The 102028-nt window shown below is 42.0% G+C and overlaps 2 protein-coding genes and 2 long non-coding RNA genes across 6 annotated transcripts; 2 read left to right on the top strand and 2 right to left on the bottom strand.

Moving 5' to 3' along the window:
- The first annotated feature begins 231 nt into the window (after window positions 1-231).
- On the top strand, window positions 232-7355 carry C1QL3 (complement C1q like 3). The gene is made up of 2 exons (XM_067562293.1): window positions 232-1211; window positions 7176-7355. The coding sequence occupies exons 1-2, from the start codon at window positions 624-626 to the stop codon at window positions 7353-7355; spliced, it is 768 nt and encodes a 255-aa protein (XP_067418394.1). The 5' UTR covers window positions 232-623.
- Window positions 7356-7834: 479 nt separating this feature from the next.
- Window positions 7835-37452, bottom strand: PTER (phosphotriesterase related). Of its 3 annotated transcripts, none has more exons than XM_067562290.1 (5): window positions 37386-37452; window positions 21730-22210; window positions 18829-19094; window positions 15227-15367; window positions 7835-10980 (listed from the first exon to the last, which is right to left on the bottom strand). In XM_067562290.1, exons 2-5 carry the CDS (start codon window positions 22159-22161, stop codon window positions 10770-10772), a joined length of 1050 nt encoding a protein of 349 aa, XP_067418391.1. In that variant the 5' UTR covers window positions 22162-22210; window positions 37386-37452; the 3' UTR covers window positions 7835-10769. The 3 variants fall into 3 exon arrangements, with proteins under 3 accessions (XP_067418391.1, XP_067418392.1, XP_067418393.1); XM_067562291.1 differs by having other exon boundaries at window positions 37348-37451; XM_067562292.1 differs by lacking the exon at window positions 37386-37452 and adding an exon at window positions 25841-25937.
- A 123-nt stretch (window positions 37453-37575) lies between these two features.
- Window positions 37576-54121, top strand: LOC137162155 (uncharacterized). The gene is made up of 3 exons (XR_010922310.1): window positions 37576-37701; window positions 43991-44058; window positions 54059-54121. It is a non-coding gene; the product is annotated as an uncharacterized lncRNA (long non-coding RNA).
- On the bottom strand, window positions 43773-69826 carry LOC137162154 (uncharacterized). Its single transcript, XR_010922309.1, has 3 exons — window positions 69642-69826; window positions 63352-63562; window positions 43773-44149 (listed from the first exon to the last, which is right to left on the bottom strand). It is a non-coding gene; the product is annotated as an uncharacterized lncRNA (long non-coding RNA).
- Window positions 69827-102028: the final 32202 nt, after the last annotated feature.

Genomic DNA, 102028 nt, shown 5'->3' with positions numbered 1-102028 from the left:
GAGCAAGGTTACTGGCTGCTCGGGCGGCTCCGTCTCCAGCCCGCAGAACACTCGCGCGTGTGTGTTTACACGAAGGAAGCAGGAATCGGCGAGGGGGGATTTTTCGTGCGCGCTGCAAGTTTCGCCAGTGAGCTCTGCCTTGGGAGAGTTGTTGTCGCTGCAAAAAAAAAAAAAGGGGGGGGGGGGAGGAAAGCGGGGTGATCGAGAGGGGAGAGAAGAGGCCAGCGAAAGGGAAAGTTGATTCGAAGTGGCACCGTATGCAAAAAAAAAAAAGTCGATCGCCAGCAGGAGCATAAAAGTGTGAGAGGCTTCGGCGCCGGGCGGCAGCTCTCCGCGCTCTAGAGCAGCGGCTGCGGCAGCCACAGGTGCCCGGAGCTCAGACTTTGCCTTTCGGATCAGCCGAGGGCACCTTCCTCGCTCCCCGCCGACTGAGCGGCGCCCGGAGGGGGGGCGCGGCGGGGGGCTCGGGCTCGCCGGGGGCTTGCGGGTGTTTTCGGCTCTGAGGAGGTCCCCGCTCAACCAGCAAGATTTTGTCCAAAAGCAGGCAGGAGGATCGCCCTGCGCTGAGCCGGCTGGTGGGCAGCAGGCGGCGGCTGATCGCGGCCGGCGCCCTGGGGGTGGTCATGGTGCTGCTGCTGGTCATCCTCATCCCGGTGCTGGTGAGCTCGGCCGGCACCTCGGCCCACTACGAGATGCTGGGCACCTGCCGCATGGTCTGCGACCCCTACGGCGGCACCAAGGCGCCCAGCACGGCGGCCACGCCCGACCGCGGCCTCATGCAGTCCCTGCCCACCTTCATCCAGGGGCCCAAGGGCGAGGCCGGCCGGCCGGGCAAGGCGGGGCCCCGCGGGCCGCCCGGGGAACCGGGGCCGCCCGGACCGGTGGGGCCGCCGGGGGATAAGGGGGAGCCCGGGCGCCAGGGCCTGCCGGGTCCCCCCGGGGCGCCTGGGCTGAACGCGGCCGGGGCCATCAGCGCCGCCACCTACAGCACCGTGCCCAAGATCGCCTTCTACGCCGGCCTCAAGCGGCAGCACGAGGGCTACGAGGTGCTCAAGTTCGACGACGTGGTCACCAACCTGGGCAACCACTACGACCCCACCACGGGCAAGTTCACCTGCTCCATCCCCGGCATCTACTTCTTCACCTACCACGTGCTCATGCGGGGCGGCGACGGCACCAGCATGTGGGCCGATCTCTGCAAGAACAACCAGGTGAGGGGCGCTGGGGGGCCCTGAGGGGGGGCTGGGGACCTGCGATGGGGCATAGAGAGGGGGGCTGGGGAGCCATAGACCCAGGCAGGGGCATGGAGGGGGGCTGGGGACCCCGGGCTGAGGCACGGAGCGGGGGGCACGGAGGAAGGGGAGTCAGATGTGGGGGATCACGGAGCGGGGAAGCCCCTGCGGGACAGGAGAGCAGGGAGCGGCAGCCCGGGGAGGAGCTGGGGGCCCGGCGGTGGAGGGGGCGCTGGAGAGAGGCGCACCGGGGGCACGCAAGGGGCGGTCCCAGGGCAGTGGTGGTGCAGCGGTGAGGGGTGTAGGGCAGCCAGGGGGAGGTAGGGGGAGAGCCGGGGCAGCCGGGAAAGGCTAGCAGGGCCACGGGGAGAGCTCTGAGAGGAGGCCGGGGGGAAGGGAGGCGATGGACGGCTGAGGAGGGGCGTTAGGAGCCCGGCGGCCCAGAACTGGACCCAGGGCTAAGGAGCAGCCGGACCCGCCCCTTTACCGCGCTGGGGAAACTCCCCAACCCTTGGCTCGGCTCGCGGGGCCCAGGCAGCAGCGGAGGTGACTCCGCGCCCTCTGGTGACCTTGGCTGCGCGGGGTAACGGGGGATTAAATCCCTTCCGGTCTCTTCTCTCCCACCCGGCCAGCCCAGGGGCGCAGAGCCGGGTCCCGCAGCAGGAGCAGGGCGGTGCCAAACCTCCCTGGCCTGGCCCGGCCCATCGGTCCTGGCCGCCTGGCGGATGCCCAGAGGGGCACGTGGGCGGGTGGGTGGCTGGGGCCAATCCTGCGGCCAGGATCTGACCCGGGAGGCCCCGGCACTCAGCCAGAGCCTCCGGAGGCGAGGCTGTCTGGCTACTTTAGCCCTCGTGTTACCCGCCCAGGCCGCCGCTGGGCACAGCTGAAGGAAGGGAGGCAGATTCCTGAACTTGTTCCTAGCAATGAGCAGTAACGCAGCCCGTAGGTTTCTGGAGTGACAACACTTGCAGGCGTGTGTGAGCCGGGAAGCCGCATCGCCCAGGAGTCACCGTCGGCTAAGCGACTTTGACAAGCAAGTGGGTGGACGCAATTCTCCGCTCCGCTCCGCTCCGCTCGCCCCGCGGTGGGTGTGGCCGGGAAATGCTCCGCTCTGAGCAGCCGAGCTCGGAGCGCGTCCCCGAAATGGGGGGTCGACACGTGGAAGTGGATCTAAGCTGGGGCCTGTAGTCAAGCCCCGTTGCCCACACTTCTTTTACACGAGAGGCTCCTTTTTCAGAAGGCCAGCCCAGGAAGACACAGAAAAACTGGGCACTGTGGGGTGGGCCTGGAAGCCAGCCGTCCTAGAGTCTAGTTTCTCTTCCTTTCTCGAAGAAAACAGGGCTAGGGATTGAGGGAGACGCGAAATATACCGGACTCCCACGCGCAATAAGAGGCTAATCGGGATATGGCCACTTACTCACTGTAATGAAAGATAAGTAACAGCGAGGCAATCCGAATCTCCCGTGTGAACTCCGCTAATGGAGAACAGAACGCCGCTGGACAGAATATCTGGGTGCGAGGCAGGCAGCTAGGAGGTTTTAAGCGTGTAGACGTGACAGCAGGTAATTTCGTCTGGCATAATTTTCCTGTTAAGGCACTTTTACAAGGCCAGTAATAGCACTATCTACAGCCCTTCCTTATTAGCAGGCTCCTTTCTTCTAGACAGAGGTAGGTTGTGCATTTCTTCCCACATGTAAAACAGATTAAACCAAATATTAAAGAGCCCTGAACGCACAGAGGCTGAGCTTCGCCACGTTTCCCCCAGGAACACTGGCCTATTGGAGCCCTTGAGCTGCTACGCCGTGAAAGACAGAGGCATCATGCGTTTTAATTAGGCTAAATGCGGCTACCGCGCCTGCTGAGTTAGTGGAAATGGTCCCTGTAACATATCGCTTTAATAAACACTTAGCACACGTGCCCTGATCAGCACAGCATCTACCCGGGCTGGTTAGTGGCCAGTGGCTGGCCAAATCTTGGCATGCTTTCCGAACCCATCACAGAAACGTGGCCAGAGTTACTGGTGGCGACAGCAGCTTCACATTGGTCAGAAATGAAGCCAGACTAGTTTCGAAATACCATTTATACGAACTAAGGCGCACGGAAACTTACACGCATTACTACTGGGCTCCGGGTCATTCGCTAGCCCTATAAAGTGTTTTCTTCCACGGGGCTGTTCTGGGACTAGCAATCAAAGCGACACAGAAAGTGCACAATTCTCTAGCACCATGTACAGCCCCAGCACGGGCCATGCGAAATGTTGCGGGTGCTCACACTGCAGCTTTGCTGGGCTCGCTGCAGTTAGCTCCCACTCCAACGCACGAGCTGGGCAGGTGCTTCTCTTGGTGTGACAGGGATTGGGCTCGTAAAACTGAATTTGGGCTCCCATGTCACTAGTCCATGCTCATTATTCTGCGTCGCTTTCCGGATTAAAGCCCCTCCCCCACCGCCAGAGGCGCACACACACACACACACACACAAATGAAGCTAAAAATGCTTAACACTCCGGTTCCGAGGAATGCCAGTCTACCGTAACCCGCGGAAAGCCATTTCACTTAGGCACTGTGCTGCATGCAGGATCACAGATGGGAGCAGCAAAGGCCAGGCAATTAATCTGATATGCCACTTAACCGTTTGTTTATGGTTGCTCAGAAGTACTGGGAAATGGAGTTATGAGGCCGTCAGTTGCAATTAATTAAATTAGCAAATGTCCACCATAAATACTGCGTCTGCAGATGAGCCCGCACTATTAAAACACTGTGAAATGTAGTACAACAGCTTTGACTTCGTCATCTAAAAGCAATGCTGTATATGCATATATATACACATAGATATAGGGTATAGATATAGGGAGACTACCTTATTTGTGATTAAAACATGAACCTACATTTGGGTAGTAAAACGTATTAAGCATGTTTCCTACTACATGCTAGAAGTAAAATAAAAAGCCCTTAAAAAGTAAGGCATGCACTTAAAAAACTCCTAATTATAAATATTAAATTGAGCCTGAAGACTAACCGCAAAGATTCCAACTGCAACTATTAATAAACTGCTTCAACTCCTTAGAATGACTAGACATGCCCAGCTCCCGCTGAATGAAAGAAGGGTCTTGTTTGTGCATAAGGGATGTTAATTTTTTCTTATATTTATGTATGATAAGAAGTCGTGGTTAAGCTTAAATAACAGCATTCAATTTATTCGAAATTAATTAGTAGTTTTAATGCACTGGTGCCTTTTTATTTGTTGATGATTTGTTCTTGAAACAATGGTGCGTGATGCAATGTGATAGTTAACTTTCTATGGCATTTGTGAAAAAGCCTGGAAATTATACAATGAAATAGTTAAAAGGGGGGTCCGATGGTGTTATACAATCAGTAATATTTCGGGGGAGGGGGGAGGAATTACTCATGTTGGAGAGTGCATGATTTATAGGAAGATATCATCCCAAAGCAATGTATATTAAGAAGCTCACGGTCTCCCGTGTAACACATTGCCTTCCTTAATAGTTATAGAGCTTAAACATAGAAGTGCTGAGATCACATTGCTTAGCTGGTATGTGTTTGCAATTTCAGTGTCCCCATGTACCCTTATAAAATGATGAGGTGGGCAGTCATGACACTTATAAAATGGATACTACATTAATGGTTTAATTTTGAAATACATTTGCACTCTTAGGGCAGTACATTTAGAAGTCTTCTGAGACTATTTTCATAGGCTTTAAAAAGAAATTACATTGGCTTTCCCAAACAAAGGAGGCAAAAACCTTAAGGGTAACACACTGGACTGTGGGTCCAAATTAATACATTGTGCTTTGTGGCTACACACAACTGAATACAATCTGCGTAATTTTTTTTAAGGTTTTCAATGTCTAAATCATTCTTTCAGTACAGCCAATAAATACTACCTAGAGTTTTAGCACGCTATGAAATGTCCATTGCTGTAGCATATGTTCATCACCCATACAGTCCTCATAATGAACACATTTAATGGTAAAGCCAGTAGCACAACTAGTTTGTTACTTTACAGCAGATATATTTATCCATAAGAACACAAGCATGAAATATGAGATACATCCAATGAGTAGCATTTAATTGTGGCATGAATGGAATTTGTGAGTGTGTGTGTGGGGGGGGGGAAGCGGGGGAGATGAGATGGTAATTTAAACAATTCAATTTGCCAGTGTGCAGGGCATTCTCTAGAAAATTCTCTAGAAAAATCATTTTGTGTCACCTATTTAAAAAAACCAACCATGGCCACATATATTTTTCCCTCCTCCCCATTTATAATAGCAATAATGACCTCAGTGGAGGTTATTTTCTATGGAGGAGTATTTCTGGAGTTAATGGCCCAAAGTCATCAATTCCGCCCTGATAGTCTTTAATCCCTAGGAAATGCCCTGTGTCTTGATAGTTATTGCTGAACTAATGATCATAACAGATCGTTTGAATAAACAACTATTATAGGAGTCATTGGTTTGCCGTGTATATTAATGTATTCATTTAAATTTGCAGATTGTTAAGCAATTACAAATCTTGTAAGCTGGTCTCACCTCTGTTATGTGATGCACAGAGAACTTTTCCCCACCCTGATCCTTAAGCTTCATAATGAAATACCTGGAGATCTAGCGTGCTAAAGAGCCTTCTTTTTTAACATTTCAGTATTAATGTGGGATCATGCCACATGAAAATTTAATTTGAAACCCTATCAGTTAAACTTTGAAAGGAATGCATGGAAATTCTTGATTTATAGCTCATTTTTTTCAATTCTGAAGATAAAAATCCCACATATTGTAAGCCAAGTCATGCATTATTACTTAGTTCAGGTTTGCAAAAACCACTAAATCACTTACAGCTCTATTTAACTATACTAGAATAGGGCCAAGAAACAAAGATGATGTGTTATACAGTACTAAAATAAATCACATACACATAAGTTTAAATATTTTACAAAGCAGAACTAAATTATATTTAAATGATTTGGAGGATTACCTTTACTTGAGGATGTGACAGAATATGAATTGCTTAGAACTGACATACAATTTCAGATTGATTATCAATTCCTTTCAGTTTGCTAATAAATTCCTTTCCATGTGCTAATAATGTCAAACTCAATTAGTAAGAAAAAGAAAAAGGAAAAAAAAAGGTTGCATTAAAGTAGTATATTCATTTTTAAAAAAATCAAATATCTGAAACCTCCATAATTCATCTTAAATAAATGATGTAATTTTAAAATGTAAATCTTTTAGACTGTGCACAAGGTAAATGATTAAGTGAAATATGTGGCAATAACAGTATTTCCCACTTGGGACTGGATTGTTTACCACTAGAATTTTTTTGTTCTTCAGCATTTCGTTTAGATTTTAAATACTTATTCAGAGAGAAATCAGCTACAAGGGTCTAAAGTTCATTGGCAGCAAGAGATTACTTTATTTCTGTGTTTTTGCAACATGATCTTTTAAGTATTATGATCAGAACATTTCTGAAAAACTCCACTGTACTATCTGGGGCTGATTGTGATCTCATGCTTGTGTAAATTGGGAGTAGTTCCACTGGAGTTAGAGTTACAAGAATATAAAACTGGAGTGAGCTCATAATCAGGTCCCTGGCTATTGTTTGTAAAAAAAAATTTTTTTCCAAAAGCTGGAGATGTGAGAGTGAGCAGTTTTGTATTACTCAGGAGGCAAACAAGCCATGTGATAATGGTCTGAGTTAAAATATTTAGCCTATTTATGGGAGAACTTGCTGCTACAGTATAAACCATTTCTAGTCATGGCAGAAATACTGATGATATTGATAGGGGAAAACTACAGCTGAGAGGTGTTAGGCATATTTAAAGTGGCAGTGAATGTGTGCTACTCCTTCTTTAGCTATGTTTTAATTCCACCAACCAGGAAGAATGTCCAACTTTCTTAACCAAACGCTTTTTGTTTGTTTGTGTTTTACGTAGGTTCGTGCTAGTGCAATTGCTCAGGATGCTGATCAGAACTACGATTATGCTAGTAACAGTGTGGTTCTTCATTTGGAACCGGGAGATGAAGTTTACATAAAATTAGATGGAGGAAAAGCACATGGAGGAAACAACAACAAATACAGCACATTTTCTGGATTTATTATTTACGCTGACTGATTATGAATCAAAAACTAAGCTTGTTCTTCTAAGGATGGATTCATGTGGCAAAAGTCAATGAATCAAGAATCCAGCGGATACTGACCGTGGGACACCTCAGTAGTGGGGAAAAATCAAATGCTACCTGACACATCTGTATGACACAGAGAAACCTTATATATAGATATATATATATAAAGCAAGTTAAACAGATGTGTGATCCACTACCGCCAAAGCAAATATTCCTTATTGTTAGTGTCAGTGTGAATGAAGTCCTATATAGATCACAACTTTTTATAGGAAAATCTAAAGACACTGAATTATTTCTTCAGTATATATGATACTTTGATGTATTACGATCTTGCTGCTTTATCCATACGTCAGCTTTGGTTCTTGTGACTTACCTGCTAACTTTGATGCTTGAAGTTCACTCATAGTGAGAAATGAGTTTACAATAAAAGGAAGAGGTAATTGAAATGCTTCTTCTCTCCCAAGGAATCGTTTGCCTTGTACTTTTGTTATCCTAGCTAGAACTAGAAACTAGTCAGTTTCAAGCCTTAACTCTAAATTTCCCTGCTTTGTGAATGTAGGTCAGGTCTTTTAGACGATTCAACCCATTTGTTTAGTTTAAATTTCCTCTCCCTCCTCTTAATTGTATTCTAAGACAGGAAGCCAGAAGAAAGAGTTCAATGAAAAGATAAGAGATGACATAATAAACAGCCTATATTTGCACCAAATCCTGGGTCCATTGAAGCTAATGGCAAAACTCCCATTCATTTCAGTGGGAACAGATTTGGCTCTTAATATATAAACACGTGTAAATACATGTATTTAGACAATTTAACAAACCAGTTCTTGACGGTTTGTTGTGTAAATACTGTTTTAGCATATCCAACATCCAGACTGCCAGGCCAGGACAGAATGATTTCTTTGCTGCGATTAGTTTTCAGTCTAAGTCTGTAGTTACTACTTTTGTTTAACAAAAGATTATGACTTGACATACTACAAAGAGTCAATTGGAGCCATTACATAGAACATTGTGAGAAAACCACTGGCCAAAATCCTGCTCAGCTTATTTATGTAACCAGTCTTGCTGAAGTTAGTGTGCATGAGAGTGGGATTTGCACCCCCCTTCCCACCCATGCCATCACACAGTACCTGTTACAAGGAATTGCATCAGTTTGTAGTATGGCGTGACTGAACTTAATAGATAAGCATAATACCAAATATGAAAACCAGTTATGCAAAGAGAGAAACAGATTTTCAAATGCAAAAAACTGTGTATTAAAACCTATTTTTCTTATGTATATCTATATATATATATCTCAAAAAAGGCTTACTCCGTATGATAAACTAATAGCCTGGAGAATTACATTGTAAAAACATGCTTTTAAGTTATAGTTCTACAATAATCCTCTACAATCAGTAATAGCAGCAATATCAGTTATACCTCTATAAAGAGGATGTTTGTTTAGAAAATATGTTTTTGGTTTTAATTGCTCCCCTGATGATACTTGCAAGTTTAACTCTAAAGCAAAATTATAACAAGGATACGTCACAGAATCTTTACAATAGGGTCAAAATAATTATGTAACATCCTGCTGTAATGCTGATGCAGTATAGATCTTAGCTTACATTCATGGCAGAATAAAAATACTATTTGTGTAAATTTCTATGGAGTAGTGGGAGGCCAGACCTAGCTTTTCTGTTTTACTTAATCTGCCACAAGCAACCTTCTTTAATCTACCAAAGGAAGGAGATAAACTGTGATCTGTCATACACTAAAGTGTCAAATGTCTGCCCTAATTAAGAAAAAAATATCTTTACCTTTAATTTTTTTTATAAAAGTTAAGATTTTAAGATTAGAACCTCACCTCCTCCCCCGAAAGCATTTATTTACATGATTATGGCATTTCTCACACAGACTATATTCTTCTTTTTGTCTGTTTTTCTTTTGGACAGCTGTTCAATTCAAAAGACATAATATGCCACCAGTTAGTTTATGCTCAATAAGAGAATCTCTTATGTAGCATATCTTGGTTCTCAAGAGAGAGAGTTGTGCTTCATAACTGTCTTTTTTTTCTGTTCCATCATTACATCACATCAGTTTGGTTAAACATTACTACTCTCCTTGTTACAAAGACACCAACCCATATTCATAAGGTGAACTGATTATATGTAACATATTTTATAATGGACATATAGTTGACTTCACATCTACTCATATCACAATTGCTTTTATTGCAGAGGACCACCACTACAGAGTGGGTGGCAGCAAAGCTTTGGAGATTTCTTATCAAACAATGTTTCAAGCAAAAAATTGTTTGTAACTAGCAATGCACATTCACCCAGGAGTGAACAGGAATACTTCATTATCACAGGACATAAAAAACTGGACACATGCAAAAGAATAAACTGTTGAAATGAGATTGCCATTGCTAACACACAATATTTTCTTTGGATAAATAAGTATTTAACCCTGTTTTGGACTAGAGGAAAAAACAAAAATGTAAATGAAAAACATATATAAGGCAAACATTTCTTTTTTACATCATATCTTGACAAACTGATTTGTAAACTGATTAAATCATGGCCTTTGTTATAACTGTAACAACTCATTAAATTGTATTATGTAATATATTTTGATTTGTGGATTTTCATCTTTTCAATATCAAGCTGATTTGCATGACGTTTCACATATTGATATGCAAGTTTCCAAAAGTTCAACTCAAAATTTAACCTAATTTAAAAAAAGACTTCTAAAACAAAGAGCAGTGATTGTTAGTGGTCTGCAAATTGCTTTATTAAAAAAAAAAAAATCTTTCCCATGTATTCTTTTACATGTTCACTTAAAAATAATCTCTTTTGAGTTGTTAATCCTGAAAGATACAGTACCTTTTTGAAATCATGTTGTCTTCTTTCTGTTATCCTGTTTTCTGCAGAAGCTACTTAAAAGTGCCATATTCTTTATCAAGCATTAATTAAAGAACAGCAGGATAATTAACAGGATCATCAATATTACAAAGAACATCAAATCGCTCCAGAGGGAGGTAATTTAACTGGAAACATTTTAAATTTCCTCAAGTAGTTTAGCTGAGGCATCTTTAAAAAAAAATCCTGAATAATAAGTAACTATAGTATTAAATTTGCTCTGTGGAAACAGTTATTTCAATATTTACTTGGAAAGATTCTGTAGTTGTGCTCAAAACAAATAACTCATTCAGGATCAGATTAGTAGAGGTAGTCAGATGCACAGATAATATACAACTTTTTTTGTTCTAATTTAAAAAGGAAGTGATTATTAGCTCTTGGGGAGTCTTATTCACATCGCACAAGTTTTCCTCACAAGAACGTAGCTTTTAAATGATCATTATATTGAAACAAATCTGACTTTTCTCAGCAAGCTTCACGTACAAGATGTGATAATCATTAGCCCTATTTAAAAGTCAGCCACTGTTTTGGGTTCTCCATCAATATCTTATTAATTATATTTTGGGGTATACCTCTTATTAGCATTTTAGGAACGATGTTTTTGAGGACATGTGAATATCCATGACCTCCATATTTCATCAGTCGATTCTTAGTGTGCACATCATGAGCAATTACAATTCTGTCTTCATAGCCTTCCTTAATCAACATCCGAATTCTGCAAAAAAGTGAATACAAAGTAGATCTGTCAGTTAAGAGTTCATACAATTCTGGAAGTAATACAGAAATAATTCATATTTAAACATTTTATAGGGACATACCTCTAGGCTATATGATAAATGAAATGAAAAGACCTATTTCAGGGTCTTTAAAAAAAACAAACAGGCATGTTTCTTAAATACATACAAAATATTAAAATATCCTAAGCCATTTTTGAGAGAAGAAACCCCTCTGGAAACAAGACAATGTCACACATCCAGAGTGATGGGTGAGTGAAATCCATGTTGCCAGGATTTGTTACACTGTTTTTCAGTCCTGCTCCATCGGTGTCAATGGCAAAATTCACGAATTTCAATTTGAGCAGGCTTGGCCCAGAAGACTAAACAATCGCTTCCTACATACACTGTTCTTCAAAATGATCGTTTAACAGGGTTAATTCTTGCCTTTAACCCAATACAAACCGTTTCCACACCTATACTGCTAAGTAGAGTTCAGTTGCACTTGCACACTAGCTTTTTTATTTTTGAGGGATTTCCACAAACAAAGGATATGGTAATACACACAGATTAGTAACTTCCAACCCTGGCTCTTTCAGCTGAAGAAGCAAATTTCTTGGAGGATCTTTGTTCACTCTGAACAGCCTTTCTTAACAATACTGGTTTATTAGTTGGCAGTCACACAGGGAAAAGCAAAACCTCTTTGGCTCTGTAGGCTAGATCCAGCTGGTGTAAATGGTTGTACCTCCACTGAAGTCAATCAGACTGGTCCCATTTAAACCAGATGAGGATCTGACCCAGATTGTTGAAGTTTATTCACAGAATAAAGTATGGGTGGATTATGCACATATTAATACTTCTTTAGTGAATTTCCATCTGGAATAACTGGGCTATAGAAACTTCAAGTCTTCTCAGAGTCACCAATTTCCACAAAGACAAAAACCACACAGGTAATATCCCGCCCTTAGAGGCTTATCTACGGAGAAGGTCAATTAAATGGCTAATATAGTGGCTGCTGTCTTTGCTAGTGCTGTACAAATAAAAGGTAAAGTCAGCAAATACGTAATAGGAGTTACAGGCTAATTCCACAGTCCCTGTTGTAAACAGATTTTACACAAGCAGAGAAAGGGTCAAGTTGGGAGACATGATAAGCCTTGTGGCTAGTGTCTTTCCCCCGAGGGTGAAGTTTGGCTGGTGATCTGCAAAGATCACCTCCTCTATGGCCGTGCAGAAGCAGCACCATGAACCTTCCTGCATCCTGCCCCCCTTTTTCCAGTCAGCAGAAATATGTTGGTTCCACTTCCTTCCATGCTTGCAAAATTTGGAGAAGGGAGAGGCATGGTTTGCCCCCTAACAGAACAAAGGTAAAATTCTGCTGGCCCATATACCCTCTCGATAAGAGCCCACTATATCTGAAGGTGATTCAACATGCTTCTCTGACAGCATCTACAGGCACAGAAGTCATTGCCAATGTGTTTTGGCTGGGTATGGGACTTGCTGCAGATGCTCTGCATTAATGAGAGGTGACAATGTTACTAGCAATGTCCTAGTAGCTTGTAACGTTAAAGTGGAAGAGATGAATATTAGCAAAACTGGTGTTTGTTTATTGCTTATCAGTCATGTAAACCTTTCAATGCCACCATTTTTACTAGCACTTTGCAATTTTGATTTTTCATCATTTGAGTGTGCTTTGATCCAGGACAAACGAATTATTAGTCGGGTAAGTAACACGGTACTCTTTTGTCATCAGCAATATGAAAATTCCTACTGTCAGCCTGGGGTGGAGGAGGACAGGATTTACAAAGAATATTGGTTAGGTACTTGCATGAGCTGGGCAAAAATCATACAGTCAGCCTGAATCTGGTAAATAAGTTACGTTTTGGGACATAGTGCCAAACTGGCAGTTTTCCATAAAATACACATGCCAACATTGTAAATACTGCCATAGTGCAAGTATATCCTCCATCTCAAAACTACATGCCAGTGCCAGACTGTGTTCTTGGTAGGTGATAAGATCAGGGACAATGGCCGGGACTGTAAATCAAAAATTAGTACTAACCAAACCACCAGATCTGAGCAAGGAAACTCAGATAAAAAAAAAAGTAGGTAAAATGTGTATTAAAAAACCGCCCAATGAATAAACAAAAATCTGGATGGAGATTATGTCAGCAATGATGACTGGTCAGCCTAAGATCCAGGAAGTCCCAGAAATACAACTTCCCCCACCCTAACTTTCCTAAAAATTTACCACAACAAACCTATACATCTGCTCATTAAAAAAAATAATTTGCAACATATGACATGCACACCTCTGCATATACCTATATTATATGTATATACAAATACATATTTATAGCTGCATTTGTGTGAATAGACATGCATGCTTATGTCCGTTTATTTATTGGATCTGAACATGAATATGCCTGAAAATGTTCTGCTCTTTGAATACTTGTACAAACAAATGTAAGGGTCAATTTGATTCGTATTACTCTGTGTTGAACACAAATCAAATGTCAGCTTATTATGAATCTGTAGAAAAACAGGAGACTGCCATTGTCATGGTGTTTCCAACATGAACACACTGAGAGTACAAGAAACAATTTAATGGCATTTCAAACCCAAATATACACACAAACACACACACACAATATACCAGAACAAAAGACAATCTTGTCATATTTCTTTTTTTCTTTTTTTCTTGTATAAAAAGCCTGCTGCCACTCTCATTCAATGCCAGGGAGGCTAAGTAGGAACAGCTGTGGCTGGGAGGGAGGGGGGAATATTATGGATGAGACAAAAAAATATTACCATGATTAAGGAGACACACATTACCACAGACCCACTAGCACAATCCTTTTGCATACATAGCTCCCAGTGTTTTCAATAAGAGTTCTATATGCAAAACAACTGCAGCACTGGGTGAACGTTTTGCAAACCTGTCTTAGAAAGGCCAGGTGTGAAAAACTGTTGATACAACCGAATGGGATTTGAGAAAGTGAATGCAAGATTGAAAAGCTATATAAAGAGAGAGAAGATTTCCTGTTGTGAAAAACCAGAGATCTTTCAGGCACAGAATCAGAATCAGACAAATACTTGGCAGACAAGTGTAGTAGTGCCCCTAAGACCTCCTTAAAGAGATAATAGTCTGAACCCAGAGAAGAGAGATTGTGCAGCCAACATAACAGCGAAGACGCAGGCAGAAAAGTAATGTTCACGATAGGTGTGAAAGCTAGGAAGATATTTCCTATATTTCCTTAAATTATCAGGAATTGTAAAAGCCTTCTCATCAAAACGTGAGGAGAAAAAAGTGCTTCTGTCCCTGGGAGAAAGAAAGGATGGCATCATGCTATGTAGCAATCTGCCACTCGATTAGGAATGACACTGCTGACAAGTAGACAGGGGATCCCACTCCAAACACAGCAGGAAGCCCCATCTTGGGCAGATCATATCCACTTCTGACACATAGCATAGGGGTATGTCTCTTTTGTAGCCTTTGGCAACACTCGTACAGGGTGCAATGCTAATAAAATCTCGTTGAACTGAACTGGTATTGGAGACGCTGATTAGAAGCAGGTAAGAGGACAAGAAGAAGTGAACATGAAGTTCATTAGAGAGTTTTAAAGAGAAAAGAATTGTATCCCTTCGATAGGGGGAGAAGTGATAGAGTGCCTAGCAGACCAACAGATCATGCTGCACAGTGCAAGCAAAGGGGCAAATGAATCTTTTGCGTAAGCAGCTGCAGCTCCATTAAGGCCAGTGATGAATTTGGGCCAGTCTTTCGCCCATTTATCAGACATTACAATTGGACTGGACAATGGAGAATAACAACACTTAATCCAGAGACTGTAAACAAAGGTTTGAAACAGAGGCCAAACATTTAATTCCTCATTTTAGAGATCAGGCTGTTAAAGAAAAGAGAAACCTGTGTATGTAGTGATATTCAACTAAGTGAACAAATAATTATAAACAAACATCTTTAAACTATTCTATTAGCTTAGGTTTTCACAGTTGCGTTTTTCTGTAGGAAGAAATGTTTGCATTATACATACCTAGCCAGGTAAGAGACAGAGTTATATTTATTGCACTAGATAGAAGTACTAGCAACAGTAAACTAACATCATTTAGCATATTAGTCTGAGCAGCAAGCAGGACCATTCTGTAATGCACTTAAAACCTGCATACCAATAATCTTCATGTTCAGTAGCTAGCAGCGTTATTATTTATACTTCATTGCATTGCACTAGGTACCTTGAAATTCTTTCATTGTCACTTGGCATATCAAGATCGGGATGGAAGTGGTAATGAAGCAATTCTGTACCAAAAAGGTCATATTCTAAGTAGCATCCAAGTTTAGCAAACTCCAGCAGTTTCTTCTCATCAAATATAGTCCTGCAGAAAATACAAAACACAGTGTAAACATGCATAATCAAGTCATCATGATAACACATCTTGGAAATGTTCCAGGTCATATGGACTACAGCATTTAAATATATCATTTGGGGAAATCCTACTTTCAAGGAACTAAAAATATTTGATCAGGTTTACTGAGATTTTGAGCTAACATTCAAGAAATTCAAGTTAATAAATAATAATAAACCAACACAGTATTCAATCTTTTCCCACATCAACTGGAGATTCCATGCATTTTAAAATATGTTAACATATAGCATAACAAGTGCAATTATAATGAACTTCAATGGAAGAAAGAACCAAGACTCAGATGCTTGATATCAGAAAATGTCCTATTACATTCATGAGGAAGAAAGGTTTTGTTGTTTGTTTGTTTTTAAATTCACAGGGACATTTATTTAAATCCAACAAACTATTTATGTGAGTAAGGATTACTTGCCCCAAAAAGGGGTATCAGATCAGGCACAACATATAGGGCTCATTTCATCCATCACGGAAAGGCAGACACACTTTGGAGTAAAACACAGCAAATGTTTAAAGCACAACACTACTTACTAATTTAGGACTGAAAACCCCAGCCATTAGAAACTAAAGATAGAGATGCTTTTAGGTACACAGAGTATAACTGCCCATACTGGATTTTCGCCAGTATTCCCTAAGTTAATGTCCCTATTCTTGCAAAACAATGTAATGGCATCTTGAAGTAGTCAAGATCTCAACTAAAACATGGCACATCACTGCAGCACCAGTTCAGGACGAAGGGTGAAAATTGGTGAGCTAACAATTTCCGGCAGCATGTAGGTGCTCCGTGGAAATGTCCTCTCTGAACACCTCAGAATAGGTTCATCTATCTGAGATAAATTCCTCTGAATGGTGCATTAGAAATCTACTGATACAGCCGTAACATTTTGGGGGGATAGAAGGGGAAGAGAAAACATTTAACAAAAAGCAAAACAAAAAGTAAAACAACAATTTATTTTGCAAATAATGTGCTCTACTCCCTTATTATAAGTACAGATATTTGTATTTAAACAAGAATGTTCAACCACAGCTTCTCCTTCTTTTTGATGCCATAAAGTCATTTTGCTCTGTTTAATTACATCATAGTCTGTTGCTATGGAAATGACTGATGTCACAAATTCAATATTATGACTTAGCAGGATTAAGTAGGAGGAACAGATGGGCTGAGAGAGAGAAAACCCTTGTTCAGACAAGCCTGTCGCCAGCAGGAATCTCAGCATTGTCAACTGTAATTAATAAAAACAAATGATTTTTAAATACATTTCACAGTTTACACAAGATAAGAGCTTGTGACCAAATGGGCTTTCAAAGTGTAGTGCAGAAGAGGGAGTGGCTTTCAGTTCCAGCCCTGCATAGTTCAAGGGGCTGCAATAACCAAGAGAAGTTCCAGTGTACATGGCAATATTGTTATTTTTAAATGCCAGATTTCATAGAAGTCATGTCACAGACATGCAAAATTATTTTAAAACAATTGTTAGTTGAGGGCTCGCATGGACTATATATGTTAAGATTATTAACATATATAGCATTATCCATTACATACCTTCATAACATATGCCATGGATACTGTAACAGGAGCCATGGGTATCACTGAATGCTCACCCTGGTCATATAACAGGGTACCTTGGTAACATTAATCCCTGAGAAGTGACTGGGGCCAGGAAATAAAAAGTTGTCTCTTCCCAGCCCTTCTGCTTGTTACACTTTTATTACAGATCCTTAACACAGAATGTAATAAAAAGCTGCACTGGAAAACATACGATGTAGCTAGCAGGATAGCATTATCCATTATAGTCTTTTCCTGTCATCTAAATAGCACTGTTATGTGTTGAATGAAGTTCAAATCTACATGCAAAGTGCTAAATTCAGAGGATCTGGATACTCCAGTTAGAGATGGGCCTAAGATGCTAAATTCATTTCTAGATGCTGAGCTGTACTTCGAAGTTCGAGGACATTCAGATCCTGCATTCCAGTGAGGGCCCATCTCCAAGTGTGAAATGTAATGATATAATAATATCAGAAAATGTCATGAGTTGTATCAGTGGCTGTTCAGCTGATCCTACACTTAGAACTTTGTGGCCCTAACTCTCCTCTTATTTACACTGTTGCTTTTTTATACCAGGGTAACTCTGTTCAGTTCAATGGAATCGCTTCTAATTCACACCAGTATAAGCGAAAGGAGAAGCAAGCATTATGTTCAAAAACAATTCATTTTACTATGCTCTATCAAAGCGGTTACAAAAGTCCCTGGCACTGACCATGCAAGATATTGAGCACTCTTGTATCCACAGATTAGGGTTTTGTTTTATTTTATTTTATTTTATTTTAGAAAGTCAGAGAAATAAATCTACAAAAGATTAAGTACGTATTACTATACACGAAGAGAGATTATGTGATGTATATAATTGATTTTTTAATTATTTTAATTTTTTTTTTTTTTAGCATTGAAGCATTATTTTAAAAATGAATCAAGTGCACTCAAAATGTACCCATCTCATTTGGGGCTCTGATATGCGTGCAAACAATCTGTGCTTGAATTGCAATCTTGTGGAACATTAAATCAACAGGAATCTTCAATAAACATAACAGAGATGGGTATAATTTATATGTCTATATTACACCCCTGATGGGGACAAACAATTGAATTGCTGAGAGTCAGATGACCACAAATACTTTCCATTATTCAGCAGCTAGCCACATTAATCAATACTTAGACATTTGCCAAATGGTCCTCAGCTACACAAGATCACATAAACCTGTTGTGGCCAAATGGACTGTGTTTCTCAATTCAAGGGGCAGGATACTCTCTCTTTCCCCTCTATACCTGTGTTGTGCTCCTGCTTTTGTTTTAAAGGGGGCCAACATCTTGCTTTCTGTAATAAGACAGGACCTATCTAAAATCTAACTGGGATTTTTTAAGATGCATTGCTTTAAATTAGTTGCAGAGGAAGAACCTAGTTTGGGGTCTGATCCAAAGACCAGTGGACTCAATGGAAGTCTTTCAACTGGCATCAATAAGCTTTGGATCAGGTCCTTGGAGAGCAAGCTGATTTTTAAAAGGGATGAACACCCAGCAGCTCCCACTGAAATCAGTGGAACCTACTGAGTGTCCAGCACTTTTGAAAACCAGGTCACTTATTTAGGTGTCTATGTATGAGCTTAGGATCTGACTTTTTAAAATCTTGGCCAAGATTGCTTGTAGACTAGCAGCCTGACTCAGACCCTCACTGCCTTAGTAATCATAAGCATTATTGTAATCTTGAAATCACTAAACACAAAGCAGTGCTTCTTGTAGTGGTATCAGATCACTGGATAAACCCAACTCTCCGAGGCTGCTATTCCCAAAAATTCCACTATTTACAGACAGCACGTCCAGGCAAACCATAGACATGTGATGCCCTGCTAGTCTATTAGGTTACCTGTCGAGGTGAGACATGACAGTTTTTGAGATATCAGCCCCAGCTTCCTGCAGAATGCGAATAATCTGGAAAGGTGCATCACTGTTCCTACCAGGATGAATTATAATGGGGCAGCCCAGCTGTGACTGAGCATGTGCTGTTGCCTGCAGTACTTTTTTTTCACTCTCCATCAGAGGCCACGAGCAGCCAATTTCTCCTACCACACCACACTTGATGTCAGTTCCATCAGCTCCATTGAGTATCTCATTGACGATAACGTCTGTAAGCTAACAAAAATAAAAAGGAGATCCTTTAATTAATGATACTCTTTGTGTTGCAAATTATCAGCTCTGGTCTACACATGAAGTCGCACAGAATCTAACTAATGATGTGATTGTAAATGCATGTAGTCAAATAGATCCAGTTTTGTGTATACACACTCTTATACTGATTTTAATTTGGATTATATGAGTGTACTTGTGCCAAGTGCAAACTAGACCAATAGAAGCCAGGTGTAAATCAATACCAGAGCATCTGCACACAAGATTGCACTGGCTTAACTAAGGGCTGGTCTATTTGTAATGATTTAACTATATCTAACCAAGAAGCTAATACTGCTACACTGATAAAGTTAAATAAGTACAACTATGTAGAAAACCCCTAAATTGGGTTTTACACCTATTTAAGTTAAACCTATGCAACTTCTGTGTTTAGACAAGGCCTCAAGGTGAAAGTGAATAAATATCATATTGAGAGAGAAGGGACAAAACTGTAGATTTTTTAAAGTTTGGTGAAGATTCTAGTTGTCAAGATCTGAAGAGGAGCCACTGGGCCAAATCCTGCTCTCAGATATGCCAGAGTAAATCTGAAGTAACTCCACTGACTTCTGAATCGTAACCGAGAACAAAATTTGGCCCACAGTCTTTCATAGTGAATTTTCTTAAAGCAGCCTGTGATTCTGCAGGCACAGATGATGGCATGTAGACACCTGCAAGTATGATCATGTCGCTAAACTTCTTAATGCCATTATTTGCTACTACAAAAAACGGCACAAGTTTGGGTGTGCAAAACCAAAGGTGAGGACCTTTTAAATATCTGACCCTGAATGTTTAATATGGAATCATGATTTCAGGGCACAGTAAAATAAAGGAAAAATGGAGACAGAAAGGTTTGGCAAGGTTAAATTTACTGTATTAATTTAGAAGCTAGTAACTTAAAACTAGAACACCAGCAAACAAACAAACTCCATGTCAAATTAATCTGTCATTCATTCTTACTCATTCCGTCTCCCGGATATAGACACACAACACAATGGGGTAGATCCTCAGCTGGTGTAAACTGAAGTTAATGGAGTTATGACAACTGAGACTAGCTGAGGATCTGCCCCCAATACTGTTGCCCTGTAATTGTAAACTTTCCAATTCATTCATACAACTGAGCTGTTAACAAGAATGGATAACGTGCAACAGAAACAGAATACAGCTCTTAGAATTCCTTGTGACTATCTGAAGAACACCATCCGGATTGCAATGTTACCAAATAGGGTTTACCTAAATCTTGGCCAGGCTTAAGTAATCATGGCATGGATTGCTGGAGACACTAAATCCCACCCTGGTTTAACTAATGCTAGTGTCAAAACTTACTATTTATTTAGCCGTGTCCTAATGAAAAAATAGACCACAATGTTCCTAGCAATGTTTCCATGGAATCCTTGATCATTTTTCATGGTCAATCAGTGCAGACATTCAGCCAGGTACCTATCAACATACTGGACTGGATTAAGCAATTATTGAGTGGACTGCGGACTACACTGCACTCTGAAGAACAGCTTGAAAGCTTGTCACTCTCACCAAAAGAAGTTGGTCCAATAAATGTTATTATCTCACCCACCTTGTCTCTCTATTATAATGGGATCAACAGAGCTCCAACAACACTGCATACACTGTGCTCTGTAAGTCACTAGTGGTCCATGGACCACAATTAGGGAACTTTTACCGTACGGATCCATTCAAATTGGCACACACATTTTGGATGGTTTAACTCTAAGAAAATCAAGCATAGTTTTGAGAAACAGCAATTTGGGCCAGCTCCTCAGCTGACATAAGGTCACTATGGTCAGTGATGCTGACCTCAATGGAACTATGCAAATTAACAGAGACTGAGAATCAGTCTCTGTGGTTTTAAGATTAATTTGACTCCTTTGTAAATATAGCAGATGTTTTTACTTTCGGCTCAGCTCACTACATTCACACTCTTCGGGCTGTTCAGTTTGTCATCTGCCTTGGAGAATTCCCCTCTTCCTTCCTCATATCATTTTAAAACCAGAGGAGTGGATATGTATTATGGTAATGTGTAGGGATCCCAGCCATGATCAGGACCCCATTGTCCTAGGCATGTACAAACACAAAGGTGGTCCCTGCTCCAAAGACCTTATAAGACAAGGATAAGGGAAAAGCATATAACACACAGGCACAGTGAACAGAGTGATGGTTTGCAAGTAGCTTGTTAGTGTTGCAATTATTTATTTACTTCCTTTTTAAAAAAAGTTTGGGGTGGTTTTGTTGGGATGGATTAGCTGAAAACAGGGACAAAGGAAACAGAGGACACATTAGAGGGAGAATATCTGCATCCCAGTATTTTGAAAAAGAAAGAATTTTCACAGCTGTGCCAGGATGCTGTACACATGTAGTCATTTTTTACGGCTAGATTACAATAAACCCCTGAAAGAAAATGGCAATGTTGACAGATTGTAGTGGCAAAGCTGGGTGCAGATACAATTCGCACAAACACAATTATAATTGTTTTCACAGATTTTCAAGAAGAATATACTTAGATTTTTGTTAAGTCGTGCTTGACCTGTCATTCATGCCATTTGTAGATGACTGCAGGGCAGTATCTTACTAAATACTTGCAAGTACTTACCTGCTCCACTGACATAGCTTGTGTCTCAGAAGAATGAGTGGCATGCACATAAAACCCAGCCCCGGCAATAATATGGACCCCGGTTTCCTCAGCAAGCTTCTTTAAAGTCTTCACATCTCGGCTGATGCCCGTGGTTGTGTTTTCCACTATCGTCCCACCACCTGCTGCCTTATAATGTAACAGCTCTTCCTTTACTGCATCTGTTTCCTGATACAGAAGAAGGTTCTCTTTATGGCTGTAGGGATTCTGCTTAATCCAAAATAAGTTCTTCATCTCAATGGACCCATCAGACAAAGCTTCTTGGCCTGAAGAAGGCGGGACATAACAGCAGCTGTAGTTCATTGTCAAGTGTTCATGGGTCATGGTGCAGCCAAGCTGACTTGGCTCCACAAGGCCCAATACGGTCTGCACTTTCCCACTCAGTGAAGGCATTTTCTTCTTATTTTAAAAGGCAAGAATCCGGACTGTAAACAAGCACTTGCTAGAAAAGAAGAAGGGAAATAAAAGGTGAAAAAAGTTGCATAAAAAGTAACAAAGTGACTATACAACATAGGAATTTCACTCCCAATGGCAGTGTAGATTGTTCCTTACAATACATTTTCAAATGCTTTGTCCAGTCTCGTTTTAAGATGGAGTTTTCTTTACTTCCTTGTGGGAAACTGTCCCACAGTTTAGCAGACTTCACTAGCAGGACATTTTCCCTGATATTCAGCCTGTGTTTTCTTTTTGAATTGTTCCTCCCAGTTATCTTCCTCTGAACCAACCTTATTGCTAATATTTAGGACAGCTGTTTGGAAAGTGGAAAAAAATCACAAACATGCTTTGTTTGCTCGTAATGGATAAAGAAAGATTAATAAATGTCTCTGCACACTAATATCCTACAGGAATATTGATAGATAGAACTTGTAGGGTGGGATTCAAACAAGGACAAGTTAGCAGACTTGCCAAGTAGCTCAGAAAGGGGGTGGCTCTCATAAGAGCAAAGAGAAAGGCAGAAAAATGGAGCATGGCTGCTGGCATTGTTGTGCTGGCTCAGGCTATGTCTACACTACAAGCTAGGGGTGAGATTCCCTGCTTGCGCAGACATACTTGAGCTAGCTCTCATCTGAGCTGGCATGCGAAAAATAGTAGCCACGGTAGCACAGGCAGCAGCAGCACATGCTAGCAGCCACGAGTACAAATAGGGTGACCAGACGTCCCAATTTTATAGGGACAGTCCCGATATTCGGGGCTTTTTCTTATCTATGTGCCTATTACCCGCTATCCTACGTCCCGATTTTTCACACTTGCTATCTGGTCACCCTATGTACAAACACACCTGAACCCCTTGGGTATGTACTCTGGACTTCTAGTACATGTCACTACTGTCCATGCTACCACCATACTACTATCTTTAGTGTGGTAGCTCAATGACAGATAACATGAGTATGTCCATGCGATCTGGGAATCACACCCCAGCTCACAGTGCGGATGCAGTCTAAATGAAGGGAGATAGTTGTGATGGTGTGGAGAACCAATACGAAACAAGATCAGATAAGTAGGGAGGGACACAGATATGTAGGGACCTGACGGCAAGGAAAATAAGTTTAAACTTTATGGAGCTGTAAAGGGGAACCCTAAACAATTCCTCTTTGGCATTTACATCCCTCAGCAGTTATGATAGCTCCATTTGGCCCCATACACATATTTAGTTCTTTCACTGTTTCTTCATTAGTCGATCCCCTCCAGACCTTTAATTTTTTTGTGGCTGTGAATTTCACCCAATATTTGTCAATGCCTTTTTTGGCTCGGAATATTCCGAGCCACTTTAGGCAAGGGTCCGTGTTATTAGCAGAAAGCTGGACCGGAATTCTGCAGGAAGGCTCCCTAGATTCTACAGCAGGCTGGAAATTCAATGGCAGATCCAAGTACATTCAAGAATGGAAATTTTAACCAGATTATGCAGGGAAATGCATAATACAATCAGCACAACTCTGTTTATTTTCTAATTAAAGTCAATTTTTTAAACTGTTCACACATTTTGTTTTCAATGTGGTGCAGATTTTTGCATTGACAATAAGCAGAAGCATTACAGAAGTTGTCAGGGAAAAAGCTGGAGGTTCTGTCAATTAGGCAGGAGGCAGTTGGAGCTTTTGGCACCCAAGGTGTGGAAGGAGGTTTGGAATTGTGATGGAGTCCACTAGTTGCGCTAGAGGAGAGAGGTGACATTTCCATCACTCATCTCCTGAGCCATTTAGTACCCAGCAGCATTGTATTTAGCTGCTGCATTTAGCACCCTGTCATGTCATTGTCTGACACCATTTATGAGTTCCCACCCTTGTGTCCTAGTCCCCCTGCTCTTTGATTGTCATTTCTAGTACGGTGGTTGGCATTAGAAATAAAGCTAAATTTAAATTTACATCAAGATATTTACAATGCAAAAATATCACAGTCCAAGTAAAAGAATATATCACAATTTATTGTGGTATCGCAATAGCCCATTAAGACAAACGTTTCCTTTTTAATAGCAACCACTGTATGTTCATTTAGGATTTTCTGCTCCCCAGCAGCTGTCACATTTTGTCAGTTTGAGCCATCAGCTGAACATATTTGGCATCGAGGCTAAATATTACTTGCCTGATACTTTCCATTTTAAAAATATTAATATTCTCCAAGATTGAATATACCCTTCTAATGCCCAGGAATCTGCCTGTGATTGGACACCTTGTTTGCCCTACTGCGTGCAGATTCTGGGGGGACAATCTCCACCTATTTTAATAACCTGAAGACAAATTCTGATCTCAGTTACCCTGGTATAAATGTGAAATAACTCCATTGCAGTTCCTCTGGATTTACGTTAGTGTGAGTGAGAGTGGAATTTGGTCCTTGAACTGCAGGAATTCCCACAGCAGAAATTCAGATCCAGTTCAATTTCTCCCAAGCCTCATGTCACTGTGAAAATATTTTTATCTGACATGATTAGACAAGCATTTCTTTAATATGGCTGAATCTACAATATTGTTTTCTTTCAACTAATTTGGATTAAACCAGGTTATGTTATTTCTCTAGACATTAAATGGGCAGTGAGTGACTATGATATTTTTAAGGTTGCCACCTACAATTGCACCATGTCAAAGGTTTCTAGTGTGTAAAAATTTAGCTGGAATCTCTGCAGGTTAGAATTAGTAGCACTCTCTCTCTCTTAAATTTGTTTCCCATATTAACACTAAACAAGGCTGACTACCCAGTTCAAGTTAGATCTGCCTGATGCTAGCTTGAAAGGCTTGAGGATATGCAGTTATAATTCCTAGTCAACCAAAATCATGAGTTATGAAACAAAATACATGTTTAATGATGTCCAGAGGATAGGACTAACTGGAGCATACACTGTTGATTAAAGAGAGAGTTATTTCCCTTTCTGTCTCCCTTTTAATGAATAATATCACAAACATGGGTCTGTAACTGGTAAAGCCCTAAGAGCAGATTTTCTATGTTTAACTTTCTATTAATGCGACAGAAGAACTAAGTCAAAAGGGCATTAAGCCTTAGATATCAAAGGAGTTAATAATGTCTAGATCTCTGATCTTTAGAGCTAAACAAAGTACCACAGTATAATGAGTAACACCATTTTATAGTGACAAAGAGCTATCCAAAGTATTCCAATGTAAGCATAAAGAACCAGCTACAGATTAGAGACTGGCATTGCATAGTATACAGTTTTCAGTGATTGTGGTTAATCTAGTTATGAAACTTGGCCATCCTTAAGAGACAAATATGGTTGATTTATTGTATTTGTGCGTCCTGTGTATAAGCAGACACTGTATGAAAATCTCAGTTAGAAAAGACTATTCTGCTATGGATTTAAAAGGTAAATGCCAGCAGAAATGGTTGTGATATATATGTAGATTTAATATAAAATATTATTGGGGGCATTTCCATAACATGGGATTACAATAATAGTGCTCCTGGCGGCTCATTGTATTGACTTGTTTGCGACGGTACAGGAAGAGTCGCTTTGCTAAAACAGACCCCTCGTTTACTAGTATACTGACTTGGTATTTGTCAAACAAAGTCACGAAGTGTAAGATTTCGAAGGGGATTGCACTTGTGTGAATCATTAAAAGCAAAATACCTTTCTCTTTCAATAACTGTGGTTGGCTGTGATTAAAATCAAATTGTCTGACATCATCATTAACTGAATGTTCTTGATTAGAGTTGGTGTTCTGTAGACCAGCCCACTATTTTGGAAAAGATTCAAAGATCTGAGTCATTCTTGTCACTCCTATAGTCCAGGCAAAGAGAGTAAGATGAGTGTCTTAAATACTTAGTTCTTTTCTTGCTGTTTTTTTCTTCCCACTAAAAAACTATACTCTCGCATTCAACCAAAATCTGGCAGCATAACCAGTGACATTTACATTCCATATTAAACCACACTTTCAAATGATTTTCCTTCTGCACGCCCCCTTTTCAAAATGCACCTTTTAGCCTTATGAAACTATCTAAATATGTTTGAACAAGTAATTATAATGTAATATAATGGCCATAGGGAAAATGGCACCTTGGGCAAACTTGTATTTTGGTGCCCCAGCCTCTGCTGCATCCCCCAAACCATCCCTTCTGGCCCCCGCTGCCTCCCTGGGCTCTCCCCATCGCACCTAGCCTCTGCTGCCTCTCCATCCATCCCCCCTGGCCCTTGCTGCCTCCCCACTCATCCCCCTGGTCCCCACTGTCCCCCTCCTCCATTGCCTTGAGCTCCCTACCATGGCCTCACATCCCAGGACTGCCCTGCTGCTTGCCTCTTGACCACAGCACCCCCCTGACCACGGCACCATGGGCGGTCACCCATGTTGCCCACCTGTAAGGCCGGTCCTGAATATAATGGAAATAAAAGCTCTTATGGTAAAACTAGATACAGCTAATTAACAATTAGAGTCTGGTATTTTCCTCTTATTTTCTACATTTTTCTATTTTATTTTTACTCATGTTATAAAGCAGGGGTGGCCAAACTGTGGCTCGTGAGCTGCATGCAGTTCTTTTACAGTTAAAGTGCAGCTCGCAGAGACTCCTATGCACCCCCATTCTCCGCCTACCAGACTGGGATGGGCAGCTCGGAGCTTCTGCCCTGTGGCTGGGTGGTGGGGCTAGAGGATTCTGCCCAGTGGGTAATGGAGTCGGGGGGGAGGGGGGGGTGAGTAAGTTTGGCCACCCCCTTATAATGCATTACTCAACAAAGTCATTCTCACTGGATCAGGTTTTCTGCTTGCTTTCAGACAGCTATTTTGATATGTATGTTGATTTTCAAGATGAATTTGCTGCTAATTCCTTTCTGGCACAGATACATTAGATTAATCTCAACTAATCTGGCCTGACCTCTGCAAAGGCCCTTGTTTGTATGTGTCATCCACTTATAGCCTGTGGGAGCTGTCTGCTGATTTCTGTCAGACAAAACCTAGAATTATCTGCTCCAATGCTCGATTCTTCTTGGAGCAGGGATTAATCTGCTGACTTTTAAGATTCTGTATTACTGCATACATACAAACCTAAAAGAAATACATCTACACACTTCCATGGCATCTTTTGTCTGAGGCTCTATAATCACTCTACAAATTCGTGAAGTATTCACAGTTTAAGTGACTTGATCAAGATCATACAGTGGGCTTTCTTCCTGCAAGTTATAAGTAACTCTCATTGACTTCAGTTAATTGCTAGCTAAAGTAGTTTAAGCTCAATTAAGAATTGTGGAAAATATCATTAACAATTTAATATTCTGATTGGGATGAAGTCTTAATCACTGTTCTGTCACCTTCTGTGTTGACTTTCACAAATAGCATAATTCTAGCATGATATAATGATATACTTGCCTTGATAACACGTGATGGTACTATAGCTAATTCATATAAACCTACAAACAGCAATTAAGAGCACAGTTCAGCAAAGAGCACGTGCTTAGCTTTAAAACTGTGAGTAGTCCCAATGAAGTCAATGGCAGCCCTCACAGACTTTAAATTAACCTTGTGCCTATGTGCTTTGCTGAATGGGGGCTTAATTACCTACAGTCCATGTCTTATATACTGCCATTTCATTTCTGTGAAAACATGTTTCTTCTCTTAGGTAAGACAATGAGGTTTATATGTACATGGTCATGCCTAGTCTGAACATCAGTAAACGGTATTAATGAATGCAATTACAATCAGTACTTTTCTAGGACTCTCTGCAAAGACATAACTTTGTTTCCTAGTTTGACCAGACTTTCCAACTAATAGTAAGGGCCTTTTTCTGTAGCCTGACTCTTCATGAGTAGCACTTCCTCCTTTGACTTCAATGGGTCTAATCCCATGAGTAAGTACTATTCAATGAGAATAGAGGATGAAGAATCTGACCCAAATGTTGGCCAATGCTCAGGAGTTACTAAGAAATTTATATGTATATAATCTTCCTAGCCTTAAATGAGTCATTTTAGTTACATAATATTACAATGTAAGCTATACACACACACACACACACGTACACACAAAAAATATTGTAAAGAATGGAATTGGGTGAGAGAAACAGAAAAATGCTGTTGAATATTCAAGGGACTGCAGCTATTGACTTTTCAAGTTCTGACAGATATTCTAGATTTTTTGGCATGTTCGAAACCAGAATGGAAGCAACTGTGAAAGGAAGCGTCTCTATCTTTTGAGGACTCAATTCTAGGGCTGGTTGGAACATTTTCAGAAAAATATACTTTCATCGAAGTTTTCATCAGGGGAGACAATGCCATTCCCTCACACTCTGTAACCTCAGCGTTAGAGCACCAGCCTGGGAGGTGGGAGACCCAAGCTCAAGTCCCTGCTCTGCCTGATTCAAAGTGAGCTGGGATGAAAAACTCTACTCTGACTTAAGCAGAAGAGGGACTTGCACTTGGATCTTCCACATCCCAGGCCAATGCCCTGACCACCTGGCCCACATCTCCTCCTCCTTCCTGAATGGAAAAGCTCAGGTTTTGGCCTGAAAATGGACATTTCAGTACAAATGTTTTTGCAAAAACATTCAAAAAGTGTTAATTTTGTTCTAATGAGGAATGAAAACAAATTTTGAAACCTTGAAAGTTGTCACGAAATAGAATTGTTATCCTTTGGTCAGCTTTACTCAATTCATTGTGCGTTTTCCTGACCTAGATAAGACTAGAGGGCACATTCTGAGCTCCCTTCCCACTACAATGGATGGAGTCCTCATAGACAAACAGACACTTTCATTCCCTGAGCCCTAATATTGAAGAGGATTTGGGGAAGGAACTAGATAGATCTAAAAATTCAAAGATCTGCCAACTATGTCTTTGAGGCTGCACTAACTGTTACGCAATAACTTAAATGCTGATTTGAAGTCTGGGGTAAAGGATTCCTTCCCCATTCCAGCTTCCATGGATCTGCTGAGTCGAGAGCCAGAAACAGCATTTGTGCCTAAATGTAGAGGATACTAAATTCCTGAAGGAAAACTACTGCCTAATATTCTAATCACTATCACTAATTAGAAAGAAAAGTAAATCACTAAAACAAGTGGTGTTAAATAGAATGAAAGAGAATAATTTAAAAACCAATTTTGCAGGACGGTGCTAGGTGCTGTATAAACACAGAAATGATGGTCTCTGAAAATTAAATGAGCGTATACACATTTTGATAGAGCAACTATTATTTCTCTACATAAGGTACAACTAAGGATGCAGTTTTTCATTAAGGCCTTGGAATGGCTACCTAGACTTTATTACAGTAACTCCAGGTGAACCTTTACAACAATCGACTGTACGGTGCACAAAATATCATCCTCATGTTTAGTCTACTACTAACCACTAGTGCAGTTATTATTGTCCCTAGAAGTATGACAGAGAGCTATGGGACCCACTGGTAGGATTTGGCCCTTTCTTGTTTTCTCATTTGGAACTTGCACTTCTGTCATTGTGTCGTTATAATGGCATTGTAATGAGAAGTCTCCTTAGGGTTGAATTGGTTGTTTCCTGTAGCAATCTCACATTGCTACAACATAATAATCGCGTAAACATAGTCTCCACATGCTTGCAATTGTTTTGATTTAGTAAGCACATTTTAATGGTATTATCACAATCTCTTTAGACTTGCACAGAAATCATTTTATTGTTATTACATTACAATGAGAGATTATAACAACACGAAATCCAGATTGCTGTGATAGAAAATATATTAATTCTAATAGCATGGCTTAGGAGCTATTTGTTACATTAAGATTCATTGACCTTCGGTTTTGGAAATAAGGGTTGCCTTGTTCCACCATGAGCATTATAATATGGTCTTTCCTTACATAATCATACAAACACAGGAAATGTGATGTAACATAGGTTACATATTTATTTACAAACAGAGGCAAATGCTTGAAAGGACCAATCCTGCACCCAATGATTCCAGTGAAACAGGGAGAAACCGAAATAGACAGAAACATTTCATACGTGAATAGTAAATTAACCTGTAGATTTCAGGAAGAATTTAAGAGACACAATATATATTGGCATGCTACTTAAAGACAATACCAAGCAGTAGTTTTGTAATACTACTACTTGCTCTCACTCTAGTACTGCACTTTTAAAAATATCATGTGTGTGTATTTTAAAAATTACGCAGCCCACCTTGCCGTAGGGAACTACACAAGTAAAATGTAACAGCACACAGAAGCACGCTATTGTTTGCATTACTGTAGTGTCTAGTAGAATTAATCTCTTTTAGCTAAGGGTATGTCTATACTGACGGCGGCAAAGTTGCCGCTGCCAGATCGATCTTTCTGGATCGATTGAGTGGTCAGTGTAGACCCGCTCAATCGATCAGGAAGTCGACTGAGTAAAACCACGCCCTCAAGTAACGTAGCGCTGCATCGACGGGGACGCTGTGCAGTGAAGACACTGCGCAGACAGGAAGCACAGCAGTCGATGGGAGTTACACAAGCTACTCCGTGTAGCTTGCGTAACTCCCGTCGACTGCCGCCGAATCGCCAGGTCAGTGTAGACCAGGGCTAGGAATATGTATCGGATATAATTTAATCACCCACTAAACATTCAGCTCAGAACAGCACAAAGTAGCAAGAGTCATCTTATAACATCGAGAAAATTACTGGAGTTATCATACATCCCAGTATTTATCTTAGGGTTTTATACTGCTGACCTTCACTGTAGTATGAGAGTGCTTTCCACATAAAATCAGTAGCAATAATGAAGTCCCTAGCAAACTTCACGGAGTCTGTGGCATTTTTCCCTCTTGAGGGCAACAAATCTGCTTGGGATAGGGTTTACGTTTTTTATTTTTTTAATATATTTTAATAATTCTCCACATTTCCCATTTTTTTCCCTCTGGTTGGTAAAAGTTTATTGGGTTGAAGACGGTGTTAGTGTTGTGTAATTTTTATGGTGGAAAGCCCTTCTCAAAGAGGAAGGTTTTGCAGCATTTCCTAAGGAAAGACTCTGGATTTGCTGGATCTCTTCTGGAAGTTTGTTCCCTAACCAGATTTCCTCCACCAACAATGCTCCAACAGCTCTCACGTTTCATCCTGGGCTTTGTGATGTGCATTGTCCCAGAAGAACGTAGCTGTCACTGTGGTTCACAGATTAAAATCTGGACTTCAATGTATCTAGAACTTAATTCATTTATTGCTTTGAAAACTGGGACCTGATGCTAACTGGTCATGAAAGCTTAATGCAGAGTTGAGCAGGATCCAGAGGCTTCACACTACTTTGATGAATGGGGGTGTAAGCCTTCATTAGAAGTTGAAGGCTATGTCTCAACTAGTTCTTCAGAGTGTTTCCCCTATCTGACCAGCATTGCTTCAGTCTTGCCTGGATTTAGCTTAAACCAGCCATTCTTCATCCAAAAAGTTGATTTCTTGTAGAAATTCTGACACCTTAGTAGTGGCAGTGATTGCATCAGCTTAGAATAGGATATATAGCTGAGTGTCACCAGCATTCTCCTGGCAGCTGAGCCCATAGCATCTTGCTAGCACTCCCCCAGTCTTGTAAAGATACTGAAGAGAAGAGGATCCTTTCAGAGAGAAGGTGCAGTTATCCACCACCACTCCCTGAGTTCTGCTGGAGAGGAATGATTGGAGCCACCATAGCCATCTACACCTGCGGTATCATGTAGGCATGTTAATAATACCTGGTCGTACACTTTGTCAAAGGCTGCAGACAGGTCCAGCAGCCTGTGTTCACGGCCATAAGAAGGTTGTCTTTTAACACCACTATGTTGTGCCTGGATCTGAACTGTTGTTAGCAGGGTTCTGGGATACTGGCTGACATTGGAGCTTAATGGCTACTACTTTCTGGTACTTTGGCCATGAATGGAAGGTTGGAGATGGAACAGTAGCTGGAGAGGTCTTCGGGGACCAGGTTTGGCTTCTTGAGGCCTGGGCAAACTACAGTACTGCATTTTTCAAGGAGTTTGGCAGACATACTGCTCTGAGGGAGGCATTGAGCATTTCTGTTAATGGTTGGCGCAGTTGTTCTTTACAGCCTTTTACCAGCCAGGAGGGGCACAGATCCATTTCACAGGCCATGGCTCTAATATTTTCAAGGTTTCTTGATCTTCAGACATGAAAAGGGGCCAAAATCAGTAAGGGTGGTGGGATGGATAATGTGATCTGGTCTGGGATGGGTTTTTTATTTCTCAGTTATTGACCAAATACGTATGGAGCGCTTATCAGCAAAGTGTGTTGACAGTGTTTCACAATGATATGCAATAGTGTGTCCCTTTCCCTAGTGTAGTAGTGTGCCAGATGGCTTGTGGTTCACCGGCTAAAGACTAGACAGATGATGCTGGCTCTCCTCCTTATTCCAGTTGCTCGACTGCATTAAAAGAAGCTAAACAAATACACTGAATAATTTTTATTATTAATTTTCCACATGAGCAATTACTTTAATTACCATAGGGGTGTTAGGCAATTGCATCTGGAAGGGGAAGTAGGCCATGAGCAAATCTTTGTAGTTCATGTATGTAGTTCCTACATGTCGAAAATGCAGTTCATGCAATGAGAAAACTTGAGAAATGGTGGTCTAGCATCATGTGATTCTGCAAGGATAAACTCTACATCCTACCAAAATGCATATGCATGAAGTAGCAATTTTAAGGGTACTGCTATAGCCTTGGCTTGCAAGAGTTTAAGACAACACCTAACTTTTACTTTAAATAGCTTATAGGATGAAGGAGCAGGGCCTGCCTGGTCTCTCCTCATACCAAAGATCCTACTCTACACGATTTCCCCTGAAAAAGTACACCTTCCATAAAAAATAAATAAATACAATGACTTCATAGTCATAAGGTCAGAGCCAGTTGATAGTTTCTGACCTGATTCACTATGGTCACATCAGGTATGTGGCTTCCATTGCCCTTCTCAAGACCCATTTCTGCTCCAACAAGAAACCAGCCGGCAGATAAGCTGAGAGGGATAGAGGATATTTACTAATGTAATTACAAAATTACCTTTGGAAAAAAACTGTCTCCGTGTTGTCCACCCTTCATTATTATTCACTTTCTTAGACCCCAGTCCTGTAAACTGTCCCACATGAGGCGGCCCTATGTCTGTGCATAGCTCCACTGCCTTCAACAGGGATTACATCCACACAGGTGCAGAGGTTCACCAACATGGAGCAGCTTGCCAGATCTGGGCCTTAGGTTTTATGCTCTTCCTGGGAAAGGATCATGTCTACCTCCCATGCTTGTATAACACCCTGGTACTGGGTTCGTGATCTTGATTGGTGAAGCAGTAATATAAATAGCAATAATAATACCACTGCTTCTAAATGACAACAGCCTGCCTTGATCTGGCTGCCAGCTGCTTTGCCATGTCTTTAGGCCTTTTTCCAGTTATTGCTGAAGCCCTGGTCCATCAGGACTCATGCAAGAACTGGTCAAGGAAACCTATTTTGTTTCATATCACCATAGGTGACTGTGCCTTGCTTGGACACCCAAGCTCCAGAATGGAAAATGAAAACAATACAGAAGAACATGGTGGCCAAAACTTTGAGATAGGAAGAAAACGAGAAGGAAAACAAAAGAGGTAAGTTAAGAATTGAGCACCTCATGACACAGGCAAATATTTTCCCAAGGACACAGAAGTGCAGCCTCTTTGTTCTAGGCACTATTAATTTTCTGTGACAGACTAACGGTTCTTTAGAACCTTTGGCTGTCCGGGCCTACCTGAATAATGTGCAGCCACTTCTTGCAGTAAGGGAAGTTTACAGCTGTCAAGATCTATACCAGAGTCTTAACTTATGGTGGAGAGTTTTCAGCTTCCCATCCATCATACGGTGTACAGACCATGGTAGGGAAACAGCCTTTCATTTAGAACACAGCCTCAGCTGTCTCTAGTCATTGCAGAGATTCTCAGGAGAGGGCAGAAACAGCTGGGAAAATTGAAAGGACCCTCTCTTTATACTTCCATAAAAGGGATCAGATTCTGAGAGAACAGAAGTAGGAAATCACAATTCCTTATAAGCCCTCAGCAGAGCTGAGACCAGGAAACAGCTTGGTTCTTTGGTCCTCTTTCTCCTGAGAAGCTGGCTGAGAAATGCCCCCCTATGTCTTTAAACTCCCAGTGGGATTGGAATGTAGGAGTAGCATTATGAGGAATGATTCTTCACATGCTTATCTCTTGAAATTTGGCTGAGGTAAGCCACACTTTGCTTGAAACTATGAGCAAGGAAAAATGGGGAGACATTTCCGCCCCCCCCCCCCTTAGCCCTAAAGAGGTGGTACTCTGATAACAAAATCTGCCCCTCTCAGACTACAAAATACTTTTCTTGAGTTCTGACTGGTATTTGACCCTGCCCTATTGTATGGACACCATCTTTGTCCTAAATCAAATGAGAAAAAATATTAGAGGGGTCTGGAGACCTAATGGTACACTACCCACTTGGTATTCTGTATCTCCAGTGTACCTTCGTTTTAGGTACCTTATGAGCAAGTGCCTCAACAGGGCTGCTCAAACTGACTCCTTGTTAACAACAGAAGGAAGCAATAATGCTAATTTCTGTTGCATTTTTCACTAATTTTTTTTATAAGTTAGTACTAGTCACCTTTATGAAATGTAATTAGGCATCTGAATGCCATTGTTGCCATCTCTGATTATAGCAACAAAACTGAATATGACAATGGTGACGCTAGGGAGAACATTATGCCTGTTTAAATTCCCAAATGAAAGAGAGGCATTAATAATAATAACTGACATTTATGTAGTGTCTTTAATTCAAGGATCCCAACGTACCTGACAGAATAATACAAAACTGCATATTACCAGGGATCACTTCACCCATCATTCAAATACAGCCACCTCACAGGCAGAAGGCTGCAAACTTTTAACACCACAGAACAGATGAGGACAGAAAGTGAAGTACGCCATATGTAATAACCACTGGAGTAACTTTAGATAGGCAGAATACAACTGTCCAACAGAAATTCAGCCAAAGCTAACATCCCTGCTCTTGCAAGAAGCACCATAAGAACCTTGCTTCTATCCAAAAGATGAAATCTTCAATCGCAGACTGCCGTAAAACCATGCTGGGATATTCACTTTGCCCTAATAAAAGAGGAAGAACACTACTTCCCATAACACCTAGAGTTTCCTTTAAGAGCTTGCATGCATGTACCAACTAGAAGCAACCCTCCGTAGTTAAGTTTCCCATTGAGGTGGCTAACTTACCTATGTTGATAGCCATGCATGTCAATAAGAATTGTGCATTATAATGTGGCCATCATTGATCACATTTGTTGCAGAGTCCTTGAAAATCTGAAGAAATGTCTTCTGTTTCCAAAGTAACCTTCTATAGGAAAGTTGGGAGATGCCCTTATCAGTGTGGGAAGATGGGAACTACCAGATGCTATGCTATTCATTTCATGGTCTGGACACACTATCTCACGGTATTGTGGGTTTATTTTAGTTACAGGCTGCTTAACTGGACCCGCAATGCTTTCACCTCTCTACTCCTTGGCTTGCTCTTTTCACATGGGAGTCACAGCAGGAATAATAACCCAGATCTTTGTATGCTGATTGTAATTTGACTGCTCTGGGGTTCTAGACTTAAACATCTTATAACATACTGACTTTGCAAATCTCACTTTCTCTGCTGACAGCATTGACAGATAACATTGAACAGTAGTCTTGTTGATAACCTGGCAAGACATCAATCTGGAAGTCTAGGATGTAAAAACTATCTGCTTCTGTGCTGAAGCTGAATGCATACCTGAGAGGGCCTTCCTGATGCTTAGCCTGCCAGTGCTGCATAGGTACCAATGTCTCAAAACACTAAGGACAGTGAGTCGTTTTGTTCATATAGTGCAGCAATTTCCTCTATTGGTTTGACAATAATTCAACCACTAATTCTCATTCTGTCACAACACTGCTACCAGCCCATTGTCATTGATTTCCTGGGCACAGGAATGTACACACGTATGCCAAATCCAGGGCTGCAGTTTAATACTCTTTTCAGTCCCTCAAACACCCATGTACTCCACTCTTTCACAGAGTTGTGTCTCTCCTGGCCAATTAGTTCTGGTTTGCATGTTTGGCTTCTACTGCTCTAGTCATTTCCAATCCTTCTGCATGCTCCCAGCCTGGTTCACTATTTCCCCTAAATGGCTTCTCTCTTAACATTAGATAAAGTCCAACTGGCAGGCATCTTCTTATGTCAGAATGGTCTGTATTTCCTGTTAGCATGTCAGTCCCTTCCTAATCCTTCTGTCTCCTCCTTAGTTTCCTCCCAACAGGTGGTCCTTCCTTAGATGGATTGGTGTAGGATGACCAGATGTCACGATTTTATAGCGCTATTTGGGGCTGGTTTTTTAATATAGACGCCCTTTATCCCCTACCCCTTGTCTTGATTTTTCTCACTTGCTATCTGGTCACCCTACTGCTATGTGTGCCACTCCTACAGTGCTTCAAAGCACCATATTGAAGCATATACATATTCCTAAACTTCATGCACGGGAACTGTTACTCTGCAGGCTGTGGTCTAAACACAGGGGTGGGACTCAAACTCCCGATTGCTAATCTCAGTTTTGCTACCGACTCCCTGTGTGATCCGGGCCACGCGGTCTCATTTTCCGCCTCGCTCGCTCTATTGGTGAAAAAAAGAGACCTTTTAAAACACCAGCTCCAGCGTGTTACTCCACCAGCGGGATTCACACGCCGCACCCCCTCCCCCCAGGCTCCCAGGGCCGGGGAATGGCAGACCGCAGCCCCGATCCTGCAATCGGCTCTGCTCGAAGCAGGGCAGCGGAACCTGCAGGAGCGGACCGCAGCCAGGCTGTGGCGGCAGCGAGCGGGGCCGCCCCCTAGTCGGCCGGGCGGCTCTGGTCTGGCTTACGGCAGGGCGCGCACGGCCACTGCCCGGCCTCTGACACCGGAACCAACGGGGGCCAGGCCACAGCGCCGGCTCCCGCTCCCGCCGCGGGCGACGATCTGTCCCGGGCGACCCCCTCCCCTCGCTGCCCGGCGGGGCTCTGGCAGAAGGAGCGGGCTGCATGCGGCTGGCTCCCGCTGGCGGGCGGCCTCGGCCACCGCTCTGGGAGCGGGACTTGCGCGGGCCGGCCCCACAGACACCAGAGCCCGGAGCGCCCGTGGGCCCCGCTTCGCTCCCCGGGGCGCGCTCACCCCATGGGCCGGTAGCCTCCGGCGGCGGCGCCGCTTACCCTCGCGCAGCCTCCAGTGCGGCCTAGGCAGCCCGCCGACCTCCCGTCCCGTCCCCGTCCCGTCCCGCCTTCCCTGCTCGGGCCGGGGGCGGGACTTCCCCACCCCGCGCACCCGCCCCTTAGCGAGCCGCTCCGGGCAGAGGGCGGAGGAGCTGGTGATGTGTCTCCACAGCAGCCAAGGCTGGGCGTCCCCACCTGCAGCCAGCCCAGCCACGGGCTTCGCCTGCCGGGCGGCTCGCACCTCATGTGACCCCTGGTCCCTGGCCTAGCAGTAGCGCACGGAGAGCCCACTAGTGGCATTGGGTGCCCTGCAATGGTACTGAGTAGCTGGGGGCAGGAGAGACCCATAACTGCTTTCCTCTGCCCCTTTCTCATGGGTCTTAAATGTGCTAGCTGGGCCCCACCGGGCTAGGATGGTGTGTCTCTACCTGACAATGTGGTATGACCTTGTGACAGGATTGCAATGCCTTGCATGGCTTGAGAACGGTAGCTGTGCAGGGACCTCAAGAGGTCATTTACTCCAGTCCCCTGCACCAAGGCATGGCTGTGTAATGATTAGATCATCCCTGGCAGGGGTTTGTCTAACCTGCTCTTAAAAACCTCCAATGACAAAGTTTCCTCACCTTCCTCACCCAGGCAATTTATTCCAGTGCTTAACTATCCTGACAGGAAGGTTTTTCCGAATGCCCAACCTAAACTCCCTTGCTGCAATTTAAGCCCACTGCTTCTTGTCCTATCCTCAGAGGTTAACAAGAACAATTTTTCTACCTCCTCATAACAACCTTTTTATGTACTTGAAAACTGTTATGTTCCCTCTCTGTTTTCTCTGCTCCAGACTAAATGTACTCCGTTTTTTCAATTTTTCCTCATAGATCATGTTTTCTAGGCCTTTAATAGTTTTTGTTGCTCTTCTCTGGGTGGCAGGAGGGACCTGCAGGATAGATGACCTATTGAGGTCCCTTCCAGTCCTACACCTCTATGATTCTATGGCGTTTGCTTCATAGATATTTTCCCTTAATTTTCATCTTTTCTTAAAGGTGATGAAGAAGCAAGTATGTGGGGGGAAAGGCCCAGAAGGGGAGGTATTAAGGATGAGGCTGGGAATGTGAGCTGGGCAAAGTTAATAGAGAAAAAGAAGACAGGAGTTGGATGATCTTTGAGGAAAAAATACAGAGAGTAGGACTGGTGCATCATAATGTGTGTAGTGAATATAGACTGCTGATGATGAGAAAAGTCAGGCACTAGTCAGCAACCACAGATAACATGGAATGATGGTCAAATGGTCAACTATACAAATAAATGGAAAGTTGACTTCTTGAATGGTTTCCACTTTCAAAGCCACTTGTTTTTATTTGCTGTAAGCATGAAATCAAGAGTATGAATTCTACATAGATTAAGTGGAAACCTGAAAGCCTAGCATTTATAGTGCTTTGTATTTTAACATGTTCATATTGCTAGGCAATCAGTGTGGGAGAAATTATGTATGAGAACCATGTTAAAAATAGTCATGCAGTGCTTTATACGACTCTTCATTTATCATTGCCCATATTAAACCCATTTTGAAGATTTATGATGAATTTCACATAAGGCCTGCACATCCACACACCTTTGGCATTTTACAATTATAAAGGCAGCATTAATACTTCTGAAGATTCAAAGTTAAACTTCGTAAGATCTGTATTTTTGTACACACAAAAAATCAGCTTCTCTTAAAAGCAATCTTCTCTATGTCCACATCAAACTATTATGCTGTAGTATTTTTATTTCCTTGTTTCAGTCTGCTGCAAACAGGACTTGTAAAACCCTAAAATGAAAGGGCTAGTTCATTCGAACCAATGTGTAGTAAACAGGGAAAATTAGTCAGTAGCCAGCACTGTCTATACACGTAATTCTGTATTCACAATTTAGGTGATATACAGCTTTCTGCAATGCTGTTGACTTTTGTATTCCCTCTCCCGTCTGACAATCAGCCTATTAAAATATTTAATTAGTTGCCAAATTTTATGCCATTTTAAACCAAATTCCAAAGAGTTTTGAAGCATTAAAAATCAGATATATAGTACACCTACAGCCTATGATAGCATGCTATGTGAATTAAAGTTGTAACATGCACAAAAGATTTAAAATTGAGCCAAACTTTCTTTCATTTTGGCATTACTTTCAGAAACTCTGAGCTAAAGAAAATCTGGTATGGCTAAAATCTTCAAAGGGCTAAATGAGGCTCCCCTCCCCCACTCCATATCAATCCCCTATTGGTGCAGAAGGCACTGTCCTGTTAAACTCAATGTGCAGGATGTGGTCCTTGTAGTAGAAAGTGAGAGCATGAGGCCTAGTATAACAGGCCAGATATGAGACCTGAGCTAAAGTAATAGTTGGTCCTGCTGTTTAAAGCAAAGTTAGCAAAAGTCAGGCTGTCAATGTTGGCAGACTCACAGTAACTGGCAAGAACAGAGCTAGTATTGCAAAAACACACATTCCTAAAGAAGCATTAGGCATAGAGCAGTCATGCAAGCACATTGCAGAAAGGTGGTACCAGATCATCCCAGTACCAGGAATGGTACAAGCTCACTCCCCAAAAATAACGAGGACACACTGACCCCTGTTAAAGATAAGGTCAGGATGACAATGTGATGGATAGAGATGTTTTGACTGAACCATCCTGCACAAGGTAAAGGGTGGTATCTTACCACATCAGAGGGTGTCAACTACGCATGTCAGAGGGGCATTATGCAACTTGTTTGTATCAGTGTATAAAAGAAGGTCTCAAAGGGAGTGTCTTTGTCTGGCCATGTGAGGAACAGAAAATCTTGCTGTTCACTGAGCTGGTCCATTGTCATGGGCATACATGTATTAAGTGTACTTGTAGCATGTATAGGGAGCTTTTTACTGTGCTTTGTCAGCAATAAACCTAGGCTGGTGCCTTCTTTACTGAAACAGATCTCTGGTCTTACTGGATAATCCAATTGTGGTCTGTATCAGCTATCTGTGCAGAGCTGGGGCAGCTTGCACACTGTGAGAAAACACAGCCAACAACTGACAACAGTCCTCGTATTCAGGGCACTGTTGTATCAGGTACAAACCAATGCCATCTATGTGCTTGTAGGTATATTATAAATCTTAGATTCACCAGGGTTCTGCAGGCCAGTAAGATGCAATGCATAAAGACTTTGCATTTCTTGTATTCTACAGAGCAGACACAGTTCTCTCCATCATAATCTGGAGGGTAATAGTGTGATGGGGTCATGGCCAGTTGGTCTACAGCTATGCAGATTTTGCACAATGGCTGTGACTACTTCTACAACACATGTAGCTACCGTAACAACTTGAGCATCTGTGCCCCATGCCTTGAGGGCAAGATCCATTCTTCTGTAGCCTATATGAAGAGCTTCTGCTCAAGATTCAATTACCCAGGCTGTACATATGGGTGCAAAATTCTCCCCAGGTTTTGGTTATTCCAAGAGCAATCACTAAATGCCTATAATAGCCTAAAAACAATGTTTAAAACCCACGTTTAATTCCCCTCTCTACCTCCCCCCAACCATTTTGCATATACATACTGGCTGTGAACGAAAATGTGAAGTTTTAAAAGACTGTTATTGAAGCCTGATCTGGGTTTCTGGACTGCAAAGGTGTTAGCCAATAATCTACAGGAGAGTTGAAATTTAGACTTCATATGATTGCAGAGATACTTCTATCCAGTCATCAGCTGGGATATATCAGTCAGTTCTGGTCACTTCAAGGAAATCAGATTTTGATATTGGGATCTTTCTGGCAGTCAGAATTAGTAAAATGACTGAAGACTCAAATCTTCCTTGCTGAAGATTTGAGTCACAATAGAATTATAGACCACTTGGGTTTTTGCTATTTAATCCTTGCTCTTTATCGCTGAGGGATAGAAACAGTAATAACCAAAAGCCTTCGGTTATTATTCTGTGTTGAAGCAAAGTGTAATTACAAATGCTATATTTGCAAGTGCAACTGCACACACAAACACACACATTTCTGAGCACTATCACCTCAGCACAAAGCTATTCATTGGGGCCACTGGACGATCAAGATGCTAAAAGAGCACTCAAGGAAGATAAAGCTATTGTAGAGAAACTAAATGAATTCTTTGCATTGGTCTTCATGGCTGAGGATGTGAGGAAGATTCCCAAACCTGAACCATTCTTTTTAGGTGACAAATCTTAGCAACTGTCCCAGATTGAGGTAGCATTAGAGGAGATTTTGGAACAAATTGATAAATTAAACAGTAATAAGTCACCAGGACCAGATGGTTTCCACCCAAGAATTCTGAAGGAACTCAAATGTGAAATTGCAGAACTACTAACTCTGGTATGTAACCTATCATTTAAACTAGCTTCTGTACCAGATGATTGGAGGAGAGCTAATATGATGCCAATTTTTTTTAAAAAGGCTCCAAAGGTTATCCCAGCAATTACAGGCCTGTAAGTCTAACTTCAGTACCAGGCAAATTGGTTGAAATTATAGTAAAGAACAGAATTATCAGACACAGATGAATATGATTTGTTGGGGAAGAGACAATATGGTTTTTGTAAAGAGAATTCATGCCTCACCAATCGCCTAGAATTCTTTGAGGATGACAACAAACGTGGACGAGTGTGACCCAGTGGATATAGTGTACTTAGACTTTCAGAAAGCCTTTGACAAGACCCCTCACCAAAGGCTTTTAAGCAAAGTAAGCTGTCATGGGATAAAAGGGAAGGTCCTCTCCTGGATCAGTAACTGGTTAAAAGATAGGAAACAAAGGCATAGAATATAGAAAGAATAGTTAAAGGGTTTTGTGCTTTAAGATAGAATAGTAAAGTATATAGCTTGGGTAAAGGGCTGGAAGGACCTGATAAGGGCTGTCTGGGCGCTAGCACAGCACAAATAGAGGGCAAACATAAAACCAAAAGCTGACCACACCCAGCTAAATAACACTTGAAAGTGCTTACAAGTCAGGATGCCTCAGCAGAAATGCTCACTGATCATGATACTGACCCAAAAGTGACACTGTTCACTGATTGGTTAAGCTGATCGCAAAAGTGACACTGTTCACTGGTTGGTTACATACTGATTAAGCTGATCAGTTTGGTGATCAGCCTGAGGGTATTTAAACCCCCAAAAGTCAGTGGCACTTTGGACTGCAGCCTGCTGGGATCCTCGGTAGCTGGACTGAGCCCTTCTATGAACCAGCAGCGTCCAAGGGACGGCTAACACTTATCAGAGTCGACTCGGCCTACGGGGCTTAAGGAGAGAAGCGCTTTTAGTAACGTATGAAAGTAGCACTTGCTTTAAGATAACAAACGAACATCTGTCTGTTTATCTGTCTGTGAAAAGTAACTAGGATTTTACAAATGACCATCTGTCTGTAAATAACTGAGAGTTTACAAGCGAATATCTGTCTGTAAACATAAAATGACCAATAATAGAATTGTATATTATGAGAAATGATTACATGCATAGAAAAATATTAGGCCTTTGTATCTTCCTTTGGTTTCATGTTTGTATTGTTTACATTTATGCTCTTTATTTAATATTAATGACTAAATAAATGAGCCATATTTCTTCAGTTAAAGCCCTATTTGTACTCTTGTTCGGTCACCCCCGCCCCTTGGCTGAGGCAACTCCTCTGCTTCCAGAGACCCACACTCCGAAAGCTAAGGCCTTTCAGGCCGCTCTGAGTCCATAAACGGGTAGGAATAAATGGTCAGTTTTTTGACAATGAAGAGAGGCAAATAGTGGTGTCCACCAGGGCTCTGTACTGGGACCAGTACTGTTCAACATATTCATAAATGATCTGGAAAAGGGGGTAAACAGTGAGGTGGCAACATTTGCAGATGATACAAAACTACTCTAGATAGTTACGTCTAAAGCACACTGCGAAGAGTTACAAAAAGATCTCACAAAACTGGGTGACTGGGCAACAAAATGGCAGATGAAATTCAGTGTTCATAGATGCAAATAATGCACATTGGAAAACATAATCCCAACTATATGTATAAAATGATGGGGTCTAAATTAGCTGTTACCACTAAAGAAAGATCTTGGAGTTTTTGTGGATAGTTCTCTGAAAACATCTGCTCAACGTGCAGCGGCAATCAAAAAAGCTAACAGAATGTTGGGAATCATTAGGAAAGGGACAGATAATAAGACGGAAAATATATTGCCTCTTTATAAATCCATGGTACGCCCACATCTTGAATACTGTGTGCAGATTTGGTTGCCCCATCTAAAAAGAGATATATTGGAATTGGAAAAGATACAGAAAAGGGCAACTAAAATGATTAGGGTGTTCCACCGAATTTAATTTGTTAATTAGTTTGCCCTGACAGTCCCTATCTATCACCGGAGTGAAGTGACTAAACGCAGACACTTGCGAACTGTAAACAAACAATAAGTTTATTTTGGGGGATGGTAACAGCAAATGGGATAAAAAGAGACTGGACAAAATTGTTATAACATGCATCCCAAGAAATTCCAATTAATATACACTGGTGTTAAGAAATATGGGAGTTAAACTCCAGGCTCACTACCTCTGAACTTAATCCTTGGTTCCCAGGTTTAAACGGAACTTTACTGTTTGTCTTTTTCCCCTCCAGGGGATGTTGGACCCGATCTGGATCTTGGACCTTCTGGACCCAGTGACTGGAACACAGTTTCGATCAAGGTAAGTGTCCTCCTTCTCCTTTTCCTCGGTTACAGTGGTAAGGTGTTCGTCTGCTCGCCCGTCTACTTCTCGTCCTCGTCGCTGATGCCCGCTTAAGTAAATAGGCAGCCATGTATGTACAAACACACATTAGCATAGGGAAGGGTCTATGCATATTCAAAAACATTTACATCTCAGTCTAATAAATCCCCTCTTTGATGCCTTGGGCAAGGGGATGCACACCTGTGCACACCATGATCAAACTCATTACATACCTTAACCTTTTAACTCGACAACTTTTTAAACTTTTGCTTCATCCAGCAGATGGTACTTATCCATATTGCTATTAAAACACATTGAACTGTTAAAATTACAACAAAAGGATGGACCAACATGTGCCAGGTTTTCTTGGGAGCCAACCATAGGTTCTCCCACCAGTGAGCAAATACTGAATGTCTTTGCACTCGGTTCAAAATACCAATGATCTCTCCCATGGCATGGTGGATAGAGATCATAGTTACCTTTCCAGAGGCCTTTAAATCATTTAACCTTTGGGCCAATTCAGGATGTCTTAATAATTACTTTATTACACTGGCATCTGATCCCAGTTTTAAAGGTGCTATATCAGTGCTGTTATACAAGAGCATATACAAGCGTATACAAGAGACAAATCTTCCACACTTGGAATGGTGGATGTAAAATGAATATCACACACTGAGACTTGATAAACCTTACATATACAGGTATTTACATTATAATAATGCCAAAACGTTTAAAATTCATTTATCGTGAATTTAATGCACATACTCCTAATACTAACGCAGTTCCTGTTCATTTGAACTACTAAGGAGTGTTCACTGGGTGCCGGTTTCATATGGAAATGGTACTTGACTGCTTCCGGGTCTAAACATATGTGACCTTCCCCATAAACATGGTTGGTACACACATAAACCTTATTCGCTTCCCAGGTGCATTCTTTTAGATTTAGCACAGTGCCTCTTTTCTGATGAACTTGGGCATGTCCATAGGCATCAAAACTGCTTCTTTGATTATTAAACCTAACGGTACTACCGGATACACTCAATCCACACTCACATTTTTGATGGTTAAAACAAAAGCAGCAGCAACACAACTCTTTGAATCAAATGAAAAATCTGTTAATTCCCACCACAAATGGTGCTTCACTTCAAATGGGCTCATCCTTTCTGTCAGTAGTGCAAATAGTTCCGCAGTGATGGCTACTTTCCAGCCTTCTTATTGGGCCTGAACACAGGCAATAGCCCATGCTGTATCCTCCTGCAGCTCTTGTAAGCCTTTTAACGAAGCCATCTCGTTTCCCTGCTCTGCCTGAAACCATTCAGGTAGCACCTTGGATATCTGATGCTCTACTGTACGTATCTTCTCGAAAGAAGAGGTCAGTGGCTAATTTAATGAATGCACATCATGACCTAAATGGCTAATTTTGGTGGCTAGACTTTCTGCGTTTACTGCATTAGAAATACCCAACCCCGTTCCGACTCCTCCTAACACCTTAGCTATTATATCTTGTTTTCTCCTGCTTTGGGATTCCCCCATCAATTTCCTTAGCCATATATTCCATCCTTGCAGCCGGACTGTGGTACATAGTCAACATTTCCCATGTATGAAGGTGATATATAGGGTAGTGTAGGAAGGTGCAGTGGCCTTCCTCCGAGAGGAAGGGCCACAACGCCCAGAGCAGGCAGAAAAAGGGCCAGCCATCCAGTCTGCCCGGCAACCGGGGAGCTGGCCAGTGATAGGTCCCGCCGGCCGGCCAATCCGGCAACAGAGGGCCGGAGCCTCAGCCGGGGCTGATAGTATAAAAAGCAGGCCCTGCAGCTCAATGAGGGACAGGCTGTCGCTGGAGGCAGATGTGCTGCCTCGCTGGCTGCAGCCAAGGCCTGAACCCAGCCAGGCCGCTACTCCAAGAGAGTGTCTCCCGAAGCCTAGGACCCGGGGACGGCCCAAGCGACCAGACCCCAAGGGTTGGATAGGGCCTCCGGGCCCCCTAGATTGGCCTAGGCCTACCAGCCCCAAGGACCAGGCCAGGCCCCTAGGCTCCAGCAACTGAACCATGTCCCCTGAGCCTGAGGGCTAGGAGATCCCCCCCTCCCAAGGCCGGACCTGATGTGGAGGAGCTGCCTGAGGCCGAGCCATCCCCCGAGACGGGACAGGACCTAGAGGAGCTACCTGAGGCTGAGCCATCCCCCAAGCCCTGCGACCTGGAGGGGCTGCCCCTCACAGAGGAGCTCACCGCCTTGCCACCTGTGGACGCAGAGGGACTGGCGAACCTGCCGCGGACGGTGTACCCCAGTGACACTGAGGATCCCATCGATACAGGTACCTGGGGATAAGGGGAGGAAGTGGCTCAGGGACAGCCATAGCTGTGGCTGAGACAGGGGCAAGACCCCATCGGCATGTTGCGGCGGGAGCCCTGCCAACGCAGTGGCAACATCTTTGCCACTGCTAGGGCCCTGGGCTGGGACGCAGTGGAGTCGGGTGGGCCTGCGTCCCCCTCCCTTCCCCCTTGTCCTTGCCACACAGTGAATGAGTACTGTCCCCTACTCTCCTGACTAGAGAGACACTCTCTCCTGACACTACTGCTTGCTCGCCCGCCCTGCCTCAGGGCCGGGGCAATAGACTGCTTGCTCGCCCGCCCTGCCTCAGGGCCCGGACTGCAACGTATCCGGACGCTAACATTCCCCATTTTGGAAGGTGCAGTGGCCTTCCTCCGAGCCTGGGCCTGAGGAAGGGCCACAACGACGGAGCCAAACCAGTTTCCGTGCTACAGGTAGCGATCCCATTGCCCACATCTAACATGTATTCTGGGTTTCCCATTATCATACGTTTTCCTTTACTACCACTGCTCCCACTTGATATACATATGGTCGTGGCAATACTTCTGCCTGGGCAACAACTGCATAGGATCCATAAATACTGGAAGCATGTCAAGTCCCCATATCATTGTGCCATACCATAACATAAATACTTCCCTTACTACGTGTGGTGAAATCTCGATATGACGAGCTCAAACATAGATTGCCTCCACTGCTAGGAGGACAAAATCTATGTTGGTTCCAAATGGGACATAAAGCATAGAGGGTCCAATTTTGGCTGGGTGAGTGCAGTCTTATCATGAGTTGTGAGATATAGCCCTGCAAACTGTCCAGAACCAGTATCTGCACTGAGCCTTCCTTTACTTGTTTTGGGAGATCCATAATAAGGCATGCACATCTGCCTAGACCTTGTATCTTTTGAGGTTCAAAACCTCTCTCAATAATCTGATTGTTTATTTCCCACTTACAAGATGTACTAGTTGGAACCATTTTTAGTCCTCTTACCTCTGAAGTTGTTTCCTTTTCATGTTTCCACACTAAATAGCAGAAATCCTTTTCTGCATAAACATATATTGCTATTCCACCTCCAATAGTTATTGGATACAAAAGGGTCACATTTGGGGGTAGAGGGTGGGGTAGTGGTGACACAAAAGTAGTGTTCCCCTTCACATATAGTTAAGCCATACATCACATTCCACACTTGTCCCAAACAAAATATAAGACGATGGAGGTTCATGTTTTGTCTGTGGGAAAACCACAACAAAACTATTACTGCCATTACATTTTCCTTTCTCTCTCTGGTTCACCTTTCCATTTCTTGAGCTGGGAGCTATGGAGCCATTTTTTAAATTTTCTACCATTTTTATCAGAGAGCTCCAGCTCATAAACAGTGGGACCTGCTTTATTAGTGATGGATACCGGACCCAACCACCTTGGGCACATATCCGGTCTCAGAGTAAAATTGGTACATCACTCTTTCTCCTACAGCTCATTCTACTGTCTTCAGGTTATCACCTAACCACTTGTCCATACTCTGGATGTTGGCTTTTGGTTGATGGGCAACACATTTCTGAATCTCAGTAACACTGTCCAATGATTTGGACATGAACTCGTCCATCTTTAGCCTTGGCTGAAGTGAGTCTGGTGGGACCCAACCTTCCACCCACCATAATTCTGGTGTCCTCATTTTTCTCCCAATTAAAGCCTGGTGGGGGGTGAACCCATGAGACCTCATGGTCGATCTAATGGCCATAAGAATGAAGTGCAGTTTGGGATCCCAGTCTTTGTTGGATGTACACACCAGTTTCCTCAGGGCTGTCTTCAATGTTCGGTTGGATCTTTCGACCAACCCTGATGACTGTGGGTGTCTGGTGATGTGCAGCCTTTGCTGAATTCCTAAGGCCTGGCATAGGTGTTTTTTTGACCTCCCCGATGATGTGGGGCCCTGGTCAGAGTTCATAAACTCAGGGATGCCATACCTGGAGAACGCCTCATTCAGTAGGTTTTTGCTGTTGTCCTGGCCATGTTATTTGAAGTGGCATAGCCACTTGCTAAAGGAGTCAATAATCACCAATATATACTTCTTTCCTCTTCCCGTTTGGGGAAGGTGTCCTATGTAGTCCACCTGGACACGTTTCCAGAGACCCACTATTATTTGATGTTTCAATGACCCTTTGATTATCTAGCTGTCAGCATTGTTGCTGGTGCAGTTCAAGCATCTGTTTATAAACTGTTCAACATGTCTTGACATATTGGGCCACCATGCCACTGCCAATAGCCTCTGCAGTGTCTTCTCTTTACCAAAGTGGCCTTGGTGGTGCGCCAGCTGGACCATCTCCTTTCTCAAACAGGTAGGTAGGAAAAGGACTGGAACATCTTCTCCCATTTCTTTCTTTACTGCCAGGACTACTTCCTCTTTGTTCTTGAATACCCTCCATTCCTGGTATTCCTGTCTGTCAAGGATGTCCTGCACTTCTTTATATTTCTTTTGGAGCTCAGCAATGTCTGAAATGTCTTTTTCCTTTCTATGTCTTTGCATACATGTGGGAATATTATTGTCATTTGACTTTTCCCATGTTATCTCCAGGCCCAAACATGCTGCTTCTTTGGCCAATTTGTCTGCTTGCTGGCTTAGTCTAGAAGCTAATGAGTCCTTTTTCACATGAGCCTTCACTTTGTGTAAGTAAGTGTTGGCAGTATGGTCTTTGGCCACTTTCCATGCATGATATAAGTATTTAGAGTGGACAACTGGTTTTCTATCTCCGGTGGTCATGCGTTGTTCCAACCACACTGGCATCCAGTCAATGAGGGCTCATAGGACCCATTCTGAATCTGTCACAATAATTAAATCTCTCTCTGGATCGGTTTCTAACAACACAGCCACTACTGCCACCACTTCTGTGGACTGCACTGATGCTGGTTTTATCGTTCCTTGCAGCATCTTGTCATCTCCACTTTTTACATCAGCATACCCAGCGATGGACCTTCTGTTCAGGTAATAGCTGCTTTTGTCCGTAGCCCAAATCTCTGCGCTATCTTGATTCGAATCCTCAAGGGTTTTTCTTACCTCAAACGGTGACTTGCTTTCCATAAGGTCCTCACTTGGTAGTGGATGTTCATGTTCCTCACCCTGGCATAGTAAGGCATAAGGAATCATGGTCGTTTGCTTTGTCTTGTCCAGAGTGATCTCTCTATTAATCAATGTGAGGGTCCATCCAGCAAGTCTTGTATTCAGAATTCGTCCTTGGTTCACCTTGCCAGACAGCACATACTTAATCAGTGTATGTGAAGTTCTCAACACAATGGGAGACAGTCTTATTATGTATTCCCAATGAGTGATAGCTCATGTCAACGCTAGGACCTCTCTCTCTTAAGGAGTGAATCTTTTCTCGACCTCACTGAGGTTCCTTGACTCATATGCAATAGACTTTTCTCCTGTTCCACAGTTTTGGGAGAGGACTGCACTGATGCCCTCTGTCGTTGCTGAAAGCTGTAAGATGAAGAGAGTCCCTTCCTTGGGGTAGGCAAGCACTGGTGTGGATGCCAATGCCCTCTTTAATTTTGCAAACCTCCTTTGTTGGGGTTCTTCCCATGTCCAATCTATATCCTTCTTTAAAAGATGGTACAATGGTTTCGCAATCACAGAATATCTCTCTAAAAAATCTCTGGAGAACCCAGTTAGCCCGAGGAAAGAGCGTAATGAGCTGACATCCTGAGGAGCCATCAGTTTCCCTATCAGTTATATCCTTTGCCTGTCTGGGCGCCTTCCTTCTGTTTCCAGGTTTACACCCAAGTAGGTAACCTGCTGCTGGACCAATGGGACCTTACTGGGATTTACCAGGAATTCAGTCTCCTCAGTCTGTCCCAGTATTTCATCTAAGGCTTTGAGATTCTCTTCTTTGGTGCAAGTTGAAATCAATATATCATTGACATAGGAAATGATGCTTTTCCTGTGTCTCGGGTCCCTCCACATCGAAGGTGAGTTGTGTAGCTCTTGTGGAAGCCGAGTAAAAGCCAGTTGCCTATTCCCAAAAGTAAATGTTAGCTTGTACCAATCCCTTTTATCTATCGTGATGGAGAAAAAGGCATTGGAGAGGTCCAGAACAGAGATCCATTGGGCTCCTGCCACAATGGTGGACATTACGTCCTGAAATTTAGCCACTACTGGAGCCAACCTTGGCGTCACTTGGTTAAGCTCCCGGTAGTCCACTGTTAGCCTCCATGTGACACCGTCTGCCTTCTTGACTGGCTATATCAGTGAGTTGCATGGGCTTTGCACTTCCCTTAGTACCCCCTGCTTTAGCAGCAGCTTCATTGTTTCTTTCAGACTTTCCTCAGCTTGCTGCAGGTACTTGTATTGCCTCATTGGTCATGGATCGGGACCTATAATCCTTGCAACTCTGTCAATCTTGCCACACTGAAAATTTATTATTGGCAAAGGCAGGGAGATGTCTCTGCACAATGTCAGCTACATCTTGCTCCCATTTCAGGAGGGAAACCTCCAATGGTGCTTTTACTGCTGCCACCCTATGTGATGCAGCTATCACGTATGGCTCTTGTTCCTTTCCCTGTGCCAATCTCTCTCTATTTGGCAGATCCATTACTGCTCCAATCTGTGTTAGGCATTCATCCCTAAAATTCCATTTCCATCTAGCTCCTGCAGCCTGAACTTGGAGCTACACGATGCCAGGACCAATGGTGCACTGCAAAGGGGTGGTGAAGGGCATCAAACTATTATTACCATTAAACCCATCCACTCCTCAATAGGTACACAATTTACTTTTGGGTTGTTCTGCATACTCATCATGGGTACAGCTGCTCCAGCATCTACCAGAAGTTTCTGCTCTATAATACCGAACTTCTCTCTAAATGTGGCTACAGTCACTGGTCATCCCCATGTGTCTTGAATGACTGGAGCAATGAGTCTTAGGGACGACGGGGAAGCTCAGCCCTCTCACTGGAGATTCAGTCAATCTGGATTACCACCTTCATGAGCTGCTAATCTGCTCATTAGTTCACTGGTCTGCAGACCATCTCTCTGTTCAGGCTCCTCATATTTCAAGAGCCTTCTCCATACTATGCCATGCAGCTCTTTGCTGTCATCAAGCTCTTGTTCCTCTTTGGAATGTTTTTGAAATCTCCTTGCTGGAGGAGAGAAGGGTTTCTTAGGGTAAGTCTCTTTCCCTTTTCTTTCAGTCTCTTTGTCTGCTTTCACAGCAGCAATCTTTGCTGGCTTTCCCTTAAATCCAGCAGTCTGTCTATAGGGTTCTTTCTTAGGTTCATAAATATCTCTCTTGGTATTAGGTAATGCTTCTCTATGTAATTCATAGGCAGAACTCACCCTTTCTTCTACCTCCTCCAGAGTCTGCAGGTGGGCATCTATGGCTCCCAGGGTGACCCTTAAGGTCGGGAAGAGTCCCTTGATCAATTCCTCCTTAAATTCTGGAGTGTCCAATTGATTTGCTCCTGCCATACAGAAAAGAGCCTTTTTCTGTAGGATGTAGCATTCAGGTCTCTCGTAACGGGGTTTGCCTTTCGGTATAAATCCTTCCTACGAGGCTGGATCCTGGCCAGTAGAAGGTGTACAGTCCCTTAAGCAGCTCGATATTATTTCTTAAGGTGGCCATCTGGATCCCATTTGACAAGGCCCCAAAATCCTCTGGGATCATACACTCCCTAGCTAGTGCGATTAGATCATCAGCGTTCATGTCAGTCATGTCTCCCATTCGGGCAATCCAATCCACTATCGTATTCTTATTTAGTGGGCCCATGGTCTTGTCCATAGCTCTCATCTGTTCTGGTGTGTGCACCCAGAACTCCTGGCGAACCTCGTCTGGCCTTTCTGCCCCTACATGTTGGATGACCATGGTAGTCACTGGGTTCATGGGGACTACACCAGGGCTATCGGGTCTCAACCTGCCCATACCAGCCTCCTCCCGTGGGCTGATGGCAGTACAGGGTCACTATAGTTTGGCGGGAGAATGCTCTCTAATAAGCTCTAGCTTATGCCTCTGCTAGACTTAGAGCTCATGATAGACTATCACAGCCTGTGTCGGCTCCTAACCATACCTTTTGTTTCTTTTAGTTCAAGGGACAGGGCAGCTATCCTTTTCTCACAGATGGAGTGATCCGCTCCAAATCTGCGGCCCTCCTTAATTTCTTTCCAGAGGCATTTCACCACTGCCCTGGACTCCTCCAGGTCAGTGGGGTCAATTTCCTGAACTCTTTCTCCCTTGCTGCAAGGGACCGAGTCAAATCCAAAACCTGAATCTCCAACTTGATTAGTTGGGTACCTTGGGTAAGGTCCTTTCACTCTAGGCCATTCTTCCCTTTTCAATTGCTCAGCTGCCTGGGCCTTTTTTTCCTTTTGTAACTCAGCAATCTGAGCCTCCCATTGTGATACTTCCCCCTGAAGCTGGTCTATTTGGCTCATCAGCTCCTCAATGCTTGTGCTTAGCTCTCGGGCAACCATGTTCAAGCCATACCACAATGCCCTCTTCCTTTCCTTTTTGGAAGGTCACAGCTTCCCTGCCACAAAATCCTCCCACCTGTCACACAGATCTTTATATGCCGTAGCCCCCTTAAACAATCCTGCCTCCCAGGGATTCTTTCCCTTCCCCAAATCATGGAGGCAAGAGTTGAGGCTTCCTTTATTTGTTGTCTGAATCTATCCAGATGCTCCAAACTTCCGGACTACTCTCATGGCGCTGGTCAGACTTCTTAGCAGGGTCTTACCACGCTGTCCCCAGGCACTACCTAATTTGCTGGCTAGCGTATGCCACAAGCATATTGCTCTTTTACTTGGAGCTATCCTGCCCCTGCGTGCTGCTTGGTGCTTCACCAGCAGCTACCCTGAAGCTAGGCTTCCCAAGCAGCGGCTCTGGTGCCTGCTTCACTCTGCAAGCTGCCTGCTTGCTTGCTTTCCAGTTGAGGGTCTGGTGTCTCTGACACAACAGCCTGCTACACCCAGCTATCACGCTGGTGTGAGCTGGAGACCACTCGATCTCCTGACAGTGGCACAGGCCGAGTTCAAACTGGTCACAGCAGTGAGGACTTGGTTCCCCTTGGGTTGTTGCACCCCTCCTGTGTTCATAGTGTCCACTATGCCACACACCCCAGCTTTGGCCGTTACACAGCCCAGTACCCAACCTTTGGGAAATCTATATCGGGGGATCCCTTGTCCCCGTAGGCCTGCCTTCATTCCGACTATTGAGTCAAAGGCTCCACCTTACCCTGAGGAGACCCACCTCCAAAGCTGCTGGCTGCTCTCAATTTTCCAGTGCAACACAAACAATTCTTCCAAAACTCAACCCACCATGGGGTTAGTCAAATCACTTCAGTGTCCCTTTGTGGTCACCAATTTTGTTCTGCCAAATTGAATTTCTTAATTGGTTCGCCTTGACAGTCCGTATCTATCACTGGAGTGACTAAACGCAGACACTTGCGAACTGTAAACAAACAACAAGTTTATTTTCGGGGATGATAACAGCAAATGGGATAAAAAGAGACTGGACAAAATTGTTATAAAATGTATCCCAAGAAATTCTAATGAATATACACTGGTGTTGAGAAATATGGGAGTTAAACTCCAGGCTCACTACCTCTGAACTTAACCCTTGGTTCCCAGGTTTAAACAGTAAAGTACTGTTTGTCTTCTTCGCCTCCAGGGGATGTTGGACACGATCCAGATCTTGGACCTCCTGGACCCAGTGACTGGAATACAGTTTCGATCAAGTTAAGTGTCCTCCTTCTCCTTTTCGTCCTCATCTCCAACACCCATGCAAATAAACGGACAGCCGCTGCCACTATAACAGACAGCCCCAAGCCATTGGGCTTGTCACCTTAAATGGCTTCTCTGAGCCTGGGCTAAGCCAATCATAGGGCTGGAATCTTCCTGCTCAGAATCTACCTGCTGCACACAACAATTTACCTCAGGTTTGTTCTGCCTTGCAGTTGCTGGGCAGACCTCAGTCTCTGGCATTTTGTCAACCCTTGGCATATTGCCAGCCTCGAGGTGGAATTCATGTTTTTTCCCAAAATGGAATCCACAATCCTATTTACAAACATACATAAACTCTTCCCTATGCTAATGTATATTCAAAAACATATAAATCTCGGTCTAACAAGGGGTATGGAAAATCTTCCATATGAGGAAAGATTAATAAGACTGGGACTTTTCCGCTTGGAAAAGAGACGACTAAGGGAGAGATAAGGGAGGTTTATAAAATCATGACTGGTGTAGAGAAAGTAAATAAGGAAGTGTTATTTACTCTTCCTCATAACACAAGACCTAGGGGTTGCCAAATAAAATTAATAGGCAGCAGGTTTAAAACGAACAAAAGGAAGTATTTCTTCACATGATGCACAGTCAACCTGTTGAACTCCTTGCCAGAGGATGTTGTGAAGACCAAGACTATAACGGGATTCAAAAAATAACTAGATACATTCATGGAAGATAGCCATTGATGGTCCTATTAGCCAGGATAGGCAGGGATTACTGTTTGCTAGAAGTTGGGAATGGCCTATAGGATGGATCACTTTGATTACCTGTTCTATTAATTCCCTCTAATGTCACCTCACATTGGCCACTGTCAGAAGCCAGGATGCTGAGATAGATGGACCATTGGTCTGACCCAGCATGGCTGTTTTTATTAGCCTCACAAACAACATGCAGCTATACATTAACAGCAAGCATAAACAGGTCTCTCTGTGAAGAATGCAAAGCTACAATGTTCTGGTTGTAAGAAGCAGAACAATGTGGACTTGAAACCAAACAAATAAGTGAAGAATTACTTTAATTTATAATCTGAATAATTTGATTATTTTTGAGGTAGTGGAGCAGAGAGTAACCGTATTTCAAAACAGCAGAGATTTTATATTTTGCTCATCAAGGAAGCTTAAACAGTTCAACTCTAATAGTGTCTTCTGATCTAAATGTTGTTTCTCCTCTCTCATTTCATTTACATTTGAAATTAACTTCTGTATAAACTACATGGAGAATAATATAGAGAAAAATAAATGACCATTTTCATACTTTTGAATCAAGAGTGATTGTAAAATCAAGAGCCTATAGAATATATTTCCAGGTGATTCTCTGGCAAATCCCATTTTGCTTTTTGTTCTGTATGGCTGGACTGGAAGCTACCACTACAGTTACTGGTTTATATCTCTTACAGTTTTGTTGATGATTAATATTTTTGGGAAAAGGGATTTGCAAGCTTTTGTGTGTTATGAAGAATTTGTCTTCATCATTGTGCTACTTTTTTGAGAAGACTGTAAATGAGTATTCTCAGAGGTCCTCACACTTTTTGGGTGCTAGCAGCAAATTAGTAATAGTACAGATTTTCTTAGCTGACTTGGGAGTTATTTTTCCAAGATGTGGATGTAAATCTGCTGCATCCTCTTGACAACCTACTACCGCAGACTCCCTTTAGGAACTGATGTAGGTTCTAGTGACATATGATCTTCAAGTGGAAGTGCCTTAGCACTGCCTGTTCATACCCCTAAGATTCAGTGAAAAAGAGGAATAAAGAACTTGAGCTAAGATTACAGTATTTGAAAATGGGATGACAGTGCAGCTTGCTTCAGTTGCCTTCACTAACGGATGACAACAGCTTTCGTAAATGAAAAATTCAGTATATTTTTAGTAAATCAAGATATACTTTATCCTATACAGAACCAAAATTATTGTTGTAACCACTTAAACATTTACAGTTTCACTCAGTATTGTCTCTTACATTGTTTTATAGTACTAGGTGGAGGAATTTTGGAAAGTTAACTTCTTTTGTTTTTGTTGATTTCTCAGGTACTGGGGCAGCTTGACTCAATAGTACAAAACTAAAGTTTATTTCTATTAATGATCAGCAAACACACAGCGAGAGCAAACAAAGAGCAGTTAGTTGAGCCTGCTTTTTTGGACATAATTCTCTAGATATACTCCAAGAACTGCACATAAATTAAATTAATTTGCTGCTGGCTGTGCTTACAATTAGCAGCAAAGTTACAAATATCTTAACAGATCTTTGCATGGATGTAACTGGGAGCAACACTTGGAGCGGTTGTGTTTAAATTAACAGTAACATGAAAAATCTTTCACAGCTACTTGCCACCTTTTAAACTTTGTATCTTTAATAAGAGAATCTGAGAACAAGAAAGCTCCTTAATGAGAGAAACTGAGATTGAGAAAGTCACACAAGAGCAGAACTAAACCATAAAAGGAAGCTAAACTGGCATTTTGGTGCCAAACACTGTGCCAAATCATTTCTCCTTTTAAGTCAATTGCAAAATTCCTGCTACTTCTTTAGGAATAAGATTTGTCCTTTAGGGCCACAAACTACAAATCCTTATCAAGGCAAAAGGCCTTTGAAGTAAATGTGACTGCAAAGGTTTAATAGAGGGCAGAATTTGGCTCAATGTTTTCTCTTTGCATTTTAAGCATGTTAAATCTCTTTCATTTAGGATGGTGATTTACTAATTCCTAACACTATTTTAGTCTAGAAAGGATACAGTAAGTTGTGTACTTCTATATTTAAAAAAAAAAAAGTTTCTTAGCAACATGGGGCTAGATCCTTCATGCATCAGCCCTTTAACTAGGCCTGTTGGGGGAGATGGTTGGGAGATGCCCGGGTAATCTCTACACCTGATTTTAACATTGAGAGGGAGGAAAATGAAATAGGAAAGGATAAAGCAGTGGGTATGAGAATGGACATTAAGAGAAACGTGGTTCAGATACCAGTCTAGTAGGTGATACTGGAGCTAGACGAATCGTGTAAGGAATGTGAGCAAAGCCAAACGGCAAAAAAAAAAAAAGATGTTTGTACACTAATGCGAGTAGCCTGGGTAACAAAATGTAGGAACTAGAGCTACTGTAAGTGAAACCAGGTATTATAGGGATAATAGAAACATGGTGGAATAGTAGTCATGACTGAAGTACAAATACTGATGGGTATGTGCTGTTTATGAAAGACAGAAATAAAGACAAAGGTGGTGGAGTAGCATTGTATATCAGTGATGAAGTAGACTGTAAAGAAATTAGAAGTGATGCAATGGATAAGACAGAGTCTATGAGGGCAAAAATCACATTGGGGAAGAAAACTACTAGAACTTCCCGTGGCATAGTGCTTGGGGTGTGCAACAGACCACTGGAATCCAATTTGGATATGGATAGAGACCTCCGTAATGAAGTAAATACTACTGGCAACTGTGTGATTATGGGAGATTTTAATTTCCCAGATATAGACTGGAAGATTAGTGCTAGTAATAATAATAGGACTGAGATTTTCCTGGATGTGTTAGCTGACAGATTACTTCATCAAATAGTTGCTGAACCCATAAGAGGGGATGCCATTTTAGATTTGGTATTGGTGAGCAGTGAGGACCTCGTAGAAGAACTGGTTGTTAGGGACAACCTTGGTTCAAGTGACTTTGAGCTAATTCAGTTCAAACTAAATGAAAGGATAAACAAAAATAGATCTGTGACTAGGGTCTTTGACTTCAAAAGAGCTAACTTTAAAAAATTAAGGGAATTAGTTAGGGAAGTGGACTGGACTGAAGAATTCATGGATCTAACAGCAGAGGAGGCTTGGAATTACTTAAAGTCAAAGTTGCAGGAACTATCTGAAACCTGCATTCCAAGGAAGGGGAAAAAATTCATAGGCAAGAGTTGTAGACCAAGTTGGATGAGCAAGCATCTCAGATAGGTGATTAAGAGAAAGCAGAAAGCTACAAGGAGTGGAAAATGGGAGGGATCAGCAAGGAAAGCTACCTCTTGGAGGTCAGAATATGTAGAGTTAAAGCGAGAAATGCCAAAAGCCAAATAGAGTTGGACCTTGCAAAAGGAATTAAAACCAATAGTAAACAGTTCTATACCCATATAAAGAGGAAGAAAACAAAGAAAGAAGAAGTGGGACCACTAAGTATGGAGGATGGGATGGAGGTTAAGGATAATCTAGGCATGGCCTAATATCTAAACAAATACTTTGTCTCAGTTTTTAATGAGGCTAATGGAGAGTTTAGGGATAGTGGCAGGGGGGCTAATGGAATTGAGGATATGAATGTAGAAATTACCACATCCGAGGTAGAAGCCAAACTCGAACTGCTTAACTGGACTAAATCATGGGGCCTGGATAATCTCCATCCAAGGATATTAAAGGAACTTGCACGTGAAATTGCAAGCCTATTAGCAAGGATTTTTAATGAATCTGTAAACTCAGGGGTTGCACTATATGACTGGAGAATTGCTAACATAGTTCCTATTTTTAAGAAAGGGAAAAAGAGTGATCCGGATAATTACAGGCCTGTTAGTTTGTCCTCAGTAAGTAAGGAAAGTGTTGGAAAAAATTTTGAAAGAGAAAATAGTTAAGGACATCAAGCTTAACGGTAATTGGGACAAAATACAACATGGTTTTACAAAGGGTAGATCGTGCCAGATCAACTTGATCTTTTTTGAGAAGATAACAGATTTTTTAGACAAAGGGAATGCAGTGGATCCTATTTACCTACATTTCAGTAAGGCATTTGATACGGTTCCACATGGGGAATTATTAGTTAAATTGGAAAAGATGGGGATTAATATGAAAATTGGAAGGTGGATAAGGAACTGGTTAAAGGGGAGACTACAACAGGTCATACTGAACGAAGAACTGCCAGCCTAGAGGGAGGTTACAAATGGAGATCCTCAGGGATCGGTCTCGGGACCAATCTTATTTAACTTTATTATTGACCTTTGCACAAAAAGAGGGAATGTGCTAATAAAGTTTGCAGATGACACAAAGTTCGGAGGTATTGCTAATACAGAGAAAGACAGGGATATCATACAAGATCTGGATGACCTTGTAAACTGGAGTAATATTAATAAGATGAAATTTAATAGTGGAAAATGCAAGGTCATGCATTTAGGGACTAATAACAAGAACTTTTGCTATAAACTGGGGACACATCAGTTGGAAGTGACAGAGCAAGAGAAGGACCTGGGCGTATTGGTTGATCACAGGATGACTATGAGCTGCCAGTGTGATGTGGCCGTGAAAAAAGCTAATGCGGTCCTAGGATGCATCAGACAAGGTATTCCCAGTAGAGATAGGGAGGTGTTAGTACCATTATACAAGGCGTTGGTCAGACCTCATCTGGAATACTGTGTGTAGTTCTTGTCTTCCATGTTTAAGAAAGATGAATTCAAACTGGAACAGGTGCAGAGAAGGGCTACTAGGATGATCTCGTTTAGGAGTCATTTTTCTTCCCTCTAGGGGATATAATCCTGCTGTATTCTGCCTACAATTGACTCTTGCTGCCTCACTTCAGGCATTGTCCATTCAGCACTGCTTAATGATCCTGATCCTCAACTCCCTTGGCTCTGGCCATAAATTGGGTGGAAAAGGAGCAGAGTTTGAGGTTGATTAATAGAAACAAAAGTGACTGCCCTTTCAAATCAGACTAGAGTGAGCAATTTCTGCTGACCTGCTCAATCTGGAATGCAGGTGTAGTGCATGCCATTTATAAACAAATGTTTACAACTGCTTGTAGGAGAGAGAGATCTAGTTTTCACAAGCCAAACAATATGTCTTTCACTGGCTAACACATTTTCTGGCTATTAAATCAATACAACTACTGTTCTGAAAGGGAAGGAGAGAGCTAATGAGGACAATAAGCAAAGTACTAGAATATATACTGTAGATGTTTATATTAATGCTGCAGAGGATAGCTAATAATCATAGGACTTTCAAGGCTGTCTACAGTGGCTCCAAAAGGGGCTATTGCAGCATCTGGAGATTGCTAAATGTAGTGTGATCTGGACACGCCCCTTCCCTGCCACACCCACAGTATGTATAATCCCCAGTTTTAAAGCTTCCTGTGAGAACCAAGAATCTAGCTGGAAGGAAAGTTGTGCACTTACTGTATTGGGACTGATTTAGCTGTGAAAAAAAGGGCTAACACTGACAGTTCATCAAAATAACCAGCTTGAATTCATGCTAACAAATAAAAGGGATTTTCTTCTATTGAATGCTAAATTTCAAAGGACGCTGTCAACATAAAGCCATGTCCAAAAATATTGTACCTACTACCATTATAACTAACTCCTGAGATTATTATGGAGAAAAAAGTATTTTTCTCTCTTTTTAGTTGACCGTGTGCATTACGCAGCTCTTTGCATCATTAGTTAGCCCCAATCCTGCGCACCTCCCATGCGGAGCCCCACTGGTGTTAATGTTGTTCTGTGGAGACAAAGGGGCTTCTCCAGCCAGACTAATTTGCTAACACCACAAATACTGCCAGTTTTCCCTTGTTGTTTGTGTGGATCTTTTACATAGGAAAGGGGAAATAGAGACCTTTTAAAAATATTGTAAAAGGAGATTGTAAAACCACAGAAAAGACCGGGGGACTTAAGTTGCAGGTACAGTAACAAACTATCTTAACTACTATTATTAACTTTTCATAGTTAAGTGACTAGATTACAAGTTCGAGAGACAAGGTGGGTGAGGCAGTATCTTTTATTGGACCAACTTCTATTGGAGAGAGAGACAAGCTTTCAAGCTTACACAGAGCTCTTCTTCAAGTCTGGGAAAGGTGCTCCGAGCGTCACAGCTAAATGCTAGATGGAGCAGATTGTTTAGACTGTGATACCCAGACCTGAAGAAGAGCTCTGTGTAAGCTCGAAAGCTTGTCTTTCTCACCAACAGAAGTTGTTCCAGTGAAAGGTATTACCTCACTCCCTTGTCTCTCTAATATCCTGGGACCGACATGGCTACCACTATACTGAATAGGTTACAAGTTGACAGTGTCCCTTTGTGTGTCCTAAATATTTATTTATTTGATGCAATAATCAAGGTTGCTGGAATGCAGTGTCCTTTATCATCTTTCCTGTGTCTTGGACTCTGTGAAAATGTAGTAGTAATAGTTTTTAATATTCACAACAGCTTCTTAGTTGTACATCCAGATGAGGGAAGGCAAGGACAACTCTCTTTGAACTGGAGACATTCTCCCTTTAAAGATTTGGCTGCTGTGTTATTTTGATTTATTGCCTTTGCTTACCTTGGGCAACATACCAAGTCCAATCCTGCAATGTTCCTATTGTTAACTGGTGCTTTTACCTTATCTCTTGATAATAGATCAATCAAATAGGTTTCATTTTAAGAGTTAAAACTGTAATGTGCTGTTCTGCCTATTAGATAAACTAGTTCAGTCATCGTTAATGGAAGATAAATATCTAATTACTCAGGCATTGTGAAGAATCTCTGGATCTGATTCTCTACTGCCATGTGACTTCTGTAGTCAATTACACCTGTGCAAATTGGGTGTAAAAAGGTCTGCCAAATGAGAATTGTCTACTCACACGCACCAGTAGTGACACTTATACAAAACCGCAAGGCAGTGAAGAATCCGGCCCTATATATTTAAGCGGCGCTTTCCTGAGCAAGACACCCTAGTACAAGTTCATCAGAGATAATATACAGATTTTTAATGTTTGGTTTTAATGTTCCTGTGTGAAAAATTATATTATTAACTTAATATAAATATGTTCATTACTTTGGCGTCAGTTTGCTAGAAACAGAGGACTCCACAGCCAGATTCTGCTACTTTTACTTCTGTTGAGTAGTGCCTCCCCGATAAATCAATGGGACCAGTTATAGAGTAAGGTCCAATGCAAAAGGATAGATTCTTGGGTCTAGCCAGAATGTGCTCACTGCAAGACCCTTGACGGTAGCTTGCAAGGCTGTTCTAACCCACATCTAGCAACAGTGTGTGACAGGGAATCTCCAAGAGGACTCTGGAAATGCCTCCCTTTCATCAGCCACTCCAATACACCAAAGGGGCTGGGAAAGCACAGCATACAGAAATAACATCTTTAAATATGGCAATATGAAAATAAATAATTTTGTCAAATTGTAGCAATTTTGTTAGAAACTTTTAAAGCTGATTTGCACTTCATATAGGCAAGAGGCTTGTATGTAGACTGCCTATTGTGTGACCAACAAATAAAGCAATATTAACCTGGATATTGTGAGCATAACAGAGATTATACACATCTTGACACCTACAAATAAATGTGAACACTAAAGGAGTATATAAATATTAAGGAGCAAGAAACTATAACACAACCTTGAGAAACCCTGTAATGAATTGGATCATAGTCAGAGGAACATTTAAAAAAGAAAATCTGCCAGCATATAAATGGGATGAGAACCAGGATAACAGAGCACACTCACCAGATGTTCCAGGCAAGTTAAAACTTTCTATGATCAATATTATGAAAAGCATCTGAGACATCTTACCAAATGAAGATGTGAAAATATCTGTAGTACTGTTTATAGTCCTATCCATTCTCCTACAGAAAGACCCTATTAAGTCAAGGTAAATTGTACCAAGTGCCTTAAAGTAGTGCTTGTCTGTTCTAATTTCACTGATATAGCAAGTTGAGACTTAGTGTAATAGTGATTGTAGAGTCCTATTAGGGATTAAACTGATAGGAAAAATGCAATTGTCACACAGCTTTGTTATTTTGATGCCACAGAAATATTTTTCCTACACTATTGTTACTGGAAAGGGAGTCAGTGGTCTATTACCTTTGTTTTCCAAATAGATAACACTTGTGATCTTTGGCTATAAATGTTGTAGGTTAAATGGAGTTCCTCTTTAAAATGCATTTGTCTGTCTGCAGACACTACAAGAATAAATTAGTTATGTTTCGTGCAGTATTCTGACAACACCTTTTCAACAGCTCTGAAAATAGAGCCATTTACACACTTTTATTAGTTTGTTACAGTTCAGTACAACTTGTCATTTTGCTAAACTACGTTTGGTGGCTTTTTCCTTCATATAATTTTGTGGGAATTTAGTTTTCATGAAAGATGCCAGATTAACAGCCCTAGAGACTTGACTCTATTTATCCACAGAATAGCTACACTACGAGCAGTGACAGTTCCGCTTCTGTGACACTGCCCCGACAAGGAAATATAATGCTGACCTGAAGGGACCACCCCCAGGGTGTATGAAGGTAGTCCAGACTCATGCCTATGCAGTCCTTGTCCTCTCTGCTGAAATATCCAAAAAGGCGACTAGTCAATTCTAGTTGTAGTGATTAGAGCTGGAACTCCTGGACTCCACTTCCTGTCTGCCACTGTCTCACTTTATGACCTTGGGTAAGTCACTGAGCTTCTGTGCCTCAGTTTCTCCATCTGTAAATAGTGATAACACCCATCATTGTAAAGTATTCTGTAATGCTTGGCTGAAAGGTGTAATACTGTATAATGTAAGGTATTATTATTATATGGTGGACATTTAGCCATCAATCCAGGAAAGCACATGAATTGTCCCACTGAAATCAATGGGGCTACTTATGTGCTTAAAATTTAAGTACTTGCTTAAGTTCTCTGCTGGATTGGGGCCTTATCCAATGAGACCATTACATTCACTTTACATAGGTCACTAAAAGCTATCAGATTGTAACAGCTTTTGGTTACACCTGGGCTGAGTATGACAGATTGAATATCCCTTCAGTAATGCTCAGTCACTAAATCCCTCTAATATAATTTAGTAAACAAGGACACTGTCAAATAATTTAGGCCTCAGATATAGCTTTATCTTACAGCTGTTTAGGCCAAAATTTAAAAAAAGGGGAGCCTACAGTTAGGCTTCTGAGAAGGAATTTTCAAACATGCCTGCGTGATTTAGGAGCACAAGTCTCACGAACATCAGAATGTTGGCCCTAGTGTAGAAAGTACTTCAGATTCTAAGGAACACATTTTCAAAATTATGAAATTGCAGTTGGCAAGTTTTGCTTGCTCTGTTTGCACTCACAGTTCAATTGCGCATACAAATCTGAGCACTTGTACCTGTGCCAATTGGTTTCCAGGTGCAAATCAAACAGTCAGAGGAGATACAAGCACTCGCAACTGTACACACAATTCATTTTGTAGTTGCAAAAAGACAGATTTTTTAAGTATAAACTAAACCTGGTAAAAGGGATATTGGTCTCTAACCTTACTCATAAATATTTTGTTTCTTACTTAAAATGTTTTCAACAACAAAAGCTACAGAAGGGAAGAACTACTACTACTCCTAAAAGGGTATTTCAAAGAATGAAATAGTACAAAACTAGCTAACAGTAACACATACTCTAATGCTGGGTACTACAACAATCATAATACTTAATATGTAAAGCAAAATATAAGTGCTAACTAATTCATCCTTTTAACACTCTGTCAAGTAGGCACAATAGGTGTTGCTATCCCTATTTTACAAATGGGGAAGCTAAGACAGAGAAATTGTCACACCCCTAAAGCTACAGAGGGAGTAAGGATCAGACACACAGAATCATAGAAGATTAGGGTTGGAAGGGACCTCAGGAGGTCATCTAGTCCAACCCCCTGCTCAAAGCAGGACAAACCTCAACTAACAGGATTGGAGTGGAGGAGTTCATGGCTCCCAGGCCTGTCCTTAAGCCATCCTTATCTTTTAGCTTGAATGAAAAGAAAGCTAGTAAAAAAATAATCATTCCCTCATGTGGAATCTAGGTATTTTTTGACACTTTGAAAAACATTTTTTTAGTATATTATTGAGAAATAAGTTTATTTTATTTGGACTAATATAAAAGTAATGTTCTGATTTCTGCATTATGCTTCAGTCTTTTAAATTAGTGGCTGAGAAAAGACAGCTCCTTTCTGTGTGTATCAAACTTGATCATAACAGGGAAAGATGATGGGCCAAATTGACTTGAGCAGAGTAAGGGCTTGTCTACACTTGAAAAGTTACAGAAGCACATTTGTAGCTGCGCCGCTGTGGCACTTCAGTATAAACACTACCTACATTGACGGGGGGAGAGAGTAGCACCTTCCCAAGAGGCAGTAGCTAGGTCGATGGAAGAATTATTTTGTCAACCTAGCACTGTCTACATCAGGGGTTAGGTCGGCTTATCTACATCACTCAGAGGCATGGATTTTTCACACCCCTGAGCAACGTAGATATGCCCAATGTAAGTTCCAAGTGTCGACCAGCCCTGACACAAGGGTTGATTTGGACCTTTTCAATCTTGTAGCAATTTGATCTAAATTAGATTGAATTTATTTATTGGCATTTCTATTGTACTCATTAATGGTGCACCTCGATCCCTTCTAGTCTCGGTATATGGCACATAACAGTCTTGTCTCCTGTGGCTGGGATGCTTTGGTCTGGTTTTGGATGTTGGGTTTGGTGTGTGGGTGCTAAGTGGTGTGGGTAGCCTGTGATATACAGAAGGTCAAACAAGGTGATCTAGTGGTCCCTGATAACCTTAAACTCTATGACATAGACTCCTGTGCCTACATGACAGAACCGCACAGAATGAGATTCAGAATAAGCCAGTGACACTACATTATTATGCTATAGGCAGACTGCAATAATTAATTGTCTCATGCTTTGAATAAGACATAGCCCTTGTCAACACTGAAGGCTGGATTCTCTGGGCTGCTAAGATGACTTTGCACTGTGTAAGTCAGTGGCTGTCAACCTTTCCAGACTACTGTACCCCTTTCAAGAGTCTGATTTGTCTTGTGTACCCCCCAAGTTTTACCTCACTTAACAACTACTTGCTTACAAAAGCAGACATAAAAATACAAGTGTATCAGCACACTATTACTGAAAAATTGCTAACTTTTTCATTTTTACCAAATAATTATAAAATAAATCAATTGGAATATAAATACTGTACTTACATTTCAGTGTATAGTATACGGAGTAGTATAAACAAGTCATTGTCTGTATGAAATTTTAGTTTGTACTGACTTTGTTATTTCTTTTTATGTAGCCTGTTGTAAAACTAGGCAAATATCTAGATGAGTTGATGTACCCTCTGGAAAATGTCTGTGTACTCCCAGGGGTACGTGTACTCCTGGTTGAGAACCACTGGTGTAAGTGACTTTAAAGGAGCCAGATAAGGCCAGTGGAGAATTTCCACCTGGTGTAAAGCTGACAGAGATGGTTCTGTTGCCTTCTACATGAGCTGCGCTCTGAACCCCAGTATAAGGAGCACGAGGGGAGCTGTTGGGTTTAGATGGGATAGTGGAGGGGCATGGCAGGGCATAGCTCAGCCAAGTCTGATATTCCACTGTTGCAAGGGCTGGTTGACCCAGAATCAGGAGAGCCATCGCCATCTGCCTTCAGTCACCATATTCAGCTATGTTAGTGCTGTGCTCAGATGTAGTGGAGGATCAGGGCCTGGATGTTTAGCCACCAGTGAAGCTGGACTTGTGTAAATCCCTAGTGTAGGCACAACATATGCCAATGCAGTATGATATACACAATTTCTATTGGAACAAATTGTACTGCGCCACTATCTACTACACTAGGGGCTTGCACTGCTGCAGTTCCACTGCTGGTTTACAAACTCATTGTAAGGCCTAAGGTCCTGACTGCTTGTAGTCATTAAAAATCTCAAGGGATCAACAAGTATGTTAAACTTGCCTGTGTCCTACCCAAATTCTGGATTCCAAGGCCAGAAGGGACCATTGTGATCATCTAGTCTGACCTCCTGCATAACACTGGCCATAGAATTTCCCCAAAATAATCACTAGGGCAGATCTTTAAGAAAAACATCCCATTTTGATTTTAAAATGTCAATGATGGAAAATCCACTGTGACACTTGGTACATTGTTCCAGGGATTAATTACCTGGTCGGGGGTAGCTGCATTATGCCTACCTAAAATTCCTCCTCATTTGGATAAAGTATTCCTAATTCCCAGCCTTAAAAGTATTGGTTAGCATTGCTGTGCAGGGCCACCACATGGGGAGGGGAGAGGGAAGGGTACACTTTACCAGGGCCCTGGGAGGCCCAGCCTAGGCTGCAACCCACATTACGGGAGGGGGCCCATGTTAATTTTTTCAGTTCCAGAACAAACTTTTATGCTTGGGCCCTGTTGCTGTGCACTGTTAAACAGCTGCTGGCTTCCAGTCCAGAGGTGTCTACATTTCAGTAATGGCCACAGGATGTGACTGTTTGTAAATCAATTTGGCATCTTTCTGGATGAAAGAGGCTTATAAAGTTGAGGCCATTTTTAGCCTCTTAAGATGATAACCTGATAGGAAAATAGGAGTATTTTCTCTTATACAGGAGAGAAAGAGAGAGCAATCAAATCTTATTTTTTTGCAATGTAAAAATTCAGTTATTATAGACTATTAGTGGCTTAAATGCTAATTATTGTATTATTTCATAATGATTAAGTCTCCTCTATAGAATAAGAGACATTTTTAGTGTTCTCCCTCCAGCTCATTCTCATGTGCTCTTTTCTTTGCATGTCAGTGGATTTTGGTTTTTCTCACAATAATCCTTTTCTTTATTCTCTTTTTATAAAAATCTGAATTTGAGAGGTCTGAGCATTGATGAAAGCTAACCGAGAGGATTTCCTAGATATATTGCATACAGATCAGGGGTTTAGTTCCTGTCCTTGTAACAGATTGAACATGAATAGTGTTAGCCTTCTGTAACTCCCCTGGCCCTGAGTATTTTTTATCATTTTTCCTTCATATAATCTCTCCTCTCAAAGGTTCTCAAGCAGAGGAAACAAATAAAATATTTTTTATAGTATAAGAATGCTTGATGTGGCCCACTGCCAGCACCCTCTTTGGGAGATGCACTGTGACAGATTAAGTGAATTCTTGGACCTTGCCTCTTATACAGTTAGCTCCACAGCATCAGACTGTAATGAGGACATAATAATCAGAGATAGCTGCATATTGAAAAACATCTTCCATGAATATTTGCTCATATTTTAACGTGTCTGTTTTGTCCAGGAACACATGCTTTGTACTCACTTTTCTAACGTGTATGTAATTGGATAGTTCTGCTATGAATGTTCAGGGAGCATGATCTTGAATATCACCCAGAAGGTGCTGAATGCCCTCAATTTGCATTGGGGAAAAAAAAATGGAAATTGAAGGCTCTCAGCTTGTTGCAGGATCAGGCCTAATAAGTTAATTTCCAAGCTATGCACATAAGTATTACAGCTGGTCAGAAAATGGTTCTTTTCTACTGAAAAATTTGACTTTTTGTTTGGGGGGGGGGGGGAGGACACAAAGAGTTTTCGGATTTTGCAAAAAATCTCAAATTTTTCCATGGAAAGCAAACACTTTTCATGGAAAAAAAATTGTGTTTTTGAAAACCCAGTTTTCCATAAACAACTGGACTTCCCAGTGTGATGCTGTAGCCAAGAGGGCAAACACAATCACTGAATGCCTAGGCAGGAGAAGTAGGGTAGAGAGGTGGTTTTACCTTTTAATACAGGATTAATGAAACCATTAGTGAAATACTGTGTCCAACTTTGGTGTCAAAACTTCAAAATGGATGTTGAAACATTAGAAAGGGTTCAGAAAACTGCTACAAGAATGAGCTGAGCTTTGGACAACATACCTTATAATGAGAGAATTAAGAAGCTCTGTCTATTTAGTTTATCCAAAAGAAGGTTGATAAATGACTATATCACAGTCCACAAGTATCTAGGGAAGAGATTTCTGATAGGAGATGGCTCTTTAATCTAGCAGGGAATGGCATAACAAGATCCAGTGGTTAAAAGCTGAAGCTAGACAAATTCAGATTAAAAATATGATGCAAATTTTTAACAGGAAGTTAAAATAGTTTAAATTTTTAACTATTGGAACAATGTACCTAGGATCCTGGTGGATTCACCATCACTGTAAGTCTTTAAATCAAGAATGGATGTCTAAAACATATGCTGCATCTCAAATAGAAGTTATGGCTTTGATATAGAAATTTTGGGTAAGGTTCTATGGTCTGTATTATATGATCATACTGGTCACTTCTGGCCTTAAAAATCCATGAATTATCTGAATCACTCAGCTCCAATAATAATACTTTGCAGCTACATAGTGTAACTTTTAGGTGGGCTAAAGCTTACTTCGCTACCTTTCTCCAGTGTCTAAAAACCCGACTCCTAGAAAAAGCACCTGGAGAGCCAGACTTCAGTCTCTCAGGATTTTCCACAAGGAGAGTCAACCTCTCCACATTCAAGTCCCAAAAAGAAAAAAAAAAGAAAAAAATAACTTAATTCTTAAGTACCAACTTTATTTATTATGTTTCTTTTTCATAAGATTTTAGAACAACTTAATTTTTACAACATAACATGGCTACTTTATAAGCCATATACACTATCTTCACAGTTTTACATAACATAAATAAAGAAAACAAATTAAATCTCAACAAGTCAGTCCCCACAGAAACACAGCGAAAGAAACTCAAGAGTTCCCAAAGCTTAGGTTGAGCTCACCTGAGTCCCAGTTTTAGTCTTTGATCACCAAAGTTATACAGTCTGCTGAGTCAAAAGCAACATCTTCTCTCCACTTGCTTGTAGAAATCTTCAGTTGGAAGCCATGCAGACTCTTCCTCCTTCTCTGCTGAAATCACTGAGTTAGCTAGTCAGCTAACCAATTAACCAACCACTCAATTAAGTATATAGATTTAAAAAAACAGAACCTATTACAAGAAAACAGAAAACCGAGAATAGCAAAATATCAATGACTTTTTCCCCATTATCACATTTAAATAAAAGAAAAGTTGATGAATCAGACTAGTTTAGACAATTTAAAAAAGTCTGGCTGAAATTAAATAACATTCAAAGTATCCAATTAAAATAAAAGAAATTAGTTTTCCCTCCCAGTTTCCTCTTTCTATAACTAATGCCCCCAGGGCTTCCCAGTTGGAAGGTTAATATCACTAAGGTGCTGCAAAAAGCTTCAGAGTTAGGGGAAACCACCTGCTTTCTATTCCTGGGGCCCAGCTTCTCCCAACCCACACAGTGCACATGGCCTTTTGCAAAGCACCTGCTCTGACTACTTGCCATCATGGAGTCTGAGTCCAGCAAAGGGGAAGGGAACCAATCGAGCATACCCAAAACTATCCCCCAATTCCAGAAACTTCAAAGTGTGGAGAGCTAATTGTGCATCTGCTTAGCAACAATGACCCAGACACAACTCATTCCCAACACCCCCCATGCATCTTTTAAAGCAATATCTCCTTATTAGGCATGTGAGTTACAAGAGCACCTTCTATCAGAGGATCTTAAATCAGTTTACAAACATTAATGAGATTATAAATGTGTAAAGGAAGATGATGTGGCCTAATGGATAGTGTACTGGTGCAGAACTCAGAAGACCTGGGATCTACTCCCAGGTGACCTGTTGGGCAAGTCACTTTGCCTCTGTGTTTCTCCTCCCACCTTTGTCTGTCTTTTCAATTTAGAGTTTAAACTCTTTGGGGCAAGCACCAACTCTTACTATGTGTTCACACAATGCCCAGCATGACGGCCCTCTAGGTGCTACTGCAATACAAACAATAAGTGATGTGAAGAAGAAAGGGAAACAGAACCACATGACAGTTAAAACCCGGGCTTGACAAAATTGTTTTGGAGCTAGGAGCCAGCCCAAAAATTAAGGAGCCAGACAACGTGGGCTCAGCGGCGGGGCACCCTGGCCGGAGCGCAGCAGCTGCTCTCCCCACCCAGCCCTGCCCCTTCCCCCTCCCCTCTCCCACAACGTGGGCCCAGCAGCGGGGTGCCCTGGCTGGAGCGCGGCAGCCACCGTGCTCCCCCCCCTCCCAGCCCTGCCACATGGGTGCAGTGGCACCCTGGCCGGAGCGCGGCAGCCGCTCCCCCCAGAAAAATACTAGGCGCCAGACTTAAATTTCTAGGTGCCATGGCGACCTGGCACCCGGGGTTTGTCGAGCCCTGGTTAAAACCCAGATCTTCCTAACGTTAGGTGTCTCTAGTCTTGGGCGTCCAAATTTAGACACCAAAGGCTGATCTGCAGACACTCAGCATGGCTGAAAATCAAGCCTGTTAAAATTGTGCACCCAAAATTCAGGGCATCCAATATTAAGGAGCATTCCTGAAGATTTTGTTTTAAGTGACTTACCCAAGGTCAGATAGGAAATCTGTGGCAGAGCCAAGGGTAAAACCTAGATCTTCTTACTCCTAATCCAGTGACTTAGATTCAAGACCATATGTCTGAGAGCTATGGGAAAACAAGTGTAAATTCTTCACTCTGTTCAGTAACAACCTACCAAATTATCCTCTGCTACCTCCTTCCGGCGCTGGTTCAGGAAGACATTTAAGCATGTGCTTAAGTCTTTCCCTATTTAGAATAGCACTTCAGCATATGCTTAAGCACCTACCCAAGCACTTGCCAAAGCTTTAAGCACCTGACAAAATGCTGTCCTTAATAGTGATGCTTTCCTGAAATAGCGCTCCAGCAGTGTTGCTCCTGAAATGCTGCTAGACTCTTTAGAGAAGAGGTGCATGTGCATTGCTCCTTTGCCATTTTACTCGCCTCCTTTTGAAGGGCCAATTCTCTCTAGTTTCCTTTCTTATTTCCTTTCTCTGCGCATCAGCCCGACCCCTATGAGAGCAACACAGTGGACAATTACAATTCAAATTTAATGTCTCCCTCACCTCTTCTGTAGGATCAGTTAAGGAGTGGAGAAAGGATCATCTAAAGGAGACTCATCCAGTCTCTGTCTTAGTGCAGGGCCTCAAAAGGAGTGATTTAAAAACCAGGAAAATTGGCAGGGATCATCATGAATTTTTCTAGCCATGGAGGACCACACAAAAATATATTTGATATGATGAGCTACTTAAGACTTTCACTTGCTTTTTTTCTGGAGAAATAAAAGGTGACTCTTGAAGAGAATCTGTCATAGCAGCCCTAAAACTTTACCAAGACTAAATCACACAGCAAGACGCTTGAATCTCTGATATCTATACGTCTGTGACATCATTTTTCAGTGTCAAGCTATCGTTTCTTCAAAAGGCTTCAGACATCTTTGTTAGGTTACAAATAAACTTTTATTATTTCTCTCAGTAATAGAGTTCATGTTGACTGGGATCTGGTGAGGTCATATGACTATCTTATTGCTCATGTAACAGTCTGCTTTTCTATACTCTTATATTGGATCTCAGCTATGGCAAGTTTAAATTGCAAAAGGGATTTCAATCTCAATGATGAACTTTAGTAAACTTAATTTTATAAAATTGTACTAAAATGAATTTAAAAAATTGCAGGAGATAACACAAGAACTAGGGGGTCATCAAATGAAATTAATGGGCAGCAGGTTTAAAACGAACATAATGAAGTATTTCTTCACACAACGGACAGTGAACCTGTGGAACTCATTGCCAGAGGATGTTGTGAAGGCCGAGACTATAACAGGGTTAAAAAAAGAACTAGATAATGGAGGATAGGTCCATCAATGGCTGTTAGCCAAAACCATGCTCTGAAGTGTCCTTAGCCTCTGTTTGCCAGAAGCTGGGAATGGGTGACTGGGGATTGATCACTTGATAATTACCTGTTCTGTTCATTCCCTCTGAAGCATCTGGCACTGGCCACTGTCAGAAGACAGGATGCTGGGCTAGATGGACCATTGGGCTGAACTAGTATGGCTGTTCTTATGTTCTTATGCAGAGCATGTGGATTAAAAACTCATTATACTGTGCTCCTCTACCGTCTAAGTGCACTCTCACACATGTTCTGCATTAGGCCTGGTTTACACTAGAGAGTTTTGTCCACCAAGGTCGGCTTTGGTCGATAAAACAGTGCTGGTGTATATGCTGCAATCAACCCCCCGCCAACAAAACTGCCCTGTTTTTTTTTTGACAAAGTAAAAGCACCTTGACGGGAGCAGTAGGGCTTTTGTCAGCATAGTTAGGGCGATGCAGTGTCAGTGTAGACACTGAGCCCCTTACATCGGCTGAGGGGCTGTCATTCTTGTCAATTTCACCACTCCACTGGAGAAAGAAAGCTCAAGAAAGACCAAGCCTGGCCTGCTGCAAGCCCTGCAGCCGGTTCCCACTCCCAGCTGGAAGAGGCAGCCATGTCCATTTCAGGGCTCAGCCATGTAATTGACAAGGCTCCTGTGGCAGGGAGCAGGTGGTGAAGCACCCTGACTTCTGGCCCCAGCTCCCCAGCTGAGAGCAGAAACCAGCAGCCCGGGCTTCTCATGGGAGTGGGAACCAGCCACCGGGGATGCTGGTCTCTGCTCTACTCTGGAAACCATGGCCAGAAGTCCAGGTGCTTCTCCACTTGCTCCCCACCAGGGCAGCCTTGTCAATTACATGGCTGAGCCATGAAATTGACATGGCTGTCCATTCCAGAGAAGAAGGGGGAATGGAGAAGTCCCATGCAGTTTCCCCTGGCTCCGGGCAGGGAAAGGGGAGAGGAGAAGCCCCTGGCGGCTTCCCCTGGCTCTCAGCTGGAACCGGGGAGGGGAGCAGCCCACAGGAAGCCCGAGAACCTGGAAGAGACGGGCCTCTCAGCTCCCCATACTGCCCCTTAGGTTCGTGGAAGTGCGCCTGGTGAGGACACACTCCACCAACCCAAGGAGGTAGTGTAGACATCAGCCACTTATTTTTTAAGTGTAGATAAGGCCTTAGCATGCCACAAGGTATGCAGTTAAGCAAGCTGCTAACTACTAAAGCTGGGTCTATGCCATTTGCAATTTAACAGCATTTGATATAACTGAATTTGAAATGTATTTAGATACACTCTACTAATTGTTAACATCTTTACCATGTTACAGGATCTTTTTTTACCTAGCAAAGATATGAATATCTAAAAAAGACATTTTTACTTGGCTCTTCTACAATGCTTTCTGCTCAACTATTTCAAAGTGCTCTTCAAATATTAGTAATGTTAACTCTTCCTGTGAGGTGCTGATACTCCTCCCACTTCACATATCGAGAAACTGAAACAAAAAGATTAAGGCTCATATTTTTTAATGTGGTCTCTAGTGTGGAGAATAAACACCCAGATCCCCTGCCTTTTTGTGCTGTGTTTTTACAACAGGCCATGCTTCCTCTTAATCAAGCAATATCTTGCTTGTTCCATCTAGGAATCTTAGTTCTAATCACCGAATCCTCAGCTGGTATAAATGGGTGTAGCGCCACACCCTAAACCCTCAAATCAAATTATTCTGGTATTTTTTAGAAAAGAATAGTTATTTTGGACTGTTAAACATTTTTGGCTGTTTTTAAATAACATGTATTAAATATTAATTTTATTAATTTGTTGCATCAAAATAAATCCTCAACAATTATAGGAGAATCAAAGAACAGAGCAACCAAGGATCATTTCATTTAAACTTCCAAAGCTGAAAATATTGTGATGCGTTTTGTTGAACATACACTTTTTAATACTGCAGAGGAATGCATAAGAACAGTATTGCAAATTGTACATGGGACTGGTCCTGGTGATTTGATGGGTAGCCCAGAAGCAGAGAATTATCCACAGGCCAGGTGTAATATGGGCACAGACACCCAACATGTTCACTATTACATGTCTTCAGCTTTAAAGTATATAAACTTACATTCTGAAATGGGAATGTAAATTGACATATAAATAGCTTTATTAACTCTCAGAAACATTTATTTTTAACTCATGATTTGTTACTGTTCATTGCTCCAGCTTCATGCAACTACAGAAGTAAGATTTGTAAAACCCATCTCTGCTCAGAAAGCATAACTTTAAAAAAAAAATTAATTATCCTTTCCCTCTTACTGGATAGGTTTCCTTAGTAAAACAACTATTTTCCATCCCTTTGCCTAACCTCTATGCCTCCTTCCTTTGTGGTGTCTGTTATCAGAGCATCCCATTTGCAGCCATGAAAGCTGATGAGCAGTTCAACTCCATGGGTTGGCATAGCTTTGCTCAATTGCAGAACCTCCTGTCTAATATTAAAAAGTGGGGCCAGGCCTCCTTGGCTAGGGGCTGATAGCTATAATATGGAGTTCTGTGTGCTGAATGGATGGAGAGTGGGGGTAATGGGAGAAAAGATTAGCTGAGGGAGGAGAAAACTTCACTGAGGGAGAAGGAATGATGTGATGCTAAACGCCTCTTCTTTTGAAAACGAAGCATGTTACCTTCATGTGGGTATCTACACGTGGTATACGTTACCTAGCGTGGGTGCACCGCTGCTGCAGGCTGGACGGGATTCAGTGCTGCTGATATTTCTGATTATGTTGCTGGCTAACCTGCAAAGAAGTTACAAGCCTTAATACAGCGGCGTGCTGAGGGGGGGGGGCATGCCCCTGGGCGCCAGCCGGGGAGAGGTGCCGGCCAGGCCTTCCTCGGAGGAGCTGCTCCTTGTGGTAGGCAGCTGGGGCGTGCTCTCGGTTCCTCTGCCTCTGCGCTGGGCTCCAGGAGGGAGCCGCGGGGATCAAAGCCTGTCATGCCTGCCCCCCCCACCACTACTGGGGCAGTGCCCGCTGCCCCCACAGCGGAGGGACAGCGGGAACTGGGGCCGCAGACCCTCCCCCCTGCGGGGCACTGCTGCCACCGCTGGGGGTGAGTGGAGCAGAGCGGGACACAGCCCGCAGACCCCCCTTGCGGGGCACTGCCACCAACAGGAGGGGGGAGCGGGACACTGGCCCGCAGACACCCCCCAGCCCAGCGGGGCACTGCCACTGATGGGGGCGACAGCAGAAAAGGGGCCCGCAGACACCCCTCCCTCCAGGGCACTGCTGTCGACGGGAGCGGGTGGCAATGTAAGTATGGCCCCCGGGTGCCGGAGACCCACGGTATGCCACTGCCTTCATACCACAGCCAGGCCTGCTAATACATACTTTTCTTTGGTTCCAGTGGTAGAGCCCTGTGATTTTTTAGCACCAAACATCCTGGGTTATATACTCCAGGGTTGCACATGTGCAGTTCAGTTGATGACATTATTTACACTGAAGCTGGCTGACATTTTTCTTGGAAACATTTAAAAAACTTTTTTTTTTTTTTTTTTAAATAGCAAGTTTTTCAGTCAAGACATATTTTTGCAGAAACTTTTTATTGTGGTAGAAATTTTCTGTTTTTTAATTCCCCTGAGGACAAGCTGAAAAATCTTCAATAACAATGTTTAGTTTTCGATAATTTTGTTTTGGTTCTTGAAAATCTTTCAGGCTTCAGGGAGAGGGATTTTTAAAAAAAACTTTCCCATGAAAAACAATCGGAATTTTTCAATCAGCTCTAGTCTATGAGGCCAGAGACACATTATCTTTTTGTTCTGTGTTTGTACCGCACCTTACACAATGGGGTCCTGATCCATAACAGATACTCCTAGGCACTGTGATATTAGAAATAAATAATAATAATAATAATTAATACTTGTTAATAATAGTAAACACTCCTACATGTACATGTACTCTTGGCCTGGAAGCTTGTGTGCTTTTTCACCCACGTTGGCTTATATAACTATCTGACCAGCCTATAACATTGCTATGAAATTATACTCATTATGATAATTACCACTAATACCAAAGCAAATAATAATGATTAACCACTTATCTTAAATGTCACCCTCTATATCTGAGTTACAAAAGGATTTCTGGTGATTATTTTGCTTAAAGAGATTCACCATGACCACAGGAAAATTTCAAGTGAATGCTCCAAAATTTAGTCATTAGCATAGGTCAAAAGGCCAGCAACAGAAGAGACCGCACTAGCACTTAGGGTTTTTCATTTGTGGATAGCACTGGAGACATGTGCTTCCTTACTCTGTTTATTTTTCAGAATCAAGATTAGAATCAACATCATCCCTTGCTCTCAGAATAAGAAAATAGGAGGGGAAGCCTTTTGCCACATTAGGTTACAGAAAGCTGAAACTAAAGCGAAAATAATTTTGTTGCACTTTTCCCTGTTCTTGTTGCAGACTGGTGGTGTTAAAAAGCATTCTGCTTTTTATTAACAAGCTGCTGTCACACGCATCCTTTCAACCATTCCTTTTGCAACTGTCTGCAGTGCTCATGGAGGCTTCATTACCTGGCTTCTTTTGTCAGTGTGTGTGTGTATCTAACTATCTATAGATCGATAGACACACACACACACACACACACACACTAATAACAGGGAGGGAAAACTGAGACAATGAGAGCAGTTTCTGATATCTCAGATCAGCCAGAACAGGACAAATCTTTGTTAGGGGGTCGGAAGGGAGGTGAGGATTTAAACATTCCCCAGTGAGAGAGTGTCTTTGATTTATTATTGAGTCTCCAAGAATCAGATTGAAATGGGTCCCATTTTGCAGGCCCTGACATCATACCATGTCCATCAACATTAAAAGGAATGAAGGGGAAAAAATGGTAGGTTCATTGCTCTGCACAGCAGTTCAATACATCTAACCACAAGATTATTGAAATTCTGATCTCTTTCTCTAGCATGATTGTGGAGTGAAGGAGGGACATGCAATTGCTGAACTTGTAATAAGATTGAATAGTTCTGATAAATGTAAATTATTTATAACTCATTGTCCGTTTTATAGGCTTGATGGTATTTTGAATTATATTACTCAGCATCATAATGCTGCTTTCACTACACTTGCCAGGACAGAATACCACTTGCTGAAGAGAAAAAGGAGGAAAATACAACATCTGACTGACAGGGTTCTGAACAGATGGACAGATGAACTGATTGCACAATTTAATTTTGGTCACTTATTGCATAGTGGCCTTTATGAAGCAAGAATCACATTTGTTTGGGTTTTTTTCTCAGGGATGTAAACAAAGTGACATTAATCTGCCATGATTGAGATATCAGTTCGATCGGTTAGCAAGAATGAAGCAACCTTAACCAAAAGGGCTGTACAGCCTGAACTATGTTGGTTATTAGTCTTCAGTAACAACCTGATGTACAAGCCCTGAAGTGGTTCAAATTAGAGACTGCCCATTGAGTGGTCTTCAGGGAGGCTGATCTGCATCTAATCCCACGGAGAGAAATGTAAGTGAATGTCGGAAGACTGGAGATTAGAGTAGGTGTCTTGCTCAGGATATGAATTAAAACACCTTCACTTTTGATTTTTGCCGCATGATAACTCTGCCCCAAAGATGTGCAGTATTCTACTGTGGCCAATATAAAAGGTATTTCAAAAATAGGAAAAAAGATATTTTGCCGATTATCTCAACAACTTTGACATCTCACGTACAGTACAAATGTGTGTTTATGTAACAGTCATTTATTTGGGTATAGGTGATAGCCCCTGGAGTGACCTAGCCATGAAAGAGTTCATGTCCCTTTACCAGTCACCTGAGAACTCCAGTCTCCTACATGTGTTTTAGTTTCTGAATAGCATTTGTAGTCGGCAAAGGTTAGAATTTGGAACCTGGAAGAGAGAGCCCTGAAAGTGAGTCTGGTACAACAGGGCTCATCAGATACTCTCCCTACTGCCAGGGACTGTACAGCAGTGACTGACATGCTATCAATCATTTCCAAATGTACTGTCTCCAAGACTCACCCTTTAGTGAAAACTCTTAATCCAAGTGGGGATGGACAGGGATGTTCCGTGAAGTTCCCTTCCACCAAATCATTCAGTCATCAAAGGGAAGTGGAGGATTTTTTCCCCATTGCAGAAAAAGAGATCTGTATAGACTGGGTGGATTTGCAGGGCCTTCCAGGGCAGCATCTAGGACTATTCCACTCCCTGGCAGAATGGAGCTGCACTGCCAGAGCTTCCACCCCTCCCTCCCCCCACTTCCCCTCTGCTTAATGGGGCCCACAGTGCAGGAGGGCGCCAAGTAAAAGTTAATTCTGCCTCAGGCTGATTAGGTTGACTGCAGTTTGCCAGAGGCATTGATATTTATCTCCATTGCCACCCCCAGCCATTCAAAAATCACGAGTCAGGCCCCCCAAAACATGAGAATTTAAAAAAAAATAATACATGTTGGTTTCTTTTCATTTACCTGTTGGTTTCTGAGCTTTTAGGGTGCCCTCAGTTCCTGTCTCTGAGCTTTTCTCAGCAATCACGAGGGCTGGAAACCGACTTTTATCATTTATTTATTTAGTAAATAGAAACCAAGACCTTCAGATAATCACATGACTCCAGGAGTTGGGGCGTTGAGAAAAATCACCAAACATAGTGAGACATGTGATAATTTGGTGGCAACACTGATAGGCATGGGGTGCTCATTTTAGAAGCTCCTTTATCCCTACTGTCCCCCACCCAAACACACACACAGTCCTGCACCAGCTGGGAGCTGCAGGCCCGTTCTCTGCAAGGGTTCCCCCACCATACCAGCCACCATGGTCAGACCTATGGAACCAGCAGGACACATATACACGCAGTTTTTCGGAGGTGGTCTGCTCTTGAAAGGTGGCCCAGCTGTAACAGTGGTTGGAAGGTGCAGCCATGGACTGGATTCCCTTGCCCCCAAAGACTGATGTAGGAAGCATACCTGGAGTGATAAAGTGTGCAGCATAGCCCTGCTTGTCCCCTTGCAGAGGTCCCCACACCAACAGAGAGCTCTTTGCAGGGTCTGGAGATGGGGGTCATGGTGCCTCTCAGAAAGGGTGAGAGGATGCCTATGGATGGATAAGGGAACAAAATCCCCTCCCCCTTAACTTCCTTGCATCATATTCTGCCAACTGGGTATTAAATGTTACCAAATCAGAATGATAGTGCCTTACACCCCCTGTACATGTGAGTATTTGACGGCACTGGGACACCCACCCAAATATAGAAGAGCTACACTTCCAATGGGTTGCCAAACACTACTGTGTTTGTGGTGCCCTGCTCCAGGCTGAACTTTTTTGGTCTACCTCTTAAATAGCATGCACTTTTATTTCCTTGCTACTTGTGTTACACAACATCCATACATGCTGTGCAATGGAAGTCATGCAGCATGTGCCTGTCTTGTAATAGCCACATTTTTGAAGAAACTCTCTTGTGCTCTCACACAGCTCCTTGCAGGGCTTTGTTTGCATAATCATACTCTGCATTTGCACACCCTAGTAGGCATCTGTGGTCCTGAATTGTGCAGTTAGGTACCTGATTACTGTGTGCACACATGACTTTTTATACAGCATAAAAAATTATCATGAAAAATCGCAACTGTAATTTTAGAGGTTGCTTTTCCTAGTATATGAGATGCTACTATGCTACCGTGGTGGGTGCTACCACAAAACCCTAAAACAGAAATTATCATACTCCCAGACTAATGAACATGTTGTGCATTCTATAGATGAAGAGACAATTTGATCTACCAAGGTACTAGTCATAAGCACTAAATTTAACTTTACCCAAAATCATTTCATAAAACATATTTGGGTGATTTTAATGACATGGTATCCTGCATTGGGCTGTAATGTAGGGACCCAATTTGGGGGCACTTTAGGATCTTGTGCTCTCAGGGCTGCTGGAACTTGGAACTAGAGCTGGTCATGAATTTTTAGACAAAAGGTATTTCACCCCCCCACCAGAAAATGCTGATTCATCAAAACCAAAACTTATTGCAGAAATGTGTCAGTTTAGCTTTCTCAGTTCCGGGATGGAATTTAGAGACAGAGAGACTTTGATTTGAGACTTTGTGGGTCCTCCCACATTCCAAACCAGTGCTCTGGCCACTGGGCTATTAGCTATTCTGGGCTGGGGCTTATCTTTTTCCATGAAAAATTTCAAAAGATCTCAGTTTCGTTTCAATGCGGAATGAAACCAAACGTCAAAACATCAGATATTTTTCATAACAGATTTCTTGTTTTCAGGACAGCCCTACTTGGACCACATTTCCTTGATAAACTGGGGCTTGGGGAAGAAAGTGCAGTGTTCCTGTCCTCTTGTCCTCTGTTGAGTGTGCTAGTAGAATGGCTCATTGGTGCCACTTCTCTAGCCAGAGATGTGTCGACTGTGGTAGTGTACGGTGAGCAAATATACGTTCGTACGATGACTTCCAAAATAAAGTGGTATAAAATGAAAGCAGTCCATCTGAAATGGGCTTTGTTTGGCAGCCAGGCTCATGCCAAAGGAGCCCAGGGTAAGACACTGGGGTTTTATTCGCTGCTCTGCTAAATTAACATGCACTTGTATGTTTGCAGTGTAATGACGGACTTATGTTTGAGTAATAATCGGTTTATTGAAGAGGCCATTTTCGTAAGCCATAAACCAGAAAGTCCTGATTTATATTATTGATGATAAATCTTAAGGCTAGGGCCTAGTGAGTGAGCAAAGGGTTTTGCGTAACTCTTCCTGATTGGATTCAGAAGCTGATGGGGGGGGGCAGGGTCTAGTCCTTCTCTCATCAAAGTCAATAGCAAAACTTCCAATGCCTTTAGTGGGAACAGAAGTGGACCCATTATGCTGAAACTGAAAGGCTGTAATATTTTGAGTTTGAGAGGGTTTTTTTTTTTCTTTTTGGTTTGGGTGGGATTTTTCTGTGGATATGGATGGAACGTTTCACCGCAGCTCTTCATTTCAAATGAAATGCTGTACAGTAAATACAGCAAGAACACTAATTAATGCCAAGATATAGCAGATGGCTGTGGAATTACCAGTTAGATGCATAATTACAGTAAATGAATGTATTATGATTTTTTTAAGAAATTATGAAATACAAAAGTAACTGTTAATGATCACACAGATGTACAGTATTGCCTGTCAGTGAATTATTCCACCTGGTCTAAAATTACTGTGAATACTCTAAACCAAAACTATTTAAGGAGGATTAGCAGGACCTATTAGCATTCAAAGTAAAAGATGACAAAATATAAGAGAACTGACATTCCAACATCTAATTATGAAATCGCTTTGTGTTTGGGTTCAGTGAGATTCTTGTTAAGCTCATTAAAGTCCTGTAAGGGACCATCTCTCCATGCAGAACTGATTGCATGAAGTCCCCATGGATGCAATCTGACTGCTAGCCCACGTCCTTACTGTCATGCAGGTCTATCAGTCATCCTCTGGACTTAGAAAGGGGTAGACTTTCAATGAGAATGAAGGAATGATTTCTCTCCCTTGATTGTCTTTAGAGATTTTTGCTAGACTATCTTCTGTGCTAAAGGAAAGCAATCTCTGTGGATATTCTGAGGGAATGCTTAGTGAGCAATGCAACGTGCAGTAGGTACCTACTTTGGAGTCTGTAGCAGTGAAAATGGAAACGGTAAGCCCTTTATTGCTGTGTTCTGGTGAAGTGGAGAATGGTGTGCTTCTTCATTAGGAATGTATAGGACCACAGAGCAGCACTTTAAGTTATTCTCCATGCACCCGATACATTAAGTGCAGAGATAGGGTTGAACCGCAAAGTTTGGATTTGTTCCAAACTTCTGAATTTGGATGTGATTGGCTCTGGGATTCTGTTTGGGTCTTCACAGAGGTAGGAGCTAGCCATGATGCGCAGATGTGGATCTGAACTTCCCCAAAGTTGAGTAGGATTCAGATCTGGGGCGCTGGCTCAGGAATGTATATTAGGGCTAAAACCTTTTCCATGTCTTAATCGGCTCTCACCTTGACTATTGCAATATTCTTCCTGCCCTCTCTTGCTAAATCGTTTTATTTGCACACCGACCAATGGTATTGGTCTGTTAGTAGATGGAAATGGTAGGATTGTCAATAATAATGTAGAAAAGGCAGAAATGTTCAATAAATATTTCTGTTCTGTATATGGGAAAAAGCTAGATGATGACTTTAGTTCAGGAACTAATAAGAGTGGGTAGGAGGTGGAGCAGGTAGTTAGGCAAATTTACTCAGGTTGTAACACCTCCAGAGAGCTACAACCACCTGGAGAGAGGTTTGCATATGCTAGTTCAAATTAGATTCTCCAGGGACCAATAGACAAAGGAAGTATTTATGGTTAACTGACACAGGGACTTCTTTCTGATCCACCAAATGGAAAGGACCTTTAGTCCAAGAGGGTCCCCAATCTTTAGGGAAGGGTTGGAAAGACTTTGGCCCACTGAGACCCCATAAGACTTGGTTTCTGGTTCTGAACTGAAGTTGTGGATGCATCAGGCGAGGTATAACATCACAGTATTGACTGGGGACTGCTCAAGCATGCAGGAGTGAAATCAGGAAGGCCGAAGCACAACTGGAGTTGCAGCTAGCAAGGGACATGAAGGATAACAAGCAAGGTTTCTAAAGGTATGTTAGCAACAAGAAGATGATCAGGGAAAGTGTGGGCCCCTTACTGAACAGGGGAGGCAACTTAGTGACAGATGATGTGGAAAAAGCTGAAGTACTCAATGCGTTTTTTGCCTCTTGTCTTCATAGACAAGGTCAGGTCCCAGACTACTGCACTGGGAAGCACAAAATAGAGGAGGTGAACAGCCCTCAGTTCTGAAAGAACAGGTTCAAGACTATTTAGAAAAGCTGGACATGCACAAGTCCATGGGGCCGGATGCAATGCATCCGAGGGTGCTGAGGGACTTGGCTGATGTGATTGCAGAGCAATTGGCCATTTCCTTTGAAAACTTCTGGCGATTTGGGCAGGTCCCAAACAATTAGAAAAAGGCATATATAGTGTCCATCTTCAGAAAAAGGAAGGAGGAGGATCTGGGGAACTACAGATCAGTCAGCCTCACCTCAGTCCCTGGAAAAATCATGGAGCAGGTCCTCAGGGAATCCATTTTGAGGCACTTGGAAGAGAGGAAGGTGATCAGGAACAGTCAGCATGGATTTACCAAGGACCTGACAAACCTGATTGCCTTCTATGATGAGATGATTGGCTCTGTGGATGTGGGGACAGCAGTGGACGTGATATATCTTGATTTTAGCAAAGCTTTTGATATGGTCTCCCACAGTATTCTTGCCAACAAGTTAAAGAAGTATGTGTTGGATGAATGGACTATAAGGTGGATAGAAAGCTGGCTGGATCATCAGGCTCAACAGGTAGTGATCAACAGCTTGATGTCTAGTTGGCCACTGGTATCAAGCGGAGTGCCCCAGGGGTCAGTCCTGATGCCAGTTTTGTTCAACATCTTCATTATTGACCTGGAGAGTGAAATGCACCCTCAGCAAGCTTGCACATGACACTAAGCTGGGGGGAGTTGTAGATATGGTGGAGGGTAGGGATAGGATACAGAGTCACCTAGACAAAGTGGAGGATTGGGCCAAAAAAATTTGATGAGATTCAACAAGGATGAGTGCATAGTCCTGCACTTAGAATGGAAGAATCCCATGCACTGCTACAGACTGGGGACCGACTGGCTAGGCAGCAGTTTGGCAGAAGAGAACCTGGGGCTTACAGTGGACAAGAAACTGGATATGAGTCAACAGTGTACCCTTATTTCCAAGAAGGCTAATGGCATATTGGGCTGCATTAGTAGAAGCATTGCCAGCAGATCGAGGGAAGAGATTATTCCCCTCTATTCGGCATTAGTGAGGCCACATTTGGAGTATTATGCCCAGTTTTGGGCTCCCCACTACAGAAAGCATGTGGACAAATTGGAGAGGGTCTAGTGGAGGGCAACGAAAATGATTAGGGGATTAGAGCACATGACTTATGAGGAGAGGCTGAGGGAACTAGACTTGTTTAGTCTGCAGAAGAGAAGAGTGAGGGGGGATTTGATAGTGGCCTTCCACAACCTGAAGGAGGGTTCCAGGAAGGATGGAGCTAGGCTGATCTCAGTAGTGGCAGATAACAGAAAAAGGAGCAATGGTCTCAAGTTGCATTGGGGGTGGTCTAGCTTGGATATTAGGAAAAGCTTTTTCACTAGGAGGGTGATGAAGCACTGGAATCGGTTACCTAGGGAGGTATGGAATCTCCATCCCTAGAGGTTTTTAAGGTCCCGCTTGACAAAACCCTGGCTGGGATGATTTAGTTGGGGTTGATCCTGCTTTGAGCAGTGGGTTGGACTAGATGACCTCCTGGGGTCCTTTCCAACCCTAATCTTCTATGATTCTATGACTGTGAAGCCTGGAAATACTCTGATCAGGAGGGAAAGAGATGCCTGTCTCCATCCAAGAGAAGTGATGGCTGAGGAGCCTGGAGGCTAGAGTGGGTGCCCTTGCTGGACCACAGGAGAGCAATACAGGTAGAGTTGCCTAGAACTGTGACAGAGCTGACCTGGGTTATTATAGGGCTGTCAGCCTGACATTGATCCTGGGCTAGATAATGGAATGGCTGATACAGGACTTGATTAATAAAGAAATAAAGGATAACATAATTAAGGCCAATCAACATGGGTTTATGGAAGATAGAGCTTGTCAGACTAACTTGATAGCTTTTTTTTTTTTTAAGAGATTACAAGTTTGGTTGATAAAGGTAATAATTTTGATGTACTAGACCTCTGTAAGGCATTTGACTTGGTACTATGTGATGTTTTGACTAAGAAACTACAAAAATACAAAATCAACATGGCACACATTAAATGGGTTAAAAACTGGCTGACAGGTCTCAAAATGTAATTTTAAAGGGAGAATCATATTGAATGGACATGTTTCTAGTGGGCACCTATCTAGGCCTCAAACTGTTTAACATTTATATTAATGATGTGGAAGAAAACTTAAATGCGTCACTGATAAAGCTTGCAGATCAGACACAAACTGGAGAACTGGTAAATAATGAATCAGTTCTGGATTACTTGGTACGTTGGGGGCAAGCAAACAATATGTGTTTTAATGCAGCCAAATATAAAGTTATAAATCTAGAAACAAAGAATGTAATAGAGAAAGCTATTTACCATCATACCCAAGTCTTTTCAGATTCACTGCTTCCCTGGATAATCAGCTGAACATGAATTCCTAGTATGACACAGTGGCCAGAAGGGCTAATATGATTCTTGGATGTATAAACAGGGAACTGTCCAGTAGCAGTAACTGGTGAGACTGCTCGTGAAATACTATGTCCAGTTCTGGTGTCAACATTTCAAGAAGGATGTTGATAAATTGGAGAAAGGTCAGAGAAGAGACATGTGAATGAATAAAGGATTGGACAACATGCCTTTTGTGATAGACTCAAGAAGCAGATTTGATCTGCTGGCACAGCTACATAGTACAATGAGCCAAACCAGCAGCAACGTTTCATTTGAAAAAAGAGTAAAGCTGAATGCAGGTTAAGTTGAATAAAATGGATCTTTATTAAACTCTGCACAATGCTCTGTCCATGTGGCTGAGTTGTTTTCAGCTTAATTTAACTCCCCATATTCCCTATTCTAGATGTATACCCGCAAAAGCAGTCCCTCCAGGGAACATGGGCACTCTGACTCCAGTTCCATTAATCGTGATACAGGCATGAAGTTTCCTAGGTTCTGGAATCAAACAGTTTTCTTCTCCATTTTTTAACAAAATGAACTTTGGGATAAATTCTTGTCTCCATTGCACTTCTCCAACCACACTGTGAAGACTTTGTTGCTTTGTTTTGCTTTTATATGGCAATTTGTTTGCCACAGTTCTCTAAAAAAGGTTTTACCTCAGCTCATGTAAAATTGGCCACCTTAAATCCAAAGCATTTTGAAATCTCTGGGCCAGATCTTCAGTTGATGTAAATTCAGTGGAACTATGCTGATTTATACTTCTGAGGATCTACCTCTACCCCAAATAGAATAACTTTATCTTGAAACTATGTTACTCGCAGATTGTTTCGCAGCTCTGCTTGTATTAAGTATTTTCTCAGGCATTTCCTCTTTTTGGGATTGATGTATTTTTTCTGTCATTATTCTTCTTGTTTGTTTTTCCCTCTTCCTTCCTAACATCAGTGTTTTTCTCCGTTGTTTGTGTGTGATCTGTTTTCTTATGCTTCCTCTTAATTCTCTTTTTGACTCATTTCTCTGTACTTCCTGCAAAAAGCTTTTTTTAAAATTAGTAGGCAACATTGATCATCTTTTTTTTTACACTCCTGGTTACTACAGCACTCTCTGCCAGAGTAGGCACAATAAGCTGCAGAGAAAAACAAATGTCTTACTTGCCAATGAGTTCTCTGAATCTATTCCAATTGCACAGACTGCAGGGGTTAATTTTCTTTCAGTCTTCTGTCAGGCAGGTGACAGGCAATCATAAATGGGAATTTTCACACCATGAAGGGCCACCTTCCTCTTTAAAAATTCTGTAGTCAAAAGAATATGGAGTGAAGGCCTGATCCTGAAACCTTTACCCATGCTAGTAGCCTCATGAACAGGTTTGCAGGATCACACCCCAACTTGCCTTTATTCCTCCTGTATCCCTCTAAATAAAATGAACCACTTTCATGCTAATCTTGAGCAGAGCTAGAATCAAATCACAGAAAACAATTAGCTTGTAAGAAGATTGATATTCTGTGACATGGTTGCCACTTGACTGCAGGGTGTCTTTGGTGTTTAGCTCCTCTTACGTTCTTTTCAGGAAGAGCTTCTCACAGTTATTGCCTCATCTATCAATTACAATGGCTGCCGTCTTGTCTGGCATGCCATCCTGCACCGTAGTAAGTGTGCTGATTTCAAGGGTTTGGATTTCTGTCCTGTACTGTGAAAGGAACAAGGGTGGAACTCTGGTTTTGAATAGCTGTACTTGCCATTGCTCCATAGAGGGAGGTAATGGGTCTAGCGGGCTTGATAGTCTGGGTCAATTGGTAAGAGAAGCAGCTGATGAGAGGTCTTGTTTTTCTGGATGCCTTTTGAAGCTGAATCCAACAACTCTCCAAACACTCAGGGTCCTTTCAAAGGGACAGTTAGCTTCTCACTTTGGAGGTTAAGTTACCCACCCCATAACGTAAGCAGGAAGTTAGATGGGCCTGGTTGAAGCACTTGTGATGTTAACAGACAATTTAAGCAAAGCAATTTATAGCAAAGAAGCTTTTATTATTCTCATGTTTCTAGGGAATATGGCACATGTGCTGCTTGACTGTCTGCAGTCCATACCTTAGCTGTTCTAGACACGTGTGTAGAGTAAACACATTACCTTTCAGACAGGCCAATGAGCTTGACACTTCTAAACACCACCTCAGTTTTCCTGTCCAGCATGATCTTAGGTAAATGACAGAATCTAGGGAAAGAGCCAAACATTCAGCAGATGCAGCCACTGACTAATACTTATTCTGGATTCTGTCATGCACGATTCTTGGCTTTCTGCTAGAAGTAAGTAGTTTGTTTGTTTATATGTATATACAGTACATTTTTCACTGAATCCTTGGCATCCAATGATTGACTGGATTCTGTCATGCTCTGTAGGGCTAGCAGGAAAAGGAAGATTTAGCAGGTTTTCCTCGTTTAACAAATGTATCAATTTATTGTTTTTTTCTTGTGAGGGTTTATGGCCTATGGTTTTTTAAATGTAGGAAAATTCAGTCGTCCTGAGAAATCCAGTGTGGAGAATTCCTGGACCTTTGGCTATCATGCGGAATTCAAGGAAGAATATTTTCCCCCGTACTTTTCAGGACCCTAGTGGAAGAGCAGGGAGACAAAGGATTTCCTTTGTGGGACCTGTGCAAGTACATCCTTTAAAATGGGCAGAAGAAGGGTGCTGACTCATTTGATGAAAGAGGCTTCTTGGCAGGAACACAGTTGCTTTGTGGGTGGAGAACAGACTGGATGAGTGCCTGGTTGAGTGTGGGATTCTACAACAGCCCCACTAAGCAAACAGGTGATAAAAAGCCATCAAACAACCACCCAGCTTCACCTCTATGGATGCTTAGTTCCGCTTTGGTCTCCGCATTTGGCTGCTTGCCAGTGAATACCCAGTTCACATAGCAAATTCTTCTCTCCACCCAAGAGAGGGCCGTGTGCAAATGAGGGCAGAACAACCGTACTGTGCCAATGCATGTAGAACACTCTGTCCCTCTTTGACTTCAATGTCGGTCGCTAATGAATCTCCTTACCCCCTGAAGAACGCTTTGCTTCTTAGAGAGGAAGAGCACTCAGACTCCAGTCCTGCAACCAAGAGTCTGGTCTCATGGATCTGAGTTCAGCACTGGCACTAAAGTTTGCACTTGGGGCTGGTTTGTGTTCCAGGAGGAAGTTCTGTGATGAGCGTCACCAGTCAACAAGACTTCGGCAAAAATCCTTATTGTCTGCACTGGTAGCAACAAGCCCAGAAGAGTAGCAGGCCTAGAAGTGGGGTTGTATGGACAAACCTCATATTCCTTTTTTTCAACCTAAGTTCCTCCCCCTTGAAATGAGATACTGCTATATCTCTATGATAACTGGTGAGTTAGTTTTAAACCACGTTGTAAATTGGTGAGCCAACTCACCAGTCAGTGTGGCAAATAAAGCTCCTCAAAGTGACAGAATTTTAATCCTTTCTTTCAGGGCTGGGTATTTTTCTTAAAACCAAAGCAGCACAACACAAATCAGACAGATAACCTATTGTGTATGCAGTTATCCAATTTCTGAGTGCAAAAGCCCTTCTGCAAACACAAACAGGTGTGCACACAAATGTTGGAGGTCATCTCTGGAAAACTGGCCCTTGCTGATAAATGTTGAGATTTAAAACACGTCATAGCCTAAGTGTAGAAGATGTGTGATCTCAGGATTTGGCAAAGGAGCAGGGAGCACCCGGAGGCTTTACACCTGTTGAGCTCCTCACTCATTGTGTGACCTAAGACTAGTCATTTGAAGGTGTTTTGCCCCTCAGCTAATACAGATAAAAGCAAGATTGAATGGAAAACCAGATGCTGCACCAGCTGAGATTTTCTGAGTAAATATAGTCCACTCAAATGTACAATGTTTTCTTGTTTAAATATGCACAGACACCATCGTTTTAGTATGGAAGTGTCAGGTCAGTTAAGATTCTTTGTGGGACAGGATTCTTTTCATGACCAGGGCTTTAAGGGAATTCCTGAGAATGGAAGAATAATACCAGCACTAAGGCTCTGCCAAGCTACCAAGTTTCATTTTCCAGTGCTCCCCTGTGAAAAATTCTGTGCTCACAAGTGTTTGCAAATCTGATTCAGAGCAAAGCTTGCAAACACAGCTTTTTGCAATAAAATGGTGACATCCTATAAACCTAAGCCAAACTGTGAATTTTCATGACACTCCTGCAGACAAATATTTACCCTTCATTACAAAAACAAACCATCCTTAAAACAGCAAAATGACAGCTGTCTGTGCATGGAAACTATTTTACTAGTTGACATGAAAATCATAAGGCAAGACTAAAAGATGTTTGCTGAAAAGATGGGTTTACTAGTGGTGTGGGTTAACCCTACTTTCCTTGCAATGATACGTTAATGTATGTTATATTATGTATGTCATTGTGACATGATAAAATTTCAGGATAGTGGCTGTTTTCTCTGCCAACAGATAGCCAGACTCTAACCAATGGGCAGAGTCCCCCATTTTATATCTTGACTGGTTGTGTATCTTATCACCACCAAACCTGAGAGTTTGCCTGAGACCTTTGTCCCACTGGAGAAAAATACTGGCCTCACAGACAGTTTTGTAATGTGAAGCAGAGGAGCCTAAGATAGTGCAATCTTGTGATCAGCCATAGCCAGTGACCACAATGTGGTGGTCACAAACTACTCAACGTTTGTCCATGCTGAAGAAACATGTCACAAATGGAGATCTCTCCTTGGAAGAATCCTGGGACTGGAATGGGGGAGGTGATATAGACATGGGACAAAGTGCACTGGCAGAAACTTGCACAGTACAGACAAAGGCTCCTCCCCCTGCTACCAGGCCCCTTATGTGCACACTCACTAGATGGGCATGCACACAAAATTAATTTGCTAATGTAACAAAAATGAAAACGGAGGTTTGTCTGTAGTTGATTTCCAGCCTATTCCGATAAGTTTCTCATTAATGCAGCAAGTTTCCCTTACACGTCATGATCCACTTTAGAAAAAGTGCAGCTCGTAGACTTATAGATTTTAAAGTCAGAAGGGACCATTATGATCATCTAGTTTGACCTCCTGCACAATGCAAGCCACAGAACCTCACCTACCCACTCCTGTAATAGACCCGACCACTAGCGTGCGCAGCACATTTGATTAGGATATGCACGCAGGGAATCTTTGTCAGGGGTATCGACGTCAATTTCACCGGCAGGCCACTTTTGAATTTCCCGCCGGTGGAATTCTCGCCGCGTACCACTCGCAGCCGAGAAATCTCCCGAAGAACGGGATTTCGGCGGCAGAGTGCGGTGCCTTACTTTCCGCCGCAGCATAGCGCGTCTCCTTCAATTTTAGTGGCAGCTTGCTTTCTCTTCCCGTCCACAGACAAATTGCGCACGCCTGCAGTCTTTCGGCGGCAGCACCACGGGACCAAGATTTGCGGGACAGATGTAAAAGGTTCTACTTCCCGGAATTAGGGTGTGCATGCCTATGCCCCTGACCTATGACTGAGTTACTGGAGTCCTCAAACAATGGTTTAAAGACTTCAAGGTACAGAGAATCCACCAGAAAGTCCACCAGCAAGTCCTGCAGAGAAAGGCAAAAACCTCCCAGGGTCTCTGCCAATCTGCACTGGGGAAAATTCCTTCCCAACCCCAAATATGGCAATCAGATAAACCCTGAGCATGTGGGCAAGACTCACCAGCCAGACACCCTACAGCTGCAGAATGGTTAAATAGTAAGGGATCCTATCTGCAAGCAACATTCATAGAAAATTATTATTTTCTAGTAAAATATTCTTCTTAAAATGTTCATGCTGTCTTCCCTTCTCCCATTTCTTTGAGTAATGTTTCTCTGCCTCACGGTCAATAATGGTTCTCTTCCTATGTCCCATGCGAGGCAATTTTTCTTCTCCTGTGTCACAGATTTTCAATTCAGATTAAGCACTGACTGTTATTTTGTGTCAGGAATTTTATTTTCTCAGAACTAAGCAATTTTTTTTTTTTTTTTTTGCCACACACTGTAACTAACTATTTTTTCCATGATTGACTAGTAATGCTGCAATTCAGTCTCAGCATCCAGCTCCACATAAGGATCGAGGGGGGCTGGACTGAATTAAAATGACAGAATATCACTCAGTCGGTGACCTGCTGTTCTTACATACTGGGTATAATTACTAAGTATGCTCTGGCATCTTATGTTTAGATCGAGCTATTTTATGCTGATTTCCTCTTGATACAATTTAGTTAATAGTTGCATTCAGACACAAATCCACTTAAAAATAAACAAACACCTCGTAACAGAATACAGCATTCTTAATCCCACAGGTTTTTTGGCTCAGCCTATCAACCAATAAAATCAGCCAATATTGTATATTAATTCTGTTATGTTCAAATGTTTTTATTGGTTAATTGAGCTGCTTGTCATTCCACCCTATACACTACCTACTCCTGGGTATACAGCATGTAGCAAATAAATAAACTGTCCAAAAAAAGACATTTGTATTGGATGGTCACTGTTGGTTTCTTCTCATACTGCCCTCAGATACAGAAGCTGCCCTGAGAGATGAATGTGCCAGGATAAGTTATCTGAGGCTCATAAAATCTTTTTTAGAAGATTGAAATAAAGTCAGTGCTTGCAGAAGACAAATCAATTGTGACATTTCTGAATAGAGTGCGATGCATTTAATTAGCACAAGACATACTGGCAAATGCTGAATTACCCAATAAATCACTGAATGCTGGAACCCATACAGAGCTGGGAATCAGCTGTCTTGTGAGATGTACAGCAAGTGATAATAGGGAGATCTGGCTATTTCTCCCCATTTTCTGCTAAATTTCTTCCATTTTGACATTTGCACACCAGGCCCCTTTTAATTAGTTCAAAGCATCAAAAGAGCTTCCTCAACCTAATCTGCGAAAGCTATTCAAAAAATTGAATTTGAGAAAGTCTTTAGCTTCTGTTGTCTGCTCTGCTCCAGTTTTGTTTGAAGTCCTAAGAATATGGTGGAAGTTTAGGCTTGGGAGCAGGGGGCAGGAATCTTAAACACAGGAAAAACGTGTGAGGCTCCTTTCCAGAGTGAAGGTTGCAGAATTGGGCCCTGTTACTGAAGACATTAGCCTTTATCCCTCAGGCCTCTTTGTGTGATGTGTAGCAGGGAGTTCAGGTTCATTGCACTCAGGTGGCAGTATGAGCAGAGGCTACATGTGAGAACAAGGATCAGCACTGGGCATATAAATGTGGAAATAAATCTCAAGCCCCCTGCTATCCACTGTGTTATAGTAAAGACCTCAGGACTGAAAACAGCAGCAGGGTTATGGTCCTGTCTGAGTATACATGGGCTCAAATGCAATCAAGATGCATCAGCTATGCACTGTCAGTATGGCTATTACTCCTGCTGTGTGGCAGGAGTAATTTGGTAGCTGTTCAGCAACATGTTCGTTAATGTCGGATGAAGCTTTCTAAGTATTTACATGGGTCCCATCAATTTAATATCTATGCACCTCCCTTTCATCACACTTTGTTGTGCACCACTCCACTCAAGTGCTGTGCAGGCTCAAGCTTATTTTCATCAAAACACAGTACACCTGGGAACCCAGATATTGTTGTTTCAGATGTTTTCTAGATTCACAGGGACAGAGCTAATTGGGCGGGAAGGTCCCATTAACTTTCAATAAGACAGGGTAAAATTTTCAGAAATGCCTACATGGCTTTGAAGCCTAAATATCATTTTCCAAATGTGACTTATGCACTGGTCATCTTTGAAAATAGTACTTCGTCTCCTAAATCACTTAAGTGCTTTTGAAAATGTTTATCCTTAATTTTTATGTTCCCAAATGTCTTTTCAGTACTAAATCAACATTTTAACACATACAGCTTAAAAATGTATTTGTTTAAATTATACAATTTTGCCGTTACAGAAAATCTAGTCCAAAGCAATTTGCAGTTATTTTTAGGAGGCCTGGGAATCAAGTGAAAAAGACACAGATAGTTGTACATCTATGTTTGCCTGCAATTGCACATGTAGTTTGCTGCAATGACATAAAATTGCATGTGCAACTGTACATATGTATTTGTATGGATACTTTTGGATCTACAAGTGTGCCTCTGTTTTTTAGAATTTGTCATTGAAATGCATAGTCAATATACAGTCCTATAGTCTGCAGCCAGCACAGAGAGAATAAGTAGAATATATTAATTATATATTATAAGTGTATTATATATTAAGTGGAAGGCCAGAATGTGGCCCTTTCTCAGGAAAAAAATCCAGTCTTTTTGCATGGAGCCAATTTTTTTATGTTCGTTTGAATCTCTAATTTTTCACCACTATATAAAATGAATGCCATTACTAATTTCAGTCATTAGGCCTAATTTCCCCATTTCTTTTGTGTAAATTGAAATATACAGTGCAAAACACATAAGAATAAAGTATTTTTATTCTTATAAGTGGTTTATTCTCTTATCAGTTTTGCACTGTACTGTGTGTGTTTTAAACCAATAGTTGATGCATCCTGAGTTCAGGCTTTTAATGTAATCCTCTTCACCACCCTCAGAAAATAGGGTAGTAGTGGGTTCTTCTTGGCTGACCCTTTTGTCCTTTCCTGCTGCTACCAATCCCCTTCCATCAAGGGACGTGCAGATCTTTTTCTGATTATTACACAATTTCCCAGTTGGTGATCAGTTTTGGGAGATGGGTTACGTGGGCTGAGATGGCAAGATAATAAAACTGACAAAATAAAAGGATAAAAGGGGAATTTGTGTTTCGATTTCATTCATTTAACGTTACCAAACTTCAATTTTGGAAGATGTGATTTAATTGAGGATACAAACAAGTAATTAAACACCAAAGTATATGATTTGTGGACACAATCATATACTTAGACAAATACCAGCATTTGTATTTTCAGTAAATTGCACCAGAAAAATTAGAAGCCATTTCTTAAAATCAGATTCTAGTTTTTAAAAAAAACAAACACAAAACACGTACAGTTATGCTGGTGATATCAGACACACAAATGTTTCTATAACCTTTGCATTTCTTTAAGCCTAATCCCCTAAAGTGCCTTCTACCAGTAGGTGCACAGTAGTCTGCATGAATGAGCCTTAAATCAGGAATTCTTACAAGTGGGCTTCACTCTTTTTAAAATTCAATTAGGCATGAGGCAATAGAGTACACTCCCTTTCATCTAATGAGTGGGAGACATCTCCAATTTGCCTATTTATGAAGTGCAGTAAAGCCACAGAATTGAAAACAGAGGTAATTTGTATTCCACTTTTTCTCTGTGTGTTTTTGCTAGCTCAGAATAAAAAGAGGAATAATAAAATTAGTCCTACCCTAAAGAAGATGTGAATATTAACTCTATGGTAAAGGTACTGTCACTGTCTGTCAAGCTTCCTATACCTTGCCTACCTCCATGGTGCTTGACCACCTATAAGCAAACCTGGAACTGGAGACCCATTGCTTTTCCCTGGCCCCTAATAAGCTACAGTGAATTGTTTTCAGCAGCAGATTAAGTGGTGAATTAGAGAATAAAAAAAATTAGAGATGGAAAAGGCTTATTAGGTAATATAAGAAAGTAAAATAAATTGTGCTTCTCTGGCACAATGGAACTCTCAACAATAATAGTAAAGCTCCAACTGTGCGGGAGACTGAACGTTCTCAGTGGGTGATCCCAGACTGGAATGAACTCCCCCAGGAACTAACAACCATCATAAACCTCATCACTTTCCATTCCAAGTGCAAGGCACATTTCTTTGACCTTGCCTTCTCTAATATAAACACATACTAGGTGTATATTATATAATAGATCACTGTAATGATCTATACCACTGTTTCTCAACCTTTTTGATACCAGGGACTGGCTTCCTATACTGTCAGGGAGATCTCAGGGACAGGTGCCGGTCCATGGACTGATCATTGAGAAACACTGGTCTATACTATTATGGTCACTACTTTTACAAGACAAATGTTGTACAAAGTATGCCTTGTGAGATATCATTTGAAAACTCATTGTTATAACATGCTCCAAGGTTAAGACGAGTGTTCCAAACCAGTTTTTCAGGAACAAAGACACACTAGTGCCCCAAACAGGGGTAAAAGAGTAATCATCAGCTTATGCGGTCATTCTTCAGCAACTGGAAGAGGCGAACAAGAAATTTACTTTACATGACAGGAACATTTCAACCCTCATGTCCACAAGTGTTGCTTACACTCCAGCAGGGGGTAATCCTCAAAGAGGGGAGGGTGGTATAAGAGAGAGAGAGAGAGAGACCTCCAATTCACCTCTCTGCTCATGATGTCAATGAACACCCGAAGGACTCTGAACTGGGGAGGGGTGCCTGGCTGAAAGAAGATCCAGGCTGTGAACTCCTACAACTTTTGGTGAGAGAAAGATACTTGCTTTAAATCCTATTAGCTTGTTAAAGTTTAGGAATTAGCATGTGTTTTTATCTTTTTATTTTCTTTTGTAACCAATCCTGACTTTTATGCATTATCATTTGTAATCGCTTAAAATCTATCTTTTGGTAGTTAATAAATTTATCTTATTGTTTTATCTTAACCAGTGTGTATTTGGATTGAAGTGTGTGGGAAGGTTGGTGCCTTATCATTTTCCTTTGATGAAATGATGGATTTTCTATAGGCTTGCATTGTTCAGCAGTGTGCTGGTCAGTACAAGAAGCACATTTCTGGGAGAAAGTCTGGGACTAAGAATTTGCGGGTGTTGCCCTGTATGTAATTTATGAGTGACTGTTCAGAGTGATCATGCATTTAGCTGGGAGTGAATTTACATGCTGAAGACTGTGAAGAACCTGGAGAGGTGGTTGTTCACCAGCAAAGCAGTGTCAGAGGCATCCCAGGCTGAAATTCCTAAGGGGAAACTGCTGTTCAACAGTCCAGATTGTACCTTGGGAAGCGTCATAACCATATCCTGCCAAAATAAGCCGCTCTGCTGCATGCATCTCTCTCTGGGGAGAGAATGAGAGAACAGATGCGTAGTCACAAGGTTTAATGTACTACTGGAAGGCACTCCGATACCACAGTGATGAATTTAGTATAAAACTAATGTAAATAGAATAGAATAGAAAGGGACAGTTGACAGAAAAGTTCCCAGCTTGGGGTTTAATGCAGTCTCATAGGTGGAGCGCTACTTTCCAAAGCGATCTTCACCATCCTCTCTCTCCCAAGTGGCCACTCTTTTAACCCTTCCCATCAGCCTCTATGCTATTGTAACAAAATATAGCCATATAGACACCAACAATACTGGTGTCAGCAAGGCCAGACCCAGGACCCTGGCACCAAAACCACCACCATTGGCTCTAAAGCCACCTGCATGAGCTCTTGGATAGTAGTATTTATGTATGTAGAGTTCTAAAATTGCTAAAAGGCTCCCGGCCAGAAGTTCTGGGTGACCTGCTACTAAAAAAACATGCAGAATTATACAGGCCTCAGTCAGTCTCATCCCTCAACAAAATCCGGCTGTAATTAAGTCCTAAATAGCAATCCAATATCCATTTCATCGCAGATATTGTCCCTTTGTATCTCCACTATCTCCAATGCCCCTAGAAAACCAGATTAGCCTTGCAGCCTGTCCAGTTTGTCAGCAGATTTGGGCTATTTTGCACCAGAAGGAGGAGGGAAGTCTGAAGTTAAGGGGGCCCTGCTGCACAAGGCCTTGTTAGTAGCCCCCTCTCTATTTTACCTAGGGGACTTCAGGTTGAGCACCTCTGCTGACCCCAGCTGTGGCAATATCGCATGGGAACAGAGACAGTCAGCCCGTCAAGCAAGAAGGTCACAAGCCACTTAAGCTTTATAGGTTAGCGCTAATACCGTAAATTCTACCCAGAAGTCAGCCAGCAATCAATGCAGATTATGGAGTACTGGTGTCATGTGCTCTTGATAAACCCCTCTGTTCACCAGGTGGGCAGCTGTCTTCTGTACCAATTCCAGATTTTAAATAGATTTAAAATGGCACTGTAGAGAGTGCATTGCAGCAGTTTAATCTTGAAGTGACAAATGGATGGATGACAGAAGTATGATCTTCAGCCAAAAAAAAAAAAGGGGGGGGGAAAGGGGGGCTGCAATCTTCTAGCAAAGCATAAGTGGTATAAACCTTCCTGACCACAGCTGCTACTTGATCATGTAACATTAGCTGTTGTACGCAGTATGTGCTATCTAACTTGAGTAAGGTCAAAAAATCTGCCCCAGACCAAATGTAGCTATCTAACCTACTGATTTTCAGGATCAGTTGTGTAGTTCAGGTTTCTAAGTCTGAGGCCAGGTTCTGATCACCTTTATAGCAGGATAAATCAGAAGTAACTCCACTCATGTCAATGGAGTTACTCAGCTTTACAGCAATGTAAATGAGATCAGAATCTGTCCTTCTGTTTGTAGCAGTGAGTGGTAGTGTACATATAACTGGGGGGAGAGGGGAGGCAGATAATTGCAAGGGGCATGTTTTTTATTGTTTTCAGCATATTAAGTAAGGAAGGGGATATTTGCACCACCCTGATTTTGGGCCACACTCTCTTGTAAGTTTCAGAGCCAACAAAATGCTCCACAAGGAGCCAGAGTCACCCTGGGTTTGGTTCTTGCAAAATTCAGGCCCATATGTGGATCCTAAAAAATCTTCCTCTTATTTTCCATTCAGCAGACTGCAGTTTGCATGCTGTGTTTTGACTTTTACCTCCTTGTGAGAGCAGCTGTGAGTTTCACTGAATGTTTTCTGGATTAGGCATGTGTCTTCATAATCATCAGAACCCCTAATTAGTTTTCATATATGCAATGCTCATATATTAACAAAGATAAGCGAGGCTTTAACTGGTTCTATTAAGGCTTATTTATTTTTCATCCCCTATTTAGTGCAGCTATAACATCTTCAGTACTTCTTGCCTAACCATTTCAAATGTAGGTTGGCATTTGGTAGTATATGTATTTTGGCTGAGAGGAAAGCAAGTTAACAGGCTGATGGCATTTTAATTATTTTATTGAAATAGCTTTGGCCCAGAATGCTTGTTGAGATTTACAAATGTGCGTTGATTTATATTTTTCTTTGTAAACCAAGCCCAAGAGGCTAACTAATTAGAATCATGACTCAAAGCTATAAGGGGTACTTATTGATTCAGAGCATGAAAAGACTAGAATGATCAAAAGAAAACATCCATCTCCCTCTTCATCTAAGGTTCAGGAGGTTAAGTGCTATTTGTCTCAAATCCCTGGCATTAGCTCCATCTTTGTAATGGAGAAGACAATTAACATCTATATCCATTCAGTTTTAGAATGTACTATATTATGTAGAAAAATGTGCTTTTCATAACTTAATTAAGCCATGCATAGTAAACTATTACCACAGCCTTCTTCATTGGGTAGTATTTTGCTATTTCCTCCCCTCTACTTATTTAAAAGAAAAATTTGCATCATAATAGCAGAAAAAATGCTACAGACTAAATATACACAGTTTACGTGCTATGAAGCTAATTTACAGTGCCACACAACAGAGTGCAAGTATACAGTGCAACACAAGTCCTGATTTACTTGAGACCAGATCTTGAAGTGGCATCCATGCCTGTGTGATACCTTAATGCAGCAAAAATGCTGAAATGCTGATGTATTAATGTACTAGCCAGAGGAGAGCGCAGGCGAGGACATTCTATGCCTATTCTGGGCTGCAGAAAGGTCTCTACTTTTGATTGTCTTTCCAGTTGTTCACAGCCAGTGAGTTCATGCACACGGTGAATCCAGAAGAACCACGTTTCATTCTGGAGAAAAGCTGCATGTTGCATGAATTACTGCCCTCCCACACCTTCCAGTAGCCAGCCACAGGCAACCAGTTTTAAAATAACCCATGAACATTTTCTGTTGTAAGGAAATACTGCATAATAAAAATAAAAGAAAGCCTTTAAATATTCAACTGTGCCTCACGCACTTAACCAAGCACAATGGCCCTCGGGGCACTGCTAAAGGAACACCCTGTTGGGTCTTCTTGTTAACATAATCTAATTACTTTTTTTAAATGACAGGAAGCACAGATTAATATCAGTGACTTCTCATGACAGCCCTGCCATTCTTGTCCTGAGATTGAGTGATACCCAGAATCACCACAATCTTTCTGTGATTCTCACCTGCATGAAACAAAGACAATCTCAGTACTATTATTTTTAGGGTCCAGTAATAACCATTTGTAGTCAGTTTTTCAGAGTATTGCCAACAACCCTGTGCCTGCTGTGTCAGGCTGTGCCAAAATATTCATTACCAGGAGTTGGGAATATTCACACCCTCCCACACTTAAAGACTGAATTGAAGAAGCTTCATATTACAGAGCTACTGAAAGTACTGACTATAAAAACAAAGAAAGCCTCACACAGGAGACTGAATGATTCAGGGTTTGTTGTTTTTCCCAATGGGATACAGAACCTTTTCCCTCTAGATCAATGGTTCAAAGTAAATAATGATTCAAAATCGCCACTATCTGATGGCTGGGAGAAATGGTTTCACTCCAGTTCCTACTGGCAAAGCATTCCCATCTCAGCTGTCACCCTCATTGGCAATCTGAACAGAGAGACCAAGGATTAAGGCCTTGGATCTGCAAGCTACTAAGCGCCCTCAACTTCTGTTGACTTCAGCTGAAGGTGCTCAGTACTTCATAGGGTTGAACCCCAAATGGACATGGAGACTGAATTGCTCTCTCATCCTTACAGATTACTGCTCCAGATTAGGACTGAGGCCAACCAGTGCATCATTAGGCAAGATCCTGTACTGTCACTGCCCATGACATCCCTATGGATAAGCAGATTAACCACCACGGAAGCCAAGAACCACTAATACTTTTCACATGCACTGAATTCATTTTAAAATGGTGAAAGGAAGTGTTGTCATGTAGTTAGCATAATGTTTTGGTCAGGGTGTGGCCAATATTCTCTCCCCTTCCAAAACTCCTGCAGTCCCACTTAGTCCATTAAATATGTAAACTACAATGTTCACAACCCCTGGGTTTGCACTTTGTAACTGTCCATAGTGTTTTGTACTGTACCCATGTGCCTTTAGACAGTAAACACCCCGTGCAAAGTCTCTGTTGGTGTCTATTGTCAAGCACCGTGCACAATTACACGGCTACATAAATAACTTCTCAGAAAAATGAGTAGAAAAGGCATAGACTTTTTTTTCAGCCAGCTGACTGAAATAATTTGTTAGAAACGATATAAGAAAAGAGAATATTTCTTGTCCATTGGGACAAAATTGCTGAAATGTATCTGTTAAAAATTCATTTGTGCTCTCATCAGGAGTCTTGTAAAGAGAGAGAACCTATTAATAAGAATATATATATAAAAAACCCCAGCTGTAATATTACAGAAACATACCAGTGAGCCTGTCTACTAGATGGAGTCAGATTATTTGTATCTGTATCTAAAGAGCTGTGTATGTCTGTAGTTCCCTGACTACCAGTGGAACTCCTTCTTTCATGCACTATGCAGAAGAAACCCTTGTTTTTGAACTAAAGAATTTTTTGATGGACTGAGGTTTATTTTTCTTTTAATTTATGTGCTGAAAGAAAGTGCTTGGCAGTTACTCTCCCACAATTGGATTATTTTGTCATTTTCAGGTGCTCTGATGATATCTGGTGGGCGACATGTTTAGGCACATTATCTGCTTTGACAGGCACACTGAGCCACAAGGGTTTCCCAAGGAGATAATGCCAGACAGTGTGAAAGTTTTGTCGTTCCCTAATTACAGTGACTTGGATGAAAAGCAATGGCTTTGGGCTTAAGACAATGAACTGGGAATCAGGATAGCAGAGTTCAGTCCCCATCTCTACCACAGATTTCCTATGTGATCATGGGCAAGTCACTTAATTTCTCTGTGCCTCTGTTTTCCACTGGTAAAACTGGGGTAATAATAACATGTCCTTTCTCCTATATTTTGTCTGTCTGGTCTATTTGGATCATAAGATCTTTGGGACAGTGAGTGTCTCTTGCTATGTGTATGTATAGTGCCTAGCACAATGGGGCTCTGATCTCACCTGGGGCCTCCAAGTCCCATTGTAATACAAGAAAATAAGTTAATAAAAGGTAGTCAAACTTTCTCTATTGCATCCTTCTTTTTCATGGTTCAGATATTCATTTCCCCTTTGTGGGATCTTATATTTGTTACAGGCAATAATTTTCAAAGCATTAACTGTTAATAAAAA

This window comes from Emydura macquarii, unplaced genomic scaffold, assembly GCF_026122565.2.
Source record: "Emydura macquarii macquarii isolate MOO-44397 ecotype Brisbane River unplaced genomic scaffold, CSIRO-AGI_Emac_v2 contig_2422, whole genome shotgun sequence".
Taxonomy (NCBI): Eukaryota; Metazoa; Chordata; order Testudines; family Chelidae; genus Emydura; species Emydura macquarii.
This window is presented reverse-complemented; position numbering and strand designations above follow the sequence as displayed.

Bases quoted from the DNA above. Each gene is read 5' to 3' on its own strand.
- C1QL3 (XM_067562293.1), top strand. From the start codon at position 624: ATGGTGCTGCTGCTGGTCATCCTCATCCCGGTGCTGGTGAGCTCGGCC. The intron at 1,212-7,175 runs GTGAGGGGCGCT...TGTTTTACGTAG, and splicing joins ATCTCTGCAAGAACAACCAG to GTTCGTGCTAGTGCAATTGC.
- PTER (XM_067562290.1), bottom strand. From the start codon at position 22,161: ATGCCTTCACTGAGTGGGAAAGTGCAGACCGTATTGGGCCTTGTGGAG. The intron at 19,095-21,729 runs GTAAGTACTTGC...TATTTTTGTTAG, and splicing joins AAGCTATGTCAGTGGAGCAG to CTTACAGACGTTATCGTCAA. The intron at 10,981-15,226 runs GTACCTAGTGCA...ACTTTTTTGCAG, and splicing joins GACAATGAAAGAATTTCAAG to AATTCGGATGTTGATTAAGG.